At 41.8% G+C, this 138,125-nt stretch overlaps 2 protein-coding genes across 5 annotated transcripts; both read left to right on the plus strand.

The window, feature by feature from the left end:
• The first annotated feature begins 6,864 nt into the window (after window positions 1–6,864).
• LOC140734821 (sodium- and chloride-dependent GABA transporter 1-like) lies at window positions 6,865–54,696 on the plus strand. Of its 4 annotated transcripts, none has more exons than XM_073059391.1 (15): window positions 6,865–6,974; window positions 10,858–11,202; window positions 17,801–17,932; window positions 21,517–21,617; window positions 22,962–23,071; window positions 27,324–27,456; window positions 27,829–27,963; window positions 30,950–31,053; window positions 32,191–32,315; window positions 39,591–39,703; window positions 41,986–42,117; window positions 43,699–43,801; window positions 46,442–46,542; window positions 52,076–52,243; window positions 54,394–54,696. In XM_073059391.1, exons 2-15 carry the CDS (start codon window positions 10,968–10,970, stop codon window positions 54,496–54,498), a joined length of 1,797 nt encoding a protein of 598 aa, XP_072915492.1. In that variant the 5' UTR covers window positions 6,865–6,974; window positions 10,858–10,967; the 3' UTR covers window positions 54,499–54,696. The 4 variants fall into 4 exon arrangements, with proteins under 4 accessions (XP_072915492.1, XP_072915491.1, XP_072915493.1 ...); XM_073059390.1 differs by lacking the exon at window positions 6,865–6,974 and adding an exon at window positions 10,563–10,695; XM_073059392.1 differs by lacking the exon at window positions 6,865–6,974 and adding an exon at window positions 10,563–10,695 and having other exon boundaries at window positions 41,986–42,072.
• Window positions 54,697–70,304: 15,608 nt separating this feature from the next.
• Window positions 70,305–112,562, plus strand: LOC140734823 (protein FAM180A-like). Its single transcript, XM_073059395.1, has 3 exons — window positions 70,305–71,606; window positions 104,538–104,641; window positions 110,525–112,562. The coding sequence occupies exons 1-3, from the start codon at window positions 71,531–71,533 to the stop codon at window positions 110,843–110,845; spliced, it is 501 nt and encodes a 166-aa protein (XP_072915496.1). The 5' UTR covers window positions 70,305–71,530; the 3' UTR covers window positions 110,846–112,562.
• Window positions 112,563–138,125: the final 25,563 nt, after the last annotated feature.

Raw genomic sequence — 138,125 nt, forward strand, 5'->3', positions numbered from 1 at the left:
ATAGATCACCTTCACTCCAGCAGGAGGTTTGCTGGAGTTGAGTTGAAAATCTCCATTGAGAAAGAATATGTTGTTGCAATGACATAGCCTTGTTTAACACCAGTCTTCACTGAGACTGACTTTGTGGTAGAACTTTTGATTAGAATTATGCCTTGAAGCAAGTGTCTGATGGCAAACTATAGTCTCTTGATGGGTAGACAATGGTTCAGTTGTGTAAACCTATGTTCAACAGTTGGTACTGGATGCTGAACTTTCACATCTGCAGCCTATTTAAACCCAGCTCTCATCCTCAATCCGTGTTCACTCACACGGACCAGCCAGCCTCAACCAGTTGCTCCTCACCTTCAGTTATCTTGTTGCCTGTGGTGTTTAGTATCTGTTCTCTCCTGTATTGTGGCCCCTCGAGGCTTGCTGTTTTTGCAGACAGTTATTAAACTGATAATTTATCACTGAGTCGCCTCTGCTATTCTGCTTTTGGGTAAAGCTCCCTTTCCGTTTCCTGACAGTGAGTGAACCAGCGATTAATGCAGCAGAGTTTGCATGCCGAAATCAACTCGTCCATCAACATGAGTACATGATCTAGAAGCAGCAGGAAACTATTGACTATCTGCTTGCCAATGTCAACCAATTTTCCGTCTCGATACAGCATCCCTGTGCCAGTCAACCTCCTCCCTCAGAGCTCCGAATTCTGGTGCCCGAATGTTTCAACAGATCCCTGATCCAATGCCATACTTCGCATCCCAGTGCTTCTCCGAGCTCCAGCCACCTCTGTATTTTATAGACCAAGCCAAGATTACCTTCATCATCTCTCTCTTCACTGGGCAAGCGCTGACCTGGGACACCACTAATTGGAATAACAAGAACCCCCTTTGCAACAGATACGAGGATTTCAAAGCTGAAATGCAAGGGGTTTTCGACCACCTGGACAGTGAAAGGGAGATCAGATACTTTGCCTGCATCAAGGCTCATGCTTGGTGCTGAATTACACCGTGGAATTCCGGACCTTCATGGTGGGATGTGACTGGAATGAGGAAACACTATTACCAACCAGAACCCCAGTTCCATTCTTAGAACCATTTTAGGCTCCAGGACCCTCATCAGCTCTGCTTCCAGAACCCATGCAGTTAGGGAGAACTCCCCTAACACAGCAAGAATGCAAACATAGGAGGAGAAACAGCTCGTGCATCTAGTGCCGAGCAGATGACTACCAAGTCCTCAAATATCCACTGTGTCCAGGCAATGGCACCACCAGATAGAAATGAGGCAAGCTTCCCCGGTCCCTTGTTCCAGCACCATAGCCTAAGTCACCCTCTCTGTCCCGCACACTCCAACAGCTCTATGTGCACAAGCGCTTTGGTGGACTTTGGTGCAGCAGGCAACTTTCTGGACCGGACTCTGTATGTGCAGCTTGGAGATAGGCTCCTTATCAAGCCCATCTCTCATCCCTTCTATATCACAGCCACTGACAGGCAACTCTTGGGGTCTGGAACGGTCAGCGTACACATACGGCCTGTGCACACAAACATCAGCGAACACCATAAATCCATCCATTTCCTCTTGATCGACTCACACAACTCTCCTCTCATCCCTGGCTCCCCACTCATGACCCTCACTTGGCTGGGTTATCCATCTCTCTGCCGTTGGGAACCCACTTACTAGACCACCTGCCCGCAACTTCGGTTGGCTTCACCCTGTAGATCCGTGTTGGCAGAGGAAACACTCACCCTCATCAAACTCCTACAGGAATACCATGATTTAGCTATCAGCTTCAGTAAAAGGAAGGCCAGCGCCCTGCTGCCTCACAGACTACACAAGTGTGTGATCGACATTCTCCTGGGCACCACCCCTCCCCAAGGTCATCAGTTCTCCCTCTTCCCTCCTGAGCTGTGAATGTCTACATTGCTGAAGGACTACAGCATGGCTTCATTCAATTTCCCAGTCCCCAGACAGTGCAGGATTCTTCTATATCAAAAAGAATGAAGGGGTCTTTGTCCTTGCATCGATTACTGTGGACTCAACAAAATCACTATTAAGAACAGTTACCTTCTCCCCTGGATGGATAGCACATCTGAAACACTCTACAGGGTCCAGATCTTCACCAAACTGGATCTACAGAGTGTGTACAACCTGATCCACATCAGCCATGGGGATGGGTGGAAGACAGCATTTATAACACCAATTAACCACTACAGATACTTAGTGATGCCATTTGGACTTTCCAATTGTCCAGCCATTTTCCAAGACTTCATTAATGAAATTCTCCAAGACATGCTACACAGGCACGTTTTCGACTACCTTGATGACATCCTCATCTTCTCCAAGGACCCCCAAGAGCATGTGTGTCATGGTTGTTCAGATCTGCAGTGTCTACTTGAAAACTAACTGTACTGGAAGTCAGAAAGATGCAGTTCCACACCCCAGTCACTTCCTGTCTGGGTTACATCTTTTCACCCCAGGGCGTAACCATGGATCCAGAGAAAATGTGCATCGTCATTGAATGCCCCTGAACACACTCCCTCGCAAAGAGCTACTGTGCTTTGTGAGTTTCTCCAAATTCTACTGTCGTGTCATCCGAAACTACAACTAGATCACCTCTCCTCTCACCTCCCTCACCAAATCACCTACTTTACAGATAACCTGAACCAACTTTTGAGGAGTTCAAGAGATGCTTCATCACCACTCCCATGCTTCACCATCCGAACCCTCCGGAGCTTTTGTGGTAGAAGTGGACACATCTGACATGGGCACTGGGGCCATACTTCCCCAACGACAAACTGATGGGGAACCACACTCCTGTGCCTTCTTGTCACGCAAGTTCAACGCTACACAGTATCATTATGGAGTAGGAGACAGGGAGCTACTCGCCATTAAATGGGCCTAGGAGGAATGGAGACATTAGCTGATGGGAAACGCTGAGCCCTTCCTGATCTGGACTGACCACCAGAACCTAATATCATATAACAGACCTTCCCCCCCCCCCCCCCCCCCAGTTCAACCTACATCAGGCTCGCGGGCCCCTCTTTGTGCAATTCAGTTTCACATTCTCCTACTGACCAGGCTTCAAGAACACTAAGGAAAATAATAGTTTGACCCAGATGAAATGGAGATGAGGCCTTGGCCTATCATTCCATCCTCCCAGATCCTTATCCCAATCATTTGGGACCCTGAGAACCATATCTGGAAGGCTATATCATGAGCTTGTTCCGGCTGACACTTCTCATAACGGCATGTATGTCCCGGTGGCTGTGCACTCTAGGGCACTCCAATGTGCTCTCTCCTCACCCCTCTCCAACATATGATAGACTCTGGATATTCTGAGAGGCTGGTTCTGGTGGCCCACCATTATCGCAGATGTATGTCAATTTGTCATTGTCTTCTCTCATTGAGCCCAATCCAATTCTTCTAAACAGAAGTCCCCTGGATTCCTGCAGCCCCTACTGGACCCTCACCACCTATGGTCCCACAATGTCATGGATTTCATCACAGATTTGCCCCCTTCCAATGGGGCCATGGTGATCATGATATCAGTGGACCGGTTCTCCAAGGCAGTCAACTTCATTGCCCTCCCTAAACTTCCGTCAGCCACTGAGATGGCAGACATAGTTCTCCAACATGTCTTACATCTCCACAGCTTCCCTCAGGACATTGTGTCAGACTGGGGCCCACAGTTGTCTCCCACTTCTAGTGAGCCTTCTGTTCCCTCCTCCACACCTCAGTAAGTTTGTCCTCTGGCTATCATCCACAGTCAGAAAGAGCTGATCAGCAAGTGGAGAAGATTCTCTGATGTTTCACCACCCCTAACCTTTCTACTTGGAAGAAGAATCTGCTCTGGGGATCAGTGTCTCACAACTTATACAGCTCCTCTGCTACAAGTATGTCACCCTTTGGTGTGCTTCAGGGCTATCAACCCCTGATGTTCCCACGGAAGAGCCAGTGGTGGAGATGATGTCTGTTAGGCCTAGGTTTGCTGCTGGTGCAATGTAGAAAGGGGGCATGGAGGGCCACCTCAGCTGCTAACCATGCCTACTGCTGCCAGACCAACATCCAGCAGTGCCCAGCCGGACTATTCCAACCTGGCGATTGTGTCTGGCTGTCCACCTGATATCTGTCTTTGTGCACTGACTCCTGCAAGTTCTTGCCTCAGTTCATTGGTCAAGATCACCCATCACATCAATCCAGTCACTTACCATGTCCAGCTGCCACCATCTCCCCACATCACACCTACCTTCCATGTGTCCTGCCTTAAGCCCGTTGTCTGTGGACCATGCAACCCATCACAGTGTGCTCCTCAGGACCCTAAGATGATGGAAGGTAGTCCAGGGTACACTGGCTGATGGATTCCCACTATTGTGGATGGAGTGTGCAGTACCTTGTCAACTGGGAAGGGCACTCCTGGTGGAGAGGTCATGGGTGCCATCCAGTTTCATCTTGGGTCCATCGCCTGCCGAGAAATTCCAATGGACACATCTGGATCTCCCTGGGCCATCAGGTGCCGTCTTTAGGAGCTGGGGAGGGGGTGTCCTGTCAGCTCTGCACAGGCAGGCACCTCCCAGACTTCACTCAGCCAACAGGAATTAACCTGCCACTCATTTACAACTCATCACCTACAGCCCATTTAAACCCACCTCATCCTCAACCCTTGCTCACTCACTGAACCAGCCAACCTCAACCAGTTGCTCCTAGCTTTCTGTTACCTTGTTGCCTGTGATGTTTAGTGTCTCTTCTCTCTCATTTTGTTGGCCCTTGTGGCCTGTATTTTTGCAGTCCATATTAAAGTGATCCTTCATTGCTGAATCATCTCTGCTGCTCTGCTTTTGGGTTAAGCCTCATTTGCATGTCTTGACAGTGGCTGAGGAGGTCCCTGGTCATGACTTTCCTTGTAGCAGATGGCAGGGAGACCCCTCTGTAACTATTATAATCCAACGTCTCCTTTCCTGATGATGGTCATGATTACAGCAGCATTGAAGACTCCTGGTGTAACTTCCTCAACCTAGATGTGGATGATTCTGCCATGACCCCTGCGACCTGCCTTAGAGTGTTGAGCTTTCAGCGTTTTTGAGCACCAGTATTTACTAATCAATATCTTAACTCAAGTTGTTAAGCCCTTATACTTTCAGTGTAATCTTATCAAGTGTATTCTGGCTGACACGTGTTTCCTGCTTTCTATGATTATTTTAGGAGGACTCTCATTCAATGCCTTAGTGGGGCTCCTTGTGTCAGAGACCTCGTGGTGTCGTTCAGTTGTTCCTCTGAGGTTCTGTTGGTATTGTGATATGTAACCATAAGACCATAAGCCATAGGAGCAGAATTAGGCTAACTGGCCCATCGAGTTTGCTCCGCCATTCAATCATGGCTGATTCTTTTTTTTCTATCTTCTCCTCAACCCCAGTTCCTGGCCTTCTCCCCGTAACCTTTGATGCCGTGGTCCAATCAAGAAACTATCAATCTCTGCCTTAAATACACCCAACAGTCTGGCCTCCACAGCTGCCTGTGGCAACAAATTCCACAAATTCACCAACTCTGGCTAAAGAAATTTCTCCACATACCTGTTTTAAATGGACACCCCTCTATCCTGCGGCCGTGCCCTCTTGTCCTAGACTCTCCCAGCATGGGAAACATCCTTTCCACTCTACTCTGTCTAGGCCTGTCAACATTTGAAAGGTTTCAATGAGATCCTGCCACATCCTTCTGAATTCCAGCAGGTACAGACTCAGAGCCATCAAACGTTCCTCGAATGATAACCCTTTCATTCCTGGAATCATTCTTGTGAACCTCCTCTGAACCCTCTCCAATGCCAGCACATCTGTTTTTTAAGATGAGGGGCCCAAAACTGTTCACAATACTTAAGGTGAGGCCTCCCCAGTGCCTTATAAAGCCTCAGCATCACCTCCTTGCTCTTGTATTCTAGACTTGAAATGAATGCTAACATGGCATTTGTCTTCCTCACCACTGACTCAACCTGTAAGTTAACCTTCAGGGTGTTCTGCACAAGGATTCCCAAGTCCCTCGGCATCTTGGATTCCTGGTTTTTCTCCCTGTTCAGTAAATAAATGGAAACCACTTGTTTCCATCTCTTCATGGGGATCCTGCCCTTCCTCCGCACCTGGGTCCAGCCCTTCGTGAGAGCACCATGACAGATTGATTGTGAAATTGTGACTGACGCTTTTTACTAGAGTTTTAGAGTTTCTCTGGGGACCTCTTGCTGATCAAGCGTGGTGCCAAGGATGGGTTGGACAGTTTGTTATGAAGGAGAATGAAAGGCATTCACATCAAAGGCAGAATTGTTGTGAACTTGAGCTTTGAAGTTTGCCTTCCAGCGGGCACTGACTGAGAAGCTTTCCTTCTTTCTTAGGCTGGCACTCGGTAGGGTAGGGCCTTAGGCTGGCACTCGGTAGGGTAGGGCCTTAGGTATTTCAGCCGTATGTGGACTTGACAACACCAAAGAATTCACACGTCATGATTATCAGCAAATTAATGGGCTTCCTGTACAATTTCCACCCATGATCTGGTTTTTTTCTGTTGTTGTGTCACAGGTTTTGCCTTTAGGACACAGTGGGTCGAACTTTTTTTACAAGGAATGGTGGATCTTGCCCACAGCAGCCACCTTACGTCTAGGTTTAATTGGTCTCTCCATGAGAATATTTAATCTGACATCTCATTTCTGAGAATAAATAATATTAATTGTGGTTTGAACACCTATAGTATTAAGTCATGAAAATATTAGGTATTGATTCTTTAATCATGCAGAATTCCAACAAGGCTGGGCCATAATCTGATTCGACAAGCAAATCAATACTCATTAAATGCATCTCAAAATAGAATGAAGTGGGTCAGGAGGAAAGAGTAAATTAGAGAGAAAAAGGCATGAAGATTTTACACTCAGTCAGTGGATTACCATGTGGTATGGTGATCTATCATGAATACAAGTTTTTTGCAGAATCTGACTTGAAAGGACAATTACTAATTAAGAAGAGGTAAGATTTTATTTGTTGAAGATGTACTGTTTTTTAATATAAATAGGAAAACCTCCTGTAACATCTGTAGAAATAATATACAAACTTTTCTGTTTGGTGTGGTGTGCAGCAATATAGCTCTTGCTTTGGAATAGTTTGTGTTGAAAACTATTGTCAATCTGACGACAGAGGACATCATACTGGCTCTGGTGTCAGCCTTGATCACTCGCATCTAGTGTATAATCTACTTCAGATACATTGTAAGCCTTTTCTATTTTATTACCTTGCACCCTTCCAGTTTGTGAAAAGAATGGGTTAGATCTGGAGGAAACATCCTGTTAGAAAACCTAACTTTAACCTTGCATGGGGAGACTTTTTGTCATTTTTCTAACTTTTCTGATAGATGTTCTGAACAGAAATTAGTTTTCTTTATTATTCTTAAGAAATGTATTAAATTTCACCATTATGTTTCATCTTACCTGCTTGTTATAATTTAAATGTTAGTCATATAATAGTCAAAGTGACAACTGGTACATTTATAAACTGTGTATTTCCCCATGTTCTAAGAACGGGAGGTAGGCGAGAGCTTTGTCAAGCAGCTCATATCTCCTATGAAGTGAAATTTACATTATTATTCATACTGTGTATTGGTGAGATTTTCTAGATTTAACGATTAACATGTAGACTCTAATGGATGTCTATCACATGCTTGAATAAATTTCATGATTGGGAGGTAATAGTTTATCAAACTAAAACAATGACTTAAAATTATTACTGAAATTTATTTGCAAATTATACAATTAATAGCTGAATTAGACAGTAGGGTATCAGCAAGTACTTAAAAAGCATTGACTTCGAACAATTCACATGTTGGTCTAATTGCTCCTTTATGGTAAACTAAAATAATTTTGGCTGGTGAATTCTATGGAAATAATTTCTCAGTTAACATCAATCAGTGCTGTTAATTGTCAAAGTTGATATGAGACTGAGATAGCTCCAGACATGCTGTAAAAGCTATCTCTTTGGAAAAGTTTTTTAAAGAAAGCAGCAGGCCAGGAATGAAACACATGCAAGTGCTGCTTGGATTTCCACAATAAGGAAGGATCTTAACATTCGGAAGAGTGTGCAAAGGATGACTCAGGAGCAGGAACAGAGCACACAGTCATACAGCCTGCTTTGCCATTCAATAAGATCATGGCTGATCTGCTTGTAACTTAAAATCCACAAACTCACCAAAGTCCTGTAGCCTTTCATTCCGTTAGCTTATCAAGAATATACTAACTCTGAATTAAAAATTATTCAGAATCTGATTTCACTGTTCTTTGAAAAATAAAATTCTGAAGACTTCCAAATATCTGAGAAGGAAAAGCTCACCTCTGTATTAAAGAATAGCTCCTTATTTTTAAACAGTGACTCCTAGTTTTAGATTCTCCCACAGGAGGAAGCTTTCTATCCACCTATCAAGATCCTTCAGGATCTTCCACGTTTCATTCATATCCCCTCTCCCTTTTTTAAAATCCCTCAGATACATGCCTAGACTCTCCAACCATTCCTCATAAAACAATCCACTTACTCACATACTGTCTAGTTAATCTTCTCTGGGCTGCCTCAATGTATTATTGCCCTCTCGTTTACACATAGGCTAATATAGTAATGCAATCTCAGCAATGTCCTGTATCATTGGAAGAGCATTCGGATTGTTACTGGGAATGTCAGGGCCATTCATGGGAGAACGCAGAACCTTGTTTAAGCAGTAAAAGGAGCATGATTTAGCCTCAAAGGCACCTCCTGCCCCATCTGTAGAATGGTTTGCATTTCCATCATTGGCATCACCGGCTACCTCAGAACATAATAATCTGCTGTGGAATAAAGTCATTCCTGATGCTATAGGACAACCAGAGAAGAAAGCAAAATATCTGAAGCATAATATTTCTGTTGTAAAATTCATTAGTACCAGCAATGATCAAGAACATTCTGTTTGCAGCACTTGCATAGTTGTCTTTTGTGACTCATACACCAGGACATGCGGATCCCTCTGCTTCTCAGAATTGTGTATCTGTTATTTCACCCCAGAAAGGAGGTGAAAATAAAGTTCATGGAGATGAGCTTTATGTTTCCCATGCCCATCATCATCATCAGGTGGACTGAAAAGGCAGGGTGCTGGGACTGGAGGTGAGGGCTCACTGCTCTGTGACATTTGTTTCACACTCCGCTGCTTTGAGCCTTAACCAGCTGCTCTGGGCTTCGAGTCCGTGAGCTCCGCTGTGTGAAGAACTGAGGCTGAGACTGTACGTGGGCCCCGGCTGCTCCAGGCTTCACTTTAACGGACTGAATGCTGCTGCTTGCTTTTATGGTTTGCATGATCTGTGGTCTTCCCCCCTCTCTGTGCATTGGGTGTTAGCTGGTCTTTTATAATGGGTCCTTTTGGGATTCTTGTTTTGTGGCTGCCAGCAAGGAGACGTATCTCAAGATTGTACAATTTAAAATACTTTGATAATAACTGTACTTTGAACTTTTTTTGACCATCGAAACATACAGTGAAGTGTCATTTGCAATGAATCAAATCGGCAAGGATTGCGCTGGCATCCTGCAAGTGTTGCAATACTTCTGGCTGCAAAAACGTCTTGCTTTGTGATTAAAAGAATACTTCAGCAATGCTTTATAAATAAATACAGACATCTGAGAAAAGTAACATACAAAAAGACATCTATTAGAGAGAAAGATCTGGAAATTCTTTTCTAACTTCCCAGCGGATCAAATCTTGTTTGGGCAAATAATCTAGTGGTAATCATTCCATGCAGTATTTATGGTTATACAAGGTGACCTCTACAAGAAATAGCCGAAAATTTCACGACAGACAGGCATCCATTGTATGCAGACAGGTATCCATTATATACACCATCATCATTTCCAGCCGTCCACTGTCCCTAGACTGGCAACTGAGTCACACCAGGAAGAAGTTATCAGGACATTGCAGGAAAGTCAACCCTTATTTAGAAAAACTTTGTTGTGGAAACCAACTTTGAAAGTAGAAAATGAATCCCAGAAAACTTGAGGTGACAGAATCGTAAATAAAAACAAAAAATGCTAGAAACACTCAGTAGCTCATACAAGGGCTCTTCGACCTTAAACATTAACCGTTTTCTTTCCATAGATGCTGCCTGACCTGCTGAATACCTCCTACAGTTTTTTATTTTGATTTTAAAGTTGGGAACTTTGCTTTTGTGGATACTTAATGTTTATTTTTCAAATCCAGAATATTGACATTATTGGAATCTTATCGAGGCAACCCTGGTTTAGGACTGTGAAGAAGTTACTTCTGTACATACCTTATCATAATGGAAGACTTGATTGAAAGTTTTTACTGGGCTGGGTTGTAAAACATTTTCTTATGGTGACTCTGAACAGGCTGAAGCAAGCTACGTTCACTGATCCAATAAAACCTGATGGAGGGTATTAGGACCATGACTTGCAGATACAAATTCAGTTCCTCTGCACTGTTAGTTCCAGTAACTTCATGGGTTAATAATTGTTTTTGTTTCCAATGCTAATCTAGCCCCTTTACAGTATCACTACTGTCTCTATTACTTTTAAGGTTGTCAAGTTAAAATAAAACCTGCCACAATATTGGCAGTGCAGAAATCCCTATGTGGCTGAGTTGTCTGATGTGTTACATCAGATTTCAAATCGCTCCGTGCCCGTTTTACTGCAGCTCAGTTGTTTTCTGACATTTTCTTTGAAGGCAAGAGCTTGCTGGAGTCTGTGATTTGTCCTTCAAGTGGGGCTGGGATGTTAAAAATATACCTGGGCCTACTTGAGGAGATATGAATTTCTGCCCCTCCCAACCAAAGTAAACAAAAAAGGGATTACACTTATGCTAACAAAATCTTTCTTTTCTTTTCAGACTTCCAGTAAGAAGTGAAACCTTAAGGGAAAAGCCCTTGATCCCAGCAAAAACTGTCAGATAGTGCAGGAGATTGATAAGTGTGAATTCAGCCGATGTGAAGTAGCTGAATGACACGGGAGATGGAACAAGGTTCACTGGAGATCAGCTTTCTCCCAGGCTCAAGGCAGGCACGGCCCGAGGAAACCGCAGAAGCTCCAGACAGCCAAGCTGCTAAAAGCAAACCCTTAGAGGACAGAGGGAACTGGGAGGGAAGGTTTGACTTCCTTCTTTCCTGTGTGGGTTATGCCATTGGACTTGGGAATGTCTGGAGATTCCCTTACCTCTGTGGAAGAAATGGTGGAGGTAGGTCACATTGTCACATGCTATTTGTATAAATAGGGTGACTATCTCAAAGCTTCTGAGAGCAGTAGTACATCGTTTCCCTGACAGCACATGTCAAAGGCCACTACACTTACAGTCCTTAGCCCACTTGAGCTGCAGTCTTTACCCCTCACACCTGATTTTTTTTAACCTTTTCCCAGATATCGATTCTTTACTCTCCTGTAAGCTAACGCTGCTAATGTTCACACATTTCCCCAGCTCATGCTGCTGAAATACCTCAATCTAGCCCTCATAGTTTAGACTTACCCTCCTGACGTGCCTTCTTCCCCTCCCTGTCACCTCATCACCACACTGGCATTCTCTGTTTCTGGACCCGATGGCGTGCTTCGCCCCCAGTGGCTTCCCCTCATTGTCATCACTGCTATTCTCCCTCCTACCTCCCCTCGCCCCATCCCACTGCTCTCACCGGCAAATATATCTGCTTGGTCAGCTTCTGTGCTCTTTCTTTGCCTCTACCCTTTCTATAAGAGTGGACTTTCCATTCCCTTCCTGTGCTCTCACCGGTACTCCCCTTCAGGGTCAGTGGTCTACGAACCCCATATCTCTTCATTCCTCTCTCAGTCTACATGTTCCTGTTCCTTGCACTGCGCTTCCTCTATAACTAAAACTACGATCTGCATTCTGCTTTTTTTCCCCTTTTTATACAACTTCACTGTGCTTTTGCATGGATAGGTGGCAGGTAAGCAAATGCTTTTCACGGTACCCCTGTATATGTGGCAACAATAAACCAGTTATCAATATTCAACCAAATGATTGAACCTTGCTAGTGGCTGAGTCTCTCCAGAAGCCTTGGGAAACTTCCTAAAGATTCTCTGTTGTTTGTTCTCATCTCACTGAATCAGAATGCACTTATTTTGAATCTATGACCTCTGATACCAGCCAGGTGAAGCACCAACTCTGCCTTTATCTTGCTGTGCTCTGGAAGAATTGTTTATTTTCAATAAGGTCAGCTTTCCTTCTCCCAAACTTCAGAGAATACATGCCCAGTCTGCTTCATCATTCTGCAAAAAATAAACCCACCCAAACCCAGGAATCTATCTGGCAACCCTTCATCAGGTGGAAGACCAAACGTGTACATAATATTACAGATGTAGTCTCATTGCTCCTCACATTCATTGCTAGGCCAGGATCCCCCACACTTCCTATTTCCAAATCTAGGAACCTGCACCCCAGCAGGGATTCTACTCCTGTGATGGACTTGCTAAAGAGATGAGAACCAATGGAACATGCAAAACAAACAGAAAGCAATCTGCATTCAAACATGGCTTTGCGGGAGGAGCCAACACACGGTGGTAGATGATTGCCTCTCAGAGTGCCACCAACTGCGAACCCTGCCGCACACTAGTCAAAGGGCATATAATATTGCGTGTCTTCAAAATCAATGATCTCGATGAAATTGTGGTTAACGGGATCAGCAGATTAGCAGATGATACCAAGATTTTTTTTTGGGGGGGGGGGAAGAAAGGCTATCAAAGGTTTATGAAAGCAGGATCTGGACCTACTGGAAAAAAGGGTTGAAAAATGGCAGATGGAATTTAATGCGGACAAGTGTGAAGTTGTTCATTTTGTGAGGACAAACCAGGGCACGGCTTGCACAGTGAGCAGTGGAGCACTGAGGGTTGTGGCAGGCCAAAGGGATCTGGGAATATGGATTCATAGTTCCTTGATAGTACCGTCAGCAGTAGAAAAGGTCATAAAGAGAGCTTTTAGCACATTGGCTTTCAGAAATCCGAATACTGAGTAAATGAGTTGGGATGTTATGTTGGAGTTATATTAGACGCTGGTGAGGTCAAATTTGGAGTATTGTGTGCAGTTCTGGTCACCTGCGTTTGGATGTGTACATGGATGGGAGTATTGTGTGCAGTTCTGGTCACCAGCGTTTGGATGTGTACATGAATGGGAGTATTGTGTGCAGTTCTGGTCACCTGCGTTTGAATGTGTACATGGATGGGAGTATTGTGTGCAGTTCTGGTCACCTGCGTTTGGATGTGTACATGAATGGGAGTATTGTGTGCAGTTCTGGTCACCTGCGTTTGAATGTGTACATGGATGGGAGTATTGTGTGCAGTTCTGGTCACCTGCGTTTGGATGTGTACATGGATGGGAGTATTGTGTGCAGTTCTGGTCACCTGCGTTTGAATGTGTACATGGATGGGAATATTGTGTGCAGTTCTGGTCACCTGCGTTTGGATGTGTACATGAATGGGAGTATTGTGTGCAGTTCTGGTCACCTGCGTTTGAATGTGTACATGGATGGGAATATTGTGTGCAGTTCTGGTCACCTGCGTTTGAATGTGTACATGGATGGGAATATTGTGTGCAGTTCTGGTCACCTGCGTTTGGATGTGTACATGGATGGGAATATTGTGTGCAGTTCTGGTCACCTGCGTTTGGATGTGTACATGGATGGGAGTATTGTGTGCAGTTCTGGTCACCTGCATTTGGATGTGTACATGGATGGGAGTATTGTGTGCAGTTCTGGTCACCTGCGTTTGGATGTGTACATGGATGGGACTATTGTGTGCAGTTCTGGTCACCTGCGTTTGGATGTGTACATGGATGGGAGTATTGTGTGCAGTTCTGGTCACCAGCGTTTGGATGTGTACATGGATGGGAGTATCGTGTGCAGTTCTGGTCACCTGCGTTTGGATGTGTACATGGATGGGAGTATCGTGTGCAGTTCTGGTCACCTGCGTTTGGATGTGTGCATGGATGGGAGTATTGTGTGCAGTTCTGGTCACCTGAGTTTGGATGTGTACATGAATGGGAGTATTGTGTGCAGTTCTGGTCACCAGCGTTCGGATGTGTACATGGATGGGAGTATCGTGTGCAGTTCTGGTCACCTGCGTTTGGATGTGTGCATGGATGGGACTATTGTGTGCAGTTCTGGTCACCTGCGTTTGGATGTGTACATGGATGGGACTATTGTGTGCAGTTCTGGTCACCTGCGTTTGGATGTGTACATGAATGGGAGTATCGTGTGCAGTTCTGGTCACCTGCGTTTGGATGTGTACATGGATGGGAGTATAGTGTGCAGTTCTGGTCACCTGCGTTTGGATGTGTGCATGGATGGGACTATTGTGTGCAGTTCTGGTCACCTGCGTTTGGATGTGTACATGGATGGGAGTATCGTGTGCAGTTCTGGTCACCTGCGTTTGGATGTGTGCATGGATGGGACTATTGTGTGCAGTTCTGGTCACCTGCGTTTGGATGTGTACATGAATGGGAGTATTGTGTGCAGTTCTGGTCACCTGCATTTGGATGTGTACATGGATGGGAGTATCGTGTGCAGTTCTGGTCACCAGCGTTTGGATGTGTACATGAATGGGAGTATTGTGTGCAGTTCTGGTCACCTGCGTTTGGATGTGTACATGGATGGGAATATTGTGTGCAGTTCTGGTCACCAGCGTTTGGATGTGTACATGGATGGGAGTATTGTGTGCAGTTCTGGTCACCTGCGTTTGGATGTGTACATGGATGGGAGTATTGTGTGCAGTTCTGGTCACCTGCGTTTGGATGTGTACATGGATGGGAGTATCGTGTGCAGTTCTGGTCACCTGCGTTTGGATGTGTACATGGATGGGAGTATCGTGTGCAGTTCTGGTCACCTGCGTTTGGATGTGTGCATGGATGGGAGTATTGTGTGCAGTTCTGGTCACCTGCGTTTGGATGTGTACATGGATGGGAGTATTGTGTGCAGTTCTGGTCACCTGCGTTTGGATGTGTACATGGATGGGAGTATCGTGTGCAGTTCTGGTCACCTGCGTTTGAATGTGTACATGGATGGGAGTATTGTGTGCAGTTCTGGTCACCAGCGTTCGGATGTGTACATGGATGGGAGTATCGTGTGCAGTTCTGGTCACCTGCGTTTGGATGTGTGCATGGATGGGAGTATCGTGTGCAGTTCTGGTCACCTGCGTTTGGATGTGTGCATGGATGGGAGTATCGTGTGCAGTTCTGGTCACCTGCGTTTGGATGTGTGCATGGATGGGAGTATTGTGTGCAGTTCTGGTCACCTGCGTTTGGATGTGTACATGAATGGGAGTATTGTGTGCAGTTCTGGTCACCTGCGTTTGAATGTGTACATGGATGGGAGTATTGTGTGCAGTTCTGGTCACCAGCGTTCGGATGTGTACATGGATGGGAGTATCGTGTGCAGTTCTGGTCACCTGCGTTTGGATGTGTGCATGGATGGGACTATTGTGTGCAGTTCTGGTCACCTGCGTTTGGATGTGTGCATGGATGGGACTATTGTGTGCAGTTCTGGTCACCTGCATTTGGATGTGTACATGGATGGGAATATTGTGTGCAGTTCTGGTCACCTGCGTTTGGATGTGTACATGGATGGGACTATTGTGTGCAGTTCTGGTCACCTGCGTTTGGATGTGTACATGAATGGGAGTATTGTGTGCAGTTCTGGTCACCTGCGTTTGGATGTGTACATGGATGGGAATATCGTGTGCAGTTCTGGTCACCTGCGTTTGGATGTGTGCATGGATGGGACTATTGTGTGCAGTTCTGGTCACCTGCGTTTGGATGTGTACATGGATGGGAGTATTGTGTGCAGTTCTGGTCACCTGCGTTTGGATGTGTGCATGGATGGGACTATTGTGTGCAGTTCTGGTCACCTGCGTTTGGATGTGTACATGAATGGGAGTATTGTGTGCAGTTCTGGTCACCTGCATTTGGATGTGTACATGGATGGGAGTATCGTGTGCAGTTCTGGTCACCAGCGTTTGGATGTGTACATGAATGGGAGTATTGTGTGCAGTTCTGGTCACCTGCGTTTGGATGTGTACATGGATGGGAGTATCGTGTGCCGTTCTGGTCACCAGCGTTTGGATGTGTACATGGATGGGACTATTGTGTGCAGTTCTGGTCACCTGCGTTTGGATGTGTACATGGATGGGAGTATCGTGTGCAGTTCTGGTCACCAGCGTTTGGATGTGTACATGGATGGGAGTATTGTGTGCAGTTCTGGTCACCAGCGTTTGGATGTGTACATGGATGGGAGTATTGTGTGCAGTTCTGGTCACCTGCGTTTGGATGTGTACATGAATGGGAGTATAGTGTGCAGTTCTGGTCACCTGCGTTTGGATGTGTACATGGATGGGACTATTGTGTGCAGTTCTGGTCACCTGCGTTTGGATGTGTACATGGATGGGAGTATCGTGTGCAGTTCTGGTCACCAGCGTTTGGATGTGTACATGGATGGGAGATATTGTCCAGGTGAACGTCAATGGCAATAGGCAGAATAACAGTCAGACATTGACTAGATGGACTGAAAAGCCCGTTTCTATGTAGTACTCTATGACTCAAGGATTCCCTTTTAATTATATGTTCATAGAAATTGAAAACATTTTATTATTTTCCTAGATATGTACTCAGTAGCCACTTTATTAGCTACCTCCTGTATGTTCATGGTCGTCTGTTGCTGTAGCCCATCCACTTCAAGGTTCGACCTATTGTCTGTTCAGAGATGTTCCTGCACACCACTGCTGTAATGCCTGGTTATCTGAGTTACTGTTGCCTTTCTGCCAGCTTGAACCATTCTCATCCGATCTCACCTGTCTCATCTCATCTCATTCTCATCTGTCAGCTTGAACCGTTCTCATCTGATCTCATCTCATTCTCATCTGTCAGCTTGGACCAGTCTGGCCATTCTCACCTGATTGCTCTCATTACAAGGCAGTTTTGCCAAAAAAACTGCTGATCAATGAATGTCGTTAGTTTTCACACCCTTCTTTGTTAACTCTAGAAAATGTTGTATGTGAAAATCCCAGGAGACCAGCAGTTTCTGAGACACTTAAACCACCCCATCTGGCACCAATGTTTATTCCATATTCAAAGTCACTTCGATCACATTTCTTTCCCATTCTGATGTTTCACAGAACCGAACCTCTTGATAGCTCTAGGCCTGTACTCGCTGGAATTTAGAAGAATGGGCCAGGGGAGGGAGTCTCACTGAAACCTATCAAAAATTGTAGATAGAGTGGATGTGGAGAGGATGTTTCCTATAGTGGGTGAGTCTAGGACAGAGGGCACAGATAGAGTGGATATGGAGAGGATGTTTCCTATAGTGGGTGAGTCTAGGACAGAGTGCACAGCCTCAGAATAGAGGGACATCCGTTTAGGACAGAGACGAGGAGGAATTTCTTCAGCCGGAGGGTGGTGAATCTGTGGAATTCACTGCCACAGATTGTTGTGGAGACCCAGTTATGAGTATGTTTAAAGGGAAAGTTGATAGGTTCTTGATTAGTCAGGACGTCAAAGGTTCCAGGGAGAAGGCAGGAGAATGGGGTTGGGAGGGATTTAAATCAGCCATGATGGAATGGTGGAGCAGACTCGATCGGCTGAATGGCATAATTCTGCTCCTATATCTTGAGGTCCTATGTCTGCATCCTTTTATGCTTTGAATTGATGCCTCATGATTGGATGATTACATATTTTCATTAAAGAGCAGTGTGCAGGTATACCTAATAAAATGGCCACAGAGTGGATGTTTTTCTCAGAATCGCATCCCTTTCTTGAAATAATGTCCCCATGTATTGTATTCCAGGTGCATTCTTGATCCCATATTTTATGACACTGATATTCACTGGAATCCCTTTGTTCCTACTGGAAACAGCTCTTGGTCAGTACACAGCCATCGGAGGACTGGGTGTGTGGAAGCTGGCCCCCATGTTTAAAGGTCTGTATTTTTGAATGTTTCATTTGGAATATATTCTGAAAAGCCTTCTACTTTTAATAAATGGGGTGAAGCTTCTTCCACAATGTTTGGAATGTTTGGTTGAATGTTTTGTTTTACTGTTTTTGCAAGGATTCAGTAATATAATAAAATTAGTGTTTAATAATCATATAATGTTAAGATTATGCAAATAGAAAAAGGATGGGAGACTGATAGGAGCTAGGGTGAAATGTTTGCCTTTTGCACTCCGAGATCTAAAATTGGATTGAAATAATGAAATCCCTTCGTCTCTTAGTCCTTCTTAGGAAACCTGTACACAATTACTCTACAGTAACAGTCACCTTACTAAGTTAATGAACACAAAATAAAGACCTGGTTGTTGATCACCAAAATTTGTCTTAACAAATTTAATCAACATGTCTAGCTAGTAATGGAAAGGCATCTCAAAGCACACAAGCTGTCTATTAAATTAATTTAATTAGCTTCCTCTCAAGATCAGGTTGGGTTAGGAATTAAATGCAGGCTTTGCCAGGCAATGCCCACAAGAACAAGATTAAATTTTTAAAAAGTAGTTGTGCATGAGCTACTTTGTCACAAAATTTGCAAAATTTATTGTTAAAAAAAAGGTAGAATTAAATAATAAATGTGGAGAGCATACTTTAATTGGCAACATGCAGTTATGGCCAGTGGTGCATTTCCTTACTCCTGACTCCCTTGGATGAAAAAGCACAGGAGTAGGAACGTCACTCTGAAGTAGTAAAAGAGTTTCACTGTCTCTGTGGCTGATGTATATGAGTGGATCTTTGCATATAGTGGGAAAGATTTGTGATGATCAGAGCCAGGAGTCAAATCTTTTAAATAGCCAAGAAATGGAAGCCGATTAATCATGGTGGAAGAGGAGAAGACGTGGAAGGCTAAGTCACACTGCCTGCCAACCTATTGCTTGACGTCAGCACCTCTGACAGTCCTTTATTTAAAAGTTTCACACAGAGGAAGAGTTTCCATGTGGTCATTAACTGGCTGTGATTTGCCTTCAGCTGGAAAAGAGCAGGGGGAATGCACAGAGCAGGAGCAAGCTCCCTGGAAGGGAAACTTACAAACGAGTTTTGCTGCCAGCGGCATAGATGTGGACGGCAGAGACTGCTGAAGCAAGCTACTGGGTATGCACACACAAAATGCTTGAAGCAGCTTGCCAGCAGCCACACTTCAGCTTCTAGGGTAGCATAGAATCATGGAGTCATTGAGGCCTAGACTAGACAGCTTGGAAACCGGCCCTTTGGCACAGCTTGTTCATACACACCAAGTTGCTTAATTGGGTTAGTCCCATTTGCCCGCATTTTGCCTGTGTCCCTCTAAACACTTCTGATCATTCTACCTGTCCAAATGCCTTTTAAAATTGTACCTGCCTCTATCACTTCCTCTGACAGCTCATTCCATATACTCATTATGCTCTGTGTGAAAAGTTGCCCCCTGGCCCATTTTAAATCTTTCCCTTCTCACTTTAAACCTGTGCTCTCTCGTTCAGAACTCCCCTAGTCAGGACAAAAGACTTTGGCTATGTCCTTCACAATCTTATAAACCTCTATGAGGTCACTCTTCGGCCTCTGACACTCCAGGGAAATTAGTCAGCTTAAGCAGCCTCTTATGACCAGGTCCTCCAGTCCCAGTAACATCCTTGTAAGTCCTTTTGTCTATCACACCCTTTTCAGTTTATTGATGACTTTCTTGGAACAGGGGGGCAAGAATCACTTACTGTAGTCCAAATGTGGCCTTACCTTTTACAAGTGTGCCAAATGCCTTCGCCATCCTGCCTACCTGCATTGCTACTTTCAAGGAATTGTGTAGCTGCCTCCCTAGGTCTCCCTGTTCTACAACGCTCCTCAGGACCCCATTACTTACTTCAGTGCATTTTTAGGTAGATGCAGTACTGGAATACACAAATTCAACTTGTTAATGCCCCTATGCAAAATGGCATGAATTAATTTATAAATTTATGTTACAAGTTTAATATTCATTTAGTTATTATTTTTGGAACAAGTGGATGAAATGATGGCTGGCACAAATGGCAGGGGAGATCTAGAACTGTTGCTGAATGCTAATTTTTAACCTCTATAAGCAATTGCAATCAGATAGATAGATAGATACTTTATTCATCCCCATAGGGAAATTCAACTTTTTTCCAATGTCCCATACACTTGTTGTAGCAAAACTAATTACATACAATACTTAACTCAGTAAAAAATATGATATACATCTAAATCACTATCTCAAAAAGCATTAATAATAGCTTTTAAAAAGTTCTTAAGTCCTGGCGGTAGAATTGTAAAGCCTAATGGCATTGGGGAGTATTGACCTCTTCATCCTGTCTGAGGAGCATTGCATCGATAGTAACCTGTCGCTGAAACTGCTTCTCTGTCTCTGGATGGTGCTATGTAGAGGATGTTCAGAGTTATCCATAATTGACCTTAGCCTACTCAGCGCCCTTCGCTCAGCTACCGATGTTAAACTCTCCAGTACTTTGCCCACGACAGAGCCCGCCTTCCTTACCAGCTTATTAAGACGAGAGAGCCCAGCCTGAAAGTCACCGGTGAGGTTCTGTGGTAAACCATGTATATCTGTCTGGACACACCGCTCCTGTGGCTCCTCACACAGACCCCTGGATAAAGGTGATTGTGTCACTGCTTCTCCCACAGTCTAGGGCAGTCATCTGGAATGGACGTGCTCCGTTTTACTGCTAATAAAAGCCTTTCGGTATTTGCTCTACTTGCAGTCTTTTGGAGTTATTGATAGTGCATCAGGTTACCTCCTCCCTGCTTCTTCTTCCTCCTCCATTTCCTCCCACTCCTCCTTCCCTGCTGGTTCCACGGGCAGTGCCATCACCAAGATGCGGTTTGGCAGCATGCGGTAAACTGACGTAAATCTTGACACAAACTCTGCCAAACATAGTGGTTGATCCAGTCAGCAGAATCATTGTTGCATTAAGGTGATAGTCTGCTGTTCTGTAGCACTTACAGCAATATTGTGTTCATTATTAGCATGCTATCTATGTAAACGTCTGTTGTACAACAGATTCAAGTCCCACCTTCCTTTGGTGCTTATTATATAACCCTCAGCAACTTTAAAGTACTCCAGAAATAAGTAGAACCACTGTACCACACATTAAAAATCAACCAGTAAATAATGATTATACTTATACAGTTTATAGGGAATTCCTTGTATTTTAAACAACTTTACACGCAGCAGTCACACTGTGTTTATAGACAGAAGTATAATCCCAAGCATTGCACAATTTCATATCCAATTGCAAGGTGACAAAGCAAATCAAGAGCCTCCAGGGGCATTTGGTGCTGCACCAAAGATATCATCAGCTCAGAAGAATTTAATTGTTGTTTCAAGAATAGAACATCTTAATGAATTGCAGGTCCCAAACCTGCTATCTTCCTACTTGTTGGATATTGTTCATACTCACAGTGAATTGATTTGGTCTAGTCTGTGATTTTTCATTATGCATTTTTAATAAACTAACTGATAAGGTGATTGTTTATTGATGTCTTTTCCATTTTAAACTGCACTCTCATTCCTGACAGGAGTTGGGTTTGCTGCTGTAATCCTGTCGTTTTGGCTCAACATTTACTACATCGTGATCATAGCGTGGGCTCTATACTACCTCTTCAGCTCTTTCACAACGGTGAGCCTCAGTATTCAGGTATTACCATCAGTAAGTTTCACCAGGGCTCTTTTGATCTCATTTGTAACTTCAGTGGCAGATGCGAGGAAAGATTAAAGAAATGGTAAGTGTACCATTTTGATAAGGGCACTACAAAGAGCTTTATTTTTATAAAAGCAGGAATATCTTGTTGTTTGTAAGAAACTCTATTCTGCTTTCCATACTTCAATACAACATAGAAGGAAGCCTGTGGTGAACTACATTTACCTGTCTGGACATGCCCCCCACTCTGCTGACTGCTCCTGTGGCTCCTCCCACAGACCCCTGTATAAAGGCGGTTGGAGGCACTGCTCCTCCCTCAGTCTCCTGGATGTTGTGTGGTGGGCTCTTGCTGCTGATGCTGCTGACTGTGCTTTCTTCCAGCTAATAAAAGCCTATCTCGACTCACGTCTCCGAGAGTTATTGATGGTGCATCAAAGCCATTCAGCCCTTCCAGTCTATTCCAATCACATTCCTGCACTAGTTCTCACTCTAAGGTATTCTCCCTGTGTACTAACCAACTGGTAGTTTACAGTGGCGAATTATCTTACTAATCTACGTGTCTTTGCCGCGTAGGGGGAAACCCATGTGGTCACAGGGAAAACGTGCAAACTCCACACAGCTGGAGGTCAATATTGAATCTGGATCTGAATAGATAATGGTCTATTTGGATGTTAGAGAGAGGTTTGGTTAACCATTGGGCTACGTGTCAAGTTTCCACATCTTCAGATTGTGAGCAGCAACATCACATTGCATTTATATAGCCCCTTTTAATACAGAGAAACCAGCCAAGAGTTCATAAGAATATGACTCACAGCTGCAAAAAGAAAAATCATGACACGTTTGCGGCTAGGTAACTAGCACATGAAAAAGGGGAAGCGAGGCAGGAAGTTTAAAGAATATATTCCACAGCTTGGGTCTGTGGCAGCTGAAGGTGGAGATCATGGTGTGGCATACAGCACAGGAGATTGTTGGAGTTAAATCTCAGAGGTGATTCGTTATTATATAACTTAAGAAGAAATGAGTCATTTTCATAAGATAATGTTGGTGGTTTAGTCTCATGCGTCTCTTCAAAATGGACATGGAATTAGAGAAAGCAGCTACAGATGTGCAGTTGCTGGAGGAGGCTGAGGGGAGGCATTAGATATTGTGTATTGTGGAGGCTGATCTGTTCCCTTTGGATGTTATCAGGAGCTCCCCTGAAACAATGACCACAACATTAATTCTGGATCAGTGAAGAATGAATAAATAGCAAAACAGACTATTTGGATTTTCTTTCTTTATTTTAAACACATTGACTAATGGGCGTATTAATCTTTTCTTCAGGTACTTCCTTGGCAAAGCTGTGGCAATAGTTGGAACACAAAAGCTTGCTTCTCTAACTACTCCCTGGCTGATACCTCCAACCTGACCAGTGCAGTAACAGAATTTTGGGAGTAAGTGGTGCTCATCTAACTAGTGAATAGGATTGGATAATGTTTGTTAATTATATTAATGTAAAATCTGATGTTTAATGGACAAGCAGGGCACCTTGATTCTGACTAGCTGTTCAGCCTTGGATCATTAAAATTTAGGAAGCATGTTTTGGAAGCTTGTTACAGTATGAGGACACCTGCAAAAATCAACCATAAAATTAGCATTATGGTCTCCTCTCTGAGTGATGTACACAATGTTCTATGAAAGCTCTGATAAACTATTGGGACAAGGTGACTTTCAGCTATCAATGCAAAGTGACTTGTCTGACTTGTCTGACTTGTCCATTGCATTCAGAAAACAAACCAAATAAATGGTGAGAAATTCCTCAGGATACACGTTTTCATAGTAGCTATCTGTGTATCATGTCTACTGGGGGTACACAGACTGAAAACTGAGAGGGGACATGAATGGGCAGTGTGTATTCTTGCTTAGACAGCATCTACCCAACTTCTACCCAAGCACTGGTGGAAAGTGGGTGGGGATAGGGTGGGGGCAGTAGGAAATCTAGTGTGTCATTAATAAGATATTTATATTCCTGTGACTGATCTCTGTAATGCGAGCTGGGTGGTTTTCCAGTTCAGTCTGAATGGTGATACTATCCGTTGCCAAGCACATGTTTGACTTGGATTGAGTTGTAGTTGCTGCTCTTTACACGGTGATTCCTGAAGGAGTGTTGATGTGGAAAGCGGAAAATCACCCTGGTGCTCTCTGGAACTTGGGTGTGCTATAATTTTGTACTGATATAATTCTGCAACTATTTCATGCTTCACCTAATCTGGCAAAGACTGATCTCATTCTCATGGTTGCCTGTAACTATATAGATACACATTATTACAGTGGGCAAAATTGATTACTCTTCTCTTTTTTTAATTCTTCACTTATGTTTTTTCCAGCTGAAAGGCCAGGCAGAAAACGCATCCTCTGCCCACGCTGCCCTTTGGTTGGTCACTGTTCATGGGAATGGGTAACTTGGCTCACAGTTTTCTCATTTTGATCTGACCTTCACTCCTATTGTGGAGCACAGCAAGCACGTACTGTTGTGCAACTAACTTAACTAGGGTACATTCCAAACTCTGGGGTTAGCCATTAGGATGCCGAAATCAAAGAGCAATCCTGCACCTCCAGTCACCAAACAACAAATGGCCTCCAATCTTTGGAGCTCATCGTCATGGCATGGAGTGGACCTGCAAATGTTGTTCTTATACATGCAGTTGTCAATTATCTGTATTTTATTATGGGAATATAAGAGCAGAATTAAGTCTGGTGAGATGGCCACTTTGGATTGGTTTCATGTAATATGTAGTTACTGTTCCAAAATCATAGAGGAGATAATGATATACTCTAAATTTTACCTAGCAGGAGATAACATCTGACGAGAAATTAGTATGATTGCGTTGAAAGATGAGAATCAGAATCAGAATCAGAATCAGACTTTAATCGCCAAGTACCTATGCACATACAAGGAATTTACTTCCGGCAGATGTTGTCTCTCTGCTCATAACAATAATAATGATAAAAATAAATGAAAATATAGATTATACATACAGGTAGTGCAATCCAAGTAATAGTTAGCCAACAGTTAACCGGCAGTTAACTGTTCAGCAAAGTGACCGCAGTAGGGAAAAAACTTATCCAGTGCCTATTAGTCTTAGTCTGGAAGGATCTGAAGCACCTACCAGACGGAAGCAGATCAAACAGTCCATGCGCAGGATGGGAGGAGTCCTTTATGATATTCCCCGCCCTCTTCTTCAACCTAGAAGAGTACAGGTCCACAATAGAGGGCAGGGAGGCTCCAATGATGTGCTCGGCAGTCTTCACTGTGCGCTGTAGTCTGGTTCTATCCTGCTTGGTGGCGGCTCCAAACCACACAATGATGGAGGAATGATGGAAGACTCAAAGTTCAAATTTCAAAGTACATTTAAAGTATATATATGTCACCGTATACAACCCTGAGATTCATTTTCTTGTGAGCAGACTCAAAAAACCTTGTAGGCCGAAGGGCCTGTATTGCGCTGTAATTTTTCTATGTTGCTATGTTTTATAAATCTACAGAATAATAACGATAACAGAATCAATGAAAGATTGCCCAGCCTGGGCGTTCAACCAGTGTACAAAGGACATCAAACTGTGCAAGTGCAAAAAGAAAGAAATGATAATAATAAATAAAGTATTAAGTATAGAGGACATGAGATGAAAGGTCCTTGAAAGTGATTCCATAGTTTGTGGGGACATTTCAATGATGAGGGAAGTGAGGATTGACTGAAGTTATCCCCTTTGGTTCAAGAACCTAATGGTTGAGGGGGAATAACTATTCCTGAACCTGGTGGCATAAACCCTGAGGCTCCTGTACCTTCTTCCTGATGGCAACAGCGAGAAGAGTGCAGGTCTTGGGTGGTGGGGGACCCTGATGATGGATGCTGCTTTCCTGCAACAATATTTCATGTAGATGTACTCAGTGATTGGGACGGCTTTACCTGTGATAGACTGGGCTGTATCCGCTAATATTCGTAGTACTTTCCATTCAAGGGCATTGCATACTGGGCTGTGTTGCAGCTGGTCAATATACCCTTCTACTACACATCTACAGAAGTTTGCCAAAGTTTTAGATGTCATGCTGAAACTCTGCAAACTCCTAAGTAAATGGAAATGCTGCTGTGCTTTCTTCATAATTGCAGTTATGTACTGGGCCCAGGACAGCTCCTCTGAAATAATAATATTGAGGAATTTAAAGTTGTTGACCCTCACCAGTTTTGGTCCTCTGTTGAGTATTATTTCCTCCTCCTGAAGTCAATACTCAGCTCCTGGTCTTGCTGACATTGAGTAAGAGGTTGTTGCTGTGGCACCACTCAGCCAGATTTTCAGTCTTCCTCCTATATGCTGATTCATTACCACTTATGATTTGGACTATGACAGTGGTGACATCAGCAAATTTGACTATGATATTGGAGCTGGGCTTAGCCACACAGTCATAAGTTTAAAGTGAACAGAGCAGGGGGCTAATTACATAGCCTTGTGATGTTCCTGTGCAGATGGAGATTGTGGAGGAGATGTTGTTGCTGATCCGAACTGAATGAGCCTGCAAGTGAGGAAACTGAGGATCCAATGGCACAAGGAGGTATTGAGGCCAATGGCTTGGAGCTCATTGATTAGTTTTGAGGGGATAATGATATTGAATGCTGAGCTGTAGTCAATGAAAAGCATTCTGATATATGTATCTTGACTGTCCAGGTGTTCCAGGATTGAGTGAAGAGCCAATGAAATGGCATCTGCTGTTGACTTGTTGCACTGGTGGGGAAATTGGAGTGGATCTAAGTCGCTTCTCAGGCAGGAGTTGATATGCCTCATCAAAGCACTTCATCACTGTGGATGTAAGTCCTACTGGGCGATAGTCATTGAGGCAGATCATCATGCTCTCATTGGGCATGTTATAATTGAAGCCTGCTTGAAGCAGGTGGGTACCTCAGAATGACGAAGGTAGAGGTTAAAGATGCAGTGAACACTCCAGACAGTTGATCAGTACACGACTTTAGTACTCAGCCCGGAACCACATCTGGGCCAGATGCATTCCATGGGTTTACCCTCCTGAAGGATGCTCTCACATCACTTTCAGAGACTGAAATCACAGGGTCATCAGGGGCTGTGTGAGTTTGTGAAGGCTCCCCAATGCTTTGACAGTCAAAGTGAGCACAGAAGACATTGAGCTCATCAGGAAGTGAAGCCCTGTTGTCGCCTACATTGTTTGATTTAACTTTATAAGGGGTGATAGTATTCAAACCCTGCCAAAACTGCCGAGCATCCTTCATTGATTCAAGTTTAGTCTCGAATTGCCTCTTCACCCATGAGATGGCTTCCTGGAGATCATACCTGGATGTCTTGTAACTTGCTCGGTGACCGGACTTGAAGGCCTCTAATCTGGCTCTCAGTAGCTTACGGATCTCATGGCTCATTCAGGGCTTCTGACTGGGGAAGGCTGTGAATAACTGTGGCGACACACTCATCTACAACTGTTTTAATAAAGTTCGTGTATATTCATTCAGATCCACAGATGAGTGCTTGAACATGGCCCAGTCCACTGACTCAAAGCAATCTCATCACTTCCTCTCTCCTCATTTGAGGATGCAACCATAAAGGATAAAAGGAAACCATTGAGATGTATATATTATTTGTTAGATTATAAAATAAACATCACCTTTTTTATTTATGTATTTTCAGACAAAATATGCACCAAATTACCAGTGGGCTAGGTGAACCAGGAAATTTGCGATGGCCTCTGGCTGGCACACTGGCTCTCTCCTGGATCCTAGTTTATTTCTCAATCTGGAAAGGCGTGGAATGGACAGGAAAGGTGGGGGTCAATAAAATCCTATTTTACTTTACCTTCAGAAAAAATCAAGAAAAGTCAATGAAATGGTTCTCCATTAGCGTAATTGGGTTTAGTAGGTCTTAGAAAAGAAACATAAAGGTTTTACCTGCCTCTCCAAGAAAAAATGATTACCGTATGTTGTCACTGTTTTAATGTCTTGCAACTCATATAGTAATACACAGGAAAACAAATAAAACTAGATGCTGGAATCTGAGATTAGTCTTTAATTCCCGGAGATTGCAAGGTTGAATGCCATGGCTAATGGAAAAGATGCAGTCTCTGTTGCAAAGCAATCTCTGTCTTGTGTCCATGCTTCTAATTTGGTACTCTTTCTCTCCATTTTATCTTAACTAGGTTGTGTACTTCTCTGCCACTTATCCCTATGTCATGTTGATCATTTTATTTATCCGTGGAATAACTCTCCCAGGAGCAAAGGAAGGGCTTTTGTTTTACTTAACTCCCAACTTCAAGAAGCTCTCAAGCTCACAAGTGAGTACAATGTGGATTTTCAATGTCGCTGCAGTTCTGTTGCAATGTGACAACTGTATCTGCTATGTATCAATTTGTGGCCTTGAAGAAAGTAGAAGATTAGGAATGTTTCCCTTTGGGCATTCACCTTCCAAAGTTTAAGAGAATCTTGTTGTTGTATGTTACATTTTGACTTGACAGGTTGTATGAAATTCCCCGATTCAATTCAATATTATCTTTCCAAACATATATTTACACCTAACTTCTGTTTCCTGCTTAGGTCAGTGCAATAACTTACTGAATCATCCTCAGCTACTCTTCCCTCCTGTAGAAACATGCAGAATCTTCTACACAGGGTTCACTGAAGATGCATTGAATACATACTGATGGATGAACAGTTAACAGAATGTGCTTTGTGGTAAATGTACAGAGTTGTAGGCACCAGGTCTTAACAATAGTTCATTGGCCATGAAGACTTTTATGTTAAAAAATCAGATTTTTAAATGATAAATAATTTTGGTCAGGTTTTACACATGGTATTCACTTGGCTTTAGGAAGATGAACAGCATTTTGATCCTGGTTTATAAAAAACTTGGATGATTTATCAGAGAAGAAATGTCTTTCTCCCTAATGTGAATGAAATTCCTTGTACCACTACCTTTGATAGCAGAGCGGTGCAGCAGTAGGTGCTTATTCTGGGTTTGACTGGAGTTTGCATGATTTCCCTGCGACAGCATGAGTTTCTTCCAGGTGCTCCAAAATCATCCCACATCCCAAAGACACACTGGTAGGTTAACTGGCTACTGGCTACTGACAGTCAAAGCTCTTGTGTAGGTTGACTCTGCGGTTAAGAAGGCATACGGTACATTGACCTTCATCAATCGTGGGATTGAGTTTAAGAGCCGAGAGGTAATTATACAGCTATATAGGACCCTCATCAGACACCACTTGGAGAACTGTGCTGTTCTGGTCACCTCACTACAGGAAGGATGTAGAAAGTATAGAAAGTGTGCAGAGGCGATTTACAAGGATGTAGCCTGGACTGGGGAGCGTGCCTTATGAGAATAGGTTGAGTGAACTGGAAGGTAAAGAGGAGAGTTAAATACCACCATAATAAGACAGTAATTATCTGGAGTGTGCATACTCATAAGTGTAATTGCTGAACCTGATGTGCAGCTTGCCTGCCGGGGCATGTAGACCCCGCAGAGAGTCCACGGTTGTGACACTACCACCTTTGTTACGGTGGATTTTAATTTCTGTTGGTCCGGTTAGGATGAACATCAAGGCACAGAACATTTGCAGCATGAATGGAGGGTACTTAGCGTATTAAATCTAAACTGACTTTTGGCAAGTACATCAAGCCAGTCCCATTGTACCCCCCTCTCTCTGTAGCCTAAAATATTTTTGTTTTCATATACTTGTCTGTTGCAAGCCATGATTGAATTTGCCTCCAGTATTTGGTCATGTATTTCAAATTCTCGTCATCCATGATAAACATAACTAATGGGAGCAGGGGAAGTTGAGCGCTCCTCTAAGCTTGGTCTGCCACTCAATAAGCTTGCACCTAATTGATCCAGGACTTAGCTCAAACTTCCTTATCCATTCCGTATGAAGCTCAGCTCTCCTATACTACAAAATTTTGTTTAACGTAGACTTAGATCCACTCAATAATATTGTGCCCTTGCTGCCCAGATAGGAAATTCCAAAGGTTTATGGCTCTGAAAGAATAATTTTCTCCTTAACACTGTGTTAAATGGGTGACCACTTATTCTGAAATCCTGATTGTATCTTCCCTCAGATGGGGAAACATCCTCTCATCACCCATTTTCTCAAGCCCCTTTGGAATCTCATTGTTTCAATAAAATCACCTTTTATTCTTCTAAACACCAATGAGTATACACCAAACCTACACAAAATTTCTTCATGAAGCATCCCCTTCATTGCAAAAATGTTTGTATTAAAATAAGTGTATAAAATTGTGGAAATATTCAGTGATTCTGGCAAGATATGGGGGAAGAGTGTAAATGAACTGATTAACTCCATTTCTCTACACTCGAATACTGGTTGAGCTGCTGCGTATTTCAAGTTCTTCCTATCTTTATTTCTGAATTCCAGCTTTTCAATTTTCAAGCAAGCTAGTGAATTTTATTTGAATTACTTCCAGTTCAGATGCATCCCTTCCTAGATAAGGGGACTAAAATTCTATTTGTAGAACAAAAGGAGCCTTTCCTCGTATTGCAATGCGACCTTCACTTTACGTCTTCTGGATCTTGGCCTTACTGCCATGCAGATTCCCTTTATGTCTTCTATCTTAATTCTTCATAATTTTATTCAGATCCTCTTACAAACCTCCCTGTTTCAAGAACAAAGCCATATTTCCTCAATCTATCTATGTCAGTATATGACCCTTCATCCTGGAATCATGCGAGTAAATCTCCTGCAGGCCTTCATATTCTTCCTAAAGAGTGGAATCCAGAAATGGACACAATTCCCCAACTGAGGATGAACAAATATTCAACACAATTTCATCATGACTTCATTGCTCTAGTACTCTATGTCTTGACTTGTAAATTTATTTTTCAAAGTTCTTACCTTCTCCAATAATTTTGCACAGATAAGCCTCGTTCTCTTTTCCCCTGCAGCTCCACTAGACTTGTGCCCCTTAATTTGTGTTGCTTCTTTTCACTTTGCCTATGAGAATGTAACACTTCATTTTATTAAATTGTATGTACCACTTACCTGTCTGTACTATCTGGTGAAGGGTCTTGACCTGAAATACCAACAAGTCCTTTCCCTCCACAGATGTTGCCTGACCTGCTAAATTCTTCCAGCATATTGTTCGTTACCGCATATACCATCAGTCTGTCTATATTCTTTTGAAATCTATTAGAGTCCATCTCTCAGATGAATGCCTTAATAAATATAGGTTTATTTTGATGCAGTTATTTGCTTTTGATGAACTACTGATTCATTAATCACCCATGAATGTGTGTTCCTTTTTGGGTAGGTCTGGCTTGATGCAGCCACACAAATCTTCTTCTCCTATGGACTAGGTTTGGGGTCACTTATTGCTTTGGGCAGTTACAATAAATTCCACAACAATGTTTACAGGTAAGTCACTTTAATTGAATTGCATTCAATTCAGTAAGAAAACTTCTAATCTTCAACTTTTACTGAAAGAGAGCTTATGGCTTGTTGTAATGGTTACATTTGTTTGTCGAGTCCACTTTCTGTAACACAGTCCAGCAGAGGTAATGAGATTTTCAATTTCTGACCTGGTAAGTAAAGTCTGAATGTATAATTAATCGGTTGTTGTAACACTTGAATATATTCCCTTGTGATTCTTGTTATTATTAAGGACTTTTTACAATCACTGACCTAAACTTTACAGAAAAGGTCTTTAACCTGAGATTAAAGTGGAAGGCAATGATCTCCTTGTAGATCAAAAATAAAAGGAAATAAAAAGAAGCAATGCCTTGTATTTATGCGGCAACTTTCACGTCCTTTCCAATGAAGCAGCGTGAGTGTTGTTGCTGTTGAGGTATAAGAACTTCTATCGTTTTCGTGCTACTTTCTTACATCTATCGATATTAGGCACAGACACACAAACACATGCATGCTCACACAGACACGCACAAGGTACCAGAGATGATTGGTTTCATTCGCTGTTATTTTTTAAACTTTTGCAACATTCCATTGTACAGTACACAGAAATAATGCTGTGCTTGATAGAATTTCCAGATCATTGTGTGCCAATCTGTGATCATGTGATAAAATAAATTTATCAACCATCCCCAGAACTATCAGAAGACTGACGTTTAATTCCACTATATGATTACATAAGAAAGTTTGGGGGAAGAGTTTAGTATTTATTTTCTATTATCATTGTATTTATAAAAGTAATAAATATTTTATGAAACCTGTCACTTCACATTCTCACAAGCCGTTCCCAAGGCAGTTTAATGCTCCTTTTTGGCAGCCTGGGTAGAAAACAGACAATGATATTGCCAGGGAACAGGTCTCCTGCATGGTCAATGGGGTACACGACAGTGCATAAGTCAGAATGGTGGAAGGGCTATGGGGGGAATAAGAATGAAACATGGAAGAAAGTATTTTTTTTGAAGATCTAAAATAAATTTTCCAAATTAACACATTCTTAAAGATTAGCTTCGTATCAGTCACTGGAATAAAGATTAATTATATTTGAGATTATTTAAATGAATTCCATCTGTCTGCTTTATCTTCCAGAGATTGCCTCATAGTCTGCAGTATAAACTCCTGTACCAGCATATTTGCTGGATTAGTCATCTTCTCTGTCATTGGATTCATGTCCCACATCACAAATAAACCAGTAAGCGAACTTGCTTCATCAGGTAAGTAGAGATATTCATGTCAAGATCCCTGAAGGTAATTCCTAACTGCCTATATGTAATAGAAGCCTCAAGCCTAACGCTTTAGATCAGGCCTGTTGTCACGGATATATGCCATGGCATTAGTTGTTCTCTGGCAACAGTACAATTAAGATAATAAATAAATAGTGGAAAAGAGGAATAGTGAGATAGTGTTTATAGATTCATATAGAAACCTGATAGAAGAGGGGAAGAAGCTGTTCCTATAATATTGTGTGGGTCTTTAGATCTGTAGATATTTTTTAATATGCTGGATTTTGATATTGGGCTTCAGGAGGGTATTATTGAGTTGCTTCTATGTTACATGCATCAAGCTGATTACAACGAAATATGCAATAGGAACAACTTCTGTCTTTATTGCCATTGCCAGTGTCTTGCTATTTATTGTATTAACCCAGATATGGTATCCCATTCTCAGTAATTATCCATATTATTAGGACTTTAGAAAATAATAATAATCAGCAGGATATTCTGGTCTAACAGAAATGAATATGTGATTAGCCTAATAGTGCCCACCATTGCAAAAATGGCATGTTATACAATATCGGACAGCATAGCACAGGAACAAGCCTTTGGTCCACAATATTATGCTGAACTAATTAAGATAGTAATCAAATGCCCAACTAAACTAATCCAATCTGCCTATACATATATCCTTCTATTTCCTGCACAATCATGTGCCAGTCAATGTGTTGCAGTGAGCGAATGAGGAGAACCCAAGTGCAGGACACGAGCACAGAGATTGAGTTGGGGATGCTGGCACAGACATGAACGTTGAACAGCAAACAGCAGGAATCTTACACGGAGACGGGATTTTCATGGAATATCTTGAAACTGGAGCTGAACTTGGAACAAACAGTTCTAAGCAGTCGAGAAACAAAGTTATCACATGGGAATAGACCAACAAACTGGCAACCAATGATAGTGACACCATCGTATTTATTTCCCAGTCTGTGATGAAAACCAGATGTACTGTAAATTGAGTAAACTAGCAGCAATTGGAGATCTAATGACTGAAATTAGGGCATAATCAGGGAGAAAGGAGCGTTAAAGGGGAACAGCCAACTGGAACCATGACACAAAGCGCCTCTGTCATACTTGCCTCCATCAACAGCCCTGAGAGCACATTCCTGACACTCTGTGAAAAAAATTGACCTGCACATCTCCTTTCAACCTACCCCCTCTCAACTTAAATACATGACCTCTGAAGTTAGAAACTTCAACCCTGGGAAAAAGATACCAGCCGTTGACATGTCCATGCCTCTCATAACCTTATAAACCTCTGTCAGGTCTCCCTTCAGCCTTCACTTCTCTAGAGAAACAATATAGCCCAACTTCTTCTTAAAGTACATGCTCTGTATCAGGCAACATCCTGGTAAACTTCTTTTGCACCTTTTCCGAAGCCTCATCATCCTTCTTATAATGGGCTGACCAGAACTGTATGCAATGCCACCTTATCAATCTATGTAGACATTTACTCTGTCCATAGCTGAAACTGATCTAAATCCTGCTGCATTCATAGTCTTCTATGTTATCCACAACACCACCAATTTTTCTATCATTGGCAAACTTACTAACTCACTCATCTGTGTTTTCATCCAGGTCCTTTACATATATCACAAAAAGCAGATGTCTCAGTACAGATCTTTGTAGAACACCATTCATTGTGGACCTCCAGCCAAAATAAGTCCCATCAACTAATACCGTCCGTCTTTTAAGGGCAAGCTAATTCTGAATCCTAACAGCCAATCCACCCATGGATCCCATTCATCTTAATCTCTGGATGAGCCACTTCTGAGGGACCTTGTAAAACACCTTACTAAATTCCATGTAGAGAACATCCACAGCTTAACCCTCATCAACTGCCTTTGTCACCTCCTTAAAAGCTCAATCAAAATAGTATGATAACACAAAGCCATGCTAACTGTTCCTGATTAGGCCATAGTTTTCCAAATGCTTATAAATCCTATCCCAAGAACCTTCTCCTGTAACTTCTTTACCACTGACGTGAAATTCACCAGTCTGTAGTTTCCAGGATTATCCCCATTTGCCTTCTTGAATAATGGAACAACATCAGCTACTCACCAACTTTCCAGGAGGTCAGCTGTGCACTAGAGAAGGAACAAGTATATTGGTCAAGACCCTAGAAATCTCATATTTTGCCTTTTTCAGTAACCTGAGGAATATCTCTTCAGACCCTGGGGATTTACCCACCTTAATGTTCTTTACCAGACCCAACACTACTCCCTTATTTATCTCAAACAGCCTAGCAAATTGGCACATGACTCACTTATCTCCCTACATTCTAAGTCTGCTTTGTAAATACTGTTGCAAAGTACTCATGTATGATCTCACCCACATCCTTCACTTCTAAGCACCTGTCTCCTCATTTAGCCTTAAGTGGTCCTACCCATTCCCTTGTTGTCCACTTGGGACTCCTCATAATTCCACTTTCCAAGGATTTTTCATGACCGTGCTTACCTTTCCTAATTCCCTTCTTGAGCTTTTCTCTGGCATTTTTTTATAACTCTCAAGGGCTTTGTTTGAATTTATCTTCCTAAACCATACATACGCTTCTTTATTTCTACTTGATTAAATGCATCACCTCTCTCATCTTCCAAGGTTCCCTTACTTTGCCACCCCTGTTCTTCTTACTTCCTAGAACATACTTGTCTATAGTCTGTGCAACTAGTCTTTAAACACCCTCCATATATCAGTTGTGGATTTGCCCAAAAACAGCTGTTCCCAAAATAACTCCCTAGTTCCTTTCTAATACTCTCTTAATATGCTGATGTCTCTCTAAATTTCTCCAAAGTAATGCCCTCCTGCTAGCTCCATAACTATTCTTATCTACAGCTAGCTTAAACCTTAACGAGTTGTGGTCGCTGACAGTCTTGTACTCTTGTTCCCCTGACCTGGAACATCTAATGATTAAGTGTCGACCATTCTGCTTACCAAGAGAAATCTCCTCTGTGATCCCAACCACAGTTTACATATCCACAAAGGCTGATGATTTCAAGCAAGTACTGGTATTGAATACAGTGGTTAGCAAACAAGAAACAGCCTATCCCAATGCATTTCATGGGACTTCAATCAGGCTTGTTTGAAGAAATCTCTGCTCGATTATCATCAACATATCACCTGCAGCACAAGGAATGCCACCACACTTGACCACAGTTATGATTAGGAATGCTTACTGTTCCATTTCGGGAAATCTGACGATTTGGCTGTCATCCTTCTACCTGCATAAAGGCATTGGCTAAAAAGCCAGACTCCAGAGATTAGGACAATAAAGAGGTGGTCACGGGAGGCAGAGCAGTGGCTACAGGATTACTTTGAGTCGGTGGACTGGGCTGTGTTCAAGGACTCATCTGAAGATCTGAATGAATACACCATGGTTGCCATGGACTTTATGAAAACAGTTGTAGACGAGTGTGGCCCCACAAAATTATTCAGACGTTTCCTCAACCAGAAGCCCTGGATGAACCAAGAGATCAGCAGTCTCTGAGGGCTAGATCAGTGGCATTCAGGTCTGGTGACCAAGTAAAACACAAGAGGTCCAGGTACAATCCTCTGGAAAGCCATCTAACACGCCAAGTGGCAATTCCGGACCTAACTTGAACCACTGAAGGATACTAAACAGCTGTGGCGGGGCTTGTGAGCTATCACCTCCTACAAAGTGAAACCAAGCAACCAAGGTTTTGCTCCCAGATGAGCTCAATGCCTTTTATATTGACTTTGACCATCAAAGCATGCCGGCATGTTCACAAGCTCCCACAGCCCCCGACGACCCTACTGCTTTAGTCTCTGAGGCTGCTGTGAGAGCATCCTTTAGGAGGGTGAACCCACGGAAAGCATTCAACTCAGATGGAGTACCTGGCTGAATACTAAAGACATGTGCTGGCCAACCGGCTGAAGTATTCATCGATATCTTTAATCTCTCACTTTGGCTGTCTGAGGTACCCTCGCTTCAAGCAGGCTTCATTTAATAGAAGTGCCTAAGAAGAACGTGGTAACCTGCCTCAATGAATATAAATCAGTGGCACTTATATCCACAGTGATAAAGTGCTTTGAGAAGTTGGTGAGAAGTTGGCAGCATGGTAGCGTTTGGGCAGCACGGTAGCATAGTGGTTAGCACAACGCTTTACAGTTCCAGTGACCTGGGTTCAATTCCCGCAGCTGCCTGTAAGGAGTTTGTACGTTCTCCCCGTGGCCGTGTGGGTTTCCTTCTCTCACAGTCCACAGCCGTACCAGTTGGTAGGTTAATTGGTCATTGTAATTTGTCCTGTGATTAGGCTAGGGTTAAGTTGGCGGTTACTGGGCACCATGTTGCGGAGGGCCAGAAGGGCCTACTCCCTGCTGCGTGTCAATGAAAAAAAACCATACCAACATCTCTCCAACTTGCCTACAGTCACAACAGGTTCACAGCAGACATACAAACGCTGGAAGAACTTAGTAGGCCAGGCAGCATTTATGAAAAAAAGTACAGTCAACATTTCAGTCCGAGACATCGACTTTACTTTTTCCCATAGATGCTGCCTGGCCTGCTGAGTTCCACCAGCATTTTGTGTGTGTAGCGAGACTAAGCAGCTGATTATTGACTACAGAAAGTCTGGAGGTCCATGGGCCAGTTCTCTTTGGGGGATCAGATGTGGAGAGGGCCAGCAACTTTAAATTCCTTGGTGTTATCGTTTTAGACGATCTGTCCGGGGTCCAGCATGTAAGTGCACTTACAAAGAGAGCATGGCAGCACTTCCACATTCTAAGAAGCTGCGAAGATTCAGCATGTCATCTAAAACTGACAAATTCCTATAGATGTGTGATGGAGAGTATATTGACTGGTTGCATCATGGCATGTGATCGCCTTTCAAATGACAAAAAGTAGGGATAAAGCCCTGTCCATCACAGGTAACGCCCTCCTCACCATTGGGCATGTCTATACGGAGCATCCATCATCAAGGACTGCCAGTACCAGGTTCAGGAACAGTGTTACCCCTCAACCATCAAGCTATTGAACCAGAGACGATAACTTCACTCATCCCAACATTGAAATGTTCCCACAACCGATGGACTCCCTTTCAAGGATTCTTCATCTCATGTTGCTGATACTTATTATTATTATTTTGTTTATTGGTATTTATTGTGACTGCCAGCTAGAAAATGAATCTCAAGGCTGTATATGGCACCCATACTGTATGTATTTGATTATAAATTTACTTTGAACTTCGAAAGGTAGTCACCTGGTCAGGCTCATAACCCAACACCAGCCCAAGTATGGCCATTCCTCTTCTTCAGCTATTTACATGTTGATTTAGGAAAACCCTCCTGGATGCCCCATCTAGACCCGTTTTGCACCAAGGAAGTTCCAGTCTGTAATAGGGGAGTTGAACTCAGCCACAGCAACACCCTGTTTTTACAACTTTCCATAGATTGCCTGTTCATCTGTTCCTCAATGTCCTAGTTGCTATTTGGAGTCAGTAGTATAATCCCATCAGACTGATCGCAACTTTTTTTTTAAGTTATTGAGTTGTAGTGATATAGACTCAGTGGATGAACTCTCTATTATGTTCCCTCTGAATGTAGCTGTGATATCACTCTTGATTAATAGTGTAATTTACCCCATCCCTCAACTTTACTTCCTGCTCTGCTTGCAACAGAGAGACGTTGGTGTGCAAAAAAAGGTGCCCAGTCTAAGAGTTATCATCTTAGTCACTTTTCTTGGGGTCGCAAGACCCTGTTGGACATTGGTGGTGTGGAATGCTGCAAGTAAAATTCATTGGATAGTTAGTGAATGGTGGGTGCAGATGTGTGGCATTGGACTAGGCCTCATGTTGCGGTGTTGCCTGCTTGCAGCCCCCCGGGGGAGGCATCGGAGTCGGTTACTCCACTGGAGTGCCAGGTGCAGAATGGTGAGCATCTATGTTGGAGTGTGTGTTGCCCCCTAGTGCCCCCTTTGCTCGGCAGAAGACAAGTTAAATTGTGCTCAACTGCATACTGCTGCAACATTCATGAACTTAGTGACTTGGACTATATATCTTTTGTGACTTTATTTTACTGCTGTTTTATATGTGCTTTGTGTTGTGTATGACTTTTGGTACTGTGTTTTGCACCTTGAAGGAATGCTGTTTTGATTGTATTCATGGGTATTCATGTATGGTTGAATGATAATTAAACTTGAACTTGAACTTGAAATCCATCTTTTCAAAGATATCAAAACCATGAAATATTAAGCATCTGTTCCTGTCTTTCTCTTGGCCCAGTCTCTACTGTCACAAAACATCATAGTTCCATGTACTAAACCACGCTCTAAGTTGATTACATTTACCCATACTATTCCTAACATTAAAATACACACACTTCATACCTTTTATCCCATTGTGTCTTACTCGTCATGACATCTACCTTCCTTTCAATCCTTTCTTTTCTGACCTGGTGTTTTGGTTCCCATCCCCCTGCTAAACTAGAGTACACCCTCTCGAGTAGTATCATTGAACCTCCCTACCAGGATAAGGCTTCCCTCCAGTTCAGGTTCAATCTGTCCCTCTTGTATAGATCACCCCTACCTCAGAAGATGTACCAATGATCCAAGAACTTGAAGTCCTGCTCTCTTCACTAGTTTGCAGCCATACATTTATCTATTGTATCATTCTATTTCTGCCCTGACCAGCACGTGGTACTGGAAGTAATCCAGTGATTACTATTTTTGACCTGACTACCTGACCATGCTATGTCAGGGAATGATAATGAGTGGACCTCACACTTCAATGGGTCGAATTAATGACTATATAGTCCTCGATAAAATAAAATCTCACCTCAGTTACTAGGTCATACTCAGTTCTTGAAGCATAAAACCACCATCAGCATGAACAGAACAGACAGGAATTGCAGTATTGAACAGCCCAGGGTCAGTCATCTAAAATGCATGTGGACCATCAGCAGTGGAAAAGTTATACGTATACGCTCCCCTCCTTGATAAGGCTAGAATCCTTCCTGCTATTTAAGCTGCCCAACTGCTTTGAAAATTACTCTGGTGGCCCTGGGCTGGCGCTGCTAATGTGTCCCTGTCTCAGACCTCCCGAGCCCAAGTAAGGATCTTGACTGATGCAGACAAGTTTATCAGTCCAACTTGTACCAACAGCTGGGCCTCTGTACTGTTACTGTAAATTTTCTGCGGAGTAGATGCACGTCAGCAAGTTTTTCTCCTGCCTTGTAGCTCTGGATATGTGATTTCTTCCACAGGCCCTGGGCTCGCATTTCTTGCTTATCCACAAGCTGTGACACAAATGCAACCGTCAGCTCTATGGGCCATTCTCTTTTTCTCCATGTTACTGATGCTCGGTCTTGATTCACAGGTTAGTATTGAAATGGTGTGAAGTAATAACTGTAATTTCTGATATGATACTAGTCATATTTCCTCAAGAACAAAATGATAAATTTTCTTTTTTTTTCTTTACTTCTTTCCCACCTTGCTCTTTTGATGAAGAAGATCCGTGTGCTTTTCTGCTCTGGGTCATTAAGCTATGATTTTTATTTGCGTGAGCCAGATCCTGAGTTATTACTTCCTGAAACACAAAAAAATCGAACAAATCCTTCACCAGCATTTATGTGCATGCACCAAAATAGCAAGAATCATCAATTAGTGATCAGAATTGGGAACATCCACTATCCCTTCATGTTTAATTTGCAGTGAAAGGGACAGCCATGATCTCTGAACTACAATAGATGGACCATGAAAATTCTTCAATCTATTGATAGCAGCACTCTGACTCTTCATGACAGAACATTGAACTTCACAATCCTATTCAAAAATCCCTCCATTGCCTCATTTCCCCAGCTCTGTTATTTCCCCTAGTTTTATATCATTTCACAATCCCTGCACTCCCTCACTTCTAATCTTTTGCATTAGCTTTTTTCATAGCACCATTGGTGACTATACCCAGCAGCTTGACAATTTTGACATTAAACCCTCAAGTTCTTTCTCTAAATGTTCTGAACTTTTTACCTCCCTCTGATCCTTTAAATCCCTCCTGAAAGTCTCTTTGATCAAGTTTTGGCTCTATGTTTTAGCAGCTTTCTGTCTGGCTCATTGTCAATCTTTGCATGAGATCCACTCCTGTGCATTGTCTTGGCCCTAAATCAGGGGAGGTTGTGGTTGTTGCTCGGCTATTAATCCAAAGATGAGAGTTAACATGACAGCTTGTAAGTTTTAATATTTTTACAAAATCAAGATAAAGTTGGTATAAAAGGCTGGTTTGCCTAAGAGTCGTGGATTGCCATAAAACACTTAATTTTTTTAATTTGGGAAGGAAACCAGTAATCCTTACCTAGTCTAACATAAATATGAGTCCAGTTCCACAAGAATATGATTAACTCTTTACTCTAAGTTGTTCACCAATTGACTCTTCTGTATTACATTAGGCAGATTGCTCAGATTTGATGAAAGTTTGATTACTGAGGGGAGGTTACATATAAACAGTTTTTGTTTTCAAGAGTAGCTGTCTTTTGAATAACTCCTGAAGATGCTTGCATTTCTGTAACTAAATGCCCGTCTTCAAGAAATGCTTTAAAATTTTACTGGAGAATTTGCGTACCTTGATTTCCACAGTCATATCTTCTATATCCCTGGAACTCCTGTATACAGCCATTTCCTGAATTTTCATGGCCTGTGTATGTCAGATGGTAGAATAATGCAAAGGGACACCACCAGAAATAAACAAAATGAAGAGCTGGAGGAAGAATGCCACAGCAAGGTAACCTGGGACAACCTGATGTCTCCAGAAAGCCCTTTTACTTTCTACTTATGACTTCACGAAAATCCAATTCCAAATATGTATATTGCATATACTCCAGTAATATCTTTAAAGTACCTATACACTTTGCAACCTTTTTCCAGACCAGGTTAAATAGTTGGTGTTTGAATATCCATGAGCCGCATCTCCCTTTCCTCTTAGAGTATGGGAAAGTGGGAATCATACAGAATTTTACATGTTGAAAATAATCAAATTGTCGACCCAGCTGAATGATGCAGCGGTAACATTGCCAACTAGCTATCCCAGCCCTAATACATCTGTGGACAGACTGTGCACTAATATTTTATATGCAGCTTGAAATTGATTAGCACTGTTGATCGCTGCCTATGTTATGTGAAATTTTAAACCCTACATGAATATATTCCTGCATCACTCAGGTCACGACCTTCTCAATAATCATCATTTTCTCCTTAGGTTCTTTTCTTGTACTTCTCTGGTGTAGGCATTCTGTTGTATTATGATGAGCTTGAGCAATTCATCTCTTTCCGACTTCCTGCCTTACCAGTTCTTCGTATTAATTCCCTTACAATTCTGTATTGAACATTCACATGAATATTCAATACAGGAATCTTCTGGAATTACTTCCTGGAAATAATTCGGAAGACGTGTAGTTCGGGCGGTTGATGGCTAGGATGAGTTGTTCTCCGATCTTGGCAATTTACTTGCAAACGTTTACTTATCTCCTCGCATGGGGATGAAATGTTTGCAAGTAAATTGCAAACCTAACCCAACCAGAACTAATTCCTGATAAAGAATTTAATAAAAAATAATGACTTTACTTTTCATGAACCGACTGTTGGTGTTGTTCCCGTTCTGTTTTCAAGTTCTGCACAGTGGAAGGGTTTGTTACTGCCCTAATGGACGAATATCCTAGAAGTCTGCGATCTCATAAAAAGCTGTTCATTGCTCTGGTGTGCATCATTTCATACCTCATTGGATTAAGTAATGTTACTCAGGTACATTTGAAATAAATGTCTCATTTGTACTGTGCTATGCAGCATCCAGACTGTTCCAGCTTAAATAAGTGTAGACTTCTCTACAGCTGAAGTGTGCTTTGGTCAGAACTGAGTCCATAATAGGATATTTTCAAATTGTACTTCATGCTCTTTCAGGTTAGTTTTGTGTCTCATAAACCTTTTTGAGTCTTCCTTCAGTATCCAGGTACTTACCACCAATGATAGCAAGGGTCAGGTGAGAAATAAGGCATTTTATCTCATGCATTTTAAATAAGCTCAGAAGGTTAGCCCTAGTGCAGTGGATTGGCATTTTGGATTTGGGATATTACCTCTTTTTGACTGATTTTGACAATTTTGTGGTGATATGATAAATTATCACCAGATTTGAGCTGTAGTTTATGATCCATTTAAATGTTCTTAGGATAGTTCATGTAGACCAACTGATAATCAGTGGAGATGAAATAATTGAATCTGCTAATCTAGATGTAAATATTGCTGTATTACCCACTTCTCAAAACATCTATACCCTGTTAAGAAAGTAATTACTCAAAATCTGCTGGTCATAAACACCAGCTCTGATAGATGAGTGACTTAATCCCAGGGACCTGGAGCACAACTTACAATCAGGGAGTCATCCACCCATCGAGTCTTTCAATCTCCCATGAAAACCCTCCATCTTCTGTAATTCAAATCCTGTAGATTTTCTCTTATTTTTAAATTTTCATCTTCTTTTAAGGGCTTGAAGTGTATTAAAACCCAAACTGTTTCCAATCCTTATATAGAATAGAACATTACTCTGATTTTGATCTAGCATTTGCCATATTTTATGGCAAATTAAGTCAAAATATCAGGCGAACAATTTCTCAAGCAGAGAGTTCTCTCATAACTAGGTATGGCTTATCAAGGATAGGTATTCCATTCAGAACAATTTCCTTACAATTTTCCCTGTAGCCTTGTAGTTTATCCAGTTCTCTTAAGAAAACTGATGAACTTGGTTTCCATTACCTTTACAGGCAGTGAAAGCCACTGTAAAGAATTTGTTTAAGGTGTATTATATGGTGGCCTAAAATAACTTTTCCATGAATGTCCTCTTCCTCCCTGTGAACATGAGGTTGGCTTTGTGTTTGGTCAGAACTTGGTGAAGTAAGTTATCCCCACATTGTGTTGCTCTGTAGCTTACAGCGACACTCCATTTCACTAGCAAAGCAGAAACGGATTATTGAAACTACTGCCGTGTAAAATGAATCAATGGCCTACTATTTCTACTGCTGGGTAAGCTGTGCCCATGTAAAGAACCACATTCATAAGTTATAGCTCCTGGAATGGTTACATTCTAGCTGCTAGACATGGGTGTGTTCCCTTGGTTTTGTGTTGGTGGGTTTTTCAGTGTTGTTAGTGGGTTTCATTGTTGGTTAATGATGTCAATTAATAAACAGACATTTTTTCTTTTGAGTTCTACCAATTATTGAATTTTCTGTCCCAAAGCACAACTGTATTAGCAGCTTTTGCATTCTAGTATGACTATGGTTGTCCTATATTCGAAACTTGCATTTCTGAATTTTGTTTCTCTTCTGAATACAGGGTGGCCTCTATGTATTCAAAATGTTTGACTATTATTCTGCCAGTGGGATGTCCCTGCTCTTTCTGGTTTTCTTCGAGACTATCTCAATATCTTGGTTTTATGGTTAGTAGCTGCTTTAAATTTACCCGGTTCTCTTATTATTTAGAAACAGAACTGAATGTGATAGATTTCCATGTGACGCCTTTTATTCTCTCCCAGGAAGCTAGGTAAAAGAACGTGCACTCAGTGGCTGCTTTATTAGGTATCTATACACCTGCTCGTAGTGCAAGTATCTAACTTGCCAATCATGTGGCTGCAACTCAATGCATAAAAGCACGCAGACATGGTCAAGAGGTTCATTTGTTGTTCAGACCAAACATGAGGATGGGGCAGAAAAATGATATGAATGACATTGACCGTTGAATGATTGTTGGCGCTAGATGGAGTGATTTGCATATCTCAGAAACGTCTGATTTCCTGGGATTTTTACAAACAAATGTCTCTAGAGCAGGGCTTCCCAAACTTTTTCTTGCCATGGACCAATACCATTAAGCAAGGGGTCCATGGACCACAGGTTGTGAACCCTTGCTCTAGAGCTTACAGAGAAAGGTGCAAAAAAACTAAAACATCCAGTGAGCAGCAGTTCTGTGGGTGAAAATGCCTTGTTAATGAGAGAGGTCAGAGCAGAATGGAAAGACTGGTTCAAGTTGATAGGAAGGTGACAGTAACTCAAATAAACCATACAACAGAGAATGCAGAAGAGCATCTCTGTATACACAATACATTAACAGTTGAAGTGGATGGGCTACAGCAGCAGAAGACCACGAACATACAATCAGTGGCTACTTTATAATGCTACAGGAATGGCCAATTAATGGCCAATTAAATGCGAGATATCTACATCAGTTACATCAGTTGCTCAGAGACTATGGCTTTAGAACAACAAGCTGTGAGGATGATTGTCAAAAAGAAAGCAGATCCAAATTGAGATTCTCACATTCTTTCCTTCATACAGCACAGCATTTAATTGTGAAGAGCACTGAACCAAATCATCACTAACTCACTATTCTCAGGATCCAGGGAGTGTAATGCTACAAAAAAGGTCTGACAGACCAAGAAAGATTCAGATAGAAAAATCAATTTTAAGTTTTTTTTCTAGGTTATCTTTCTTATATAACTAAACCAGTGAAATTTGTATCAACTTGATACTGGTAGTGGCTATGTCACTTGGATAATGAAGTCAAAGGTTATACTGGCAAATGGTCCAAATTTGGCTAGAAATGAGAAGAGGCTGTTGGGACAAAGAGGCAAGTATGTGGCTAATGAGAGAGAACTCAGCGAGATTCCCTTTGCTTACCATCGCTGGGAATTACTGCTGATGTTATGTGTTTCAGCAACGGCGATTGCACAGCAGGGAATTGCAGTCTCTGGATCCCTCGGGTTTGCCTACTTTCTGACCGCTCTTTATAAAATTGCCTGGGAAGGTTTGTGAAAAGATTGTGAATGTCATGTGCTATTTCTTCAGTAATGTTACGTATTATTTGTGTATCACTATTATTTATGCCTCTATACAGTAAACATACAAAACTGAAACGTACTGAAGCAAAACATTAGAGCAGAAGCACAGTTTGGGTAATGTGCCCTAATGAGTGTTCTTTAAGCAGATTCAAAATGTCTACCCTTGATTGCTTGTGTTAAAGCTCATTATAGCATATGTATTATGTATTCGGTTCTGAAATTCAGTTCTAATGACTTAAATGGAACTCCATTTCAGTAGAGGAGTACAACAGTGTACGCTATTATATGCGCTTAGCATATGAATCCAAGGATGCAATTCTATGCATAATAAAGCAAAAACTAAATGAACTGCCAGCAAAAATTCAGCTTGAGACACTTGTTAGAAACAGTCATGGCAAGGAACTAAATATAGCAGGTTATTAAGTCAACAGGTAAGAGAAGTAAAATGATTGGAAGTGCAGTAGTGGGTACTGATTTATAGACCAGTAATAACAGAGGATATAATGGGTGGTCAGAAGGTGAGGGAGACTTTTCGAATAGAATTAAATAGAATAGAACATAATATAAGATAATAAACCTAATTCTGATTCTGAAAACTGAAATAGATTTAGCTGAAATTTTTGGCGGCTTGGTAACAACTATAAAGCTGTGGAATATGAAAATGAAGTGATTAGACAACCGTGTAGAAAGATCAATATGGTATTAATGGGAAATGCCAGAAATGTAGATTTAGAATAGATTTCTTTTTAATTTCTATTATGGGATATCAGAATTGGAGAGAAGACCAACATTAATTGACAATCACTAATTATCCCTGAACTGAGTAGGAAAATTAAGAGTCAATCAGTGCCTAGAGTCACATGTCAGCCAGTCCACAGGAAGTTCAATAGATTGTATTTCATGAAGAAACTGGTAGAACGCTCTTAAAAGCCCTAATCCCATTGAATGAGGGAACAGGCTTGCGACTGTCCTGTTTCTATATTCCGACATTTCTATGAATTTCAGGGATTTGATCCAAGGTCCAAAGGAGGTTTTGAATAGGCATCAGCATGGTGGCCTGTCACTGCTTCTTTGATCAAATGCACCATTGTTGTTTATAAAAAATGTTCAGAAACTTTCTGCATTAAGACTGAGAGTCAAGCATTTGCTAATCATTAGATATAATTAGACCTTCAAATAAAAATGATTCATGTTAAAGGAAACTGAAACAATATAAATGGAAATATATTTTGATTTTGTTGACAGGAGTAAACAGATTTTATGAAAACATTGAGGAAATGATTGGGTACAAGCCTTGCATTTGGTGGAAGCTTTGCTGGGTGTACTTTACACCCATTATAATTCTGGTAAGACAAAGACATTTTTGGTATTCTTACAAACCCGTCAAGAGCATTCAAAGACAGAAATGCATTAAAGTGATGTTCTTGTTCCTTGGAGCATTGTAAAAGCATGAATACATGTGAAAATGTAAGTATAATGCAAGAAACCTTCTTTACTATTCATTATTAATTTCATTGCCTTATCGGCATTGTGTATGCTACATCTCACCCGGAAACTATCAACCTTTAGCTTTATGATCCCTGAGGAGGACAAGCATCCTGTCAGTATTTACCTTATCAAGGCCTTATAGAATTTTAAGCATTTCAATAGATCATCTCTCATTCTTCCAATACATATTCCAGAGAGTGTCCGTCATCCTGCTAATATTTTCCACATAAGACACCTTGAGCTAGAAGGCAACATAGTGAACCCTCTGTGAAAAGCTTTGCCCCTGTTTAATTCAGGAGCATCTCATACAGGGATGATTCTCATCAACCACCCTATACAACAACAGTACAACATTCCTGCCTTTATACTCAATTTCTTTCAGAATAAAGGCCCTCCTTGTTACCTGCAGTCCTACATTTCTGTGTTTCATGGATTGAAGAAATCCAGGCACTCCTGCACCATTTAAACAATACTGTTATTTATTTTCCTTACAGAGTGCATAATTCACAATTCCCTACATTATATACATGATTTAATAGATTATTCCCAATGTCATGGGCTGTTGCCTTGTGCAAAAGTCTTCTATGTTAGAGCTTACCGAATGCCTTTTGGACATCACATATGCAACATTTCCCTTTATTCGCTCTGCTAATTAATTGAATAAATTTAATAGACTAATAAGTATCCCTCTCAAAACAATGTTAACATCAAAATTAACCTGTAAATGCTTTTGCTTTGCCCAAGCTCCTGGTGATCTACAATAATCTATCCTTGTGTGCCTCTACGTTATTTTGTTTTAGTTTGGCATTACCTTAGTATTTTCTTGCAATAGTGAAGATGCCTTGCAGAGAAAATGCTTGTGCTGATTAAACCATTGCCCTGGGCTAACTGTGACTTCAGGAAAGGAAAGGAAAGGAAAATTAGGGAGGAGGTTAGGTTTTTAAAAAAACTATGTACAGTACATGAATATGATGTCCTTAACTGGTGAATTGGAAGTGATCCAATCTCTCCAGGGTATCTAAACTTCAGGACTTCAGCACAGGGTATAGTAGGAGGAAGATATTAGAGTGGCAGCAATGATCTGGCTGTAGATAGTTGTAACATGCCAAGTAAATTTTACTATTTTTATGGGCAGGAAGTAAATACTGAAATAGCTTCTGTTATTCATTATACAGTCAAGAATTCCTGGGATCCTTTGATGGTATTTTTTTAATTGCCAATGTGAATAAAGGAAGAACTGTAAATAATTTAGAAAGCTACTCTGGATCTAGTTAAACAAACTTGTCCCCACAAGACAATTTTTGTCTATGCACCATCTAATGCTTTGTACTTACAATGCTGACATCACTGGAACGGCTTTGAAAATCCCCTGCACCCTCATGTGTCTTGTCTTCAAAATTTTCTGTCCTTTCTTTGAGAATTTACTTGCTAATCCAAAAATGCCAATGAACAATGGCATAAGTAGTGTTTAGATAATGGGGTGAATCAAGTTAGATTTGCCCACTCTCACCGAGACTCATAAATGCCACCTGACTACAATTAACTATGACATTCCTGGAATGCACGTCTCTTATGGTCCCAAAACATATTTTATCAATCAGGAAAGCTCGTCAATGCCTCTACTTGCTGCAGAGGCTGAAGAGAGCTGGACTCTGCACATCTATACTCACATCATTCTACAGATGCGCATTTGAAAGCATCCTAACAAGCTGTGTCACTACATGGTACGGAAACTGCACTGTGGTGAAGAAGGAAGATCTACAATGGGTAGTAGAAGCTGCTCAATGCTTCACTAGCAGTAACCTATCCGCCATCAACATATACTGTAAATATAGAAAGGTGCCGGAAAAGACCCAATAACATCATGAAGGATCCAAACCACCTTCTACGTGGAATGCTTCTCTCACTCCAATCAAGGTGGAGGCTATATAGCAATCACTCTAGGACCACCAGACTCAAAAACAGTTACTCTCCCCAAACAGTAAGGCTTATTAACACCTCCACCAACTAACCCATCTCTACGCACACCCAACCACCTCTACTTTTCTGTCGGTCACCTTATAGACGGACACTACTATGCCTAGTATCACTTTATAGACATACAATCGATCTATATATATAATCTATCCCCCTTGGTCCATTATCATGGTGCACTCTACATACTACTCTTCTGTGTTACTTGATTGGCTAATGAGTGATGGAAATTGCTGATTTAGTGGGGCTTTTACTACCCCTTCACTTTGCCCCAAAGTGTTTCATTGTAAGTAATCTATTTCTATAACAGGCAGTCATTGCTGTATTCCAGAAAATGCTGCCATCAGTGTGAAAATAGCACAATCCCATAAATGGCAGACCATTATAAGACCATAAGGTATAGGGACAGAATTAGGCCATTTGGCCCATCAAGTCTGCTCTACCATTTCATCATGGCTGATCCAATTTTCCTCTCAGCCCTGATCTCCCGCCTTCATACCCTGACCAGTCAAGAACCTATCAAGCTCTGCCTTAAATATACATAAAGGCTTGACCCCCACAGCTCCCTGTGGCAACAAATTCCACAGATTCACCACTCTCTAGCTAAAGAAATTCCTCCTCATCTCCATTCTAAAAGGACGTCCCTTCTGAGCAAGTGTACTCTGGTCTTAGACTCTCCTACCATAGGAAACACCTTCGCCACATCCAGTCTATCAAGACCTTTCACCATTTGGTAGGTTTCAATGAGGTCACCACTCATTCTTCTGAATTCTAGTAAGAACAGGCCCAGAGTCATCAAACAGTCTTCATATGACAAGCCATTTAATCCTAGAATCATTTTGTGAACCTCTTTTGAACTCGCTCTAGTTTCAGCACATCCTTTCTAAGGGGCCCAAAACGGCTCACAATACTCCAACTGAGGCCTCACCAGTGCTTCATAATGTTTCAGCATTACATCTTTGCTTTTATATTCTAGTCCTCTTGAAATGAATGCTAACGTTGCATTTGCCTTCTTCGCCACAGACTCAACTTGCAAATTACCCTTTAGGAAATCCTGTGCAAGTCCCTTTCTGCTTCAGTTTTTTAAAAATATTTTCTCTCCATTTTGAAAATAGTCAACCCTTCCATTTTTTCTACCAAAGTGGATGACCGTACACTTACTGACAGAATATTCCATCTGCCATTTTTGTTCATTCTCCTAATCTGTCTAAATCCTTCTGTAGCCTCTCTACTTCCTCAAAACTACCTGCCCCTCAACCTATCATCATATCGTCTGCAAACTTTGCAACAAAACCATTAATTCCATCATCCAAATCATTGACATATAACGTAAAAAGAATTGTCCCAACACAGACCCTGGTGGAACACCACTAGTTACCAGCAACCAACCAGAAGAGGGTCCCTTTTTTCCCACTCTTTGCCTCCTACTGATCAGCCACTGCTTTATCCATGCTAGAATCTTTCCTGTAATACCATGGGCTCATAGCTTGTTAAGCAGCCTCATGCGTGGCACCTTGTCAAAGGCCTTCTGAAAATCCAAGTACACAGCATCAACCGATTCTCTTTTATCTAACCTGCCTGTTATTTCTTCAAAGAATTCTATCAGATTTATCAGGCAAGATTTTCCCTAGGGGAAACCATACTGACTACGGCCTATTTTATCTTGTGCCTCCAAGCACCTTGAGCCTCATCCTTAAATGATCGACTCCAACATCTCCCCAACCACTGAGGCCAGACTAACTGGCCTATAGTTTCTTTTCTTCTGCCTCTCTCCCTTCTTAAAGAATGGAATAACATTTGCAATTTTCCAGTCTTCCAACTTTTCTTTCCAGAATCTAGTGATTCTTGAAAGATGATTACTAATGCTCCCATGATCTATTCAGCCACCTCTTTCAGAACTCAGGGTTGTACACCAACTGGTCCAGGTGACTTATCTACCTTCAGACCTTTCAGTTTCCTAAGAACCTTCTCTGCAGTCATGGTAACTTCGCGCACTTCAGAACGCCTGACCCTTGGAACTTCCACTATACTGCTAGTGTTTTCCACAGTGAAGAACAATGCAAAATACTTATTCAGTTTGCTGCTATTTCTTTGTCCCCCCATTACTACCTCTCCAGCATTGTTTTCCAGTGGTCTGATATGCACTATTGCCTCTCTTTTACACTTTATATTTCTGAAGAAACTTCTGGTATCCTCTTTAATGTTATTGGCTAGCCTACTTTCATATTCCATATTTACCTTCTTAATAACTTTTTTAGTTGCCTTTTGTTGGTTTTTAAAAGCTTCCCAATTCTCTAACTTCCCTCTAATTTTTCCTCTATTATTTACCCTCTCTTTGGCTTTTATATTGGCTTTAACTTCTCTTGTTAGCCACAGTTATGTCATCTTTCCTTTAGAATACTTCCTGTTTGGGATGTATGTATCCTGTGCCTTCCAAATTGCTTCCAGAAATTCCAGCCATTGCTGTTCTGCTGTCATCCCTGCCAGTGTTCTTTTCCAATCAATTCTGGCGAACTCCTCTCTCATGGCTCTGTAATTCTCTTTACTACAGTGTAATACTGATACATCTGACTTTAGCTTCTCCTCAAATTTCAGGGTGAATTTGATCATATTATGATAATTTTCCCCTTAGGGTTCTTTTAGCTTAAGCTCTCTAATCAATTCCTGCTCATTACACAACACCCAATCTGGAATAGCTGATCCCTTAGTGGGCTCAACCATGAGCTGTTCTAAAAAGCCATCTTCTAGGGTACTCTAGAAATTCCCCCTCTGGAATCCAGCAACCTACCTGCATATAGGAACCCCTCACCCCCCATGACTATTGTAACATTGCCCTTTTGGCATGCATTTTCTATCTCCCGCTGTAATTTGTAGCCCACATCCTTACTACTGTTTGGGAGTCTGTATCAAAGTCTTTTTACCCTTTATATTCTACCTCATAATTCAGTTCCAATAAGGTCAATGAATTGAGTTGCAGAAGTTGAGGACTGCATTGCTATGGAAGAAGTTTCTATCACTTTTTGATTATCCCTATAGGATCTACTGGATAGGCTGGAAAGACAAGTTAATTTAAAGTATGTTTAAAAAGATGTCACCTCCTCCAGTCCTGAAGAAGGGTCTTATCCCAGAATGTTCACTTTTTATTCCTTTCCATAGATGCTGCTTGACCTGTTGAGTTCTTCCAGCATTTTGTATGTGTTGCTCTGGATTTCCAGCGTCTGTGGAATTTGTGTGTGCGTGCGTGGTACCTGATTTGTCTGTCTAATGTATCTCCGGTGGGATTTTGAAACTAGATTTAGAGACCAGAGTACTAGCACTGGTCAAATTGATTTACAAAAGGCATATTCTCTGTTTTGATGCTGGGATCATGGTTGTGATGGATTTATCTCCTAATACTGTTTTGTCCCTGCTTTCCAGAGCGTATTTCTCTTCAGTGCTGTTGAAATGTCACCACTAACCCTTGGGGATTACATCTACCCCAAATGGGGACAGGGGATTGGCTGGTTCATGGCACTTTCCTCCATGATCTTTATCCCAGGTTACATGGTCTATATGTTTTTCACCACCAAAGGAACCTTTGTACAGGTATGGAGAAACCATCTGGAATACAGCATAAAACTTCACACTTATACTCACTCTGGTTATCACATTATTTCATTAAAAAGAATTCAAAGCAACTGCTTTTCACTCATGTGAGTGCTGCATTTTAACCTGGGCTGGTGACGAGGGCCTTAGCATTAAATGACAAGCAAGGAATAGCCTAACAGTATTTGAACCAACCATGATGATTTGGTAATAATTCTAAATGGTTATGTTCACACAAATATGGTTCAATGGTTCCATCTAATATCAGAGAATGTATACCATATACAGCCTGAAATTCTTACTCTCCACAGACATCCTCAAAACAAAAGGAAAACCTCAAAGAATGAAAGGCAGAAAAAAACATATCTGAAAGCCCCCAAAAGCACAAGCAGCAGTAAGCAACATCAAGCCTCCCCCCCCCACTTATTCTAGCATGAAGCATCAGCATTCCCACCACCCACCATGCAAGCAACTTCAAAGCCCCCAAAGAGAGACCATGGCCTACAGTACATCAAAAACTAACTGTTTGATGCACCATCAATAACTCTCGGAGACGGGAGGCGAACGATAGGCTTTTATTGGCTGCAAGAGACCATGATTAGCAGCAAGCAACCACCACACAACATCCTGGAGACTGAGGGGGGAGCAGTGCCTCCAACCGCCTTTATACAGGGGTCTGTGGGAGGAACCACAGGAGCAGTCAGCAGAGGGGCGTGTCCAGACAGGTATATGTAGTTCACCACACTGTTCATCCGGACATTTCAACATCCCACAGAGCCTCTCTCTCACTAACAAGGGAGAGACAGCTATCACTCCTCCTACAGTGACAGGGAAGACAAGCAGACGCTATTTTGACATTACCATCAATCTGAAGCAAGCATTGCTTTTATTTTGAGTTCCACGACTTGAGAATCAGCAGCAAACTCTCGCTCACCATCGAGAGAAAGAGTGATCCTTCCTGGTGAAGAACACCTGACTTATGGACACCCCGTATGTAACAAGCATTGAATTAGATTGCCCAATTAAACAGGGGCTTGTCTGACTGAATTTGGAGACCAGCGGGACGGATGGGGGGGGGGGGGGGAATTGTCAACGTTGCGGGCATCTTTCAGTTGGGAATGGAGCATTTCCAGTGTCCCTTCTATCCCTTACCCTGCGAGCCACAACAATCAACAGCTGTGCTCGAGACGAACGGAGCCGGGAGCCGGGAGCATTCTGCAGATCCACTTGCTCACTCCCCGAGTCAATGAGGTGGGCCCGTTCTTTCTGCACCTGCTCACTCACCCATTATGTCTGCTTTTGTAATCCCTTCTTATACACTGGTTTAGTTAGCTTCTCAACTTATGAACAACTCAGGTTATGAACAATAATCGTAACCGAGAACCCTATTGTACTGTATATGTCCTATGTGAGGACATATAGACTTGACAAAGTTTGACAGTGGTCTGGTTTTAGGTAAGAATTATGTGCAGAACAGATGAAGAGGAAGCACTATACTGGAGTCAACTGCCTTATTTTTTCTGGATTGCTACCCAGTTTATGTTAGGTGTTGGAATGCTGAAGAGGTTGTACCTGTCTTTTTTACAATAGTCACTTTATTATTCAAGATTAAAAGGACCCAGCTCAGTGACATACAGCGCACACAAATTAAATACTGTAAACCTACTCCTCATCCTTTTTTCTCTAGTCCTGCCGAAGGGTCTCAGCCAAAAATGTCAGCTGTACATTCTTCCATAGATGCTGCCTGGCCTGCTGAGATCCTCCAGCATTTTGTGTGTTGCTTGGATTTCCAGCATCTGCAGATTTTCTCTTGTCAGTGACATACAGGTTCCCTCTTTTACTTTGTTCATTTATTTGAAATAGAAACAAAGGAGGTGCAATGTGAAAAATTATCACTATATTTTGCATTTTTTAATGTTTTCAAGCCTATTTACGTGTAACAGGTTTTGATATTTCCCAGGGGCTTACACTAACCTCAACAGAAATGTCAATAACTTTGGCTTTATTACACCAAGTTGATTAAACAAAAATTGTGCTTTCATTCCTGATTATATCCTATGGCTTCATGTTTGTCTTATTCAATCGGGACACAATGTTCCAAAAAGTTTTTTGAATTTTCTTAATTTTTCCCCTCTCTCTCCTTGTTCTAGCGTCTGCAAGTCATGGTACAACCCAGGCAAGAGGTCATAATTCACAACAATGGGCTGCAAGCTACGCAGTCCCTCAGCAGAAGCTTTGCTGATGACACTGTTTAAGGGTTCATTGTGTAAAACAACAGCTTTATTCCATCCACCAGCCACCCTTCCCCACTTCAGCGATTTCACAGTAATCCACACATTGAATTAGATTGCACAGTTAATTTGGGGTTTGTTGGACTAAACCGGTTTCAGTTACAAAAAAAAAATGTCATTTTGGTAAATTCTGCCTGATAAACATTAAACATTCAATTTTCACACTGTGCAATAGTATTGTGGACAAAACTGCTTCTTTCACTCTGCCCAACAGAGATGCTGCACACCATGAGGCTTTTTGTCCTCATTTTTCACATATAGGATTGTTATCACCAAAGGAAGAAAGTATGAAACATCCCTGTGGATAACCATCTGCTGTGATCATCGTGAAGATTCTCTAATATTAGCAGGGAATGAGAATAGTTAGATTTTCTTTTGTTCTTCTCAGGATGTATAAATGGGTATCTTTTCACAGATGCACATTCTTGATACCCAATTATGACCTTTCCCCTATGTTACAAAAGAGATCAGACATTCAGGAAAATATTATGTTGTTGCTAAATGCCTTGAACGTTGATATATTTAGATATTTGCTCTCATAAAAAGAAAGTGAATAAGTTAATGAAGTAAATGTCGACGTACATTTATATTGTAAGGAACACAAAAACACATGCTTCCTGTTGTGATATTTATAGGAATCTGTGACAGAGGCAGGAAGGCAGAACTGCTGACAAAACCAAAGTTTAGAAACACAAATACTGGAAGTCTGAAAATAAACAGAAAAACATGAGGAATGTACAGTAAGTCAGTTACCATTTTGTGGGTCCCAGTGTGCTGCCTGGTCACTGGTGGATCAAGCAATATTGAGCAGTCAAGTTGAACTATCCAAAGAAATGAAGACATGAAGACTTCTGAAACTTTGGCAAATCTTGTTCCTACAAGCAATTCACAGAGATTTTTCTCATTCATTGATGCATTGAGGTTTTAATAGAAGATAGTATATATACTTCTGGTTAAAAAAAAAACATCCAGAAGTCAAAGTGGTTGTGAACTGAGTTTGGATACTCAGAGACAATGAAAGGAAATTCTAATTAGTAGCCAGTCCATGTAGTTTTCTTTAAATGACCCATCAGCATGCTCTATAAAGTTTACCAAATCCTCTTGATAACCTACCCAAGTTTGATTTCCAGTGATTATTTGGAATACGTAGTTGCTTTATAAATCTGAATTTTAAAATGTAAAGAAATGGTAAATATATTTATCTGAACGCAATAGTGTAACAGATTGTGAGCAGCAATGTTTTTTGCATGAATTTTGGAACTGAACTACAATGCAAGACTTGAAAGATTAGCGCTTGGCAACAAATAGTGAAAAAGAGCCACAATTTCCTTCACCACATAGCAAAGATTTTTCCACCTAACAGATCAACTGAATCAAAGTAATTTGGGAAATGATGAAATAGAGCAAGAAGCTCCAGAAAGGATTAAGAACAGCACTGGAATTCTTAATGACAGAAAAGGTATTTAAGGAAAAGCAAAAGACTGCACATGCTAGGAAAGTAAACATTTCAGTTCTGTTTTAAACATTAAAACTGGGGAACAACATTAGATGTACAAAAAACACGTTTGAGGAACTTTCCCAAAGAAAGAGAAAAACAAGTATTGACCTCATTAACTGAAACATAAACAGGCCATTATGCAGCAGGCATACTGATACAGAAACTCCAGTTTTATTCAGTTCCTATTGGATGATAGTAAGAACATTCCCAGAACTTGGATAAGTGGACAAAATGCATGAATAGAGTTCGTTTCCAACTCTTCTGTCCTAAAAGAAGACAGATGTCTAGGATCTCTTAAACAAGCAACTTCTTTTTTTCAGGTCCCTGTGTTGCAAAAAAATTGTCTAAAGCAGGCCACAGTAAGGAAGCAGAGGTGTATAAAACCCTGAGGGTATAGACAGGGTGAATGCTCAAAGTTTTCCTTCCCCCATGATGGGGAACTAAAATCTAGATGGCATAGTTAGGAGGTTGATGCACCATCAATAACTCTCTCTGAGACGTGAAGTCGAGATATTGGCTTTTATTGACTGGAAGAAAGAACATGCAGTAGTTGACCACCATACTACATCCTGGAGAATGAGGGCCGGGCTCAGGCCTCAATCGCCTTTATACTGGGGTCTGTGGGAGGAGCCACAGGAGCAGTCAGCAGGGGGCGTGTCCAGACAGGTATATGTAGTTCACCACAGAGGTAAAAAGGTGAAAGATTGAAAAGGGAGCTAAGGGGGCAGCTTCTTCATGCAGTTGATGGGTGTATATGGAATGAACTGCCAGAAAATATGGTTGAGGCAGATAATAACATTTAAAAGACATTTGGATAACTACATTGCTCATTGGGATTTAAAAGAATATGGGCCAGTTGCCCATAAATCGGACTAGTTTGGCGGGATCAAGGCTGAGTTGGACCACAGATCCTGTTTCTAAGATATGTTACTCTATGACCGATTATTTCACTACTACTAATCACTTCAAGTATTCCACACACAGCCTCAGATTAAGTGATTGTTTCTATGCATGAATGTTCCGAAATTTGTCATTCCTAGCCAAACATACCTGCACCTTCCTGAGTTTAAATCACTAAGTCAACTCCTCCAAATGAGCAGATTCGATTCTTGTGACTACTGTTCCAAAGTTCATACCTTCTGCTCTTTATCTTCACTGTCCTCTTGCCTGAGCATGTGATCAGCCACATGATCATTACACAAGAACACAGGAACATAAGGAATTCGTGCAGGAGTTGGCCACCTGACCAGTCGAGCCTGCTCTAGCATTCAATAAAATCATGGCTGATCTGACCATAGATTTAGCTCCAGCTACCTGCCTTTCGCCCCACAACCCTTAATCTCCTGCTATGCAAAAATCTAATTAATTATGTCTTAAATCTATGAATATCTAAAGCATGCTCACATTACTGCCTAGACACTTCAACCATATTTATTTGTTGTTATCTTATCATGTAGGCTTGGCCTATTAGCTTCTGATGTGAACAATTTGTTTTAGATTCAGCTCAGATTTTCCTTTATCAGTTCTTTGATGAATTGTAAATTGTTCCTCGGTGTTCAGAAAACAGGGCAGCATAGTCCAAGGTTTTTACCTAGTGCTTTTCCATAGCTGTAGCTCACATTTTGAAAGCATCTGTCCTGTTTACTCATCTGGGAGTTTGGAGCATAATTCCGTAGGAGCCCTGTATGGAGCAAGTGATGCATCCAGTGTGAGAGGAGTGTGTTCAATGAGCTCAGTATTTTCCTTTATTCCACTCTCACATACATTCAGCTGTCAGGCGAGCGTAAAACTCCCCACTTTCTATTTTTAGTCTCTGTTTGAATGAGCGGAGTGTGGCCAGGACAGCGTGGGAGTATTTTAGTTGGCCTCGGATTCCCTGAGGTGAGGAAGGGAAAATGTGACGAAGGCATAAAGTGAGAACAGGATTGGGGCCACTTCTCTCATTTGGATAAATTATACCTTTACGTAAGCATAGGCTGCACTTTCATATGAGTTTATTAACATTTAATTTTTTTATTTCAAGGTATTTTGAGCTATAAGTCATTCTTTAAAAAAATGGCAGAATTGCACAGAAGGAAGATGGTGCCGATAGAGAATAGATTTACTACTGTGATGTGGCTAAAGAATTAGAGCAGGGTGCAAGGTTTCAGATTTGTGGATCATTGGGATCTCTTTAGGGAAGGTATGACCTGTACAATAGGGATGGGTTAAATGTGAACTTGAGAGGGGCCATTATCCTTATGGCAGGTTTGCTAGAGCGGTCGGAGTAGGATTAATCTAGTTCGGCAGAGGGGTGGGAACCACAGTGATAGAGGATGGAACAATTGGTGTACAGTTAGATACATCATGTAAAGAGACGGCAAGGAAGGATGGGCAGTTAACAGGGCAAATTTGCAGTCAGTTGGTTAGTTTGAAGTGTACCTATTTTAATGCAAGAAGTATCAAGAGCAAAGGTGATGAACTCTGAGCTTGGATCAGTACATGGAACTACGAGGCTGTGGCCATTACAGAGAACTGGCTGTCACAAAGGCAGGAATGACTGCTAGATGCTCCGGGGTTTGGATGTTTCATAAGGGACAGGGAGGGAGGTAAAAAAAGTTGGCGGGTGGCCTTGCTAATCAGGGATAGTATTACAGCTGGGGAAAGCAAGGACATCATGAAGTGTTTGTCCACTGAGTCTGTATGGGTGGAGCTCGGATACATGAAGGGAGCAATCACTCTTAAGGGAATATTCTACAGCCACTGCCCAAGAGGCACTGAGGATCAGGTTGGGAGGCTGATTTTGGAAAGATGCAAAAATAACAGGGTTGTTATCATGGGTGTCTTCAACTTCCTTAATATTGATTGGCAGCTCCTTAGTGCCAGAGGTTTAGATGGGGCAGAATTTGTTAGGTGTGCACAGGAAGGATTCCTGATTCAACATATAGACAGGCTGACTAGAGGAGAGGCCATACTGGATCTGGTAACAGGCAATGGACATGGTCAGGTGACAGATCTCTCAGTGGGTGAGCATTTCAGAGAAAGTGACCAAATCTCCCTGACATTTACCATAGCCTTGGAGAGGGATAGGAGCAAATGATACGGGAAAGTATGTAATTAGACAAGAGCAAATTATGACGGTATTAGGTAGGATTGCCTTTGAACCTTTGAACTTGGAATGTGAATTGGGTACTCAGGGATATGCACAATAGAAATGTGGAAGGTGTTTAGGGAACACTTGCAGGGGGTTTTGAATAGATTTGCTCCATTGAGAAAGGGAAAGGATGGTAAGGTGAAGGAACCATGGGTAACAAGAGATGTGGAACAACTGGTCACGAGGAAGGAAGGTTTAAGGTTTAGGAAGCAAAGGTCAGACAGGGCTGCAGACAGAATTTACGAATTGGCCAGGAAGGAGCTTAAGAACGTACTTAGGAGAGCTAGAAGAGGACATGAGAAGGCCCTGGTGAGTAGGATTAAGGAGAAACCCAAATCGCTTTATACATAGTGAAGAACAGGGGGGTGACTAGAATGAAGGTAAGACTGATGATGATTAAAAGAGGACGTATACCTATTGAAGGAGGTAGGGGAGGTCCTTAATGAAGTTTTTGCTTCAGTATTCACCAAAGATAGGAGCCTTAATAAATGTAAGGACAGTGTAAAATTAATACACTGAAATGTGTTGATATTAAGAAAGGGGATGTGCTGAAACTTTTGAAAAAAAAAGATAGATAAGTCTCTGGGGACCAGATGGTATATCCCAGGTCACTACAGGAAGTAAGGGAAGAGATTGCCGTGTCTCTGGAGTTGATCTGTGTGTCCTCACAGGTGAAGGGAGTAGTACCGGCAGATTGGAGGGTGACAAATGTTATTCTATTTTTCAAGAAAGGTAGTAGGGATAATTATGGCAATTATACAGCACTGAGTCTTACAACAGTGGCGGGAAAACTGTTGGACAGGACTCTCAGAGACAGGAGTTATGAGCCTTTGGAGAAGCACCATCTGATTAGGGATAGTCATCAGAGCTTTGTGAGGCGAAGGTCGTGATTCATGAGCCTGATTGAATTCTTTGAGGAAGTGACAAAACAAATTGATAAAAGTATAGCAGTGAATGTGGTGTGTATGGATTTTAGTGAGACCCTTGACAAGTTGCCCTGTGTAGGGTCATTGAGAAAGCCAGGAGGCAGGGGTTCCAGGGACACTTGGCTGCGTGGATTCAGAATTGACTTGCCCACAGTGGTACTAGATGGAGACTATTCTGCTTGAAGGTTGGAGACCAGAGGTGTTCTGGTACCCCTGCTCGTTGTGATTTTTATAAATGACTTGGATGAGATAGTGGTACGGTGTGTAAGTAAACTTGTAGATGACACAAAGGTTGATGGTGTTGTGGATAATATAAAAGTTACAACAGGACATTGACAGGATGCAGAGCTGGGCTGACAATTGGCAGATGGAGTTCAATCTGGAAAAGTGAGAAGTGATTCATTTTGGAAGGTCAAACTTGAAGATGCTCCATCAAGTACAACTGTAGATCTGAGATTGATAGATTTGTATTATCAAAAGCTTTTAAGGGATGTGGGGGGGAAAGTTGACTATATGGAGTTAGATAATTCTGGACTCATTTCATTGAATGGGCCAAGTGAACTTCTCCTCTCCCTATGTCTGGATGTAGCTTTGTTTCCTAAAATTCTTTGGTGGTTGTATTTGGAACAGAGAATAGTTAGCAGGGGGAATACCACCCCAAAAAGGACCAATAACAGCATTAGTACAAAACTGACATACCAACAGGAAGCATTGAGTAAGCATTTTTCAGACTGATTGGAATTACAGAATGGAGATGATACACTCATGGGCCACTTTATTAGGTACACCTGTATGCCTGCTCGTTAATGCAAATATCTAATCAGCCAATCATGTGGCTGCAGCTTAATGCATTAAAGCATGCAGACATGGTCAAGAAGTTCAGGTGCTGTTCAGACCATACATCAGAATGGAGAAGAAATGTGATCTAAGTGAGATTGACTGGAATGATTGTTGGTGTCAGACAGGGTGGTTTGAGTATCTCAGAAACCACTGATCTCCAGGGATTTTCATGCACAACAGCCTGTAGAATTTACAGATTGGTGCAAAAAACAAAACAAAAACATCCCGTGAGTGGCAGTGCTGTGACTTAAAATGCTTTGTTAACGAGAGATTTTAATGAGAGGTTAGAGGAGAATGTCCAGACAGGAAGGTGACAGTAACACCAATAATGAAGTATTTCAACAGCGGTGTGCAGAAGAACCAGTGTTTTTCAGACTGATTGAAATTACACAATGAATACACATTGAATGTGGAAGTGAATGGGTTACAGCTGCAGAACATACACTCACGTTATTAGATACATGGGAGTCCCTCGGTGTCAATATTAGAGGCACAGATGTTTTTGTGCAATAATTGCCTTGACCTGGCTACACAAGTTTTGGTTTGAAAAAACTTTGTAAAGGATCTGTCACTTGGAAATGTAACCTGTAATGAAGAGATAGTAAACGACTTCAGATAAAATTTGCCACAATAGTAGGCACATTCCATTAAAACTGACAGTATGGCTTTAGGAATGCCTCTAGTCAGATAGAATTGCTCTTGATATCATGGAATCCCAGAGCTAAGCACAGTGATTGGTTTGAGCTCTACTGCAGCATAGATCATAGAACAGTGCAGCACAAGAACAGGACCTTTGGCCCAAAACGTTGTGTCAAAGTAATTTCATTAGTAATCAAATGACCAACTAGACTAATGCTTACATAATGTCCATATGCTTCCATTTCCTGCATATTCACCTGCCTATCGAAGAACCTCTTGAAAGCTTCCATTGCATTTGCCTCCAACACCACCCCAGCACTCCCCACCCTCTGTGTAAAAGCATCTACCCAGCACGACCCCTTTGAACTTAGCCCCCTCTTGCCTCAAAAGCTCTGGGGGAAAAAGATACCAGCTGCCTACACTATTTATGTCTCTCATAATCTTATAAATATTTATATATATCCCCTCAGACTTTGCAACTCCAGGTAAAACAACTCAAATCTGTCCATAATCTAGACACCATTCTGCTAAACCTCTTCTGCGACCTCTCCAAAGCTTCAACATTCGCTCTATAATGGGGCAACTAAAACTTCAGCTGTGACCGAACTTGAGTTTTGTAAAGCTGCAGCATAACGTCCTGACTCTTGAGCTCACTTCCTGAACTAATAAAGACAAGCATGCCATACATCTTCTTAACCACACTATCAACCTGTGTAGACAGTAATAGGTAGTAGGCAAATTAGCACGGTCCACATCCTACTCCTTGGTAAACACAGTTCAAAGTACTCTTTAGGAGCTCACCTACATCCTCTACATCCAAGCACATATTCTCTCCTTTATCCTTGAGTTGTCATACCAGCTCCCTAGTTATCCTCTTGCCCTTGATGTATGTATAGAATGCCTTGGGATCCTCTTTGACTACTTGCGAAGTAGTTTTCTGTGCTCCTTCCGGGATTCCTAATTCCCTTCTTGAGTTCCGTTCTGGTTTCTTTATAATCCTCTAAAGCTCTGGTTGATTTTAGTTTCCTAAACCTTACATCCACTTTCTTTCACTTCTTGACTAAATTCACCATGGCACTTGACTTCCAAGGTTCCCTTACCATGCCATCTTTGTCCTTCCTTCTAACTGGATTACCCAGCACCTGCCCTGTACTCTGTGCAGTTACTTGTAATAAACTTCCACATGTCAAAAGTGGACTTGCCTAAAAACAGTTGCTCCCAATGAACCCTTCTTAGTTCCTGCCTGACATACTCATAATTTGTCTTGCTCCAATTCAATAGGCTCCCACAAGCTCCATAACTATTCTTATCTACAGCTATCTTAAAACTGAAGGAGTTGTGATCACTGTTCTTAACTGTTCTCCCACCAAAAGTTTAGTCACCTGGCCAGGCTCATTGCTCAAAACCAGGTCCAATATGACCCCTCCTATTGTTGGACTATCTACATATCGATTTAGGAAACCCACCTGGGTGCACCTAACCTTTTGCCCCATCTAAATCCCTTTTTCACCAAGGGGGTCCCAGTCTATATTCGGGAAGTTGAAGTCAGCCACAACAACAACTCTTGTTTTTACACCTTTCCTTAATCTGCCTGTACACCTGTTCTTCAATGTTCTGATAGCTATCAGGGGAATGCGTAGTACAATCTCATCAGAGTAGTTGCACCCTTCCTATCTTTCAGTTCTATCCATCAAGAGTTGTTGAATCCTCCATTATGTCCTTTCTGAATGCAGCAGTGATATTATCCCTGATTAATAACACACCTTCCCTCCCCCACCCCCAATTTGACCCTTTCTGCCACCTTTTCTAAAGCATCCAAACCCATGCAACATTCAGCATCCATTCCTGTCTCTCACACAGCCAAGTCTACAACATCATCATTCCAAGTAGTATTCCTAACATTAAAATATAGACACTTCAACTGGTCCATTCCATTCTGTCTGTTACCTTGCTCCTGCCTGTTCTTACTGTGGTCATGACATCCGGATTTCTGGTTCCTGTCCTCCTGCTAAACTAGTTTAAACCTTCCTGTGCAGTAGTAGTGATCCTCCCAGCCAGGGTATTGGTTCCCTCCAGTTCAGATGCAACCTGTCACTCTTGTAACCATCACCCCTGCCCTGGAAGAAGTTCTAATAATCCAAAACCTGAAACTTTGTCCCCCACACCAGTTCTTCAGCCACTGATTGGTCTTTTCTTTCTTACTATTCCTGTCTTGACTAGCACACGGCACTGGGAGCAATCCAGAGATTATCCAGAGGAGTTGCACAGACTGAGGTCAGGATTTTTTGAGGTATATGTTCACTCCAGGACCAATGGCCTGGTTTCTGGTACGGCTGATGTTTTGCAGCCAGATGTTGAGGGACATCGTTCACTGACTAGAAGCTACTGAAGAATGTTTTCCAACAGAAAATCTGGTTTATAAATAATCTGAACCAGAAAGATTCAGGTTGGAAGCCACATGTTAGTGATATGAGTAATAAGCAGATTCTTTGGAAAAGGACCTTCCAAGAAAAAATGATCTCTTCTTAAAAGTTGATGTGTAGATGCACATGTGTATAATTGATCAATGACACCAACACAATCTTCTTTCCAGGAAAGGTATTTTTTAAAATAAATTAAGGAGTAAAATTCAACTAAATATTTTATTTAAAGACTAATTAGTTATGATTCTGATTCCATTAAATTCTGTGTTATTTTCATAACTGATGTACATGCATGCTCATTAAAATTTGGCCAGATTATTCTCCTGATGGTTTACAGTTCATTTCTTTCACTTCCAGTGGCATCTATTCAGATGGAGTGAATATGTCAGATTAGGCTATAAGACAAAGTCCCAGCCTTGTAAGATGAACCTGCTTTATTCATCCCATTAAACCTATTGTCGTAGTCATAGCATTGGTTGCAAAAAGATACATTTTCCATGTAACTCTCTTACTGTGATGCTGGCAGAATTCTTGTTTATCAATTACTTTCTTGGACTGGACGTTTTTAGAATTTTGCTCCCTTTGATGACTCAAGTCATGTTTGAGTGCATTGCTCACAGCCTGAGAGATTAGCAATGTTTCAGGACTCCAAGCAAAGATCGGTTTTCAGATATTAGCAGGCTCCCTCATGATGGCTTCATTACATACAATGGTATAACTTACCGGAAATTCAACTCCGTTAGTCATGCAAGATGTCTATGTACTAAGTATAATCTATAATGGCTGCTTTTGGAATGGTGGTTCTATCCAAGAAGTCTTACAGAAAGTAAGGGGGAAAATCCTGTTTTTATCTTTAAACTTTGTACTGAAAATCAACGAATTTGGAACAGCTATTTTGGTTGAACTCCACTATGCATGCTGTGTCACACGTGTTTCCAATGTTACAGCACATTGATGATTTGACTTCCAGATCAGCACGTTAAGAAGGATCATTTGTTTTTGCTTAAAACTTGTCTTCTGAAGACAGATTTTCAGAATGATTACCATTGCAGTATTGTCTAAATGTCAATTAATATAACATCCAGACAATTCTTTGCCCGGTTTTCTTTTGAAGATGGGTTTATCTGAAGAGACACTTTGCAGGAAACTGGCAGCTTTCTGAAGCTTCACATTTAGTTTGTAAAGATGGATCTGCGTAGCTTAAGAATATATCAGAGGATTCCAGCTGAAGCTGATTGTGTCCTATCTCAACATTAACATGCAAGCCATCTTTAGCAGAGCAACAGACACAAAATGCTGGAGGAACTCAGCAAGCGTCTGTGGAAAGGAGAACAGTCAATGTTTCAGACCAAGATCCTTCAGCAGGACTGGAGAAAAGATGGAGTCAGAGTTAGAAGGTGGGGGAGGGAAGGAAGAAACACAAGATGATAGGTAAAACCAGGAGGGGTGAAGTGAAGAGCTGGGAAGTTGATTGGTGAAAGAAATAACAGGGCTGGAGAAGGGGGAATCTGATAGGAGAAGAGAGAAGGCCATGGAAGATAGGAAAGAGGGAGGAGCACTAGAGGGAGATGGTGGGCAGATAAGGAGATAAAGTGAGAGAGGGAAAAGGGGAATGGTGAAGGGGGGGCATTATCAAAAATTTGAGAAATCAATGTTCATGCCATCAGGTTGGAGGCGACCCTGACGGAATATAAGGTGTTGCTCCTCCAGCCTGGGTGTTGCCTCATCTCGACAGTGGAGGTGGCCATAGATGGACGTGTTGGAATGGGAGTGGGAGATAAAAATGTGTGGCCACTGGGAGATCTCGCTTTCTTCGGTGGACAGAGTGTAGGTGCTCACCGAAGGGGTCTCCCAATCTACGTCGGGTCTCACCGATATACAGGAGGCCACAATGGGAGCACCGGATACAGTAGATGACTCCCCCCCCAAACGATTCTTCGGTGAAGTGTCACCTTACCTGGAAAGACTGTTTGGGGCCCTGGATGGTAGCGAGGGAGGAGCTGTAGGGGTAGGTGTGTAGCACTTGTTCCACTTAGAAGGATAAGTGCCAGGAGGGAGATCATGGGGAGGGATGAATGTTCAATGGAGTCACATAGGGAGTGATCCTTGCGAAAAGCAGAAAATGGGGGCAGGGAAAGATGCGCTTGGTGGTGGGATCTTGTTGGAGATGCCAGACGTTACAGAGAATTATGTGCTGGATGTGGAGGCTGGTGGGGATGTAGGTGAGGATAAGAGCAGCCATAACCCTGGTGGGGTGGCCAGAGGATGGGGTGAGGGCAAACGTATACAAAACGGAAGAGATGCTGTTGAGGGCAGCGTTGATGGTGGAGGAAGGGAAGCCCCTTTCTTTGAAGAAGGAGGACGTCTCCTTCATTCTGGAATGAAATGCCTCATCCTGAGAGCAAGTACAGCAGTGACAGAGGAATTGAGAGAACTGGATGTGTTTTTACAATTAACAGGGTGGTAAGAGGTATAGTCCAGGTAGCTGTGAGCGTCAGGAAGCTTATAAGAGACAGTAGTAGATAAGCTGTCTCCAGAGACAGAGACACACAAATAGAGAAAGGCAAGGGAGGTGTCAGAAATTGACCAGGTAAACTTGAGGACAGGATGGAAGTTGGAGGCAAAGTTAACGAAGTTGATGAGCTCCACATGGGTGTAGGATTGCTGAATACTAATCAGAAGGTAGAATCAAGCTCATTTAAAAAAATTCTTTCCCAAATCCACAAAATAAAATCTAAAGACTGATTAAGGAAAATCTTCTGGATCTCTGAACCCTGACAAGAGCGAACCTCCTAGATTTATTTTAACGTTACCTGATTAAAAGAGCCTGTGACGCAAACATTGATTTTTTGTCTCATCTCATATATCCTTCACATAGCAGGGTATCCTTTCCTGCCTTTAGAGATTACATGCACAAAGCATCTAGGCTGGTCGTGTTCTTCAGTCAGACCTACTGTAGATGTGCAGTGCAAAAATTGATTTGGGAAAGACAAAACAAGAATTGCAGAAAGACATGTGCAAAGCAACAAGAAGCTATGAATCCACCCATCAGCTGCTGCAGTTTCTGTCAAAGCTCCTCCTTTATCAGTTAATCCTGGATTTCTGAGTCCTTCTCTGAAGGATAAAGGTCACAAGGGCTTTGTTGTAATGGAGGAAAGGTGATGACATCCCAACTTAAATCTTACATAGATTGATTAAGTGCTTTCTCTGCTTTCAATCACATTTGGCCTAGTTTAACATAAAGTAGTACAGTGCAACTGCTTGACTCCAGATTTTTTCCTCCTTCTTTTTCACACCGTCTCACAGGCCAGGAATCTTAAGACTATACTTTCAGTCAGAACCAGAATCGGGTTTGTTATCATGCGTCGTGAAATTTGTTAACTTAGCAGTAGCATTACAATGCAATACATGATAATGTAGAAAGAAAAACATATAAATAAGTAAATCAATTACAGTAAATATATATGTACAAAAACAGAAATAATATACATAAAAGAAGTGAGGTAGTTAGTGTTCATGGGTTCAATGTCCATTTAGGAATTGGATGGCAGAGGGAAAGAAGCTGTTCCTCAGTCTCTCAATGTATGCCTTCAGGCTTCTGTACCTCCTACCTGATGGTAACAATGAGAAGAGGGCATATCCTGGGTCAAGGGGGTCCTTAATAATGGATGTCACCTTTCTGAGGCACAGCTCCTTGAAGATGTCTTGGATACTACGGAGGCACATACCCAAAATGAAAGTGGCTAATTTTACAGCTTTCTGTAGCTTCCTGAGCATTTGCTCCACCCCTCCACCCCATACCAGACAGCGATGCAGCCAGTCAGAATGCTCTCTGTAGGACATCTACAGAGGTTTTCGAGGGTTCTTGGTGACAAACCAAATCTCTTCAAACTCCTATTGAAATATAGCCGCTGTCTTGCCGTCTTTATAGCTGCATCAATATATTGGGACCAGGTTAGATCCTCAGAGATCTTGACACTCAGGAACTTGAAGCTGATCACTCTCTCCACTTCTGTGAAAGTTGGTTCATGTTTCCTTGTTTTTACCCCTCCCAAAGTCCATAATCGGCACTTTCGACTTACTGACATTGAATCCGGAGTAAATGAGAATTACTTGCCATGATCTATGTCGGTAATGTGTACTTGGTGAAATCCTTTAGATTTTGATGTGTACAGAAGCAGTCTGCAGGGAAATGGAAAAGTGGCTTTGGGAGATTTAACTATAATACCCCATACTATCTCAGAACTATTCTTGACAAGTGCTGCATCTGAATTTAATAGGTACAATGTGCCCCTCTTAACTTGATGGAGCTGAATAGATTGAATGTGTGAATATGATCTATGGTCTTACTAGTCAATACTAATCTTGATAGTGGTGATAATCATTTCAGGGTTATCAGAAAAACCAAGCTTATTTATCAATATTCTTCAGGGGGACAAAGCTGCCACAGAAGGAAAGGTGTACCCTTGTGAAACCTCCACTCCAGTGCAGTGTATTGGCCTTCATCAATCGTGGAATTGAATTTAGGAGCCAAGAGGTAATGTTACAGCTATATAGGACCCTGGTCAGACCCCACTTGGAGTACTGTGCTCAGTTCTGGTCACCTCACTACAGGAAGGATGTGGAAGCCATAGAAAGGGTGCAGTGGAGATTTACAAGGATGTTGCCTGGATTGGGGAGTATGCCTTATGGGAATAGGGTGAGTGAACTCGGCCTTTTCTCCTTGGAGCGACGGAGGATGAGAGGTGACCTGATAGAGGTGTTCAAGATGATGAGAGGCATTGATCGTGTGTATAGTCAGAGGCTTTTTCTCAAGGCTGAAATGGTTGCCATAAGAGGACACAGGTTTAAGGTGCTGGGGAGTAGGTATAGAGGAGATGTCAGGGGTAAGTTTTTTACTCAGAGAGTGATGAGTGTGTGGAATGGGCTGTCGGCAATGGTGGTGGAGGTGGATACGATAGGGTCTTTTAAAAGACTTTTGGACAGGCACATGGAGCTCAGAAAAATAGAGGGCTATAGGTAAGCCTAGTAATTTCTAAGGCAGGGACATGTTTGGCACAACTTTGTGGGCCGAAGGACCTGTCTTGTGCTGTATGTTTTCTATGTTTCTATGTTTTCTATGTGTCAAAGTCCTCATGACATCAAGTAAAATATGACAAGGAACCCTGCTTCTGATTATCCACATCTTCTTGTACCAGAATGGAGACAAACTTTGTCAATTCATTCAAAGATTAAGAAATCCCTGAGATCACTGGATGGAGCAAAGGGTGTGGGACCACAAAACATCACAAATATTATGCCTAAGACTTACACTCCAGAATTGCTAACATCCCTGGCCAAGCTGTTCCAGTGAAGATACATTACCATGTACTAGGTCATACAGACAGACAGAGAGACAGACAGACAGACATACTTTATTGATCCCGAGGGAAAATGGGTTTCGTTACAGTCACACCAACCGAGAATAGTGTAGAAATATAGCAATATAAAACCACAAATAATTAAATAATAATAAGTTAATCATGCCAAGTGGAAATAAATCCAGGACCAGCCTATTGGCTCAGGGTATCTGACACTCTGAGGGAGGAGTTGTAAAGTTTGATGGCCACAGGTAGGAATGACTTCCTATGACGCTCAGTGTTACATCGTGGTGGAATGAGTCTCTGGCTGAATGTACTCCTGTGCCTAACCAGTACATTATGGAGTGGACGGGAGACATTGTCCAAGATGGCATGCAACTTAGACAGCATCCTCTTTTCAGACACCACCGTCAGAGAATCCAGTTCCACCCCCACAACATCACTGGCCTTATGAATGAGTTTGTTGATTCTGTTGGTGTCTGCTACCCTCAGCCTGCTGCCCCAGCACACAACAGCAAACATGATAGCACTGGCCACCACAGACTCATAGAACATCCTCAGCATCGGGAAACAGTCATCAGTCATCCCGTATCAGTCATACGGGAAATTGCCCAAGTCACTAAAGAAAGAATAACTGCTGGCCAGGCAGTCTACTCTCAATGATCATTCCTGGTGAAGATGAGCTGTAATTTGAAGAAAGACTGAGCAGGTAAATGGTAAAATTGGAGGCAAGTCCATTTTATTGGGCTGGGTGGTGTGTTAGAGCTTATCAGATGTTGCCTGTGAATGTTTAAGCATTTCTGGGTTGGATTGGATATTTGTACCTAAGAAAGTTTTGATTTGTTAATGTGTCCGTATGGTTCCACTGATTGCAGGATAATGTTTAAATGTCTTGCATCCTGAGGATTTCTGGCATTGTGATATGTTCATTATTAAGACCAAGTCTGAAGTTTGAGAAAAGAAGCATGGTCCATTAAAATTGAATGCTTCTGCCTACAGGCACACAGTCCTTTCATCCAGACTGCCTCTCATTTCCACTGGCTTTAGTGTGGCTGAATTGTGTGAGAAAACAAGATGTGCTGAGGATTTGTGCTTATTCCATTGCATTTCTGCGGCATGATTTCAAGGCTTTTTATTCCTATGGATTATTGTAAATGAAGTAATGATTTATTTTTCTTTTTTCTGAAGCCACTGGCTTTCAGTGGGATCAGAAGACTAAGGTCAGTTGTGTTGTCTGTTGATGTTACTGAACTTAGCAAAGACCTGTTCTCAAAGCACCCACTTCTCCTGTGAACAAAAGAGAGTGATGGGTCCGATGTGGCATTCGTCAAGTGTGGTTCAGCTGAAGCCAAGTGCCCAAATGGTTTGGCTGATCTGGAGTTCTGCTGGGGCCCACACTTGAAATTACCATTAAATCTATTTCCTTCTAGATCAAATGCTAACTTCAGGCCAGCTTCCCTTGTTAAAATGCAGAACTCCAAGGTTCTAGGTGAAGATCGTGGTGTAGTTTATTTCTCAGAAGATACCACCTCTGACCTCCATGCAAGATCACAAACCTCAGAAGAGGGAATTCAACATAGATTTGTGGACTAATGCTGACTGTGTGGTCATGACGGAACGAAAGAGGTATTAAAACAGGGAATGGCAGGAAAATCTATGTGAGATTAAAGCATGCTCATCTCAGGACTTTGGAAGTGGGCAAGGATAAAAACACATGGATATAGTTCATTAGAAAGTGGAGCTTTGCCTCTCATTGCCAGATCTCGGAATGTAAAGATCACAGATCCATCTAATAACCATAAAACACTGCTGTAGAGATTGCCTGCCTAAGTCAATGTAATAATAAATTTAAGCAACTATTTGCCTGGTTTCTGGTGAATGTATGTGTGTAGCTATATATGTGTAATTACATTGTATGAAAGTATGTATGTGAAATACAGGGAGTGCGAGAGAGTAGCTGGCTCACTCAGTGACAGCATGCATACGTATTACAGACGGCTGATGTTTACCAGATGTTTCCGAGAGTCAAGGCAAGTTTAAAGCGAGCCCCTGCAGTTGGACTCTTAAGCAGTCTCTGAGAGACCCCCAGACTCTCCAGATCTACATTCTGTTCTCATATATCGCCACCAAGGAGCTGCTTTATTTCAACCTCTGTTACTAATTGAACCCTTGGGAAAATGCAGGGGAGAACTCTGATCTTGCTGATATTTTCCACCAATGTTTGTGTAACTGCACTTTCTAAACGGAATAAAGGTAAGAGCAGAGGGGCATAATATAAAGGATGATTTGATTAAGAAAAGGTTCTGTGAAAATTTCTATAAATGTAAAGTGAGTATACTGAAGAGCTGTGTTTGCATTTAAAGTCTGAAGTTATTGGGAATGGAATTTGCCTAAGCTCTGAGCACGAAGCCAGCATTAGCAAATTGGCAATCCACTTTTCATCTGCTGTGCATCAATTAGAATTTAAACCATATCAATAATGTCTTATTGTTTGTTTTGCTTCCCCATCAAGGTAAATTTCACATGATTAGGATTAGCTATAATATTTCAGTTAACTTGTTCATGTGTGTGAACAAATTAATGCCTGCTTGCTTGACTGTATGCTGGTGCATGACTGCACGTGTCATCCTGTTCGTGACCGTTTCTGGTACGTACATAGCTTGTGTGCCAAAGTACACACCAGCTTTTTCACCCTGTAAATTGGTGTGTGTGTGTGTGTGTGTGTGTGTGTGTGTCCCTCTCTATATTTCTTTTTGTGTTAAATCTGTAACCATGTCAAATGTTGTCTGTGTTTGTATTGAGCTCGCTGTGTCCTCATCTACCTACGTATTTGTGTAAAATGGTGACATTGAATCAACTGTCCAGTTTACATTTCTCCCAGTTTTGGCTTCCACTGAAGTTCTAGCAGATATATCTAGTTAAAAGTGCGACTCTGAACAGGCTTCAATTCTGAGCCAACGGATCTTTCCTTAAAATTAATTGTTTGCTTCATGCAGGGAGTATCAGAAGTTTTCTATCAATTCCATTGATAAGGTGTAAGTCTGCTCCCGGCTGCCATGCTTCATGCCTGCAAACTGTGCGGCAAGATGCCCCACTAATATGATTAACTAGGCTTTGGGCCTACTCCCGACTGCTCCGGGGTTTGGGTCTAAGGAATCAATTTGTTTGGAATGCTGCTGTTGTTGCTTGATTCTACTGTTTGCATGATTTGTTTAGTGTTTTTTTTCTCTCTTTCGCTGTGGTTGTTTCACTGGGTGTTGTTCTTATTTTTGTTTAACTGGGTTATTTTGGGTTCCTTGCTTTGCGACTGCCTGTAGGCAAACAAATATCAAGGCTGTATAACTTATACATTCTTTGTTAATAAATCTTCGAATATTTTAAAAGCAATAAAGGGTTGGGTGAAGCATTCTGCTGTCTGTTCTGTATGTGTAATTAATCCAATAAAAGATGACTGTTCAGCAGCTTTCTTCATTAAAGATCTAAGACTAACAGCAAGATCAATCACTGGCAAACAGTTGTGTTATACATACATTAGCAGCCCCAGAGAAGATGCTGTGGGAATGTGTTGTGTTTATCTTTCGTGGAGACCTGCTATTTTTCCAGGCGAAGACAACAGGCATGCAACAGTGAATCATCGCTGCAATGGGTATCAGATCTCAGCCTGGAGCTCTGCCACTGCGTCCTGCTGTGAAACAAAGCTTCCGTCACATCAATCCTGCACCACAACATGGAGATTTTAGTCACCTTTATTTAAAAAAATATGACTAGGACTTTCACCTTTACTTGCTATCTTTTAAACTGTAACTTTGTCAATTGTTCCAGCATTTTGAAATGATACAAACTGCTGCCCTTCTCTGTAACTAGTTTCTGGAAGCAACTGATATTGCATAATCTTGGTTTAAAAAACTCTTGATGAAAACAGATGCTGTTAAATTGTCTGCCAGATGGATATCCTTGTCACTGTGTGGACAGCACATTGCCCCTCTCACCAGGCACAAATGCCTGAGGCAAAAAGGAAGGTGAGTGGGAAGGCAGCAGAATTCAATGGGTGTGTTTCATTTGAATCCTGCCACTCAGATACCCAGTGGAAAGGGGCAAAGGAGAGGCAAGAGAATCAGTGCCTCAGAGTTTATTTACCAGCAGGGAAAGAATATTGAACATGGTGCATCAAGAAATGAGGGAGTTTGCAAGAATTCATTATTGTGCACAGAAGGTTATCATGCGGCTCAAAGGGGCATCTCCTCTCACAAGAACCTACCAAGGACAGGTTCCATAAAGATTGTTGCTGTCTTACTGATAATTTTATAAGACCACAAGATATCGGAGCGCCCCATCGAGTCTGCTCCACCATTCTATTATGGGTGATATATTATCCCTCACAACCCCATTCTCCTGCCTTCTCCCTGTAACCATAAGACATAGGAGCAGAATTAGGCCATTTGACCCATTGGGTCAGCTTCACCATTCAATCATGGCTGATTCCTTTTTCCCCTTCTCAAACCCATTTCCCAGCCTTCTCCCCATAACCTTTGATGCCGTGTCCAATCAAGAACCTATCAAATTCTGCCTTAAACACTCCCAATGACCTGGCTTCCACAGCTGCTTGTGGTAATAAATTCCACAAATTTACCACCCTCTGGCTAAAGAGGTTTATCCGCATTTGTTTTAAACGGACGCCCCTCTATCCTGAGGCTGTGCCCTCTTGTCCTAGACTCCCCTACCATGGGAAACATTCTTTCCACATCTACTCTGTCTAGGTCTTTCAACTTTGATGAGATCCACCCCATATCCTTCTAAATTCCAATGAGTACAGACCCAGAGCTATCAAACGTTCCTCGTATGATAACCCTTTCATTCCCAGAATTATCATTGTGAACCTCCTCTGAACCCTCTCCAATGGCAGCACATCTTTCCCAAGGTGAGGAGCCCAGAACTAGTCACAATACTCAAGGTGAGGCCTCACCACTGCCTTATAAAGCCTCAGCATCACATCCCTGCTCTTGTATTCTAGACCTCTTGAAATGAATGCTAACATGGCATTTGCCTTCCTCACCACTGACTCAACCTTTAGGTTGTTCTGCACAAGGACTCCCAAGTCCCTTTGCATCTCAGATTTTTGGATTTTCTCCCCAGTTAGAAAATGGTCTGCACATTTATTTCTACTACCAAAGTGCATAACCTTTGATGCCCTGACTAATCAAAAACCTTCAGACCTTTTAGCTTCCCAAGAACCTTCTCCCTAGTAATAGTAACTAAACTCACTTCTGCCCTGACACTTTCGAATTCCTGGTGTACTCCTAGTGTCTTCCACAGTGAAGACTGATCCAAAATACCTATTAAATTCATCTTCATTTTCCAGTGGTACGATATCCACTCTTGCCTCTCTTTTACACTTTATATATCCAAAAAAACTTTGGATATCAAGTCAAGTCAACTTTTAATGTCATTTTGACCATAACTGCTGGTACAGTGCATAGTAAAAATGAAACAATGTTTTTCAGGACCATGGTGTTAAATGACACAGTACAAAAAACTGGACTGAACTAGGTAATAAAAAAACAACACAGAGAAAGCTACACTAGACTATAGACCTACACTGGACTGCATAAAGTGCACAAAAACAGTGCAGGCATTACAATAAATAATAAACAGGACAGTAGGGCAAGGTGTCAGTCCAGGCTTCGGGTATTGAGGAGTCTGATAGCTTGGGGGAAGAAACTGTTACATAGTCTGGCCGTGAGAGCCCGAATGCTTCGGAGCCTTTTCCCAGACAGCAGGAGGGAGAAGAGATTGTATGAGGGGTGCATGGGGTCCTTCATAATGCTGTTTCCTTTGTGGATGCAGCGTGTAGTGTAAATGTCTGTGATGGCAGGAAGAGAGACCCCGATGATCTTCTCAGCTGAACTCACTATCCGCTGCAGGGTCTTGCGATCCGAGATGGTTCAATTTACAACATCCTGGAGGTGTGTCCTTAGAGAAGGAGCACATAGTGTCCATGGGTATCTAAGGAGGAAGCCTGAGATAAGACCTCAGCTCTGGAGGGAATTAAAACTCCAGCCAGTCTTATACACTAGAGAATCCCAAATTTCTTTTTTTTAATGAGTCATTGGTTTTACATTTGTAACAGAACTTTGTCGTGGTCGATTTTGTTCTTAACAACAGACTTAAGTTATGACAGAAATCTTTAATAAAAAGCTAGACTCATTAATGATAATCCTGAAATGAGCAGATCATTATGAAAATTCTGCTTTATTAATGTTCTTCAGAAAAGCGAAATGCTCTCATCAACAGTCTAGTCCAAACATGACTCCAGACCAGAAATGGGGTTTGTTTTTAACTCCCCCTGAAATGGCTTGTGGATGGACAATACAAAGACAGGTCTTGGCCAGAAATGTTGACTATTTATTCACTTCCATAGACGCTGCCTGGCCTGCTGAGTTCCTCCAGCATTTTGTGTGTGTTGCTCTGGATTTCCCATGTTCATGATAAGTACTACTGTTGCCCATGACATCAGCATCTCATGAATGAATAAGACAACTTATAGTTTTCTAAAGCATGTGAAATGGAATTAAAATAATGAATTTGGGATGTCCTGCATGATTATGCCTAGTTGCAGTCATGTAAGAAGCACATCTACGTAAAGTCATGAGGGGTATATCAGGGTGGATGCATTCTGTCTTCTTCCCAGAGTTGGGGAATCAAGAACAAGAAGACATAGGGAAGACTTTGCAGCAACTTAAGGTGCAACTGTTTTACACAGAGTGTGGTACCTGTGACCAGAGGACTTGGCGAGGATGGTAAGGACCCAAGTGCTGGAGTATCTGAGATCCGAGACTAGACTCGAGACACAAATTTGAGGTTGAGATGAGAGCTGGGTTCCTGACTAGATGCTGGACGAGAATCCAAACGGAGTAAAAATTTTAAAACGCAATCGCAGACTGATCTAAAATTGAGCTGACAATTGAGCACCGAAAGCTCAGGTGTTCTTTACGTATTAAAATCCTGGCACCAAAACATGGCCGCCAATTAGCAGAGAGGGCCTGAATCTTTAAAGGGGCCACACGAACTATCCATTCTCTGGAGAATCGGAGCGACTTAAGCCCCGGAAGCTGGCACATTTGGGTGCAAACTGTAGCAAGTATCCTTGTAGAACAAGCTGCCAGAGGAAGTGGTTGAGGCAGGAAGAGTAACAACTTTTACAAGACAGCTGGACAGATACATGGATAAGAAAGGTTTAGAAGGTTATAGGCCAAATGCTGGTAAATGGGACTAGATTAGATGGGCAACCTGGTCAACATGGACCAGATGGACTGAAGGGCCTGTTTTCATGCTGTATGACTGGATGACTCTATGCTATCTGTAAATATTGTTTTCAGACTTCAAAACTTATGCATAATGCATAAGAACACTGTGGTCTATGAAATTCTACCTCACTGTTCTTCTATTGCATCGTTTCCTTCTGAATAAATCTAGCAGGTGTATCTTATTCCAAAGAGCACTGTGGGTAATAATCACACTGGAAGAAACTTGTCCTGACAACAGTGTGTTATTACTCTGTACCTTTGTCTATTTTTGTATATGATACAAAGAAAATAAAACTATGTTTGTTATTTCCAACAGTGGGAAGTACTTTATAATGGCTAGACTCAGATGCTAAAATAATGGCCAAGTTAATAGCTCTCTTAGATGTACAACATCTACAAATGTGAACAAAAGAAACACTACAGATGCTGGATACCAAAGCTACGCACACAAAATGCTGGAGGAACTCAGCAGGCCCGGCAGCGTCTATGGAAATGAATAAACAGTCGATGTTTCAGGCAGAGACTCTTCCTCAGGACTGGAAGGGAAAGAGGAAAGACTCCAGAATAAAAAGGTGGGAGGCGGGGGGAGAGGACAGCTGAAAGGTAACAGGTGAAGCCAGGTGAATAGGAAACGTAAAGGAAGTCTGATAGGAGCGGAGAGTGGACCATGGGAGAAGGGGAGGAAGGAAGGGACCTGGGGGAAATGATAGGCGGGTGAGAAGAGGTAAAAGACCAGAGGGGGGAATAGAAGAAAAGGGGTGGGGGAGGGAAAAAACTTTTACAAGAAGGACAAATCGATATTCATGCCAACAGGTTGGAATATAAAGTCACAGTATATCTATCTACAAATGTGGATAGATCTAGAGTTGATCAATATTTTCTATAGAAGGGGGTCATTGTGCTCCCCGAGCAATCCCATCAAATCTATCCCCACAGTTGTTTCCTTGTAACCTACTCTGTTAAATATACAAAACTCAAAATTTCTATGCTAGTTCACCATCAGTTTCACATAAACAGGAGTTTGCTGCCTGTCTCATTATCAGAAGTAATGGCATGCATATCTCTTAAAATGCAGCTACTATTATCATCATTGTCATATGACTCCACTAGAGGCCAGGCAAAGGCACCATTTATATAATTATAAATTACTTATCACCAGGTTCAGCAAAAGCAATTGGGCCAGAAGCATCACAAATGGTGCAGTCAGCACTTAGAGCAATTAGGGACAGTGTTTGCTCTGCCTATTGTCATTCCTTGGTGGCAGCAGAGACTTTTATCTCATCAACTGGTATCCTCTTAAACCTGAAAATCAGGACCATTATCCATTGTCTCCTTCATTTTCCCTGAGGCTGCTGATTTGTAACACTGGGAAAATTAACAAACAATTAAACTAAGTTATGGAAAGTCTATAATCCTTCACTTTGTTACTGATCATTTGAATTTCTAATCATAACTAACTACAGAGCAGGAAAGTTCAAAGTTCAAAATAAACGTATTATCAAAGTCCATATACAACTGAGATTTGCTTACTTGTGGGCACGCTCAGTAAATCTAAGAACCATAATAGAATCATTGAAAGGCTGCACCTAACAAGGTGATCGACCAACCAATGTGCAAAAGTAAACAAACTGCACAAATACAAAAGAGAAAAAATAATAAATAAATAAGCAAAAAATACCTAGAACATCAAATGAAGAGTTCTTGAACATGAGTCCACAGGTTGTGCGAACAGTTCAGTGCTAGGGTGAGTGAAGTTATCCCATCTGGTTCAAGAGCCTGATGGTTGAGGGGTAGTAACTGTTCCTCAACTTGGTGGTGTGAGTCCTGAGACTCGTGTGCCTTCTTCCTGACAACAGCAGTAAGAAGAGAGCTTGACCTGGGTGGGGGAGGGGGGGTTCCTGGTGATGCTGCTGCTTTCCTGTGACAACGCTCTGTGTAGATGTGCTCACTGGTAAGGACAGCTTTACCCACGATGGACTGAGCTGTATCCACTACTTTTTGTAGGATTTTCTGTTGAAAGGCATTGGTGTTTCCATACCAGGTGGTGTGGCAGCCAGTCAATATACTCTCCAACACATGCAATATATAGAAGTTTGTCAAATGTTTAGATGCCATGCAGAATCTTCACAAACCTCTAAGGAAGTAGAGATTCTCCTGTGCCCTCTATATGATTGCACTCACATGCTGGGCCCAGGAGACCCTCCGAAATGATAACACTGAGGAATTTAAAGTAACTGACCCTCTCCACCTCTGATCCTTTGATAAGGACTGGCTCATGGACTTCCAGACCTACTGTTGTCAATAATCAGCTCCTTGGTCTCACTGACACTGAGTGAGAGGCTGTTGTTGTGGCACCGCTCAGCCAGATTTTCAATCTCCCTCCTACGCGCTGATTTGTCACCATCTTTGATTCAGTCTGCGACAGTGGTGTCATCAATAAACTTAAATATGGCACTGGAGCTGTGCTTAGCCTCACAGTCATAAATATAAAGTGAGTAGAGCAGGGGGCTAAGCACACAGCCTTGTAGTACACCTGTGTTGATGTAGATGGTGGAGGAGATGTTATTGCCAATCCAAACTCACTGGGCTCTGCATGTGAGGAAATCAAGGATCCAATTGCACAAGGAGGTATTGAGGCCAAAGTCTTGAAGCTTATTGATGAGTTCTGACAGGATGAGGGTATTGAATGCTGAGCTGCAGTCAATGAAGAACATCCAGATGTATGCATCTTCACTGTCCAGCTGTTCCAGAATTGAATGAAGAGCCAATGAAATGGCATCTGCTGTAGACCTGTTGTGACAGAAAGCAAATTGGAGTAGATCCAAGTCAATTGTCATGTAGGAGTTGATATGCTTCATCAACAACCTCTCAGAACACTTCATCACCGTTGAAGTAAGTGCTTCTGGATGATAGTCACTGAAGCAGGTCACCATGTTCTTCTTAGGCACCGGTATAATTGAAGCCTGCTTGAAGCAATTGGGTACCTCTGACTGCCAAGGTAAAGATATCGGTGAACACTCCAGCCAGCTGATCAGCACAGGTCTCTTGAACTCGGTCAGGTATCCAATGCTTTCTACAGTTCCATACCCTTGAAGGATGCTCTGTCAGCTTCAGAGACTGAAATCACAGGGTCATCAGGAGTTGTGGGAGCTTGTGAAGGTTCCACAATGTTTTGATGGACAAAGCGAGCATAGAAGGCATTGAGCTCATCTGGAAGTGAAGCCCTGTTATCACCTGTCTCACTTGGTTTCATTTTGTAAGAGGTGATAGCATTCAAGCCCTGCCACAGCTGTCAGTGATACAAGTTTAGTTCAGAATTGCCACTTTGCCTATGAGATAGCTTTCCAGAGATCATACCAGGATCTCTTGTATCGTACTTTGTTGCTAGACCTGAAGATCACAGATTTGGCTCTCATGGTTCATTCAGGGATTCTGAATAACTTTTTTTGAGGACACACTCATCTACGGCTATCTTTATAAAGTCAGTGACAACTGGGTGTACTTATTCAGGTCCTCTGTTGAATCCTGGAACATGGCCCTGTCCACTGATTCAAAGCCATCCCATAGATGCTCCTTTGTCTCCTGCAACCACCTCTGCCTTGCTTTTTAGCCTCTGCCTGCATGCGGGTTGGAAATGTGAGCAAAGGTACATTAAATACCCGTCAGTATAATAAGGAACACATTCCTGGTGAAGGGTCTCAGTCTGAAACAACTACTGTTTATTTCCTTCCATAGGTACTGCCTGACCTGCGGAGTTCCTCTTGTACTTTGAGTGTGTTACAGAGGACAGCATTAGCAAGAAAAACACTCAATGCTGAATTACATCTGCATTTAAACATTTACGTACTTTTATGCATGCCCCTCAATATTTTCCCTTAGATTTCAATAGTTTATAAATGAAGTACAATAGCAATGCTACCATGATGACATATGTATGTTTCAATGAGCTTAAATGGATCACCTATTAAAACTAATCTTTAAAGTTAGCTTTCTTATACTTAGGATCAACAGTACAAAGTGCTGATTTGCAAACTATAGCAAGGTGATCCAAAAGAGATCAAGCCAAATTGCTGAGATGGTGTGCAGTAGTTTAAGCAGATGAATAACAAAAGATCATGTGTTTATATCACCAAGGATTTAGAAGTTCTTTATTGTTAAAGAAAGATTGGCTAATGGCTGTATTTTTCACAACCGTTTGCTTTGCCTGGAATGGAATTACAATTGGAGAGAAGCAGAAGAATTTGGACAAAATTTCCAACGTTAAGATTGGCACATCGATTGGCAAACCTTAGGGGGTGCGTTGCCAATTATACCATTACAGGAAATTCCAGACTAGTGCTTCAGGTTCTGAATTAACCTTTTCCATTCACTTTCGCTTTCCAAGAGAATGCAAAAGGTTCAAAGAAGCACTAGCCTCGTAAACACTGACCAGTGGACTGAGGGATGCACAATGGATTGAGACCTTCCACCATGTTTCAGGTTCTGGAATGACAGAAACTCAGCTGGATTACAGCTATTTATTGGAAAGAGGTGCACTTCAGTCTGAGGGCATACCATTTCTTAATCATGTCAGAATATCGCAACGTGCTGTGAATCATGTGTTACTTACTCATCCAAATGCAACTCTTGTGCATAATTAGCTCTCTGGGCTTGTGCGAGTAGCCAGGAGGTGTTGAGCTCTGAGGTTTTTAAGAGCACCTAAACTGGTTAATTGTTGCTTAATAAGAGCTGTTAATCAATTAGAATACCATGTTTTTTTCTCAAGCGACTCGCTCCTTAGATCATAGGGCTATAAAACATAGGAGGAGAATTAGGCCATTCATCCCATTGAGTCTGCTCTGCCATTTCATCATGGCTGATCCCGAGTCCCACTCAACCCCATTCACCTGTCTTCTCACCGTATCCTTTCATCAGGAAACTATTAACTTTTGCCTTAAATATACCCCGCGGATGTGGCGTCTGTGGCAGAGCATTCCACAGATTCACTACCCTCTGGCTAAAAAAAAATCCCTCCTTACCTCTGTTCTAAAAGGTTGCCCCTCAATTTTGAGGCTGTGCCCTTGAGTTCTGGGTACCCCCACCATAGGAAACATCCTCTCCACATCCACCTTATCTAGTCCTTTCAGCATTTTTGTAAGTTTCAATGAGATCCCCCATTCTTCTAAATTCCAAAGAGCACAGGCCCAAAGCTGCCAAATACTTCTCATATGTTAACTCTTCATTCCCAGAATCATCCTCATGAAGCTCCTCTGGATTCTCACCAATGACAGCACATCCTTTCAGAGATATGGGGCCAAAACTGTTGACAATACTCCAAATGCTGCCTGACTAGTGTCTTATAAAGCTTCAGCATTACCTCCTTGCTTTTATATTCTATTCCCCTTGAATAAATGGCAACGTTGCATTTGCCTGCTTTACCACAGACTCAACCTGTAAATAAACCTTCTAGGAGTCTTGCTCAAGGATTCCTAAGTCCCTCTGCACTTATCTTGTTTGAATTCCCTCCCCATTTAGATAATAGGCTGCACGATTGTTTTTTTGTAACCAAAATGCGTTATCATACATTTCCCAACCTGGTATTCCAGTACTAGTATTATTAAAGCGGATGCCTGATTTGCACTAAGCATGGGATCCTAGTTGTGAGAATGTTAGGCCTTGCAGTGTTGCTCGGCTGAGCAACCAATATTCTGTGGGAATTCTTATGAATATATTCTGGTCACCATCTCTACATCAGAAACGGACTTTCCGACACACACGGGTTCTGACATTGCCAGCGCACACTGTGACACTGTGCACCGTAAACTGGAATCCTCTGTGCTGAAGTACGTTTATCTCAGATACAGTGATCCTAGCTGTACACCATTGGGACTGCAGGACACAGCCTGTCAATACAGCACGGACACCTGACAGTGATTCATCAGGAGATCAGCTTAAGGTCACTTGCTAGAGGGGTAAAGCCACTTAAAGTATGGTTGGATGGAAAGACTTTTTACTTAAAAATCCTTTAATGTTTTAACATTTTTTTAAAATTATATAAGAGTGATTAGAAACAATGGACATGATTTGCCAGAGACTCAATAAGTTTTCCAAATTTAGGTAACCATCCACTCCAGTGGGTGGTTTCTCCCCCCTCCCTCCCCCTCTGACAAACAGTCAATCTGCAAAAGAAGACCAACTGTGCAAATAAATGTAATACTGGGGAAGTGAGAAAGCAGATAATTGTAGATATTGAGTGTGGAGGTTACAGCGACATTACTGAGGGTTTCATTTGTGAAGCAGGAAATGGTCGGTGTTTGTGAAAGGGTGATATTATGAAGGTGAAAGGTGACCTTTCACAATGCTCGACAATAATGACTGTCTGATTCAGTCTGAGGCACTGGTGGGTGACAAGGATGCAGGTGGTTAGCATTACGAGCTAATGACATGTCTTCACAATTGTTAACAGTGTCCTGCATCATGTCAAGGTTGGTGGAAAAATCTGAGGCTGTTGTTCTGTCTATTCTCCCAATGGGACCATAAAATCGTAAATGTTATTTTAAATCTGAGAAATCCAAATACCAAAACGTATGAAGTAAGTCTGCACCTACACTACATCTTCAGAGATGTAGTAATGGAAGTTTAGCCATACAATTCCATCTCTTGTTCACCTTCCAGGAACAATCCTTGCACACGCAGGGCTTACTGCATATTTAAGGTGTATTTCCATAATGTTGGATGCCTTATAGCAGAATGCCACAGCTTGCTATGATGCTTTGGGCTCATTGTGCTGCCTAAGGCATTTTTAAAGCAGTTTCCGTACTGTGCTCTATCAGACTTTTGAGTGAAGAAGATGTCAGAGAATTTGACAGATCTTACAGAATTTAGTTTTCACTGACACAACTACGCTCTACAGCAAAAGTAATGAGGGAAAGAGAAAAATAATGAAAGGAAAGGAATTGGAAAGAAAGGACAATAGGAACAACAACCATGAAACAGATAAGAACAAATAGAGTTATATAGAATATCTAGCACAGAAGGCGTCCACTTGGGCTACAAGCTCTATGTCAGGATATACTATATATTTTTCATGAGCCTCTTCCTATTTATAACATTATTAACATAATTTCCTCTTCTCTGAAAATTTGCCTATTCTCCTATCACATGTATCCATCTGTACTTTTTAAATCAACTCTGCTTTGGTGAAGTTTACTTTCTCATGGCGAGAGAGAAGGGTTCTAAATAAACGTTGTGGATGGAAAGGTGACTGAGCTGATTAATGAGTTTGCACATGACGCAGAAACTTGGCAGAACTGTGCAGAGTGCGAAAGGTTGTCGGAGGGCACAGCAATGTGTAAACCAGTGGGAAACATTGACAGAGGAATGGTAGATGGAGCTTAATTTGGACAGGTGTAAATTGTTGCACCTTAGAAGGTCAAGTGTAAAAGAAAAGTGAATGGTGGGACGTTTAGTGCATTGATGTTACAGGGTGATCCTGGGATCTAAGTCCATAGGTCCATGAAATGAAACAGTGGATCAATGACAAAAAATGTGACACCAATGACATAGGTAGAAAGCGGGGGGGGGGGGTATAGGGAGTTATAGGGAGTTAGGGAGGAGGCTGAAGAACAGGACTTGCAAAATACTAATCTCTGGATTACTCCCAGTTCCACATGCTAGTCAGGAAAGGAAGAGGATGATAGTACAGATGAACAAGTAGCTGAGAAAGTGGTTCATGAGGGGATGGTTTCAGACTTCTGGATCATTGAGATTTCTTCTGGGGAAGGTGTGACCTGTAAAAAGGACCAATTAGACCTGAACACAAAAGGGACCAATATCCTTGAGGGCAGGTTTGCTGGAGCTGTTGGGATGGGTTTAAGTAAATTTGGCAGGGGGATGGAAACCAGAGAGCCAGGGCTGAGGATAGAGCAGTTGGTATACAAGTCGTGTAGAGGGCTGAGGAAGAACAGGCAGATATTAGGGTAAAATTGCAGTCAGAGGGATGAGTTGAAGTGTAACATGGGATAAAATTGAAAGGGTGATGAATATAGGACTGAAGGTATTATATTTGAATGCACAGAGTATTATGGAATGAGTTAGATGAACTTGTGGCACAGTTAGAGATCAGCAGGTATGACACTGTGGGCATACACATTGTATCACAAGGGCAGGCAGATAGCCAGAGAGGGTGGTGTGGCACTGTTGGATACAAATGAAATCAAATCCTCAGACAGAAGTGACACAGGAGTGGAAGATGTAGAATCCTTGTGGGCAGAGTTAAGAAACTGCAAGGGTCAGAAGACCCTGTTGGGAGTTATATAGCAGCCTCTGAACAGTAACCAGGATGTGGGTTATAAATTACAATGGCAGATAGAAAAGGCATATAATAAGGACAATGTCACAATAGTCGTGGGGGAACTTTAAAATGCAGGTGGTTGGGAAAATCAGGTTGGTGAAGGATCCCGAAAGAGGGAATTTGCAGAATGCTTAGAAGATTAATTTTCAGAGCAGTTTGTGATTAAGCCCACTAGGACAAAGTCAATTCTGGATGGGGTATTGTATAATAAACCATATTTGATCAGGAAAATTAAGGTAAATGAACCCTTAGGAGGCAGTGATCATAATATGATAAATTCACCATGCAGTTTGACAGGGAGAAGATAAAGTCAGATGTATCAGTATTACAGGGGAGTAAAGGGAATTACAAAGGCATGAGAGGAGCTGGTCAAAGCTGATTGGAAGGGGATGCTATCAGGGAAGTGGGAAGTTGGAGAATTGGGAAGCTTTTAAAAAGCTACAGAAAGCAACTAAAAAGCCATAAGGAGAGAAAAGATGAAATATGAATGTAAGCTAGCCAATAATATAAAAGAGGATACCAGAAGTTTTTTTTTCTGATATATTAAGAATAAAAGAAAAGTGAGAATGGATAACAGACACTGAAAAATAATGCTGGAGAGGTAACAATGGGGACAACAAACGGCTGATAAACCTGATAAGTATTTTGCGTCAGTCTTCACTATGGAAGACATTAGCAGTATACCAGAAATTTGAGAATATCAGGGGGTAGAAGTGAGTGTAGTTGCTATTACTAAGGAGAAGATGCTTGGTAAACTAAAAGTTCTGAAGGTAGCTAAGTTGCCAGGACCAGATGGAATACACCACAGGGTACTGAAAGAGGTAACTGAAGAGATTGTGGAGTCATTAGTAATGATCTTTCAAGAATCACTAGATTCTGAAATGGTTCCAGAGGCTGGAAAATTGCAAATGTCACTCCACTCTTTAAGAAAGGTGGGAGTCAGAAGATGGAAATTATAAGCCAGTTAGCCTGACTTCAATGGTTGGGAAGATGTTGGAGCCTATTATTATGGATGAGGTTTTGGGGTACTTGAAGCTACATTATAAAGTAGACCAAAGTCAGCATGGTTTCCTTAAGGGTAAATATTGTCTGACAAACCTGTTGGAATTTTTTGAGGAAATAACAGGCAGGATAGACTGTCGGAACTGAATCAAAGGTGGAAGATCAAAAACCTGGCTGAGTGACTTATCAACCTTTCATTCAAGGTCAGTATGACCAAGGAGCTGATTATTGTCTAAAAGAGGAAAAAACTGGACGTCCATGAGCCAGTACATACTGGGGGAATCAGAGGTTGAGAGAGTCAGCTTTAAATTCCTTGGTGTTATAATATTAGAGTATCTGTCCTGGGTCCAGCATGCAAGTGACATTATGAAAAAGCATGGCAGCACATCCAGTTCCTTAGAAGCTTGCAAAGATTCAGCATGACATCTAAAACTTCGACAAAGCTCTATAAATGTGTTATGGAGATCTGGCTGCATCATGGCCTGGTATGGAAACGTCAATGTTCTTGAACACGGAATGCTACAAAATGTAATGGATAGCGCCCAGTCCATCATGGTAAAGTCAACCCCACCACTGAGCACATCTACACAGAGCACTGTTACAGGAGAGCAGCATCGATCTGAAGGACCCCACCATCCAGAACATGCTCTCTTCTCACAGCTGCCATTAGGAAGAAAGTACAGGGGCCTCAGGACACACATCACCACGTTCAGGACCAGTTACTACCCCTCAACCATTAGGCTCTTGAACCAGAGGGGATGAACTTCACTCAACTGCACTCGCCCCATCACTGAACTGTTCCCTCAACCTATGGGCTCACTTTGAAGGGCATTTCAACTCATGTTCTCAATACTCACTGTTTATTTATTTATTATTTTTAAAAAATTTGTATTTGCACTATTTGTTGCTTTTGCACGTCGGTTGTTTGTCCATCCTGTTGGGGCATCCTTCACTGATTGTATTGTGTTTCTCGGATTTACTGTAAACGCCTGCAAGGAAACAAAACTAAGGAATATTAAATTTACTTCAAACTTTGAAACTTGGAGTGTGTTCTGTACAGCTGCAGTCAACCTGACAGAAGTACATAAAAGCAGGGGAGTTAGAGATATCGTAGATAATTTGATTCTTTTCTCCAGGGTGGAAATGTCAAATACTAACAGGCATAGAGTCAATGAAAGAGGGAGTTAAGTTTAAAGGAGATATCTGTGGCAAGGTTTTATTTTACATTGGTAGGTGCAGTACCTGTAACATCCTGCCAAGGGAGGTGTTGGAAGGCAGGCACATGAACAGGCAAGGGAAGAAAGACCATGTGCAGACAGATGGGATTAGTTTAAATTAGCATCATGGTCAGCACAAATACAATGGGCCCCAAAGGTCTGTTCCTGTTCTACGAATCCCCTGTGGGATTTTCAGCTCTCTTTTTTTCTTTCTCTTTCTTATAATGACAGTCTCCAGTTTTCCTTTTCCCCACTTTGTTAGTGGTCTCATAATATTTCACATTAACGATCTCCATTAGTTAGATCTACACTATCCTCACAATAACCCGACAGTTCTGGTAACCTTATTGTAAACATTTTCTGCACCGTCTCTTGAGCCTCATATCAATTTTATAATATGCTGCCCAGAATTCTGCACAGTACTCCTATTGTGTCCTGTCTATAGTTTGATCCAAGTTTAACATAATATCTCTTCATTCTCTGGAAATAAATCTGAAAGGTTCTTTTCCCCAACATTCTTGTTAGCCTGTGGCACAGTTTTCAGTGTCTTCAAGATTTTTGGGTTCTGCTGAACTCTGCAAACTTTTATTTTTCCAGTTACATCAGACACCTATGGGCAGAGCAGACAGAGCAAAGTTAGAAGAATGAGAGGTGATCTCAGTGAAACAAAATTTATTTCGGGGATTGATATGTAGACGTGGCTCTGCTGCAGTACCACTAGAGAAACTGTGAATGTTGTACTCCTGATAATGTACTGCAGAGGATTCTTAGGGAGAGGATTCATGAGATTTTGTTAAAACCACGCCCAATTAAAAGCAGCCAGGATGGCTTTGTGTGGGCAAGTCATGTATTACAAACTTGATTGAGTTTCTTGAGGAAGTGAATAAAGCAAAGGTGAAGACAGAGCTGTGGATGTTGTCTAAATGGATTTTAGTAAGGTGAATGACAAGATCCCTCATGATGAAGATGATGGGATCCACAGTGCCATGACCATCTGAATTCAGAATTGGCTCACCTACAGGAGACAGAGGGCTGTGGATACTGGAACGCACTCCGGCTGTTGGTCTGTGACCAGTAACGCTCCACAGGCAGAGGCCCCTGCTTGTGTCATAAGTTATTGATATGGATGAAAAAGTGGGTGGGCAGGCTTGTTAGTTTGCAGATGATATTGAGATTGGTGATGTTGTGGATAGGATAGAAATTGTCAAAGGATACAGCAGAATATAAATCAATTGCAGACATGGCTGGGAAATTGGCAGATGGAGATAATCCAAACAAGCGCGAAGTGCAAGATCAAATATAAAGAGACAGTACACTATTAATAGCAAGACCCTTAGCAGTGTTGATTTACAGAGAGGAATCTTGGAGCCCAAGTCCATAGCAGGTTGATAGGGTGGTTAAGAAGGTGTACGGCATGCTTGCCTTTATTAGTCAAGGAACTGAAGTTAAGAGTCAGGAAGTTATGTCACAGCTTTATGGAAATCCATTTAGACCACATCTGGAGTATTGTATTTCATCTGATTTCCCTATTATCGGAAGGTACTTGTGGCTTTAGAGAGGGTGCAGAGAAGGTTTACCAGGCTGCTATCTGAATTAGAGGGCATGTGATACAAAGAGATTCTGGACAAACTGAGCTTGTTTCTCTGGACCAGTGGAGGCTGAGGGGAGAGCTGATAGATGTTTATAAAATTAAGATTACGCCTTTTTTTTAAAAGATACAGCATGACTGGCCCTTCCGACCCAATGAGCCTGCACCACCCAATTACACCCATGTGACCAATTAACCTATTAACTCCTTTGTCTTTGGAATGTGGGAAGAAACTGGAGCTCCTTGAGGAAACCCAGATAGTCACAAGGAGAACATACAGACTACCAGTTGCGGAATTGAATTTGGGTTGCCGGCGTGATAACATAATTATGCCAACTGCTATGCTGCCATACCACTCCAAATACAAGCCCTTATGAGAGGCAAGATAGAGTAGAGAGCTGGTATCTTTTTCCCCAGGGTTGAAATATCTAATACTAGATGATACGCTTTTAAGGTGAGAGGGGGCAAATTCAAAAGGGATGTTAAGGGTAAGTATTTTTTTACAAGGAGAATGGGCAAGTGCGTGGAATGTGTTGCCGTTGATGTTAGTGGAAGCAAAGATGATAGAGGCACTTAAAATACCTACTTAAGCACGTGAACATGCAGAGAATGGAAGGATATGAATATTGTGTAGATAAAAGTGTGTAAAATGGCAATTGCCAGACTGGCTTTGAACCAGGGTTGCCATGGTGAAGTTCTGTATCTTTAACCAGTGGTCCTCCAGAGGGGACTTAGACAGGGTGGATCTAAGTGCTGAGGAGGCCACGGACAAGGATGGTGCTGAACTTTTCCCTTGTGGATTGGTTTGTAGAGAACACAGACAGACTAGAACTCAGGTACCGTTGATGCTTTCCCAACAGCTCAGGACAGGCAGAACGGAAAATGGCCCGGCTCACCACTTTGCCCTCATTCTCTGGTCCCACTCAGCAGGTGAAAGTTGGATTCTGCCCAGTTGCATCGACTCCTCTGGAGGAAGATGAGGGGAACTGGGGGGAGTATATAACCACACCAAGGCCGAGGAGGCTGGAAGGGCTCAAAGACAGACAACCCTCACTGTGGTGCTCTCTTCTCCCTTCCTGGAGATAATTGTCAGCCCTGATGGAGGTATCAATCTTCAAATGTGTCTCTGGCTGCCAATGAATCTTTAATTTCACATGATAACCCACAGTGGAAAATGGCTATTAGGACTCAGTGTTCCAGCCACTCTCCACCACCAGGCTGCGAGTCACATTACAGGGTCCCTGACGAAGTTGGAGGAGTTGGTTGGCCACTTGTCATCCACTGATTGTGTGGACAAACACCCTTTTCATCTCCCTAGGGAAGAGGCATAAGTCTCAGAACTTGTGCAGTTCTTCTCCCAGAGTGCTGTAGCCCAGATGAGAGCTTTGCCAGAGAAGAGTTAGATAATATAGGGGATTTTTCAGTCGTCATTGGGAAACTTAGTGGGTTGCAGCTCAAAAGCTAGAAGTCACCAAGTAAGAAACCCTCTACATGTCGCTGGACCGCCATCATATCACTCACATGCTAGCAGGTTTTGAGACTCAGGAGCTGGGGTGACTGCAGGGGTTTGCTGGCTCAGATGGTTGATCTCGGTGGATATCTACAAGGTGGACAAGGTCTGTAGGAACACACACTCATGTCCTCTCACTGTGACATCCTGGCTGGCCAGCGCTGATTGGAGATACTCACACTCTGCTAGGTCCATCAATGGCCCAGCCTTGCCGTAGCAAGGGGTGGTTGCCAGGCTGTGTTTGAACTGGGGTTGTTCTAGTGAAGTTCTGCACCTTTAACCAGTGGTCTTCCAGGACAGACTTAGACAGGGTGGACCCATGTCCAGATGAGGACGGTGTTGAACAAAGAACCTTCACTTGTGAATTGGTTGAGAACACAGGCTACGACTTGGGAATCCCTACACACACTTAATTACTGGTTTAATTACTTCAGCACAAGACTGTGGGCCAAAGGACCTGATCCAGTGTTGTATGAATTTCTCATTTCTATTCCCTCCACCTTTCTGTGGCACCTTTCCATACCGACCCAGGAAGTGCAGCAACTTTTTTATTTTCTCTGTCCCCTCAGGTACTTATTCCACGCGAAACAGCAATGTACTTGCAGTTCTTTCAACTTCCTGCACTGTTTTCACCATTTACAGTGTACTCAACTCTACAACAGGGAGAACATACGTTGGATTGCAGAACACTTACAATCAAGCCCTTAAGTGTCAACCTGCATGTTTGTCTAATCATCCCATTCTCATTTTGACCACCCGAACTCAGCAGCCTAGATTGTTCGATGGAAGAACAATTTAAATTCAAGGAACTGAACGTTACCTTTCATCTGGACACATTACAACTATAATGTACATTATAACGTTAATTATAACTATATTGTTTCAAATAACAATGCTATTATTTCCTTGTCACCTCCACTAGACTCAATCTGTTTCTTGTTCCATCACCACTTCCTCTTGCCTATAGCACCATAATTATTCATCTCTCCTTCTTTTCTGTTTATCAGATACATTTTTTTATTCTTTTTCCCCCTCTACCCTTGCTCTGTGTTTCTCTTATTCCAACATTTTCACTAGTGGCTTGACTTCTTTCTTCATAGTTACTGCCTGTTTGTTTGTAACTTTCCAGAAGCGGCTGTCTTTATTTTAGCATCCTTACTAAGTTATGGCTTCTATCCTTGTTGGATGTGCTTCCATGTGCATCACGGACCTTTTCTCTTTGCTCAGCACATTAAACCTAAACTCAGCACTGGATAGCCATTGCAAACCGATGCTCGAATCTGCTCATTGCACAAGGAAGACAGATCACTTTGCGCATTTTCTCCTGGAATCATTAACCATCTTTTAAGCTCAAAATGTGGCAACATCCTAGATTTATGTTAACGTGGGCCAGCAGTTATGTTCCTTAAGGGCATGGACTTGCATGTAATAACATAGTCAGTTGGAATTTGATAATGTCACTTAATATACAGCCATGTTTCTTAATGATTTACTGTGGATACTTCCTGCTTGCAATGATTGTGAATTCATCATGGGCCCTATTGGCATTTTCATATTGATTGCCTTTTGGGCATTCTGCTGTTGAAAACTGATTAATCTCCAACGAGAGACTACTGGAGACTGTTTCCAGTAACAAATGCAACTCAGGATTTAATTTCAAAAAAATATTTATCTGTTACTGCTTGGTCAAAATCAGTACTTCACTGACTTTTATGGTTTATAATGACACACACAAAAACATAAAAAGACATTTGATGACCGGAATCATAAATTGTTTAGATTTGAGATACTTTGTAAAAAAAATATTTACTTGATCTACTTCAGTGTGCTTGTGCTTCATTTGCAGAACTCATTAATAAAACATTTTTCCTTATTAAAAGCTCTTGATAAATGGTGGGTTCCCGTGCACTTCTTCCAAATGGCGTTTCTCCACGTTTGAAGTTCCACTGAGAAGCATCGCTGTTGATTTTGGTCATTTCCATGCTTAATGGATATAATTTCCAAAAAGGAGCTATTGTGCAATATGAGTGTGATTGCCAGCTTTCTAGTCACTTGATATTTTCGGGGAAATAGGACAAGATTTGCACTATTGCAGAACTGAGGTTATTTAATATATTGCATTTGTTTACTGAATCATGACAGGAATCCAAATATACTGTACTTCTAATGCCTTACTTTTGGTGATTAAACAGGGAGGGGTGGAAAATGTGAATCAGCAGACTCCTTTGGATCAGAAAGCTGTTGAAAATCGGTTTTCTCTTTGCTGGACTGCCATGTTAAATTTCAAACAGATAACTCCACTCGTTTAGCATATTTTAAGTAGTAAACATCCCAAAGGACTTCACAGGATTGTACACCTCATCTGGAGGATTAAAGCTGTGGCTGGTGCATTGGTTCTGTTGGTGGGACACGAGTATTCAGGGCGATTGGTGTAGGAATCTGGGATATTTCTAGCCACCTGCAGAGGATGCTTGAGGATGATTTGTAGGGGAAGGAATAGAGAGGGGTAATCAATAGTAAAATAGGATGTTGCTATGGTAACAGTGAACCACTGGTAAGGTTCAACAACAGGGAGAGATGGAATGCTGCTGTAAATGCACCAGGCTATAATTGCAGACGCGGATGAGGAACATGGAGTTGGAGTTTGCTCAGAGGGTGACTTGCTGAAACTGGTGTACACCAGCAGACCAGACCAAGCTGATCTACACAAACGAGATTTTGGGATAGCCTTCATACTTCTCCACATATGTGATGACACAAATAACTATGTTTTGACTGCTACAACTTCCAAGTTTAAATTCAAATTGAATTGTCATTCAACCATACATGAATACCCATGAATACTGCCAAATGAAACAGCTCCAGCTCCTTCAATTTCTCCGCTAACGAGCAGTTTGCTGATAGGGCAGACCTGCAGTACTTTAAATTCCTAATGTCCAACAAAGTCTTCCGATTATAAAAAATGTTTAACTAGGACAATAACACCTTTGCTTGACTGTGTAGAAGTTGCTGTGATCAAACACGACACCATCTTACCGGGAGTTTTCTTCTTTGTATATGCCATTACACAGGAGGCTTGATTAAGAGTGAAACTAGAGTTTGATTTTATAATAAAATAAAATAATTAGTCTAATCTACTTAACAGCAAATATTGGTGTGCTATAATATAACCATAAAGTTTCTGTACCCTGGTCATGTTATACCTACATCCCATCTCCCTAATGTTGAACCTTATCAGTGGTTCCCTGGTACCACATCAACATAAGTTACAACCTATTTTATTAGTTTTTAATCCTTTCTTTTCCTACCCCTACAGTAACTTGCCAAAAGGTTTATTTTGGTTTGGCCATTAATCCTTCTTGCCTACGTTGAGAGGACACGCTCTGCCTCTGATTTTGGGATGCAGTGTAGGCCGGATTCCAGTGTCAGAGGAGAGGGCTCGCTGGTGTGAATAGGAATGGGTTCAGTTTTTGTTATAAGCAACTGATATAGGAGTATTTCCTCACAGAATGACTTCCTAAAGCCTGGACACGCAACCAAATTGCAAAGAAACCTATCCACCTGGGATTACAAAAGCAAAACATACCAAATGCTGGTGGGACTCAGCAGGTTAGTCAGCATCTATGGGGGGAAGGGATAAACAGTTGACGTTTCGGGCAAAGGGCCTTCATCAGGACTAGAAAGGAAGGCTGCAGAAGCCAAGATATGAAAGTGCAGAAAGGGGGAGGTGTATAAGCTGGCAAGTGATAGGTGAGACCCAGTGAGGGGAAAGGAGGGTGGGTGGGGGTGATAATGTAAGAAGATGGGGGGGGTTAATAGGTGGAAGAGGTAAGGAGGTGAAGAAGAAGAAATCTAATAAGAGAGGACACTTTATTCTGCCTTCTACCCCTTCCTTTCCAGTCCTGATGGAGGTTTAGCCCCAAGACATTGACTCTTTAATCCCCTTCATTGATGCTGCATGATTTGCTGAGTTCCTCCAGTATTTTGTGCGATTGATCCAGCTGGGATTGTTGTGGTGACAGGAGGTTTAAAAATCACTGGATTTCAGTAGGCACACATCTGTGAATCTTATAGTTTGGTTTTGGTTTCACAGTGAAGAGGCTATATTGGAAGTCAGGATACATGTCACCAGGGTCAAGTCAATCGTTATTTTGCATGCGTTATACCAATGGGTCATGCTGATGTTGCACAACATTGTAAAGCAATTATGCTTCTCTCCCAATATTTACGCCCAGAGTTGAAGGGTCTACACGAATTAAAGAATTAAAAATCCGGAGAATATTCTGCACTCAGCTGGGAGAGGAGATGAGCTATGCTCATACTTAGGATGAAACTTTGGGAAGATGAAATGATCTCACAGTTTACTGGAACTAGCCAAGACTTAACAACAGGGATTGTGCTCCTGAGATTACAGATCATTCTAACAATCACTCAGAAATGTAGAATGTGGAAAATTTTGTTGTCATCCTGCAATATCAATTATGATAACTGAGAGATTCAAAATAATGTATTGGGCTGCATTTCAGCATTTTTATCGAGATTGTAGAAAGCATTCCTTTATACTCCAAACTTCACAGCAGCCAAGCTTGCTGTCTCTAATTAACAGCAGCCTCTTTACTGGATGGCTTGGTTGAGGGCAATCTTGGCAGTGGAAAGCCCTGGAAAGGAGCCTAGTAAAGGTAAAATTGATGTGAATTTCAATTTGAACTGTTTGATATGACTGTATTGCTCAATTAATCACAGAATGCAAACATTGCTGCATACACCTTTATTGTCTATAGTTGGTTAAATTAAATAATTCCCAGGAGGCCTGACAAAGCCTATTCCCCAACCTCAGCACTGGCCAGTCCTCCCTCTTCCATCCCATTAACTGCAAAGAGCCATGGAAGCAGACAGGTTCCCCTACGAATCTCCTCTGATCATCAAGCACCCGTTTACACTAAAACCACATTATCTCCCCTTAATCTCACAGCTTCATCATCACTCCCCTGATTCTACTATTCACATACACTCTCTCAATCTACTGTGGGCAATTAATCTTCCTGCATGTCATTGGGACGTGGGAGGAAAATAAGGAACTGAAGATTCCTACAGAGAGTTCCTCCATCACAGTAAATCATCTACTGAGGGTTCATTATAGAGCTGCTTTGACATGCCCACACTGATCGAGCAGTCATAAACAATACCATTAGTAGAATCTAAATTCCCAATAATGACAAGATTGGTCAGACGTTTATCACAAAAGATCAGGAAGTTGAAAAAAAATCTACCATTGTTAATGATTGGAAATAAAGTGGTGAGTGGAAATCAGTCTGGTTCTATGAAGCTGACTATGTATTGAGACTTTACACCACCTTCTTCCTTGTTAATGATATTAGATATCTAGTCACTGGTGGCTGGGTCTTGTAGGCCTTGACAACCGGGTGCAAGCAAATAAAACAGGATGAATTTGTTGGGCTAGTACGGATTAACAACCAGATGCATTTTGTTCAAGCCAACAATCTCCAAAGTATCCACCCTGCTCTTTGTCTCTAGTTGTTTATACCTCCAACTTTCATCATTGGGCACCACTGGAGTCACCAAACATCACTGTACAACATGACATTGTCAAAGCAAAACAGAATGTCTGCAATAAGGAATCCATTCCCCGCTTCACCACCCAATCACCAGACAGTGTCAGTTCTTGGTGACTGGAAAACACTGATCTCCAATTGGTTAACTTCCAAATTTGCTCTGTGACTATCCACCCCCCATGATCAGAAAACTCCTCGAACTTATCTCTTTCTTGTTGCAAATGACCTGTCAAAAATCAGGCTTTCCACATAAGGCCCCCATATTATTAATCAGGATTTACTTGGTAGAAATTCATTTAGACTCTGAAGGTGCAGGAAAGATCCGTCCCAAAGATGAAGAAGTATTCTAAAGGGAGGATGATGCAACGGTTGCTGACAAGGGGAGTCAATGACAACATACAAGCTAAAGACAGGGTGTATAATATAGTGAACATCAGTGGGAAGTTAGATGGCTGGGAAGCTTTAAAAAATCAACAGAAGGCAAATAAAAAAAGCCATAAGGAGAGAAAAGATGAAACATGAAGGTAAGCTGGCCAATAGTATAAAAAGGATACAAAATGTTTTTTTTCAGATATATAGAGTATAAGAGAGGAGATGACAGTGAATATTGGACCAGTGGATAATGACACTGCAGAGGTAGTAAAGGGGACAAAGATTTAGCGGACAAACTTAATAAGCATTTTGTGTCCTTGTGCACTGTGGAAGACAGTAACAGTATGCCAGAAATTCAAGAGTGTCAGGGGGCATAACTGAGTATAGTTTCTATTATTAAGGAGAAAGTCCTTGGGAAGCTGAATGGTCAAAAGGTAGATAAGTCACCAGGACCAGATGGAATACACCCCAGGGTTCTGAAAGAGGTGGCTGAAGAGAACCTGTAGCATTAGTAATGATCTTCCAAACATCACTAGATTCTGGAATGGCTCCAGAGGACTGGAAACTTGCAAATGTCACTTCAGCCTTTAAGAAGGGAGGGAGGCAGCAAAAATGAAATTATAGGCCAGTTGGCCTGACTTCTGTGGTTGGCAAGATATTGGAGTCCATTATTAAGGTTGAGGTTTCAGCGTACTCGGAGGCACAGTAGGCCAAAGTCGGCATGGTTTCCTTAAGGGGAAATCTTACCTGACAAATCTGTTGGAAATATTTGAGGAAATAACGGACAGGATAGATCAGTTTTGGGGCCACTTCTTTTCACATTCTATCTCAATAATTTGGATGATGGAATTGATGGCTTTGTGGCTAAGTCTGCAGAGAATACAAAGATAGGTGGAGGGACAGGTAGTTTGAGGAAGCAGGGAGTCTGCAGAAGGACTTAGACAGATTGGGAGAATGGGCAAAAAGGTGTCAGTGGTATATAGTGTAGGGAAGCATGCGGTCATGCACTTTGATGCAAGGAATAAAGATGTAGACTATTTTATCAATGGGGAGAAAATTCAAAAATCAGTAGCACAATGGGACTTGGGAGTCCTCATGCAGGATTCCTTAAATGTTGACTTGCAGGTTGAGTTGATGATAAGAAAGACAACTGCAATGTTCACATTCATTATGAGATGACCGGAATAGAAAAGAAAGGATGAAATGCTGAGGCTTCATAAGGCATTGTGCAGACCACAGTTGGAGTATTGTGAGCAGTTTTGGGCTCCCTATCGAAGAAATGTTGTGCTGGTATTGGACAGGGTCCAGAGGACGTTCACGAGAATAATTCCAGGAACAAAAGGGTTAACGTACAGTAAAAGGAGCATTTGATGGCTATAGGCCTGTACTTGCCGGAGTTTAGAAGAATGAGGGGAAATCTCATTGAAAGGCATTGAGTATTCAAAGGCCGAGATATAGTGGAGGAGGAGAGGATGTTTCCTATAGTGATGGAGTCTAGGACCAGAGGGCACTGTCTCAGAATTAAAGAGCCACCATTCAGAACAGAGTGCGGAGAACTTTCTTTAGCCAGGGCATAATGAATTTGTAGAATTTATTTCCGCAGGCGGCTATGGAAGCTGAGTCATTGGGTACATTTAAAGTGGAAGTTGATACATTCTTGATTAGAGATTGCATCAAAGGTTTCGGGAAGAAAGCAGGAGGATAGAGTTGAGAGGGATGGAATGGCGGAGCACACTCAATTGGCCGAATGGCCTAATTCTGCTCCTTTGTTGTATGGTCTCTTGATCTTATAGATAAGTTCTGTGGTAAATTCTGTGCAATAGTCACTGTTTTTAACCTCACAACAGCATTTCCATTGAATTTACTGGAATTAAAGCTGCAGTGCCACTTACTCATCAGTAATAAATGCATTGCTCTTTCATGTACTTGAAGTCCAGTTCATTTTTAAAGGCTCCTATATCCATTTCTAAGTAAATGCCGATGGGTTCATAGTGCATTTTTTTTTGACGTGAATGCATGGATTATTTTTAGTGTGATTTAACATTATCCAACAATATGACATTCAAACAAGACACACTCATAGGTATTGTTTTATAGGTGACCAAACAGTAAAAAGCAACAGCCTCAATTAGAGGTGCTTCTGGCAAACAAATACTTTTCCAGTTTTCTGGTGAAAGGAAATCCTTAGTATTTAAAAAAAACTGGGTTTTGTTGGCTGCAAGAAAATGCATTCAGCAACTGTTTTCAGCCCCAACCTTCCTAGCTCCATGGCTTTCATGAGGCAGGAGTATAAACAGGAGGAAGATGAGAAAAGACCCTGGTTGCCAATTTGTGCCAGGTCTGCTGCCCACCAACTCATTCAGGTTTTCTTTACACATTCAGGATTGCTGGATGTCATGGTAAGATTGTCATTCAATGGCCACCCTAATTGCCTCCAGATAAGCGCCAACAGTGTCAGTAGGTCTGGCTCTGCAGATATATAGAAACCAGACCTAAAAAGAGTAACATTTGCTTCTCTGAAGGACATTAGTGATTGAGATGGAGAACACCCGAAGGCAAACCATTCTTTTTATCCAACCTGGAACGCAATGCCTTCAGACCTCCAAAAGCTCAATCTGGTTTCACCACCACAATCCATTCACTTTCAACCAGACAGAATGCTGTGGATTGATTCTGCACTGGCTTCCCTAAAATGCACATGTGGATGCTGATGGGACACCTAAATCTCATTCAGATCTGTCTGCATCTCAGGAGCATAGAGAGCTTTCATTCTGTTGTAATGTAAGTCTCTGATCTCCTGGTCCATTTCCGTATATCTGCTACAGATACTAAGGAAACTAATGTAATTCTTTAAACATGTAATTGTCTACCAGTTCCACTCCCAAGGCTATGATTCTGAGCGGTTGACAAGGAACTGAATCTGATATTGTGATACTGGAAATCTGAATAATTTTGGAACTAGGATTATTGCCTCTGTGTATAGATGACAATGCCTGGGAAAATTCAAAATTTGGTAACAAATTTATTTTGAAATTTGAATGGTATTACAAGTCATGTGACCTGTTTTAACAAATAAAATGATTGAGGAAGAATTCAATGGGTTAGAGAGAATCTGTGGTTGGAAATATACAGTCGACGTTTTGGGTCGAGACCCTTCCTCTGGACCAGATTTCAGTCTCACTAAAGTGTCCCAACCCGAAGTGTTGACTGTCCATTTTCCCCACACAGATGTTGCCTGACGCACTGAATTTCTCCAGTGTGTTGTTTTTCCGCTTTCAGGCTGCTGCAGCCTCCTGTATCTCCACTTGGCTGTTCTAATCTGGCACTGCTTCTGTCGGCACAATCTGCAGCATAAAATTCATGTGGAGATAACCATGCAGCGGAGCCAAGAAACCACAGGAGTCTGCCTTTCCAAAGCAAAATGAAGGCCTGAACCAACCACGTTATCATGACCTGCAAATGCCTGACTTAATCCTCTTCCCCTAACCATGTTCCTTCTGAAAGTGATCAATCTCTGCCAGAATTCTACTCTTCTCACTGATCAGCCTGCCCCAATATAGAGCTGAGACCTGAAATTCAATTTCTGAATGGCTTTGGGTCTTTCTACGCAGTTTCCTTAGCAAATGGATCCACAAAGAGGCTCGGTCTAATTTCCACCCCTCACTATCTTCAGATCAATACTGTCCAAAGCAGCAACTAGGGAATTCCAAAGCCACACATGCAAAATGCAGGGCTGGCAGCATCTATGGAAAAGAGTAAACGGTCAACGTTTCAAGCTGACACCCTTCAGCAGGACTGGAAAGGAAAGGGAGAAGTCAAAGTACAAATCCAGACTTGCTTAGTTGCAGTTTTGCCAAGTGTGTGACTGTGGTTGTTGAAATGTGATGGAAGTAATGCGTACAGTGTGTTGTAGTCTTTCCTTTGTCTCCAATCCCCCCCCCCCCACCCCGCCCCTTCCCCCTTTCCTGAAGCCATCAGCTTCTTGCTGTGGATTGGCCTCACATATGACAACTTCCCTCGCTGCTTGCTGTGCATAAAATATATGGTGGTATGTGTGACTTTAGTTCATTGGCGAAAGGCAGATGAGATCTCACAGGGACAATGGGTTCCCATCAAGAGAAAAAATGTTCACCACACTGTTCTAAAATGTTGAGGCTAACCATAATATTTCAAATACCTGGAACAGCTGGTTCACAGAGACTTCTTGGCCTGATCCACATAACCGGCTGGGTAGTTATGGGAGTGCAGTAATGTTTTTGTTTTGTGCACATGGACACGCTGGTATATAACAGAAAGTACAATTAGAATGGAAAATACTGTATATAGAACATAAACCCCATAAACCCTTTTGGTCAGCTCCTCAATATTTTAAATCACTTTTCTGTAAGTTCAATGAGTGAAAGCAGATGCTGGTATGTAAGGCATGAGCTGATTTCCTTCAGATAGCACTTCTAGTGTTAACTGCAGACCGGTGCCAAGATAGATCTGCACAAACATAGCTTTAACCTTCAAAGTAAACACTGACAATTTATAAAATATATTTGACACTAAATTGTTCCAAATGACAAAAATTCAAGACATAAACATAGGTCATTTAGCCTAGTGTATCCAAAGTTGATCCCCATTTTCGGCCTTTATTCTGAAGACCTCTAAGTATGGCCTTCATGTGCTCATCCAGGTACCTTATAAATGTGGTGAGAATTTCTTCCACCTCCAGCCTTTTTGTAAGTTAGCTTCAGAATCTCACTTGACAATCATTGAGCAAAAATATATCATCAACTCCCCTCTAATTATTTCACACAACTTATATTTATGCTGTCTAATTATAAGAAGAAAAAAAATAGGGACAGGAGAAGGCCACTCAACCCCTCAAGCCTATCCTGCCGCTTGATATGATCATGCCTGACATGCTTGGACATCAACTCCACAGCTGAGAATAATGCCAGTTCTCCACGGCTTTTGATCTCCCGATATTTCTAGAACAGGTCTACTTATTCCTTAAATGCCTCCAATAAGATAGCCTCCATAAACCTCCAAACAGAGAATTCAAGACTCTGTTATTCCTCTGCGAAAATAAATTCCTACAGACTTCGGTTTAATATGACCTTTGTAAAGGGAAATAAATCACTCCTGTTCATCTTGCTCACTACGATTTCACAAAGATACCTCTCAATTTTAAATACCTTGGTCAATTTTCTTACAGTGTTCTTTGTTCTAAAGCACACAACTCTGGTCCAGACTGACCCCTCATAACAGTAATTTTCCAGCCCTGGTAACATCTCATGATCACCTCTGCATGCTCCCCGCTGACCTCCCTCCTGGCACTTATCCTTACAAGTGGAAGAAGCGCTACACCTGCCCCTACACCTCCTCCCTCACTACCATCCAGGACCCCAAATGGTTCTTCCGGGTGAGACAACACTTCACCTGTGAGTCTGTTGGGGTCATTTACTGTGTTCGGTGTTCCCGGTGTGGCCTCCCTTATATTAGTGAGACCAGACGTAGATAGGGAGACCACTTCACTGAGCATCTACGCTCCGTCCACCAGAACAAGCAGGATCTCCCAGGGGCCACCCATTTTAATTCCACTTCCCATTCCCATATGTCCATCTACGGCCTCTTGCATTGTCGTGATGAGGCCACACTTAGGTTGGAAGAACACCTTACATTCTGTTTGGGTAGCTTCCAACCTGATGGCATGAACATTGATTTCTCAAACTTCTGGTAATGACCCCACCCCTCCCCCTCATTCACCATTTCCCATTCCCTTATCCCTCTCTCACCTTATCTCCTTATCCAGCCATCACCTCCCTCTGGTGCTTCCCCCCCCCCCCCCCCCATTTCTTTCTTCCATGACCTTCTGTCTCTTTCACCAATCAACTTCCCAGCTCTTTACTTTATCCCTCCCCCTCCAGGTTTAACCTATCACCTGGTGTTTCTCTCCCCTTGCCCCCCAACCTTTTAAACCTACTCCTCAGCTTCTTCTCTTCATTCCTGCCGAAGGGTTTCAGCCCGAAAAGACGACTGTACTCTTTTGCATAGATACTGCCTGGCCTGCTGAGTTCCTCTAGCATTTTGTGTGTGTTACTCAGATTTCCAGCATCTGCAGATTTTCTCTTGTTTGTCAACAGTTAGCATTTGACTTTTTGTCACCTGCAAACTTGGGTTGGATTTTAGTTTCTTGATCAATCTGTAAAGCAGGACTTGGTCAAACACATTGCTAAAATCCATATATATCAATAAACCTTGCTACTTTCTCAGAAATTAGACTATAAATCTTCTCTTAAGACATCTATGCTTACTGTTCTTGATAAACATGTATCATTCTAGAGGTCTTTGCAGTATTTTACAAGTATTTTCCAGCTTTTTTTCTCCCAACATGTTTTCAACCACTGATAATAAACTCACTAGTTAGTCTGTATTCATTCCATTTATCATTTTTCTCTGTTAAATACTGTAATTCTCCAACTTAAGGAACTATCAATTCCCCAGCCTCATGCTTGTAGCCAAAAAGCAATGGAAAATAATTATCAGCATCTTAAATACATTTATCCAGGCCCAAAGTTTTATCCACCTTTAAATGAAAATCAAAACAAAAAAAAATTGCAGATGCAGGAAATCTGTAACAAAAACAGAAACGTTGGAAGAACTTAGCCAATCAAGCTGCCTTTGTGGAAAGAGAGATGTCAATACTTCAGATCAGTGGCCCTTCCATAGTTCTGAGGAAAATTTGTTGATCCGAAATGTTGACTGGCTTCTCTCTCCACAGATGCTGCCTGACTGGCAGAGTTCTTCCAGCGTTTCTATTTTTGCCTCAAATGCTGGAAACAATGAGATCAGGCCGTGTCTGCAAAAAGAGAAACAGCACGAACATTTAAGATAAATGGCTTTACATCAGAACTGGAAACAAGAGGAAAAATGGTATTAATGTCCTTTGCTTGCTTTCTCTCTCTCTCATTTGCTTCATTAAGCTATCAACTGGATGGTTTCATCTACAACATATCACCATGGTAACACAAACCTCATCCTATCAGAGATATTTCCTTCTTCCTGTCCAAACCTTTCCTATCATCTCTACAACTTTAACTAAACTTGCTTCCTCTCCTTCCAAGTTCCAATCAATCTAAAACGTTAACTCTGACATTCTACAAATGCTGCCTGACCTACTGAACGTTTCTAGCATTTTGTCTTTTATCTACTTTCAACGATGCTAGACTCTTCAAATGTCTGTTTGTCTTTATCACCTGTCTCTCTGCCATAGCCTCCTGTCTCTCAGTCTTTGTCATTTACAAGATTTAACATTCTTATATCATCCCCTTCCATCATGAAAAGATACGAAGATTTCATTCAGAACTTTCCACATATTTTCTACTTTATGTTGATGTTACTCCTTTGGTTTCTAGATGGACCCACTCTTTCTTTTCTGATGTTAGTTTACTTCAAATATTTATAGAACACCTCAGGTACGATTTGCCTGTTGATATATTTTTCATGCATCCTCCTGGTATTCCTCATTTCATTTTTAATTTCGCCCCTGGCCCTTTTGCATTCCTCTAGACGTTCTATGGTGTTGAAATTGTTACCTTCGTTTTGCTTTGTCTCTCTGGAAGTATTTCTCAGTATTGACAAGGTTTAGAATGGTGAGCTGTCCCTTTCTTTAAATGGGAATATATTTGCTCTGAACCTCCTTTGGATTCTTCCACGGCTCCTACACTAGTTCACTGCTGTTCACTTTTGCTAAATTATATCTCAGCCTGATACATCTGGCATTCATGTAGAAGTTTTATGTATATTTTGAATCCCGCTGCGACAGTTAAGGCTGTTCTTTTCACTCTCAAATATCGCAAAAGCAGCTCACCTTGGACCCATTTCTGCTGTTGAAAATAGAGCTTTATCTTGCGAAGCAAATCCATTAAAGTTATTATCCATAATAGCGCCACACACACAAGAGAAATCAATATAAACCAATAACAGTGTGCAACTTTAAATGTTATCTTTGAGATGAAAGTTGATATAAAAATGTTCTTGTAGGTGAAATCTTTGGCATGATGCACAGTGTGAGAGGGCAGTTGGAGTAACTCACAAAGTGTGATGTTTATGTACAGAATTAATGGTTTACATATCTGTGTCAGCTCAATCTCTTTCATAATTCCCATTCTACATCCCCTACTTATAAATGTTTATTCTCAATGTTTATATTGTTGTTGATAGTTTATCAATGTGTGTGTGATTTTATAAATGTTTTATTCTCATTGACAACATTTCCTTTTCCTTTCCTTCTTCTAGTTCTCTTCCCATCTGCACAGAGGTTAAAAAGAAATCTAGATTCCGACATTCCTATTAATCCTGTGTTCCAGAGGTCACAGAAGGACGTGGAGCTGCTGTATGAGGTTTCTCTCTCTCTCTGTCTTTCTCCCATGCTCCTTTACTTGTTTTAAAGACATTACTGAATGCTAACCTAATTTGATTAGGAAGAAAACAAATTAAAGCGCTTGCCAGTCAAAGCTCTGCAATGCAAAGTCACATATCACAAAAGAATAGAGTATTTTTTGACTGTCTGGGTGAAGACGAACAGTATTATTTTATGAGTAAGAAATTCCTAATCGTAATTCTGTACAAATTTTACTTTGATTTGCAACTTGATAGTAATAATTACCATGGGTACTGAAAAACAATATTATGCAAAAATCTTTGAATAGCTGTAACAGATTACAATGTGGCACATTGTTCTGAATTAACATGATGCCCTGCAATAGCATGAATAGACTGTGCCAAATGAATGTGGTGCAGTACACTCTTCACTAGGCTGCTGCTGTTCGTACTGCACATTGTGTTATGCCAAATAATTTTGGAGCAGTATGATATTTTGCAGTATAAGAATAACAACTCTAGATATTAAAAAAAAAGTGTATTTACGAAAGGAAACCACATAGGCAGATGACTCTGTGGATGAAGCAGACCAAGGGAGGTTATTGGTATTCGTCACGCAGCGTTTGAAACAAAGTAAAATCCCCATCAGCTAGAATGTGGTGATGAGTGTAACTATAGAATAACAACGAGTTGCTTTAACACACAACACATTTCCAAGGGAGTAATCAGACGATAAAAGCTCAAGGTGAATCAGATGATGATCGGATCAAACGGAATAAAAAGCACAGCTGCATTATTCTGCTATGTACAAATATCTTAAGCACTAAAACCATACCCAGACCTACAGTATCTCAGTCTTCAGCACAGACTCCCAGGTCACACCAAAGATACTTATAGAAAAACAGAATTCATTCTAAGCCCTCAAAAACTACACAGAAGCAAATGGATTGTTCAACACTGTGTAGCGATTTGTAAAGGGTCATTTAATCTCTCATCTTTCTGTAAACAACAGAACTTGGACTTCACCACTTTGCAGTGATTTAAACATGTGGTTTTGGGCCTGGACTGAGCTCCAGATGAGAGCTCCCTGAATAAATGATCACCAATTTGATCCAAAAGCTGTTTGGCGCAGCTTAGGGTGGAGTACGCACAGGAGCAGCTAAATGAGGAGCTGCTCTCTCTCTCTCCCTGGGCCCCAGATCAGACCCAGTGCACTTTACTCTGCAGCTTTCAGAGAAGGGTATCAGACAGCACGTTCCACGTAACAACCCAGACAGCAGTAGTACCCTGCTACAGAGGAGAAAGTGGCTACAGCTGTGAAGGCAACAGAACACTGATTTACAGAGCTTTAGTCAGCTAGAGACCAGGAGGAGGCTCTTTGGAAGTGAAGGTTGGGAGATGTAGTTACCTATTCCTCAATCACCATTGGAAGAGCCCCTCTAGGAGATAGCAAGTGGTATCAGTCCTTCTAGAATCAGTAGCTCCACACCTTGGAGAAATACCAAAAGGCCTTTCTTGAACTCATGAAAAATATCTCGGGTGTAGAAGATGATATATACTTACTTTGATAGTAAATTTACTTTGAACTTCGAACTAGATGTGTTGAAGTGAGCTAAACCTCACTAAAATACTTGCCTGAAAATTGCATTTCACACAGTTTTGGTGTACTATATCTATGTTACTTTTTGCCCTGTCCTCAAAGCTGATGTCACATTCCAAATAAAAAAATAACAAAACTGAGACATCCTTGCTTTAAGTTAATTATACTTGTGTTTTATCCCTTTAAGGGATGTCAGAAACTGATCTCCACGGTCGGGCCGGCAGCTGCAGGAGTTATGGCCGCACTATTAAAGAGCTCTCAGTACTAGGGTGCCATGGAGATGAGAGAAACAGTATAGTGGGGGAACTGTGATCAAAGGCAGGGGTCAACCAAAAAAGGGGAGGGCTACAGGAGAGTGTAGGGAGTGAGGTCGGGGGTGCTGACAAGGACAGCAGCTTGACTGGCCGGAGGAGATCCTCCTCCTCCAGGGTGGAGTAGTGAAGGCCACACCACCTCAGGAGGAAGGGTTAAGGAAAGCATGGTAGATAAACTCACCGACCACGTGATTTGATCACTAAGTCCTCTGATTTGATCAGCAATACATCTCATTGCCACCTCCACTGATGCATCACAGGAAAGATGCTTTGGTAGCTGGTTGCAAGCGCAGCTTTAATATGTATGTCTTTTCCGGCTCTTGAGATACGTAGGTCGTCTGTCCCTCCCTCACCAGGACACAATTGACATTTCAGGTTAAGACCTCTTATGGAGGGAAATGGACAGTCAATCAACCGTCCTTTTCCCTCCATAGATGCTACCTGACCAGTCAAGTTCCTCCAGTGTTTTGTGTGGTTGCTCCAGATTCCAGCATCAGCAGTCTCTCTTGTGTCTTTACATCCAATAACTCATGGCAGTTCTGTGACTGAGGCAACCTCACTTGGAAATTATTGTAATTGTGATTATCTTTGGGCAAAATTAAAATTTCATGCTTAGTGCCTGAATAAAATGTACTGGAATGTGATCCAGTTTCAAGGCATGGCTGAATTAACTCTCTGGCAGAGTAGAAATCCACTCACTTGAGCTTGCAGATGTGCTGGTAGAAATAACTGAGCTTGCAGCGCCCTCTGGTGAAGCAATAGTGCAGGAGTTCCGTCTCCCTCACTGTCGCCTCCAGCGAATCATTAACAACCACTCCCACCTCGGGACGTGGAGGCCTTCACTTATCCAGAATTACAGTCCATCAGATTGATCAACAGCTATAATTCAAACCATACTTTCCCCACTGCGATTGAGGTACTTTTCCCAACCCTACCAAAATGCACGGAAGTATCCTGCAATTTTCAATTGATAAGGAAACTCTTTCCATCCTTCATTAGGGACTCAGAACAAAAGCTCATAGTTTTTGAATTATTTTTGTTTCTGTTTTAGGTTTCTAGTTTTCATGGGTTTATTTTTAATATTATTTGTTTGTACTATTGTCTGTTAACTTGAGAGCTCCTGGTGTTTTCAGTTGCTGAATGTCAAGAAAGAGGATTGATACCGTTAAGTTTTAGTAGCTAGGAACAGGTGGCAGTAGAAGCTTTCACACAGAGATTTTTGAGGCCCTTGAACTTATTTCCAGAGCTAGCGGCTGAGGTGGGAACCATGGAAGGTTAGATTACATACATAAAAGAAGGAAAAGTGATTGAGGGGAAGTAGAACCAAGGTGGTAATTGTGATAGGAGCAATTTATCAACACAAATACTATACAGCAAACACCGCATTTCTGTGATTTCTATGTTTTATGAACCTGCTCCATGATGTAAACCTTCATGTCGTTGTTTAGTGACTTGGTCTCATGCAATGATTTGCTTGATAATTAGCTTCCTTGCTTGGCTCCTACTGAATAACAGAACCCATAATAATCCTCACCAGCAATTAGACCTCTCACAGTAAACACTCTTCAATGACTGGATTCTACACTCCATCATTATGGTATTACTCAGCGTCTCGCAGTCACTGTCTCCAACAGTCACGAACAAGAACTATTGCCGTTCTGACAATGAAATTCTTGCAATGACCTTTTTAAATGACTTTACCATTCCCAGAACATGGACCACTTCCAATAAACATTCTAAATAATTTGCTCTCTTGTATCTTGTGCCTCTGTACCTGACGGTGGCCAGAAGTAATGATAAGACCCTCTCAAAGCTTGACAGTAATAATCAGTCATGTGGTTTTCGTTATTGACAGGATTTCATGCCCCTTTGCTCTTCATTGATTAGCAATGAGGTTGTAATAATCTTGACCTAAGTAACGTGACACAGGATAAGTAGACAGCAATAACAAATGTATCTTGGCCATCTATTCTAAATGAAATCAAAGCTTTAACTTTTACAATTATAACTACCATTACTGAAATAATATAATCATTTGAAATCATAGCTGATTCTTTTGTTTTTATTCCTTGTGCCTTTCTAGGCACCATGCATTTAGAGTTTTGTTTATTTTTGGTGTGACCTCTTCAATGACTTGCCCAAGAGAAGAGAGATATACCTTTCGTCCTTGCTTATGTGGGTGTCAGTATGTACTCAAGTGACCTGTGCCTGCTATTCTTTTAATGGCATTAAGTGGCATGCCAGCATAGTGGTTAGCACAACATTTTACAGTACCAGTACATTTTACAGTACATTTTTCCCGCTGCGGTCTGTGAGGAGTTTGCATGTTCTCCCCATGACCACATAGGTTTCCTTTTGGGTTTTCCAGTTCCCATAAGTCAATGGCGTCCCAGTTGTTAGGTTAATTGGTCATTGTAAATTGTTCATGATTATGCTAGGGTTAAACAGGTGGGCTGCTGCCTGCTACGGTGCAAAGGGCGGGAAGAGCCTATTCTGCGCAGTACTTCAATTATTCAATAAATAAAATCGGAGGAGGTTGAAGGGGAGGAGGAGAGATATGTGGCAATAGCAGTGATACGTATTGAAATGGAATAATTCTGGAGATTACTAACTTTAAAATATGCAGTGAGCTCAGCTTTTGGAAAGATACCCAACACTGGATAATTTAAACTGAAACCTAAAATATAAAGTTATCAGGACAACTACTTCACCTTTCCAAACTATGGCACCATCTACAATGTGGTTTGCTCTTCAGCAGATGGAGATTTAAACAGGACTAGAATTCTTGTAGTCTAACACAGATGCCTTGTGCAGGAAGGCACAGAGTCGACTGTACTTCCTTAGAAGGTTGGCGTCATTAAATGTCTGCAGTGAGATGCTGATGATGTTCTATAGGTCAGTTGTTGAGAGCGCCCTCTTCTTTGTGGTGGCGTGTTGGGGAGGAAGCATTAAGAAGAAGGACGCCTCACGTCTTAATAAGCTGATAAGGAAGGCGGGCTCTGTCGTGGGCAAAGTACTGGAGAGTTTAACATCGGTAGCTGAGCGAAGGGCGCTGAGTAGGCTACGGTCAATTATGGAAAACCCTGAACATCCTCTACATAGCACCATCCAGAGACAGAGAAGCAGTTTCAGCGACAGGTTACTGTTGATGCAATGCTCCTCAGACAGGATGAAGAGGTCAATACTCCCCAATGCCATTAGGCTTTACAATTCAACTGCCAGGACTTAAGAACTTTTTTTTTTAAAGCTATTATTAATGCTTTTTGAGTTAGTGATTTAGATGCATATCATATTATTACTGAGTTAAGTATTGTATGTAAGGAGTTTTTGCTACAACAAGTGTATGGGACATTGGAAAAAATGTTGAATTTCCCCATGGGGATGAATAAAGTATCTATCTATCTATCTATCTATCTATCTATCTATCTAACTATCTATCTATCTAATTTACTCCACTTAATCCTGCCTCTGATATAAATTCAAACATTTAAATTTCTCGCTATCACACGGTGGTGATCAGGATGAAGCCCTGACTGTTTTCTGTGCGTACCCAGAATCTAATCCAAAAGCACCCTAAATCAATTGTCATGTATTTCTCATATTTTCTGAAGACAGAGAAAGAAGACTATCTATCCATTGAATCCAGGCCACTTCTTACAGCAATTCTGACACACTGAAACCTAATCTCTCTCCTAACACTCTGATTCTCCAACCACCCACTAGGGGTCAATTATAGGAGCCAATTGCCCTATCAGTCAGAAACAAGCCATCTATTCATTCTTCCTGAGATCAGCCAGCTAGGTATAGACCAAGGTTCTAATCTCACACATGAGAATTGTGACTGAACTTCTTAATGTCTTAGAGTTTGAATAGCAAACCTGAAGAAATATTTTAAAATTTGCAACCTCATTTTATGCTTGTTTGTACCTTCCAAGAAACTAGTTACCTGTGATTTTAATCATGTTTTTGTTTCTCTGTTACATTTTTAGTTTCTCCTGGGTGGGTGGAATATCGATGACAACTTGAAGTGTTCCCTCAAGGATGAGGAGTTTGCATCAATGAGAGCAGGGAAAAAGTTTAATGTTATCATTAATAACATCATCCCCAAGAACATTACTGATGTTCGAAGACTTATTTACAGACTCTCCAAATATAATGGGCAGCTCAAGCCTACGGACTTTGAAAGGATACTGTTCACCTTGTTGTTCACAACTTATCAAACATCTAAATACCAAGGGCATCAACAGGACACCTGGGCAGAGGCACTAGTGAACATCTTTCAGGCTTTAAGACATGATTTAATGCTTTAATAACTTGGATACTGAGGACAATGGATGTGAAAATAGGCCCATTCAAACTCTAACTGTTGAATACTTAATTACCTTATAATTTGGTGGTTTTCAGTGATTCTCTTATAATTCGGTGATTTTTGGTGGTTTCTCCAGTTTTCTGAACAGACAATAATCCTTCCATAGATCTTACAATACTTGAATTGTAAAACAGTCTGTTTCACAAAAGGTAGTGTAGACCTTAGCTCCCTTCAAATTCCTTACCATCTGATTTGGAAATATATTCGAATCCTTCATCTTCACTGGTTCTAAATCCTGGACATCCTATGCAAGAATTTTATGGGGGTGCCTTCACTAGAAAGATGGCAGTGGTTCTAAAAGGCAGCTAACATCTTTTCAAAGGAAAAATGTAATGGGTATGTCCAAAAATAAATAAATAATAACAACAGTCATTATCTATGCAAACCAAAATATGAATCTTAATGGAGATTAAAACAAAACTATTTCTGGATAAAACAGATAACAAACTTTCATTGAAGCAGTTGCCTTGTTACTCTTTCTCTTTATTGAAGTAGCAACTCAGAGCTTGAAAATAATTCATTAAAGATAAATGAGCCTAAGCTTCATTTATTTTAATATATTATAGGAAACTATGTAGAGTGCAATATTGATTCTTTATTCTGATTTGTATATCAATTAAATAATTCATTTTAATTACTGGATTTAGTCCTGGGCAACTCAGTACAGTTCCATATAATACTCCCCCTTCTGAATGTTGTGTTCAAATCCAAGGCAGATTAATAAAACAAGGTCTCCTTCTGGGCAGGCTATGGGAGTCCTAAGGAGGAGTATGTGAGATCCCTTTATAAGGGAATCAATAATCTAGCTACAAATTACAGTTATTACTGATCAATATCTCCTCCGAGGGTAGAATTTAGTGGTGGGACCTTTATTCTGCAATTGGCTATGTTATATCTAAACTGATACAGAATGCCTGTAAGCATTTAAATTTCCAAGAAGATATAAAAATCTTGTAAAGCAAGCTGATGATGAAGTGAGATTAGTCAGTTTTTCTTCAATGAAACAGGCATTCTAATTTCTGTATATGGTCTGCATTTAACAATTACTTGCACCCAGTTAACCAGAAAAAAAAGCATAACTTCATTGCAGATTTAAAAGTATAAATTGCTTAATTAATTAAAGTGCAACATAAAGATATGATAGAAGTGGTTGTGTTCGGGTAAGCGCTTTGAATTTGTTTCCTCGATGTGTGAGGGGTAATTTTCTGGGCATTAGAGTCAATGTGCAGAAAATGTAACATCACGCTATGTGGGTGGTTATTCTTATTTGCTGAGGTGTGTTTAAAATAGTAATAACCATTTTCTGTTGGAAACGAAAATACTCATTAAGACCATTATTAGTCGGATGAATCTAAGTAAGCATACCCCTTGTGGATACAAATTTTCACAGACATAGCACACCTGAGGAAACTTAGAAAAGGATAATAATATGGAATTTTCTTCCATTATGATGGGTCTACTCTTTTGGGAGTTGGAGCAGGTAAAATGGGATAGTAAGAAGCATCAATTAAAGGGGATCTCTAGATACAGTTAATGTCATTACTTAAGCCCGGCTGAAAACTGAATCATTCAAACAGACCCATTTTAACAGCATTACACATAACAGAAATAACATGTATGTAAATGCAGAGTGAAATAAATTACCTGCCACATGAAAAGTTGTCTGTACATTGCTTTGCATAACATCTGTCAGCATTATATGCAAGTCCCTTTCTTGTTCACTGTGGTTAAAAATAAGAGGAAGAAAGATAAAAATGCTGTTTTAAAAGATATAGTTGAAGAAACTATATATGTTCCTAGTACGCTTTCTTCATCTATGAAAAAATTCAGAGTTCACCTTCTGTACTCTGTTATCATTGAAAAATCATTTGTGGAATAGGAGAGCAACGTCATCCCGTTGAAGTTCGTAATTTTATGTTAAGAATCGGAAATTAATGGACATCCTGTTAACAGAAACATAATTATTCCAAATGCCTTAATAGTCAAAGTACAGATCTAACTGCTATAGAGCAAATTATTCTAACATGTTGAAATGTTTTTCTTATATTAGACTGCAGATCTGAGTTCTACTTTTCTATTTGGGAAGTTCCCCATTCACTGGTGTTAGGATCTGTTATTGGCCACAGGTGATTCATTCATATGTTTGTGAATGATGTACATTCGTAGGTCAAAGAAACCTTGAGGTTGTCTATCAATTTGCTTCAAGAATGTTCCCTCACACAACTATCTTTCTTTGGAAGCTATAGTATTTGGCTTTTTGACTTCATTGAATATACTTTACATTTCTAGTTTGGGGAAGTTGCCATTTTGTAGTCTAGTGACCTCCCTCAGATCTCTGTTATGGCCTATTGCTTAAGCTGGGGTGTTACCATGTTCAAACTTTTTAGATTTTAGAAGTTAACTTTTACGTTCTCAGCAATGTCATCTTCTAAATGTTGCCTCTGCTAAGGCTCATTTTCACATTTGTTAAGGTCATTGTCACATGTACTGAAGTTCAGTGAAAAGTTTTGTTTGCATGCCATCTAGATAGATCATTCCATACATAAGTACATCAGACTGGTACGAAAGGAAAACAATCACATAATGCAGAATAGTGTTTACTAACATATGAAACTATAATGATCCTATCTTTGCATGGATTTGATGGGGGAGAGCTCCTTACAAAAATAGTGAGCAGTGGATACATGATATTAAAATAACTACCGTACATAAAGGATTATAATAACAGCTTATGCATTTATGGCTTCTTTCTTTATTAAGAGATGAAATGTTAAGTTACTTTAAAATTCTGTTTAATAGACGTCAAACTGAGGTTGATATGACGGATGCAAAGCTTTTCTTTTCCCATATATTAATAAATATTAATGGCTAACTCATCGCAATTAGTTTAAATAGAAAGATTCTCAACCCTGATTCATATCAATGATCTGGATGATAGTGTGGTAAACTGGATCAGCAAGTTTGCAGATGACACCAAGATTGGGGACATAGTGGACTGTGAGGAAGACTTGCAGTGGGATCTCGACCAGCATGAAAATTGGGCTGAAAAATTGCAGAGGGATTTAATGCAGCCAAATGTGAGGTGTCGCGCTTTGTAAGGACAAAGCATGGTAGAACATACAAAGTGAATGGTAGAGCATTGAGAAGTGTGGTAGAACAAATGGATCTACTGAAAATTTTGATCCAATAATTCCTTGGAAGGGGTGGATAGGGTTGTAAAGAAAGCTTTTGTATTGGACTTCCAAAGTACCTAAATGATCAAAGTACTGAATACAGGAGTTACATAGAATATAGAACACAGAAATCTACAGCAAATTACAGCCCTTTGGCCCACAGTGTTGTGCTGACCATGTAACCTACTCTAGAACCAGCCCTAAAATTTCTCTGCCCTATAGTCCTCTATTTTTCTTAGTTCCATGCACCTACCTAAGAGTCTCTTAAAAGTCGCTTCGTATCTGCCTCTACCACCATCTCTGGCAGTACATTCCACGTACCCACCACTCTCTATGTGAAAAACTTACCTCTGATATCACCCTTGTACCTACTTTCAAGCACCTTAAAACGATGCCTTCTCATGTTAGCTACTTAGCCCTGGGCAAAAGCCTCTGGCTATCCACGCGATCAGTGAATGCCTCTCATCCTCCGTTGCTCCAAGGAGAAAAGGCCAAGTTCACTCAACCTATTTTCAAAAGGCATGCTCCCCAATCCAGGCAACATCCTTGTAAATTATCTTCTATATTCCACTTACCTACCACTCTCCTAATCCATCCAAATCCTTCTGCATACTACCTGCTTCCTCAACACTGCCTGCCCCTCCACCAATCTTTGTATCATTCGCAAACTTAGCCAGAAAGCCACCAATTCCATTATCCAGATCATTCATATATAATGTGAAAAGAAGTGGTCCCAACAACAATCCCTGCAGAATACCACTAGTCATCAGCAGCCAACAAGAAAAGACCCTCTTTATTTCCAATCTTTGCCTCCTGCCGGTCTGTCAAGCTTCTGTCCAAGCTCGTACCCTTCCTGTAATATCATGAACTCTTAAATTGGTTAGCAGCACCTTGTCAAAAGCCTTCAGAAAATCCAAGTAAATAAGACCCACTGACTCTGCTTTTTCTATCCTGCCTGTTATATTCTCAAGGAAAACCATAATGACTTTGGCCTATTTTATAATGTGCCTCCAAGCACCCAGAAAACTCATCTTTAATAATAGAATCTAACATCTTGCCAACCACTGAAGTCAGGCTAATTGACCAAACATTTCCTGTCTTGGCTCCCTCACTTCTTTTAGTATAGAGTGGCACTTGGAATTTTCCAGTCCTCTGCAACCACTCCAGAATCTAGGAATACTTGGAAGGTCCCTACTGATGCCTTCACGATCCCTTTAGCTACCTATTCCAAAGGCATGGTGTACAATCCACCTCATCCAGGTGACTGAGTTACCTCCAGATCTTTCAGCTTCTCTATCATCTTCTCCTTAGTAATAGTGACTGCACTCACCTATGCCCCCGACACTCTTGAATTTCTGTAGATGCCTTCCACAGCGAAGACTGACACAAAATACTTAAGTCTGTCTGTCATTTCTTTGTCCACTCCTCTCCAGCATCATTTTCCAGCAGTCCGACATCTACATCACCTTTCTTTTACTCTTTACATATCTGAATAAAATGTCAGTATTCTCCTTTATATTATTGGCTAGCTTACCTTCATATTTCATCTGTTATCTCTCTATTACCTTTTTAGTTGCCTTCTGTTGGTTTTTCAAAACCTCACAATCTTCACTTCACACACATTTTTGCTACATTGCATGTCCTCTCTTTTTCCTTTTAGGTTGTCTTTGACTTTTCTTGTTGGCAATGGTTGCCTCATCCTCCATTTATTCTTCTTCTGAAGGATCAATTGATCCTATGCATTCTGAATTACTCCCTGAAATTCCAGATATTGCTGCCCTGTTAGTGTCCCTTCCAATCAACTTTGGCCAGCTCCTTTCTCACACCTCTGTAGCTCCCAATATCCAATGATATATCCGATCTTAGCTTTACCCTCAAACTGCAGGGTGAATTTGTCATATTATGATCACTGACTCCTAAGGGTTCCTTTACCTTAAGCTCCCTAATCAAATCTGATTCATTACACAACAACAAATCCAGAATTGCCTTTTCCCTGGTGGGCTCAACCAGAAGTTGTTTAAAAAGCCATTCGTAGGCATTCTACAGGCAGATTCCTTCTCTTGGGACCCAGCACCAACCTAATTTTCCCAGTCTACCTGCTCATTGAAATCCCCCATGACTATTGTAATATTGTCCTTTTAAACACTTTTTCCACAAAGAGCAAAAGTAAAGCTGGTTCAGAGTTGGCTGTGTTTTTGGGGAGACTGACAGAACAGTACAATAAACAAAAAGCAGACAGTCCAATCAACGGAGACAGGATTCTCATGCCAACATTCTCAGCATAAAGAATTTGATTAATATCAATCAACTCAAATGGGCGGGCCACATCATCTGAACTAGACTCCCAAAGAAAGCAGTCCACACCCAACTCTAGGTGGAGGAAATGATTCAGGATGATCTCAAAGCCTCCTTCAACCCACAACCATACAAAATAGAGAAATGTTCAGGATAGGACTGAAAATCTTGAGTCATGTTGTCAGAGCATGTAGAAGCCCAAAGAAACAGCAGTAAAGGGCACCAACTCACTTACAACCCATCTAACTCCTCCCTTTAGCCAGAGGGTGGTGAATCTGTGGAATTCATTGCCACAGATGGCAGTAGAGGCCAAGTCATTGGGTATATTTAAAACAAAAGTTGATCGGTTTTTGATTAGTAAGGGCATTACTGATTATGGGGTTGACAGGGATAATAAGTCAGCCATTTTGGAATGGCAGAGTACACTCGATTCAGCTGAATAGCCTAATCCCAGTCCTAAATCTCATGGTATTATGGTCTTATGGTCCCTTAAACACGTTCTGCTTCATCTGTGGTAGTGTCTGTCCCACATTGGCCTTATCAGTCACCTAAGAACTGAGATAACTGGAGGTGATGCAAATCATCCTCAGTCCCGAGGAGCTGCTGAGGAAGAAGCAGCAACAGCAATCATTGTGTGTTTCGAGTGTTTACGGAATGAACCTGAAAACTAGTCCAATTCAAAGCTAATGGCTGATGTATGAACTTGTTAACAGTAAACCCCAAGATGTAGGAGCAAAATCAGGCCATTCAGCCCATTGAGTCTGCTTTGACATTCTATCATGGTTGACTTATTACTCCTCTCAACCCCAATCTCCTGCCTTCCCCCGACCTTTGACACACTGATTAATCAAGAACATATCAAACTCCATCTTAAACATACTCAATGACTTGGCCTGCACAGCCATTTGTGGCAATGATCAACTAGACCACTGACTATAACACAAATTTGTGTAGTTTATTGTTGAAGCTAACTTAAAGAACACTTGGTGAAACAGACCAAGCTCTGTCATTGAAAGAAATTACTAGGTGGACAGTCAGAACCATTTCCAAGAGGTACTCAGTGCTTCGATAGAGCTACAGTGGATTGGGCATCATAAGCTGTTATGGGAGTGGACAATAAATGTTGGTCTTCAGCACCTTTGATATGGTTTGTTCAGATTTAATACTAAGAACAATGGAAGTGGCACAGAAGCACATGGAGTGAGGAGGAATTCCAGCAAAAAATCAGCTTTATTCTGGAACCCAGGATAACTAATAAGGTTATCAAACCCAAAGACTAATTTACTGTGGTTTGTACTTCTCTTTAATATTGGAAATACATGTTTTTAATTGCTCTGGTGAGTCAAATTAAAGATGTCCACCCAGTCCATCTGCACATCTCCTCCCTTTCCCTTTACCTGGCTGACTTGGGCTCACTACACCAAAGCCATGCATATCGCTTGCTGGAATATATGGGATAATCCTTTATTTAGTCCAACTCAAGACCCTTCCTGATCACTTTTTCTTGGACATCGATGATGGCATTGGTGCTGCCTCCTGCAGTTATCAAGAATGAAAGATTTCATCACTAGCTGCCAGTTTCAACCCCAGTTCTCCTTCACATAGCCCTTGTTTGACTCCCCCTCCCCTCCTTTTATCAACCTCTTGATATCCACCACACTGAATAGGTTATTAACAAATTTGCAATTCAAGCCCACGGACACCTGTAACAACTTTGATCATAACTTGCCCCAACCCAGGTCTTTTAAGGACACCATTGTATTCCCACAGTTCGTGTTGGCTCTGAGGATGATGCTATACGCACTTCTTAGTTACCTTCCATCACTGCGATTTTCCCTCGCACCTAACTGTTCCATTCCCACACTTCTGATCTCACCCTTTCTCTTCCTAACTAGATCAGGAACAGGGTTCCCTTTCCATAAGCACTGGCATGCGAGGTAAACAGCAGATCCCGATCTTCCCATTCTTCCATGGAATCGTCAGATATTACATGCGGAGCAGGCGTCAGCACACCCAGATTTCCATTTCACCACAGTTTCAAGGAAGATGGGATCTGAATTGATGAAGTGAAGAAACAGAAAGAGCTTACATAATGTATTTTTGCTTCAGCAGACTCATCTCTTGATACCTGTCAGACAACTCAAGTCAAGCACGCGATACTGGGAGATGTTGATATTTGAAGTTAATGAGCACTGTTGTAATGACAGGAATTGCTATATGTTGCAGATTATACTCCTGTGAACCCACAGTCCTCTGGCATGCTGTTGAATAGGCTCCAGTCTCAGCATGTACTCACTGAAAAGAACAGTTTCCATTAACTCAGTTTGCTTAGAACCAGCAAGTATTTTATACCACCTGTAATTATTTTATTTTTTACTTAACCGAGATACAGCACAATAACAAGCTCTTCCAACCGGATGAGGCCATGCCTCCCAATTACACCCATGTGATCAATTAATATACTAACCCATACATCTTTGGAGTATGGGAGGAAACCAGAGCAACTGGAGGAAAGCCACTCATGGGGAGAACATACAAACTCCTTCCAGACAGAGGTGGAATTGAACCTGGATCACTGGCACTGTGCTATCTTGCCTTAAAATCACATGGGATAATTCCAAATATTGACCTGACCTATATCTGGACATAAGATGATAGGCCATTCGGTCCATCGAGTCTGCTCCGCTATTCAATGCAAGTTGGCATTTATTTATTCAGTCACTGAGATACAACATGGAATAGGCCCTTCAAGCTGCACTGCCCAGCAACCCCAAATTTAATCCTAGCCTAACTGTGGGACAATTTACAATGACCAATTAAGCGACTAAGCAATATGTCTTTGAATTGTGGGAGGAAACTGATGCACCCAGAGAAAAAGATTCCATGGAGAGAACATACAGACTCTCTACAGGTAACATTGGAACTGAACTCTGAACTCTGACCCCCAGAGCTGTAATAGCATCGTACTAACTGCTATACTACCGTGACATCCACTTAATTTCCATATAACACCCCATTCTCCTGCCTTCTCTCTGTAACCTTTGATGCCCTTACTAATCAAATACCTATTAAACTATACTATAAATATACTCAATGACAATCTCCATAGCATCTGTGGCAATGGATTTTACAGATTCATCACCCTCTGGCTAAAGAAATTTCTCCTCATCTAAAGGGATGACTTTTTCTGAGGCTGTGTTCTCTAATCCCAGACTCCTCCACTAAAAGAAATGTCTACTCTGTCTAAGCCTTCAATATTCAGTAGATTTCTATGATATCCCCCTTTATTCTTCCAAACTCCAGCAAGTACAGGCCTGGAGCCATCAAATCAAACCCTTTCATTTCCGGGATTAATCTCATATACCTCCTCTGGACCCTCTCCAATGTCAGCATTCCTTTCTTAGATGTGTGGTCCAAAACTCCCCACAATACTTCAAATGTGATCTGACTTATAAAGCCTTAGTACTTCATCCTTGCTTTCATATTTTAGTCCACTGGAAATAAATGCAAACATTGCACTTACCTTCCATATTACTAACTCAACCTGCAGGTTGACATTTAGAGAAACCTGCACTGGGGCTTCCAAGCCTCTTTGTGCCTCTGATTTCTGAATTTGCTCCCTGTATGGAAAATAGTCTTTGCCTTTATTCCTTCTACCAAAATGCATGCCACACACTTCTCCATCTGCCACTTCTTTGCCAATTCTCCTAATCTGTCCAAGTCTTTCTGAAGCCTCCCTGGTTCCGCAACACTACCTGCCCCTCCACCTACCTTTATGTTATTTGCAAATTTGGCCACAGAGCCATCAGTTCCCTCATCCAGATCATTAACATATAACAAGAAAAATTACGGACCCAACACCGAACCCTGTGGAACATCACTGGCCACTGACACCAGGAAAGACCCCTTATTCCCATTCTTTGCCTTCTGCCAATCAGCCGTTCTGTCCTTCTGTACTACCACAGGCTCTCATCATGTTAAGCAGACTTCTGTGTGGCACCTTTTCAAAGGCCTTTTGAAAGTTCAAGTAAACAACATCCACTGATTCTCCTTTGTCTATCTTGCTTGTTATTTCCTCGAAGAATTCCAACAGATTTGTCAGGCAAGATTTCCTCTCTGCCAACTCTGGTCTATTTTATCATGTGCCTCCAATACCCTGGATCTTCATCCTTAATAATGGATCTAATATCCTGGCAACCACTGAAGTCTTGGCAAACATTGAAGTCAGGCTAATTGGCCTATAATTTCCTGCTCTTTGCCTCTTCCCTTATTATAAAGTAGACTGACAACTGTAATTTTCTGGTCTTCCAGAATCTAATGATTTTTGAAAGGTTACTAATGCATCCACAATCTCTCGAGCTACCTCTTTCAGAACTCTGGGTTTTAGCCCATCCGGTCCAAGTGACTTACCTACCTTTAGACCTTTCAGCTTTCCAAACAGCTTCTCGTTAGTAATAACAACTGTACTCACTTCTGCCCCCAACACTCTCGAATTTCTGGCATGCCGTTGGTATATTCCACAGTGAAGACTGATACAAAATAACTTACTGAGTATGTCTGTCTTTCTTTATGTCCCACTACTACCTCTCCATTGTCATTTTATGCCATTTTCAGTGCCCACATTTGCCTCTCTTTTACACTTTACATATCTGAAAAAATTGTTGGTATCCTCTTTAGTCATATTGTCTAGCTTATCTTCAAATTTAATCTTTACTCCCCTTATTGCTTTTTTGGTTGCCTTCTGATTGTTTTTAAAAACTTCCTAATCCTCCAGCTTCCCACTAATTTTTGCTAATACCGTATGCCATCTCTTTTGATTTTATACTGTGTTTGATTTCCCTTGTCAGCCACGATTGCCTCATCCTCCCTTTAAATATTTCTTCTGAGGGATGAACTGATCCTGCATCTTCTGATTTACTCAGCCTTAGTCAAATCCTCTCTCATGCCTCTGTAGTTCCATTTATTTCATTCTAATACTGATACATCTAATTTTAGCAGGATGAATTCCATCTTATCATTATTCTGTCATGGTGTGCTGTCGGAGGACTGTGCAGGACCCCCAGGAAGACTTGGAAACAAGAGGTTAGACATTGGACTACCGACAGAACCTCAGAGGAGCAACTGATTGACAACATGAGCCAATTCATTCTCTCTGACACAAAGACCCCAACCCCAAGGCACTGAATGAGAGTCCTCTTTAAATAATCATAGAATGCGGGAAACATGTGCCAGCCACAATTAACTTGACAAAATTAAGCCAAAAACACAAGGGCTTAATGACTTTAACTAAAATATTGACTAATAAACACAGGTGTTGAAAAACCCTAGCAGCTCAACACTCTATGGTAAGCCACAGGGCTCGTGACAATGAACATGGTCTCCTTGAGGGTCCTTTACCTTAAGCTCCCTAATCAAATTTGGTTCATTACACAACCAGTGGATTCAAGCACAAGCTGCTGCAAATTATAAGAGAATTAGCCAGGAACTAAGAATAGTTAATTGTGGCAAGTCCACATCAGACATGTGGAGGGTGTTTAAAGATAAATTGTACAGAGTACAGGAAAGGTATGTTCCTGTTGAAGAAAGGACAAAGATGAAAAGATTAGAAAACCTTGGGTGTCCAGAGAGATGATGAATTTAGTCAAGATGAAAAAGAAAAAATATGTAAAGATTCAGAAGTTAGAATTAAATGAAGCATTTGAGGATTATAAAGAACCCAGAAAAGAATTAGAGGAGGGAATTAGGAAAGCCAGGAGGGGCAATGAAGGGTTACTTGGCAAGAAGGGTTAAGGTGAATCCTAAGACATTCTAAACATACATCTACAGCAAGAGGAGAGCTAGGGAGAGGGTAGGACAACTCAAAGATAAAGAAGGGAACATTTGCATGGATGTGGAGAATGTGAGTGTGTTCTTTAATGAGTACTTTGCTTCAGCATACAATATTTGCTTCAGAAAAGGACATGGAGGACCAGGAGATCAGTGCCGAGCATATAAATATGTTAGGGAATTTGGAGGTCAAGGAGGAGGAAGAGTTGGTCCTCCTAATGAATATTAAGATGGATTTGTCCTCGGGGCCTGATGGGATTTACCCCAGGTTATTGAAGGAGGCAAGGGACGAGATTGCTGGGGCTTTGACCAGTATCTTCATGTCCTCGCTAGGCCCAGGCAAGGTGCTAGAGGACTAGTGAGTGGCTAATGTATCTTTTTTTAAGAAAGGAACAAAGGAAATTCCTGGGAACTCTAGAATGGTGAGTCTCACGGCATTTGTCAGGAAATTGCTGGAGAAAATTCTTAGGGATGGGATAGATGAGCACCTGGAAGCCCATGGCCTCATTAGGGAGAGCCGCATGGCTTTGAGTGGGGCGGGTCGTGTCTTACCAACTTGATTGAGTTTTTTGACAAGGTAACAAGATTGACGAAGGCAGGGCAGTGAGTGTTATCTACATGGATTTCAGGAAGGCATTTGACAAAGTCTCTCATGAGAGACTAATCCAGAAAGTTAAGATACATGGTGAATTAGCTGTTAGGTTTCAGAACTGGCTTGTGGACCTATTTGAGCAGGAGGTCCATAATTAGTGGTGTTCCACGGGGATCTGTGCAGGGACCTCTGCTGTTAGTCATGTATACAAATGACCTGGACCAAAATGTAGAAGGGTGGGCTAATAAATTTGCAGATGATACCAAGATTTGTGGAGTTATGGATATTGCAGAAGACTGGTAAAGAATACAGTATGGTATGGATCTGTTGCAGTTATGGGCAGTGAAATGGCAGATGAAGTTTAACCCAGATAAATATGATGGTTTTGCACTTTGTTAGGACAACGGCAAGGAGACAGTACATTGGTAAGGGTAATATCCTTAACAGTGCTGTTGAGCAGAGAGATCTTGGGATCCAAGTTCATAGCTTCTTGAAAGTGGCTACACAGGTCGATAAGGTGGTTAAGAAGGCTTGTAGAATGCATGCTTTATTAGTTGAGGTATTGAATTCACAAGTTAAGAGGTTATGTTGTAACTTCTTAAAACTCTGGTTAGGCCACATCTGGAGTACTGTGTACATTTCTGGATGCCCCACTACAAGAAGGATGTTCAGGCTTTGGAGAGGGTGCAGTAGAGTTTTACCAAGACGCTGCCTGGTTTAGAGGGCAAGTGCTATCATGAGAGGCTGGACAAACTTGAATGGTTTTCTTTGGCGGGGCAGGAGCTGAAAGGAGATCTGATAGAGGTTTATAAGATTATCAGAGGCTTGAGTAGACAGGGAGTATGTTTTCCTCAGGGTAGAAATGTCTAATACCAGAGGGCGTGGATTTAATGTGAGAGGGGGTAGGTTCAAAGAGGGCAATAGGAGTAAGTCTTTTACTCAGAGTGGTGGATGCCTGGTATGGTGGTCGAGGTAAATATATCAGAGACATTTAGATAGGCACATGAGTGTTTGGGTTCTTTTTAAATAACTGTTCAGCTCAACATTGTGGGTCAAAGAGCCTGTTCCTGTGCTGAATTGGTCTATGTTTATCTATGTTTAGAAAGCTATCTCATAGGCATTCCACAAATTCCTTCTCTTGGAATTCACTACCAGCCTAATTTTCCCAATCTACCTGCATATTGAAATTCCCCATGGTTATCATAACATGGCCCTTTCTACATGCATCCTCCATCTCCCATCCTACTTTGTAGCCCACATCCTGGTTACTGTTCAGAGGCCTGTATACAACTCCAATCAGGGTCTTTTTTAACCCTTGCAGGTTCTTAACTCTTAAGGGTTCTACATTGTGTGATCCTATGTCACTTCTTTCTAAGGATTTCATTTCATTTTTTTTTAACCAACAGAGCCACTCCAGCCCCTCTGCCCACGTGCCTCTCTTTTCAATATGATGCGTATTCTTGGATGTTAAGCTCCCAGCTGTGATCTTCTTTCATCCAAGACTCAGAGGTGTCCACAACGTCATGCCTGCCAATTTCTAACTGCGCTACAAGATCATCTGCCTTATTATGTATGCTGCATGAATTCAACTATAACACCTTTGGTCGGTATTCACCACCCTTTTGTCTCCACGTCACCAGAAGTTAAATTCTTAACCCTTTCTACACTTTCTGCTTTACTTTTTATTCTGGAGGCAGGAGTAACATCTCTTGTGCTCTCCTCCCCTTTTAATTTATCCATAATTTTCCAAGCTGTTGAACTAACCATCCACTCCTGCCCCCACACACTTAAGACTTAATAATGCAATTCACCAGGACCCTGATCCCAGCATGCTTTAGGTGGAGCCCATCCCATCCTTCTCTAATACTGGTGTCAAACCCACTTCTCCCACACCCATCTTTGAGCCACACATTTATCTCTCTGATCTGATTGAGCATATAGCTCAGATAATATGCAATACAGAGATTATTACCTTTCTGGTTCTGTGTTTTAATTTAGTCCCTAGCTGCTGGAATTCCCTCAGTAGAACCTCGTTCCTTATTTGTCCTATGTTGTTGGTACCCACATGGACCACAACAAATGCATCTTTCACTTCCCACTCCAAATGCCTCTGCATCTCAGATGAGATGTCCTGAATCTGGGCACCAAACAGGCAACATAGCCATCAGAACTCTTGCTCCTTGTGACAAAGAATTGTGTCCATTCCCCTGGCATGTTATTCCCAATTACATCAACATTTCTCTTCTCTGCCTGCTTTTGAATGGCTGCCTGAACTATGGTGCTACGGCTTGGTCGATCATTCTCCCCATTGACCTGACCCTCATCCTCACAAGGAACAACTGTCTCAGACCTGTTGAACATGTTCAAGGGCTGAGGATCCTGCCTCACTCACAGTTACATCCTCTTGTCCCTGGCCAGCGACCGAATTTGAAGAGGTTAATCTAATGGACATGACTGTCTCCTAAAACACAGTGTCCAGATAACTCTCCCCCTCCCTGCTGCATTGTTGTGTTTGAAGCTCAGATTTCAGGTCACCAGCTTTGAGCTTAAGTCCCTCGAGCAGCTAATACTTGCTGCACATGTGGAATCAAGAACCACAATGGGATCCACCAGCTCCCACACTGTGCAACTACAACACATTACCTGATCCTGAATTTTATTTTATTTTATTTGATGTAATTTGGTATTCGTTCAGTTAACTACTAAATTTAAAAAAAGCAGCTCCTACCTGTTCTTGCCTGCCACTCACCTGTACGTCCTCGCTGAGGCCTCATGAGGCAGAACCTCAGATCTTAGATTCCTACACCGGCCTAATGACACAAAATTGCTCCAAAATGGCCTCTGAGACCTATGCCTCCACATCATTTTGCTGAACCCTTTTAAGCCAAAACCTTATTTCCCCAGTCCAATTCTGTCCCACTCTAACAATGGCTGCTCCCACAATAGTCATCCCGCTTAAACCTCATTTCTTTTTATAGGCCCATGTAAAACTCATATGTGGTAAGATCTGCTCTTTTCAATGGTTCCCGTTCTCGCACAGATCTTGCTCTTAATACTCCAAAGTGAAATAACTTAGTATCAATGGAATTTCAATTATTGCAAATCTGAAGCACACCAAGAATAAAAAATTCCCCATAAGTTCTGACTGGATACCCCTTCAATCACTTCAGAGTTAGGATATTCTTGAATAACCAGACAGTTTTTCTTAAGCCAGCAAGAACAGGGCACCATACTCAACCGTAAAGTTTTCCCAGTGGACTAATTTGAACAGAATGTTGCCAAAAATGGTCATGACATTGTGACATTGATTGATAAAACACACAAGTATTTGGACACTAACACCAGTAATTAAGACTTCCTTCTTTCATCTGCCGGTTCATGATGTGCGAGTTGAAAACACTATTGAACAATTTAAAAAACTTTTACTCATAGCTTCTAGCTTTTTATATATACTTATTTATTTAGAAATACAGTGCGAAACAGGGTCTTCTGGCTCAATAAGCTGTGCCACCTAGCAACCCACCTACTTAACCCTTCTCTAATCACTGGACAATTTACAATGACCAATTAGCCGACAAACTGGTACGTCTTTGGACTGTGGGAGGAAACCGGAGCACCCAGAGGAAACCTACATGGTCATGGGGAGAAACCTTATAGATGGCGTTGAACTCTGAACTGCAATGTCCCGAGCTATAATAGTGTTACACCAACCGCTACACTACCATTGTGCGCCATAGTGTTCACATGTCACTACTATAGTGTAAAGGGTGACAATGTAGCATAGTAGTTAGTATAATGATTTATTGTGCCAGAGATTGGGGTTCAACTCCTGCCGTTGACTGATTGAAGACATCAGTTGTGTGACCCACTGAAAATTGTTGCTGGATTTCCCTGTGCTGAAACTGATGTGTTGCCTTTTTCTTAAATTTCTCTGCACATGTCGTCCTCTATAGAGCCGTAGAGCTCTGCGGCACAGATAAAGGACCTTCAGCCCATCTAGTCCATGCGAAACTATAATTCTGCCTGGTCCTATTGACCTGTACCTGGATCATAGCCCACCAAAGCCCACCCATCCATATACTTGCCCAACCTTCTCTTAAATATTGCAATCAAACCCACATCCACCACTTCCGCTGGCAGCTGGTGTGACGCCGTGAGGTTCAAACAGTGGGAAAGGCACACACACAGGCCAGGTATTGAACGAGCACAGCAGCCACCCAGCCTGCCACAATAAAAGCTGCAATTGCACCTTATTTAAGAGAGTACTTACACACTGCACCGCTACTGAACTTCGGGCTAGCGAAGAGATCCCTTATTCAAAGTGCTCCCCGGCCTGCACCCCGCCTTGTGCAACTGGATCCTGGACTTCCTGTCAGATTACTGGCAGGTAGTAAGGATGGGCCCCCTCACCTCTGCCCCTCTAACCCTCAAACCCCAGGGCTGTGTCCTGAGCCCCCTCCTCTACTCCCTTTACACCCACAACTGTGTGGCCAGGCACAGCTCCAATCTGTTGATCAAATTTGCAACGGCTCGACATTGATAGGCCTTATTTCCAACAATGAGACACCCTGCAGAGGCGAAGTCAATGCTCTGACACAGTGGTGCCAAGAAAACAACCTCTCCCTCAATGTCGAAAAAAAATGAAAGAGTTTATCGTGGATTACAGGAGGAACAGAGACAGGCTAGTCCCTATTGAGATCAATCGGACTGTAGTTGAGAGGGTGAGTGATTTCAAGTTCCTCAGTATACACATCACCAAGGATCTCACCTGGACAGTACATACTGGCTGTGTGGTGGAAAAAGCACAACAGCACCTCTTTCACCTCAGATGGCTGAAGAAGTTTGGCATGAGTCCCAGAATCCTCAGGACTTTTTACAGGGGCACCATTGAGAGCATCCTGACTGGCTGTATCACTGCCTGGTACAGGAACTGTACTTCCCTCATTCGTAGGGCACTGCAGAGAGTGCAGCCCAGCACATCTACAGTAGCAGGAGCATAAAAATGGCCTGGAGGATCATCAGGAACTCCAGTAACCCCAACCACAAAATGCTTCAGCTGTTTCCATCTAGAAAATGCTACTGCAGTATTAAGGCCAGGACCAACAGGCTCCAGGACAGCTTCTTTCACCAGGCCATCAGAGTTATCAATACACATCGATCTGAGGGCATAGCTGACTGTACATACAAAACAATTCTATATACAGTCTTAGTGTTTGGGCAATATCCTCCCATATTTCCCTTCCTTATTGCTTGTACATAGCAATGGAGATGCAACGTAAAGATTTTAACTCTCTCATGTCCCATTCTTCTGGTGGACTGATTTTGGCTCTTGCTATACTTTTGTCTTAATATATCTGCAGAAGCCCTTGGGATTCTCCTTCACCTTTCCTGTAATGCAATAGGATTTTATCTTGTTAATCAGCCTCATGTATGGCACCTTATCAAATGCCTTCTGGAAATCCAAGTAAAGGACATCCACTGCCTCTCCTTTGCTCACCCTGCTTGTTACTTCCTCAAAGTCCTCCAACAGATTTGTCAAGCAAAATTTCCTTTTACAGAAATCATACTGGCCTTTTTTTTTTAACCAGGACCTCAATAGACCTCAAAAACCAAGGTTCCCTAAACCTCTAGCCTTATCTTTTATTTTAACAGGAACATACAAGCACTGTACTCCCAATATTTCACTTTTGAAGATAACCCAGATACTAAGCATCCCTTTGTCAGAAAACAATCTATCCTAGACAATGTATTTCAGATGCCATGAAAATTGTCTTTTCTCCAGTTTAGAAGCTCAACCCAAGTACCAGACCTATCCTATTCCATAAATGTCTTGAAATTAATGGAATTATGATCACTGGATCCAAAGTGTTGCCCTACACGGTCTTCTTTCACCTATATATGATTTCTGGAGCTGGTACTTAAAGTGACATATCACAAGCAATACTCTTATACTGAGTGGAGAGAATTAGTGCTCCAACAAATGGATGCTGTATAGTTGGGAGAGAGTTCCCATGAGCCTAAAGAATACCATCTCCCACGGGGGGTTTATTGCAAATGCATAGGGCTCCCGGATAGTCCCTAGGGATACAGCACTAAAGGCAATGAAGTTATCAGGAAACTTCTCTAAGGAGATAAGTACAGTCTATGTATGGGAACGCTTCTGCTGCCTGCTCCTTGGTATTGAAGGGAAATTTGGAACATAGAACCATAGAACATTACAGCACAGAAACAGGCCTTTTGGCCCTTCTTGGCTGTGCTGAACCATTTTTCTGCCTAGTCCCACCTAGTCCTGCCTAGATCATGTTTATACAAACTGATGTGGTACTTTCGAAGCCACCCCACACCCTCAAATTGTGTTCTGACTACATCTTCATAACATTAATGCCAGCATACCAACTGCTGTTGAAAATGGAGAAACCAGTCAAGAGGAACATCACTGTATGGCCTAATGAGGCAATCACTATTCTTCAGGACTGTTTTGAATGGTTTAACTAGCAGATGTTCAAGGAAGCCACCACAAAAACAGAAGACACAAATCTCAAGGAACAAGCCTCATCGGTCACCAGTTACATCAACAAGTATGTAGATGATGTTGGTGTGTCAAAAAGTGTGAACTCACAGCCCAACTAGAAGTCCTGGCTGAACACACAGATGCACACCTTACTAAAAGCCCAGGGAATTGTTGTCAAATCTAGAGACAAAGCAGCTTCTAGAGCAGTCAAGGAAAACCTCATCTTAGGCATCAAGAGGACAAAAAGCACCTATGCACAAAAAAAAATCCAAGAACACCTGTCCAATAATGATCCCCCACATATGTAGTGATGCAAAAAGGGTATAATGACTATGCAAGGAGAAACAGCACCAACTGTACCGGTGACACTTCTCACCTTAACGCTCTAAACAACTTTCGAAACAAGCAACATACGATAATGCTAGCCATGAAAACTATATCCTTCGAAGTGAGCAGCCACTCTCTGTAATAGCAGCGGATGTGAGAAGGACTCTGTAGGGATTCAACTCCATTTTGTTGCCGGGCCAGGCAACATCCCAGATTGAGTACCTTGGAAGTGTGCACACCCGCTCACTGATGTCTTCACAGGCATCTTCAATACTTCACTCAATCTAGACTGCTGTTCCCACATGCTTCAAATCAGTCATGATCATCCATGTACCGAAGAACTCCACATCTTCAACACTAAACAACAACCCAGTGGCAGTGACACCAATCATAAAATGCGTTGAACAACATTTATCAAAAACGCTTTTCAAAAAATCCATTCCTGCTATACTGGATATTCACCAATACCGACAGAACCACTCTCCACATCACGTATGAAGCACAGGTAGCATACAGTGTTCATGGTTTGACATATATCATAAATATAGCTTATTATTTATTAACTTATTTGTGGTAATATTACCTTATGTATTGTGTGAAATTGCATGTACTGTGAAGTGCACCTTGGTCTGGAGGACTGCTGTTTCATTTAGCAGTATGCATGTATACTGTTGAATGATGATAAACTTTATCTTGAATTTTGTTACCTTTATTTTTATATTGTTATGACCCCAGCCCCCTCCTTTGTGAGATTCGCAAGAGCCCTAGTCAAGGGGGGGTCAAAATGACCCAAGAGAGAGAGGGAGACGTGCTGAAGACCACGTTCCCCCGGGAAGCAGAATAAAGCGACTCTTTGACTATTGTCTCATGAAGACCACGTGTAAAGCCCTCGGGCAAAGTGGGCTGGTTGAGAGAGATTGACACCGGCGGTCCCGTGAGGAAGTATAAAGGAGGGTCTGGGGGGGAGGACCCCTTCAGACGCACCAGAAGACGCCCTTGAGATCCTGCGACAGCGTTTTGAGAGCGACAGCTGGTGGTGGGGTTCGTGTGCGTCTTTTCCTTGCCTGGGATTGGCGACCTCACCATGGAAGAACGGCCTAGCTACAGGGGAAGCCACAGATGAGAGTCCATTCCCCAACGAGACTTCCGACTACCTCCTACAGGTTGGAAAACCTGTCGGGTAAATGTTTCATTCTCTCTCTCTCTTTCTAACAAAAGTGCACCAACGCAACACCACGACAATGGCAGCTGGTGGAACTGCAGTGACCGCAAAAAGACTTTGAAATATCCAGTAAACAATATATATCTACATTACCCCTAGACAACGATAGAGCTTATTTCTGATTGATTATTACTATACCTGTGCTTTAGATTGAGTTGTGACGACGTACATGATCTGAATGTTTTGTATTAACCATGCGTTTGTGCCCCTTTATAAATAAAAACGTTTGAAAATAGTAGCATCAGGCTTCGGTGGATCCATCTATCTTTGCTGGAAAACTACCCAGTTACTGGGGAACGTAACAAGTGGGTTGCTCGTCCCGGATTTGAAACCAAAGGGGAGGGTCAGTGAATCGGGCTGTAAGTCCAAACTTAAATCTGGTTACGCAGGTAGCCAGACAGGAAACCAGCAAAAATGGATGTGGGTGAATTTATGAGAAATCCGACTGTAGAGGCGCTAAGGACGGCTACCAAATCAGACTTGGTAAATCTGGCAAAGGGGTTAGGCCTCGCAGAGGTGAGGTCATCAATGAAAAAGCAGGAAGTGCGAGGGGTCATAAATCAGTATTACATTGAAAAGGAGGTGTTTGCAGCGGAGGATTTGGAAAATATCCCTGAAAAGAGATTAGCGAGTGGGACAGATCAGGTAGAGTTGGAGAAAGTAAGGTTGGAACATGATCTTCAAGTAAAGCAGCTAGAAGCAGCTGCAAAGGAAAAGGAACGGGCTGCAAAGGAAAAGGCTGAAGAACGAGCTGAAAAGGAAAGGGAGCAGGTGTTCAAACTAAAGGAATTAGAGATGAAATGGGGTCATGAGCTCCAGCTAAAGCAGCTAGAAGCAGAAGAGAAAGAGAAACAAAGGAGCCATGAATTGGAGCTGGACAGGCGAAAGCAAGAGCGAAGAGCTCAAGGGCAAGAGAGAGAGAGGAGGGGTTTGATGTTAGTCGGGCGTTGAGGTTGGTCCCCCCCTTCGAGGAGATGGATGTTGATAGTTATTTCTTGCTTTTTGAAAAGGTGGCAGTGAATCAGAAGTGGCCCAGAGAGCAGTGGGTGGCGTTGTTACAAAGTGTATTACGAGGGAAAGCACAGCGGGCATATGCCGCGTTGCCCCCAGAAGGGGAAGGGAATTATGATCAAGTAAAGGAGGCCATTCTCCGAGGTTACGAGTTAGTACCTGAGGCGTATAGACAAAGGTTCCGAAATTTAAGGAAAGGGTGGAATCAAACGTATACCGAGCTAGCCCATGAGAAGGGTGTGCTCTTGGACCGTTGGTGCACCGCGGAAAAGGTGGCCGAGAATTATGGGCGTATCAGGGAGTTATTTTTGATTGAGGAATTTAAAGGTTGTGTTCCGGAAGAGATCCGGATGTATTTGAATGAGAGGACGAATCAGTCCATCTCAGAAATTGCTAGGTTCGCAGATGAATATGCCCTAACCCACAAGACAAAGTTTTCCTTGCCAAAAAGTTACCAGAGAGACCGTGGGAACGGTAGAGAAAGTCCGCCGGCTGAGTCGGAGATCCCGCTGGGAGTTAGTGGTAAAATTGAGGAGGAGAGGCAAGACGGCAGGACAGGTCCTAGCTTGACCTGTTTTAATTGTGGAAAGGTGGGTCATATTGCATCTAAATGCTTTGCTCCGAGAAAGGAGCCAGAGAGAGGGAAAGCAGCGATCCCTATCGGGTGTGCAGTGGTAATCAGAAAATCGGCAAGAGGGTCCCAGGGGAGCAGAGAGCGCGAGGGGTCGGAGATTTATATGTCACACGGAACCGTGTCTGTGAGGAAGGGGGACCCGCCAATTCCCGTACGGATTTGGAGAGACACGGGGGCGGAGCTATCATTAATTAGCCATAACGTATTACAATTCGGACCTCCGACAGGCGAGGTAGCCCTGAGAGGAATAGGAAAAGGGACAGAAAGGGTGTCTTTGCGTAGGGTCATTTTGGATTGTGAGCTGGTGTATGGATCAGTTGAAATGGGGGTGCCATCAGAATTCCCGAGAACTGACGTGGATGTCCTCCTTGGGAACGATTTAGCAGGAGGAAACGTTTGGTCGGCCATGACTATGACCCGCCGACCGGTGCGTGATGAGGCCCCGCCCATAGAGTCCCCGAGCTATCCTGCATGCGCGGACACTCACAGCCTGTCGAGAGCGGCAGCTGAGAACAGGAGCAGTTTAAAATTGGCCAGTTTTGATTTGGCCCAGACGTCTTTACCGACCCTGTGCCACGAGGGTTTCGAGGGGGGTAAAACGAGGAATAGTAACGTAAAAGGGGGTAAGGGAGAGAAGGTAGAACTGCCCTTAGCGAAGAAAAAGGTCCTAGAGGTAGGATATAAAGATGAGAAACAGATAAAGCTGTTAAAGGGTCCAGGGTTGGACATGGATGATCTGTCTGGTTTGGCAGGACTGTTTGAAGAAGTTGAAAATTCTAAAGGTGTTCCTGATAATGAAATGAGGGCAGTCCTAGATGAAAAGGATGCCATTACCTTGAAGAAGTCTGCTGGGTTGGCAGATGGGGTTGTTTCAGCCCGCGGGGTTGAGTTTACTCCGGAAGTGAGTTGCCCAGAGAGTAACTGGGAGGATCAGGGGAACTTAGAATTTGAAAAGGGTACGGGTATTGAAAGCCTGGAAGAGGCCAATGCCCCGTTTGAGTGTGTCCAAGATGGGGATGCACGTAGTCCTGAACCTAGTCACGGAGCTCAGAAAAAGTCTGAGGTATTTGACTCAGCTGGACGAGACGGTCGTCCTTTTGGAGCAGATAGACTTGGTTCAGGAAAGAAGGGGTTAACCTTGGGAAGTGTGAGTTCCCAGATGGTTGTGCTGAAGGGGGTGTTCAGAGTTAATGTGGAGTTTACGAATGGGGAGATAACTGTTGTTGTGGAGGAGAACGGTAAATCTGTAGTTCCCAAATCGAATGAAAAAAAGTTAAAGTCTAGATTGATGCCTGCGCATCGATTACAGGTTGATTTGGAATGTAAGGGTGCCTCACAAGCTATTATTATTCAAGAAAGCGCTGTGAGGAAGCCAAAATTTAAATGCGGCCGGAGAAAAAGGTTTGAACTGAAACATATCAGCCTGCATGGTCTTGACAAAAGGGTTAACTACCTGTGTAGCATTAAAGAATTAGGTGGAAATTCCCATGATGGACTAGGTTGGGGACACGGAGTTAAGAGAATAACCCTCGTGGAAAGGAAAGGCGGGAGAGTACCTCGCCAAATTACTCAAGTTCCCCATGGGGAGACTCTCCGGAAAAGAGGCGATGGTTAATAGAAAATGCCATTTTTAAACAGCAACGCCGGTTGTACGGGTTTGCGCCAAAGCCTGTGACTAATAAAGACAACCCCTTTGGAGACCTGCCGGTGAAATAACACGACCGAAACAATTAGTATTTGTATAAACTTTTGTAGATGCACCTAAGCTAAGATCACACCTCCTTAGTTTTGTTGCTGAAGAAAATAAATAAATAGGTGGTTATTGAGCTGAAGTTTGATGCTACCAGACTTTAGTACGGTACGCGATGTTAAGATATTAAAGAAAGGGACACTGTAATTGTTACCTGTTTAGATACTGACTTGAATGTATAACGGTAGTACTCTGTGAAGAGAGGAGCTTGTGTATTGTGTTAGAAAAAAAAATCCTATAAGACTCTGTACCAACTTGTTTTTAACCGCTGGTAAAAAACTTTTAAGAAGGCAGGTGTTATGACCCCACCCCCCTCCTTTGTGAGATTCGCAAGAGCCCTAGTCAAGGGGGGGTCAAAATGACCCAAGAGAGAGAGGGAGACGTGCTGAAGACCACGTTCCCCTGGGAAGCAGAATAAAGCGACTCTTTGACTATTGTCTCATGAAGACCACGTGTAAAGTCCTCGGGCAAAGTGGGCTGGTTGAGAGAGATTGACACCGGCGGTCCTGTGAGGAAGTATAAAGGAGGGTCTGGTGGGGAGGACCCCTTCAGACGCACCAGAAGACGCCCTTGAGATCCTGCGACAGCGTTTTGAGAGCGACAGCCGGTGGTGGGGTTCGTGTGCGTCTTTTCCTTGCCTGGGATTGGCGACCTCACCATGGAAGAACGGCCTACCTACAGGGGAAGCCACAGATGAGAGTCCATTCCCCAACGAGACTTCCGACTACCTCCTACAGGTTGGAAAACCTGTCGGGTAAATGTTTCATTCTCTCTCTCTCTTTCTAACAAAAGTGCACCAACGCAACACCACGACAATGGCAGCTGGTGGAACTGCAGTGACCGCAAAAAGACTTTGAAATATCCAGTAAACAATATATATCTACATTACCCCTAGACAACGATAGAGCTTATTTCTGATTGATTATTACTATACCTGTGCTTTAGATTGAGTTGTGACGAAGTACATGATCTGAATGTTTTGTATTAACCATGTGTTTGTGCCCCTTTATAAATAAAAACGTTTGAAAATAGTAGCATCAGGCTTCGGTGGACCCATCTATCTTTGCTGGAAAATTACCCGGTTACTGGGGAACGTAACAATATAATGTACATGTAGCATACCTGCTGGGGATTCATGGCAATCCTATGGGTAGTCATCAGAATGAGAGATGAATAATGATCCCAAGATAAATATATTTAGATCAAGAGGGAGATGTTGGCCAGAAAGATCTACAGTCTACAAGTCAGTGAATTTGAGTGAATCAAGGACAGTGGAAGTAGACAGAACAATTGTTTTTGTTCTTGCATGAGGTCAAAAGAATAGAGGTTGCCATTTTGTTAAGCTACTCTGCATCCTCCATTTTTTGAACTGCTGTTGCTTGGTTGAATCAGTGTTTTAAAGTAAACATAATGATGCCCCTAGTAATCTGCTGGACAAGAGATAATTTCCAAATGAGAAGTTATTTGTGAGGTGCTCTTTGGTTAGATATATCATGTAAATTTGTGAAAGGTGGGTTCTGTGTTTGACTTGAGAGATTTGAGATGGTTAGTGATTTGGTAAATGATGTAGAACAAAGGGCCATAAAATCACCAGTTGTCATTTGTGGAAGAAGGGCAATAATTGGATGCTGGCTCAGACTAGAGCCAATAGGAGATGTTACAGATCAGTCAGATGGTCCGTTGCCAATAACACTGAAATGCAACATTTGAACTGATGAAGAATGAATATAAAAGAAGAGGCTCTGAATGCAAAGTAGTGACAACTCTCCCGAGACCAGTCATCGCAGATGTTGAATACCCCGTGGGCATGTTGAGATTAGATCAAGACTATGAAGAACATATGGCCAGTATAGATTCCTTCTATGGGTACTACCCTTTCTATTATTTGACTGTTCATGGAGGGGCAGGAAAACTTGGTAGGTGTGCACACTGGTACTTGGTTGTGTAAATTCGCTTCTGTTGAGACAATAAAGGTACATGTCAGTAATTACAGAATCTCTCTGTGCCTCTCTTATCATTGTTACTAAGGAGTAAATCCTTGTAACAATTTGAAATTGAACTTGACTGATGCCATAGCATCTGTCATGCACCTGTCCCTGACACAGCTAGAAAACAAGGACCCTTATGTCAGAATGCTTTTTATGGACTTCAGTTCGACATTCAACATTATTGTCCCACAGACCTTGGTGACCAAACTCCTACCCCTCAGTCTAACAGCACCACTATGCAGCTGAGTGTTGGGCTTCTTAACACACAGATCTCATATAGTCAAGATGTGCAACCGCTCCTCCCTCCCCATCATCCTCAACTCAGGTGCCCCCCTAGGGCTGTGTGCTGAGCCCATTACTGTGCACTCTGCTCACATATGACTGCATGGTCAAACACCCGAATAATCACACTGTCAAGTTCACCAATGACACAACAGTAGTGGAACTCATCACCAGCAACGCTGAGATGGCCTGCAGAGAGGATACCTGGTGCCAGGCAGATTCCTCAATGTTAACAAGACAAATAAGATGGTTATTGACTTCAGGAGAACTGGAACTACTCACATCCTCTATACATCAGCAGCACAGCACTGCAAACTTCGTGCAGTTTCATACTTCCGGCAGTGCACATCTCGCAGTCCCAGAGCACAACCAACAAAATCATGAAAGCTCACCAATGCTTCTACCTTTTGAGGAGTCTGAAGAGAGCCGGATTATGCACTCACAACCTTCTACAGATGCATAGTAAAGAGCATCCTGCCAAGCTACGTCACTGCAGGGTATGGAAATTGCCCTGTGGTCAAAAGGAAATCTCTACAATGGGTAGTCAAAACTGTTCAAATCATCAGCCTACCCATCACCAATGACACAGATACCGAAAGGTACAGGAGAATGGACAATGATATCCTGAAGGATCTCACCCACCCTGCTCATGGACTGTTTGTCCCACTCCCTCAGGGAGGTGGCAATGTAACATCCACGCCAGGAACACCAGACTCAAAAACAGTTACTTTCCCCAAGCAGTAAGGCTGATCAACACCCCAATCCACTAACTCCACCACTACTTTGTTATTTCCTATCAGTCACCAATGTACAGCCTAGCATCACTTTATGGACATGCAATTAATGTATGTAAGCTATCTTATGTATTTATACTTATTGTGTGTTTTCTTTTGTATTTTGTGCTACATCAGATCTGGAGTAATAATTATTTCATTCTGCTTACATTAAGGCTGGCCAATACCTCCATGACTTTATCATTTCCTGACAGAGTCACCTTATGTACAAACACTCCCATACCTAGTGTCACCTTCTATACATACAATCAACCTTGGTATAAAAACTATCTTATGTATTTATAGTGTTATTTTTTACTGTTATGCTTGATGGAGTTTTTTGTGCTCCATCGGACCTGGAGTTACAATTATTTTGTTTTCCTTTACACTTGTGTACTGGAAGTGACATTAAACAACCTTGAATTTTGAATCTAATTTTTCCTCATTGACCCTGCAACGATCAAGAATCTTTAAATTTGGAAGTTGTGTTCCAATAATTTGTTCCAATAAAACTCTTAAATTTGTCCAAAAAGGTTGAATTTTAAAACAAGACCAAGTAGAGTGTAAAAAAGTACCAATTTCTTGATTACATCGGAAACATTGATCAGATAAATTTGGGTTTAATCTATTTATTTTTTGTGGTGTAATGTATAATTGCTGTAAAAAATTATATTGCACTAATCTTAGCCGGACATTTGTTGTATTTGTCATACTGTCAAGACATAGTCTTGACCAACTTGTTTCTTCAATTTTAATATTCAAATCACTTCCCATTTTTGTCTGGACTTATGAATTCCTTGTTTAATTGCCTGTTTTTGAATCAAACTATACATACAA

Source organism: Hemitrygon akajei, chromosome 10 (assembly GCF_048418815.1).
Source record: "Hemitrygon akajei chromosome 10, sHemAka1.3, whole genome shotgun sequence".
NCBI classification, from domain to species: Eukaryota; Metazoa; Chordata; class Chondrichthyes; order Myliobatiformes; family Dasyatidae; genus Hemitrygon; species Hemitrygon akajei.

What these genes read in the sequence shown, in the direction of transcription:
- LOC140734821 (XM_073059391.1), top strand. Translation starts at nt 10,968, where the DNA reads ATGACACGGGAGATGGAACAAGGTTCACTGGAGATCAGCTTTCTCCCA. An exon ending in AGAAGCTCTCAAGCTCACAA is followed by an intron (nt 27,964 to 30,949) that starts GTGAGTACAATG and finishes CTTTTTGGGTAG; the next exon opens with GTCTGGCTTGATGCAGCCAC. An exon ending in CTCAATATCTTGGTTTTATG is followed by an intron (nt 43,802 to 46,441) that starts GTTAGTAGCTGC and finishes TTTTGTTGACAG; the next exon opens with GAGTAAACAGATTTTATGAA.
- LOC140734823 (XM_073059395.1), top strand. Translation starts at nt 71,531, where the DNA reads ATGCAGGGGAGAACTCTGATCTTGCTGATATTTTCCACCAATGTTTGT. An exon ending in ACTTTCTAAACGGAATAAAG is followed by an intron (nt 71,607 to 104,537) that starts GTAAGAGCAGAG and finishes TCCTTCTTCTAG; the next exon opens with TTCTCTTCCCATCTGCACAG. An exon ending in ACGTGGAGCTGCTGTATGAG is followed by an intron (nt 104,642 to 110,524) that starts GTTTCTCTCTCT and finishes TTACATTTTTAG; the next exon opens with TTTCTCCTGGGTGGGTGGAA.